This window comes from Castor canadensis, chromosome 12, assembly GCF_047511655.1.
Source record: "Castor canadensis chromosome 12, mCasCan1.hap1v2, whole genome shotgun sequence".
NCBI lineage: Eukaryota > Metazoa > Chordata > Mammalia > Rodentia > Castoridae > Castor > Castor canadensis.
Genome location: NC_133397.1, coordinates 66,506,530 through 66,650,708, shown reverse-complemented (window position 1 = coordinate 66,650,708; position 144,179 = coordinate 66,506,530). Strand labels below are relative to the sequence as shown.

General features: G+C 34.2%; 1 long non-coding RNA gene across 2 annotated transcripts; it reads left to right on the top strand.

The window, feature by feature from the left end:
• The first annotated feature begins 28,234 nt into the window (after nt 1-28,234).
• Nucleotides 28,235-116,295, top strand: LOC141415046 (uncharacterized). Of its 2 annotated transcripts, XR_012440075.1 has the most exons (6): nt 28,235-28,388; nt 66,710-66,851; nt 84,837-85,042; nt 89,217-89,294; nt 111,599-111,737; nt 115,625-116,295. It is a non-coding gene; the product is annotated as an uncharacterized lncRNA (long non-coding RNA). The 2 variants fall into 2 exon arrangements; XR_012440074.1 differs by lacking the exon at nt 66,710-66,851.
• Nucleotides 116,296-144,179: the final 27,884 nt, after the last annotated feature.

Below are 144,179 nucleotides of genomic sequence, written 5' to 3'. Positions count from 1 at the left end.
AAAAGAAAGTATAATTTTCAAATCTGAATTTCTGTCTCCTCCTATCAAATAACCTATAGTGTTTCCTTTGTACCTCCAATTATTAATTTTTCAGACACTTATGATTTATCATCAGAATTAGGACAAGATTCTTCTAATTTACCACTCTGCTTTGAAGACATTTCTAATCACTACACAATGATGCAGAAATCCTTTTGTAATAAAATGTGTCATAATGATTCTCTACTTAAACTCTCATTATTTTCTTATCCTTTCAATCAAAGCACATACTTATTCAGCTAGAGTTGAAGAACCACAGTTACATGTTCTTTGCTTCTTCATCTTCTTTATTATCCAAAATCGAACTCATTACATGTTTCAGGGTAGATTGCCTAAAATGGTATACCCAGTTCTTCATTCTTCATTCATCCCACAATGACTTTCTATTTAGTAATATGATTTTGTTTAGCCCATGGGACAAAGAGAAATTTGATGCAAACAGTTGGCAGAAAAAAAACAAGTATTTGAACACTCCCTCCTCTAATCTCAGAGCCTGGTGTATGCCTGGGTCTAACAACTGGAGGTTATAATACATGTGCTGAGATATTTGTCCTAGAAATAGCATTCCACATCAGCCATCAGCAACGAACATCACAAAATTTATGAGTGTATTCCAACTTCGGATTAGAAGAAATAACCAGATAAGCCATACCAGTATCATTTATGGCCTCTGGAGCACTGGCAAACCTTTATCATCTAAGGATTTGAGTCAGACAGGAAGAACCACTGTGGTAGATGACACTGCCACAGTAATTGGCACTGCACATACAGTGCAGCCACAACAAAAAGCTGTAATTTGTTACACTGGCTTTGAGAATGAACATAGAACAAAGACTAGAAAAGCACTGAAGAAACTTCTAAAAACCATTACATTATGACAAAACAATTGGCATAATTGCAACTCGAAGCAAGTTAGAAGATGTACCAGGTACCTAATAAAATTGTGGAATAGAGCAAAGAGGGTTCCAGGTATGAAGTAGAAAATGTCACCTGGCTTTTGGAGATTCTATATGGGAAAGAAATGCCAGTAATTTCTGAGTTGTATCACAAAATTACTTCAGACTTCCAAATTCACTACTGGAAAAACGATTCTCGAAGTAAAATGCTTTAGGGCAAAGTTAAATGAACATAGACTCCCTAATTAGTCAAAAGAACTTCCTAAAGTCAATTGTCATTCAATTAGTCTAGAGAGAAATTAAAGTCTCAAAAATAAATTCTTGGTATTACAATTTGAGCATGTAGAATGCACAAAATTTTTGAGAAAGCAATATTGGTGAAAGTGCCATTAACCTATCATGAAAGAAATCTATGCTTTTCAAAATAAACAAAGGCTTTCAGACCTTTAACTTTATATGTGCAAAAAGCAGGTTAAGAAAGCAGCTGAAAAAATATTTTTCCAATGACTTCTAATAAGTGAAAACAAATACTTTCTATAACAGAAGGACCATACCAAACATAAGTAAGAAATGACACTGAAATTATTTCAATCATGTTAAGAATTGTAAAGACAATGCACAAGGGCAAAGTGGCCAAGAGTGGTGATGATGGGGTGACTGAAGATAAGGAAAACTTATTTTAAAAGGGCATCCCTGAGGAGGGACATTTGAGTCAGTCTTGGCAAATGAAGATCAATTAGCCTGGAATGGGAACTAAGGCATAAAGATCACCAAGTAAGAAGATTTGAGATGTGGAAAATCTTCTCATGTCTGTAGACTAACAAGAATATAAGTGACTAGATATTAAAAAGGAAGATCATGGTATAATATAGGAATATTTAGTCAGAACATTCCTCACAGAGATGGCATTTTGAGGTAATGATTCTATTAAAAATCAAACTTTTACAAATTTCTACAAAATGAAGTTCTAAAAATCATTCTTTACCATTCTTTACTAGATACTATGTAATTTAGCTAAAAGTAATCCAGTAGAAACCAAGATAGTCAACAATGTCATTTATTAAAGTGGCTTTATAATTGATAATTTTGGTAAGCTATGGAATAATTTTACTTGTCTTTTAAATAGTTAAGGAATTACTGATTTTCTCAAATATTCATAATTTTATTGTTTTTGATATACATTTTTAGATAATACCAAATTCATAACATCTCTCAAGTAATCAAAATTGAACAACCAATACCACAATTTTTAATCATTTTGTGGAGAGATGACAAGTACTTGAAATTTTTTATACTAATATGAACTACCAGAGGCCATTTTCTTTAAGAAATAGCTTAATTCACATTTTGCTAGTGCTAGTTTGTTGGAATATGGAGAAATATTTCTCTACATATGTTTTCATTCTTTAGAGTATAGGCTAAAGAATTGGGCTTGACATTACAGAAACACATCATTGAGCTTGAAATTGTATCCAAGAAGATACATTTTCATCTTTTTTCATTCACTTTCAGGCTCAGATATCATGTGGATGAAATAAAGTTTAAAAAGAAGATCTTCAGGGGAATCAAAAAATAATATGCAGCCAACAAGGTGAGTTTTCCCCCTAATGATGCCATGGCCACTGTAACCTTCCACTGCTCTTAACAAGGTGGAAGAAAGTCTGCTTAACACTTTGCCATAAAGCTGTTATTTTTTCCCCCTCTACAGGTTCATTTTTTAAGACACATAGAAAATAGACTTTTTACTCTCAATATGTCTTAGACTATTTTTGTGCATAAAGGATGGGAAAGTTGATAAGTCTGAAGAAAAGTATTATATACAACCTTTAGAACAATGTAATACAAAATTTTAAGCATACATTTTTTACATTATGATAAATTCAACTATTTATTTCAGTTCTTGTTCTCATACTTCAAAAATTTAATTCACGTTTATTATGAAGGAAAAGAAGTCTGTCTTAATTTCATATAATTGCACCAAATGCAACAGTCTTTGAAATCATGCCCTCCCTGGGGGAAAAATGCCATTGGGACTGTATTATGCCCAATTTAAGCTACTTAATTGCTAGAAAGAATAACACCAAGCATAGTGTCTTGTATATAGTAGTGGATAGTCAATAAATGTTTAAAAGTTGAATGTTGAATAGAGTAACTGAGACACATAATCACAGGCCAAAAGGTAGGTTTTAATAGTAACAAAAGATAACATTAAAATTTTCCTGCAATGCAGAATTGCCAAGCAAATAGACAATTCCATGGGCATTCATATTTACATTTAAAACATGCATAATTAAACATAATTTATCAGATAGATTGCCACACAATTTGCCAATGTCCTTGGATTGCTTTAACATTCTGAGACTCATTTTCATGAAGTATATAAAAGTGAAAATAATACACAACTGTTCCAAATGGGACAACTGTGGCCCAGAAACATACTTGGAGTCCCCAACGAGTAGATGAGAAAACATTTGGAGCCAGCAGATTAAAACCTAGGGAAATTGATCAAGACAATGATGTTAACAGATATAAGAAAAACTAATAAAACTAAATTTATTCATAATATTGTGCCTTGGTGAGATGAAAGGATCAGTTAGAAAATGAGAGAACAGAGTATTAAAAAATATACTGGGGTAACTTTTTGAAGGATAGCTGATCATCAATCAGGCATTGATGAAGAAAAATATTTGAAAAAAACTTGACTAAGAAATCGGTCTCCAATCTAATGACTGGATTTCAAATATATCCCCAAAGGAAAGCTGGAGGAAGAACAGACAGAAGAATGGATTACGTCTAATGGACTCTTATAGTTCTGTTGCCTGTACACTCCCTGATGTGGTCCAGTGCTCCCAGAGACAACAGCATCCCTGAGGATACTGAGCATAGTGACAGCATGGTCATGAACCCCCATGTTGTACTTTCATTGGCCTGTTAAAAGGTGTAATCTGAATGTCATCACCATGGGCAACTGTGGAGGTACAAAACCTATGTGAATTGTCTAGATGCATTGCCATTTAGTTTAACATATATGAAGATTCAGCACTTAATTTACTCATCCCTGCATTTGTTCAACAAACATCTCTAGACTTATTTTGTCAACCAACATTATGCTATCTGTACCATTCCAATAATAAAATATTCTAGCAATAGTGAATGCTGGTGCTTGTGGCAGAATGACTTATACATATTTTAGCAAATTTCTGAAACTCTTTATATAATATTCACATGGGAATTAAATCTATGATGGACATAAGACCTAGGGCTGGCCTGAAGCAAAATAATCACAACAAAATGGAAAAAAAAAACTATGATAAATATTTAAGAAAGTTTGTTTTTATAAATGTGACATAGTTTTGTGTTTATTGAATGCGAATACATTCTCAAACAACAAATAGGTATAAATGGTGTCTGAAATAGTCCATATTAGCATGGAACAAAGGTACAGGTAAAAAATATATATAATTTTTCTGGTCAACAAAATAGCAAGAACAAATAAAGAAAAACAAATAAACAACCAAAACAAATCTTTGTTGAGTGACTATATTGAGTGGTTCACATATGGTGTCTTCTTTATTTTTTACAACTATTATATAAGGCAGGGAATTATCTCTAAGCATTAACTAATCTACTACTAGAATATTTAGCCATATATAGAAAATATACTTGAGTTACAAGAATGCTTAAGTTTTCTGCTGACCTGTTTTTCAAGGTGTATTTTGAGAGCAGTTTCCATAATAGAGAGGTTTCTTCAGAATTTGTCAGGCAGATAACTTGGCCTTGGTGAGCACATTGTGCTCTTCAAGTGACCTCAAATCCAACGATCTCAAAGCCAAATCAAAGCAAGCAAAACATAAACTTTAATTTTGTTGAAAGCAAACTAGAAAAAAAATCTAGTAAGATGTGGGTCATTATTGCAGAAATATTAAGCTAAGAAGTTAGAATTTACACATTTTCTTATAAATATTTATGGCCATAAAGTATATGTTGCAGTAGCCTATCGGAATTTTGAAAATGGTAGAGTACTTGCCTACAAAGCATGAGGCCCTACGTTCAAACCTCAGTACCACCAAAAAAAGAAAACATCAGAATTTTGAATTTCAGGAATGCTTTATGATGGCCAGAATGGTGTTGTATTATTATCCCCATTTTCAGTTGAGTAAACAGAAATTTAGGACAAGTCCAGACGAACAGAAAACCTATTTGTCTCCACGGTCCCTTTCCTTTTTACATTATTGCTATGAACTTTAGCTGTGTTGAAGATGGAGTAGAAACAATCTTTCTTCCCAAGAGTATCTTCAATGATGTCTGCTGTTTTCTTTTTCTTTTCAACCAGAAAAGAGAATTACTTTACTTCTTGATAAAATTGTGAAACAGGAACAGAAAGACAATCTTGATCTGGAAATGGATTAATAAAGACCTAAGGGAGAATTTAGAATAAAAAGGAGTGCCATAGAACCTTTAAAAATCAAGGTACTTCCCTTTCTTAGGAACATTAAAGGTCTCATCTATAAATGCCACATACATACAATAAATTGAACTACACTCAGATCATTCACCTTGGGAGAATGAGTCAAGCAAAGTGTGAACTTCAAGCTGTCACTTTCAAAAATTGTGACTAACCTTAGACTTCACTTCTAGCAATCAAAATTGAAAAGTTAAAAAAATTAAATGAACTATCTGGATGTTGTTTTGAGTGGAGCAGACGCAGTCACTTTAAATCACTGCTGGTGGATGAATATAAAAAAAGCACTGTTTTTATTGACTTAAACTGGATCTCAGATGCAGTTTTGACAAGCTATAACTTATCCATGACTGTAACCTGTAGGTTAAAGTTAGGATGAGGCCGTCATTTACAATTTAAATAGTGAGCAACTCTGATGAGGCACTATTCCCCTCCTACATTTCTATGCCACCTGATCTTTGTTTTACATCATTTACTTCCCAATTATTATTGCACTCCTTTAAAAGATGCTGGACTGTTATCTTTTTGAAGATGGGGACTAAGACTTGTTCACTTTTATAGATGTACATCATGGCCTAGTGTATTCCACATTTTCTCACCTAATGTAGAATGAGCTATAATGCTATTATTACTAAAAACTATTATGGCAGTTAGTAACCTTGATCAGAGTAAGGGAAAGTAGAAGCAAGAAATTTGGGAATTATTACTGTTGAGGAGGGGAGAGATAATATTGGCCTGATTTAAGTCAAGGACAATGAAGATAGAAGGTAATGGATTTCAGTGTTTTAGGAAGTAGAATCAAAATTGCTAGTGACTTGGTTAAAGTGTAAGGAAGGGAGAGGAAGAGAATGGGTTTGCACATGAGTTTCTATATAGGTGGTTATGAGAATAGGGGTATAATAAATATGGGTAAAGTATGAAGCAAGCTTGAGAACAGGAGTAATGGTTTATATCTTATTTCCAGGCATATGAGAGTATTCATGGCCTAGGTAACATTTCTGCCTCACTATACACTGCAGTGTATCACTGTGAGTATTTAAGTAGTTTTTGCATTACTTTTTATCCTTACCTTTTGTGAAAGTCATTCTTTCATAATTAAGTAGTACATTGTTCTTTAAGGATGAGTTATTTCCTGTCAAATACATTTTCCTAAAGCAAGTCCTTCTGAGTTATTTTATAAAATGTGTTCAGCTTTGTTGTCATGACTGAAAATAACTTTTGTTCTCAACCTTCTTAGCAGTTTTCAAAAGAAAATGTACAGCCAACTTCCAGAGAGCACAAGTCAATTACCTTCATTGAGTCTTGATTTATTGACTGAAGTGCTACACATAGTCCTCACTGTTCCTTCTGGTGCAATGGTAAAAAGAAAAAGGTACAGTCATGGGAGGAAGACACATCTATGTTTAGATCCCAGGTTCTTCACATTCAATAAACCTCCTTGAGCCTCAATTTCTCTGTCTGTAATATTCCTTTCTACATCATGCAAAAAAAAAAGCAATGAAGTGATATAAGATAAAGTTTCAGCTATAGATTCCATTATCTGCTTCCCTGTTGTTTCAGTTAATGCTTATGTTTATATTTAAAGACATTTTCTCACATACATAAGGTAAAGTATTCATGAATAACTAAAAAACAAACAGAGAGCCACCAAAATAATTAGAAAATTTTGATATTATTTTTAATGTGTAAGTAACACTAAGATACATTGTCAAATATATTTTATATAAGAGTCAGAATTCAAAAATACTACAATAAGCTGAAATAGTGAACTGAAACCAGTAAGACCTTGAGTGGGCTAAAAAAGTGAAGTTGTCAAGAGCCATAAAAAGCCTAGAGATTTTGAATTGTCTCTTCATCTAATTAATCAATAATATGGCAGCAGAAAATAGAAAATCTGTCCTAGTCTGGCTTAATAGAGCTAGAGAGTCTAAAACAAAGGATGTAAAAATCTGCCATTGTACATGTCATTCATCATCCATGCAAAAGAAAACAGGGAATTTGCACAAAAATGGTTTAATAACCAAATATTACATGAGGTATGAAGGATAGTCAAGGAATTATAGAGGCTTCAGAAAAATACCAACTGCATCTACTGTTAAATAAGATAGGGAACAAGATATACTCTACTTTCCTGTTCCTGGTATCAACAATGTCATAAAAATCCACCTGGAAACTTAACTGGACAAAACAACAAACATTTTATTATGCTCATGGATTCTATGGGTTAGGATTCTGAAAATGCACAGCAGGCATGGTCCTTCTCCATAATGTCATCTTAGATGATTAGAATAGATGAGAGTGCCTCAGATGGCTGAGTTATAGAACGACCTGGACAAGGGAAGCCACTCCCAACAAAGTTTCTTTACTAATAGGGCTGGTGCCCAGGCTAGGGAGACAAAAGGACCAACTTAACTGCATTATCAACTATAGCTGCTGTAGATGTCTCTATCAGCACAGTGACCCCTCAGGGTAGCTAAGTTTCCAACATGGCTGCTCTGCATTCCAAGAGTGAGTGCTCCAGCAAAAAAAGCAAAAGCTTCATAACCTTTTATGACCAGCCTTGGAAGTCACAGTGTCCCTTCTGCAAACTCTGCTGTGTGAAGTTGTTAGAGAACGCACATAGTTTCAAGGGATAGGATGATAGTTCTCAACATGTTTTAAACAATAGCATATTCTTTCTAATTCTAAAATATTATAACTTCTATCTCATATCTAGCTAAAAGTGAGACAGATTTTGGCTCAATATAAAAGAGCTTAGCTATAAAAGGAGACCTATGAGAAAATTGTTCAGGGTATTGAAGAGGTATAAGATTTAGGAGTATACAAAAATTTCATTATTCTATAGATTTCAGAAGAGTAAAAGAACTCGCATTTGAATTCCTTTACTAAGTCTTGATGACAGTATTCTACATAGAAAATTTACATGATAGTGTTTTTAAAGTAATACCCAAATAATGGATAAGAGGCCAAATGGGAGTGAATCACTATTTGCAGCAGGGTCACCATTAATAGACACATGGGAAGTCACTGAACATATGACATGTTGTGTCCAAGTTAAGAATATTATGAACTTTTACCATACTGAAGAGGAACTACATGTAATTCTGTGTGATTTGTGAGTTATCATCATTTCTGCTGTGGAAAGATGTGCAGTTTGTTCAAATGGAAAACATAGGGTATCCTAGCTGACAAAGGGGGCATTTTTCTCTTGCAACTGAATTCATGGTATTTTAGAAAAGGATAATGTCTAAGAAAGAGGAGAGTGCTAAAGATTAGGGGTGAAAAGCAGAGTCAGGTCCAAAATGAGTTATAAGTTGTCAATTCAATAATGAGCTATGTTTCCAAGTTTGACATGTAAGATGAGGGCATCAAGAAATATGGAAGAAATAAAACAAAACACTAGGTGAAAGTGAATATACTGTAAACACATGCCTGAAGAGGAACTTTTAGACCCATTAGCTTAGGCAGCAAATCAGCAATGCAGAAATAGAATATGAAATGAATGAGTCTCATGACTCCATATACACCAAGGGAGGAACCAAGGAGAACATGGTTCACCCACTCAACAGGGCCAACTGCACATACTAGCCACAAATTGAAAAAACGTATATGTACACATGAAAAAAATAACACTATTAACAAATCCAGATCATCTTTACCCCCTGGTAGTCAAATATTAGACAAAAATAAAATAAGGTTATTTCCAGACCAAATCTTTGTGAACAGCTCAGTGCTACTATTTCAAGTTAGCTTTATGTGGATCTAGGACACTGCAGTTAAGAGAAATGACATCCTCTGTGGGCAGAAGGGGCAGCTGGGGCTGGAATGGAGCAGGTGAAGGCTGAGGGAAAAGATAGAGAATTAGGAACTAAGAAACATATTCCTTGCATGCCTCATGTATATCAGGAAATTTACTGGAAAGTTTATACACATTATCTCATGCAGTTGTTAGGAGAAAAAAGTTTACGTTTTTTAAAGCAGATAGAACAGTGTATATGGGGGAGGGACTCAAATAAATACTGAGCAAACAATATACATTTCCAAAGTTGCTTCCTCTTTTCTTTCTGAATTCATTGTCTTTTTTCAGGTATGCATCCTTCATTACATGGGCTACTTGCTCCTGGCTCTTATATTCTGTTTGCTATATTTAGATGTTTTAATTGACTCCTTTCACTAGGCAAGGTGTGTTACTCAGTCATTACTCCTGATTAGCATTTTGTTCATTTGTAATTTGCTCTTCAGGGTTTTGTGACTTCATTCGGTTGGTTAAGTTTGCCTAACACAGACAAGCTTGCATGTCACAAATATGAACTGTGTAAGAAGAAAAGCAAATTAATAATGTCTATTTGAAAGAGTCTGGAGATTGGTGAACAAAGAAAATATAAGTGTAATTCAAGTAATATGAGCCAGTTTTGTGAATTCAAATGAAATAAAATTGACATAATTTTAACTAGAACTGTACAATATATCTATTGTACTGCTCTATTTTTTAAGTTTGCATTATTCATGAAAATACTCTACTTTAAGAAGAGTTCTAATTTTAAAAGGGAGGTTAATTGATTTGTTAATCCAGGCTAATTAGTTTAAATTGGTTTTTATCTTATTCTTTGCTAAAACTAAATTCTTTGAAAAAGAAGCAAATCTATCGGTATTGATGCTTCCACAAGTTTCATTCTTAATTTTCAGAGACAGGCTAATAAAGCCAAATTAGTCTTTTATTTTAATATTTAGCTTACATAAATGCAAATTAATTGAAAATATCTTAGAAAATGGAGGTTAGTAATCAGAAGAAAACAAAAAGCACCTGTAATTTTTATGAGTTTCTTTCAGAATTGAACTAATAGACTTTTCATTTAGTTTGATACCCCAGGTGCTTTGGATACATTCCTAAAAGTAAAACTATAGTTAAAATGTATCAAGTCCAGATGTTTCAGTAGTTCTTATCTATATTTTCCCAGTGGAAGGATCAAAAGGTAGTTATAATGAGAAAACTTATACTGTCACTAAACATAGTGATAGATGCAGTCTATGCGTTAGTAAAGGTAAATATATTCCACATAATCTAGAGAAGAATGGGCTAAAAGTTTCAGCAGTCAACAATAGACTTTAAGTGTGAAAAACAAAAGAGTTTATCCAGGTGTAATGCCCAGATCTCAAGGTGAAAATACTTCCTCTCATAGTCCACTGTGACAACTGAGGCACATGGTGGTGCTTAGTTGCAAATAGGACTGAAATATTTCATGGGTGCATAAATTAGTTTATTTGGGATAAATCATTTTCTTCATTTTAAATATTGCTTAACTCATTTCCTTGAAATATCATTATCATTGACAATAATTAATGGCAAGAAGTTAAATTACTGGATGAATAGATATATAGATTCAAATATTGACATGAAATTGTCTTATGAAAAGTTGTGACGAGTTATACTTCCAGAACATGAGAGTATTCACCCAGTGTGTTTTATTTTTTTAGGGTGGGACAAAATGTATAAGTAGGTAAAGCATATCATTGTTTAATTTACCTTTCTTTTATGACCACACAGACTGAAGAATGTTAATAATCAGTCATATCTATTGGTAACCTTGAATTGTCGTCCATATTCAGCTCAGATTTCTATTGGCATGCTATCAATTTTCTAATTGATTTCAAATATAGGTGTCTGTGCTAACGATATCAATCTTTTATCTTCTCATTTTTCTTAACATTTTCCCAAATTTGTTATTTGCCTTTAATATTTTTGTTGGTTCTGATTTGTTTTTATAAAAGTCATGTTGTAGACAAAAATATCTATTAAATTGTTCCTATTTGTTATTCCTATTAGAATGATGCATTAAAGTTTATCTATTCCAGAAGTTGTCAATTTCATTTTCTTATAGTATTTTTAGATTAGTAATATTCAAATATCTCATTCATCTCCTATCTATTAATTTTGGTAGCATATGAGAGCAGTTGTGTAGCTTATTTTTTTGCCAAATATTTAGCTAACTGGTCTTAAACTATTTTTGAAATAATACAAATTTTATGTACTGGCTTGAGCTGTCAACTGTATTATAAATATAAACATTGGGTTGAGGAAGTTTGAATTATGCTCTTTCATTTCAATTGTATATTCAATGTGTGTGCGTCTCCATACAACATTGAGGGAACATCTGGCATGATCAGTTGTGACGGTTATTTTTAATAGGTTTGTAATTGAGGCGTCTTTAGTGTAGGTCACTATCCAGTTTAGGTGGTGATTGGATACTCTTCTCAGATATATAACCAAAGAATGCATAATACCTCTCTAATTTCAAGATCTAGAGGGGTCCCTTTAATCATCCTTTCCCCCGGCTTTCTTGATTTTTTGCTATTTTGAATATGTGCATGTTAAGAAAACTAAAGCATCTAGAACAGACTTTTCTCAAGATCACCCCGGAACTTCCAGAGAAAAAGAACTCTCACTTTCTTTCACAAGATTCTGTTAAGGCCCTAGGATGTAATGGTCGCTGTTGGTTTTCAAGGTGGTTTCCTCGATGTACATGAATCAGGTAAAAAGAAAATGAGGAAATTAGAAAGGAAATTGCTACATTCTTTTCTCAATTCCCTAGTTTCTGAAGTCTTCTTGGGATGTTATTAGGCTCTACTCAGATTACCTCATTTATTACTTCTCAGCCCAGCTATACCTTATTCATAGTACTTCCTCTCAGTTACCTCTAGTAAATAATCAAATTTAGGTTATTAGACTTAGTTGTAGTGTCAGATTGTATTTGTTTTAGTTGTTTCACTTTCTACTGCCCTCTTCATAACTTTTTTGGAATCATAATAAGAATCAGAGTGAAATCCCAAATGGTCTGCTTACTTTTACTGATTTAGAGGTATAGTCTATTGCTTCTTGATTCAGTTGTTAATAATTGATTAATATTAAATATATAATGGAATAGTAATTGATATATTACACATATTGGATGTTATATACTTTCACTGTTCGACAAGTCTGCCTTTGGAGAAGAAAAATAAATCTGTGCTGATAACCTAATGCAGAACACATAGCAATAGTTATTTTTAAAACTTAAAATAATTATTAAAGTTTAATTTTTAAAAATATTAAAATAATTGGAACTGGAAAGAGATGTGTTTAAATGCTGTAATGGGCCTTTATTATTAATATCACTGTGAGAAAATCTTTCAATCCTTCTGGCTTTTAGCTTCCTTATCTGTGAGGTTTTAATGAGATCCAGGGCAATCACTTAAGTACTCAACAAGTGGCAGACATAATTTTCTTTTAATTTTTTCTACTAGCCTTCATTAAAATATTCCTTTATTTGTAGCAGTGCTACTCAAAGTGTGGTCTCTAAAGCAACAACAGTGTCAATTGGGATTTTGTTAGGAATGCTAATTTGTTGACCTCAACCTGAACCACCAGTTCAGAAATTGTGGAACCCAGCAATATATGACTTAATAAATGTTCAAATGATTGTGATGGATGCTCAAGTTTGAGATCCACTGACTTACACCATACCATTGTCAGTATGCACCTTTTGCTAAATGTTTGAGTGGATCAAAATTGAAAATACAACTAAAAATCACTTGGCAGCTACACATGACAAAATAATTATGTATGTAAAACATTCATTCTCAATATTTTATGGATGAAACGAATATGACAGTAATACCAAGATGAGCTAACAATTGACGAGCATTATTCTAAATATTGAAATGATAGTCATCACTAGGAACTTAGACCCAGAAATACTTCATTGCTTTACATAAATTAGATCTATTCTACTACAAATATATATATATATATATATATATGTATATATATATATATATATTCTAACTATATTCCCAATATAGGACAATGGTTTGGAATTTTTCCATGTTATTCTCCCTTCAATCTTTTCTCTTTTAAAAAAGATACTTTCTCATTAAATTGTTTTGACCATGAGTCAGAAAATATCTCCTAGCCTACACCTGCAAGTAGTTATCAACATATTGGGAGAGTTGAGATGAGTCTGACCTCTCACACTTTGCTTAGCAAACTGCCTTCCCAGAAATTTAATGCGTGAATTCTGTGGTTTCAATTTTCCTGCATTATAGGTGTCAGCTCAAGCTGGAAACTGCAGTCTTTGAGGTCAGCAGACAGTATTAATAGACATGCAGTTAGTGCTGCAGCTGTGTTAATGTGAAGTTTGAACCCACTGTTCTGAAAAAAAGGCAAAATGTATGTGAAACTTTCTGTAACTCCTCACAGTGTGAACTTTTACTCAGGTTTTCAAAACTGACTTCCTCCTCTACCTGACTCCCATTCCCACTGGGTTTATGTTTTATACTCATGTTTAAAAACTTGTAGGAATCTATTGTTAAACCTTTATAAAATTTTCTTTCACTTTTTCAAGACATTCAAGTTGTGGTAGCTTTTGAAATATCTTCAGATAAAGAGTTCCCTTTAGGGGACCATAAAGTAAAAAAAATTTACTTTCTTTTCCCTAAGGTACTACAGTGGTTTATCATTCACTTTCTAAATTCCTTAATTTGGTTCCCAAAAAGCAACCATTTTATGTGCATTGTCAAATGTCTGACAAGAGCTTACTTATTTTAAAGCTGTTAGCATAGTTCACAATATTCCTAAAGGGTTTAAGTCTTGAAGGTTTCTTTTAATGACTATTTCAAAACTTTTTTCAAAACTTTTGTTTCTTTGGCCTACAGAGATAGCAAGTGTCAATGGAAAGTGCTTGAGTTTCTCTTATTAGAGATCAGTTTGAAACCCCCAAACATTCTCCACTTAGCACTTTAAGAAAACTTGATATTATGAAAGGAAAAACAAGCAGACAAATGAAGAATATATTTCAATAGTAATAAGTAATTTTAACTTTTTAAATTATATGTCCTTTACAGACTTCAGGAGATAGGCACAAAAGCCAACAGAGAAGCAATGTGACACCAAAATGGGCTCCAGGGGTACAAGAGATATCTTGTGCTCACTGCATTTCCTTGAGCATGCCACCTGACCTCCTCTGAGTGTTAGTTCCTAACTCCTGGGTATGGATATACCAACCTATTTTATATGGTTCATTTAAAATGAAAGTTAAGTTAATATATGCAAAGTACCTAATTCCATTTGGTGACCTCAATAAATGTATTTGCATTTGCTTTTCTCTAAAACAACAGTTCTCAATCATGGATGTACATTAGAACAACCTGATAACCTTTGGTAAATGCAGATTATCTCAAACCTACTGCCCAGGATTCTGAAATTGCTCAGGGCTAGATCTTGGATAACTGTAGTCCTGCATTGAATGGTAAAAGTTCAGAATATGCACAAAAGTACCAGTCCTCCAACTTTCATAAGCTTCAGAGATACACATGGAGATTATTTCAACTTTTGTATGCCTAGCTTTTAACCTTAGATCTGATTCAATAGAATGGGACAGATTATGTTAGGAGTTTCAGGAAGATATTTTGTTGTCCCTAATTGTTTTATAATGTCTAAAAACTTATAACTGCTAGGATCACCTTAATTGTACCTCAGTTTCATAGTGGCTTCTGAGTAACTACCCTGCCTTTTCTCATCTAATGACAATTATATGAAATAGATAAGGCAAAAATTGTAACCTCTACTTGACAAATCAAAAGACTTGAATCTGGAAAAATGAAATAGCTTTACTTTGAACACTCATGTAAGTAACAAAGATGAGACTCACATTGGGACTGTGTAACAGGAATAATTGCTATTTGAAAGTTACCAAGGATTTTCTATTGCTCAGCATTTTGCTAAGCACTTAGAATTTTTTTTTGCTAATGCTAACTGAATTATGTGCTATTATTTACCCCATCTTTATTTACAAGCCAGGAAATTATAGTTTTATAGTAGAGAGTAACTTGTTTGAGACCATCCATCTACTGAATGCATATTTGCAAAATTCAATTTGAACTGAATTTCCCCAGATGCCAGCATTCTTGCATTAAGCACCATACCCTTCCCAGTCTCCTCTTGCAGTTTCAGAGCCCTCTCCATTCTTTGACACTACTAAGGAAGCCTCAGTGTCAACATCAGATACCAACTGCAGAGTGTCTTCCAGAATTCTGAATCTGAAGACAAGTGATAGGAAAAAATATTATCAATGCTATTTTCTGAAACTTTCTGACTTTGAATTTGGTACTCAAAGACTCAAACTTGCTTCCCAAGTCCAACTCCAACTTTTAGATATAGAAATGAGTCTTTGGAATTTATTAGTTTATTTATATTTGGAAAAATTCAACATCTGGGCTGGTTTTAAGTTTTGCTTAATTTGTAAGAAATGACAAAATGTCACCAGAACACACTTTTGTCCATATCTTGATCAGCATCTACTTTACTTCATTCAGAGAGATTGAACAATTACAATTACAATATAGCTATGCTCTGCATTTAAGAGAGAAGAGGAGAAAGTTTGTTCCCCACAGCGCCAACAACTATAAGCTCAGTCAAATTACATATGACAAGCCAGATACCATCCCTGAAATAACCATTACAGTCACATGACTTCTCATATACTAGGTATGGAGTTTGTTTCATGGGAATCTTTGTTAATAAGAATAGAAAAGAGATATATTGAAAACACAACTTACCAGAACCTATGGGACACAGCAAAGACAGTCCTGAGAGGAAAGTATATAGACAAGAGTGCATATATTAAAAAGACTGAGAGATCCCAAATCAACGACCTAATGATACATCTCAAACTTCTAGAAAAACAAGAACAAGCAAATCCCAAAACAAATAGAAGGAGAGAAATAATAAAAACAAGAGCTGAAATCAATGAAATAGAAACCAAAAAAACCACACAAAGAATTAATGAAGAAAAAGTTGGTTCTTTGAAAAAATAAGCAAGATCGACAGACCCCTGGCAAACCGGACTAAAATGAGGAGAGAAAAAACCCAAATTAGTAGAATGAGAAATGCAAAAGGGGAGATAATAACAAACACCATGGAAGTGCAGGAAATCATCAGAGACTACTTCAAGAACCTATATTCAAATAAATTTGAAAATATTAAAGAAATGGACAGATTTCTAGATACATATGAGCACCCAAAACTGAACCAAGAGGAAATTAATCACTTGAATAGATCTATAACACAAAATGAATATGAAGCCAGTATTACACTTACCCCAAAACCAGGCAAAGACACCTCCAAACAGGAGAACTATAGGCCAATCTCTTTAATGAACATTGATGCAAAAATCCTCAACAAAATAATGGCAAACCAAATTCAACAACACATCAAAAAGATTATTCATCACGACCAAGTAGGCTTCATCCCAGGGATGCAGGGGTGGTTCAACATATGAAAATCAATAAATGTAATAAACCACATTAACAGAAGCAAAGACAAAAACCACTTGATCATCTCAATAGATGCAGAAAAAGCCTTTGATAAGATCCAACACCATTTCATGATAAAAGCTCTAAGAAAACTAGGAATAGAAGGAAAGTACCTCAACATTATGAAAGCTGTATATGACAAACCTACAGCCAGCATTATACTTAACAGAGAAAAACTGAAACCATTTCCTCTAAAATCAGGAACCAGACAAGGATGCCCACTATCTCCACACTTATTCAACATAGTACTGGAATTCCTAGCCAGAGCAATTAGGCAAGAAGAAGGAATAAAAGGAATACAAATAGGTAAAGAAACTGTCAAAATATCCCTATTTGCAGATGACCTTATCCTATACCTTAAAGACCCAAAAACTCTACTCAGAAGCTTCTAGACATCATCAATAGTTACAGCAAGGTAGCAGGATATAAAATCAACATAGAAAAATCATTAGCATTTCTATACACTAACAATGAGCAAACTGAAAAAGAATGTATGAAAACAATTCCATTTACAGTAGCCTCAAAAAAAATCAAATACCTAGGTGTAAACCTAACAAAAGATGTGAATGACCTCTACAAGGAAAACTAAACTTCTGAAGAAAGAGATTGAGGAAGACTATAGAAAGTGGAGAGATCTCCCATGCTCATGGATTGGTAGAATCAACATCGTAAAAATGTCAATACTCCCAAAAGTAATCTACATGTTTAATGCAATTCCCATCAAAATTCCAATGACATTCATTAAAGACATTGAAAAATCTACTGTGAAATTTATATGGAAACACAAGAGGCCACGAATAGCCAAGGCAATACTAAGTCAAAAGAACAATGCTGGAGGTATCACGATACCTGACTTCAAACTATATTACAAAGCAATAACAATAAAAACAGCATGGTACTGGCACAAAAACAGACATGAAGACCAGTGGCACAGAATAGAGGACCCAGATATGAAGCCACACCACTATAACCAACTTGTCTTTGACAAAGGAACTAAAAATATATGATGGAAAAATAGCAGCCTCTTCAACAAAAACTGCTGGGAAAACTGGTTAGCAATCTGCAAAAAACTGAAACTAGATCCATGTATATCACCTTATACCAATATTAACTCAAAATGGATCAAGGATCTTAATATCAGACCCCAAACTCTAAAGTTGATACAGGAAAGAGGAGGAAATACTCTGGAGTTAATGGGTATAGGTAAGAACTTTCTCAACGAAATCCCAGCAGCACAGCAACTAAGAGATAGCATAGATAAATGGGACCTCATAAAACTAAAAAGCTTCTGTTCATCAAAAGAAGTAGTCTCTAAACTGAAGAGAACACCCACAGAGTGGGAGAAAATATTTGTCAGCTACACATCAGACAAAGGACTGATAACCAGAATATATAGGGAATTTAAAAAACTAAATTCTCCCCAAACTAATGAACCAATAAAGAAATGGGCAAGTGAACTAAACAGAACTTTCTCAAAAGAAGAAATTCAAATGGCCAAAAAACACATGAAAAAATGCTCACCATCTCTAACAATAAAGGAAGTGCAAATTTTTTTTTTTTTGTATGTGGGGCATTCTTGGATGTAGGTTTGCTTTTCATTGCTGTCCACCCTACTGAAAGCTAGTTGGATTTCATGCCAAACAGGATACTGTCCAGAATCCATGACTCCCTCTAATGACAAATGCAACCCATTGGTTAATAAATTCTGATATCAAGTTCATCCCAGTATGACTCAAAAGTCCTTTCCTCAATCATGGAGCTGTCCATTTGTCAGTCATGCTCACAGACTCCTGGGCCTGGTGAACACAGCACCCATCTCTTTCACACAAAGCCCTGCACTCTAAATTCCATGTTATACTCACAGAAGGTGTGGGTCAGTCATCTCTGGCCTTTTTTTTTTTTATTCATATGTGCATACAAGGCTTGGGTCATTTCTCCCCCATGCTCCCACCCCCTCCCTTACCACCCACTCCACCCCCTCCCTCTCCCCCCTACCCCCTCAATACCCAGCAGAAACTATTTTGCCCTTATTAAGGAAGTGCAAATTAAAACCACACTAAGATTCCACCTCACCCCTGTTAGAATAGCCATCACTAGCAACACCACGTACAACAGGTGTTGGCGAGGATATGGGGAAAAATGAACCCTCATACACTGTTGGTGGGAATGTAAACTAGTGCAACCACTCTGGCAAAAAATTTGGAGGCTACTTAAAAAGCTAAACATTGATCTACCATTTGATCCAGCCATACCACTCTTGGGGATATACCCAAAAGACTGTGACACAGGTTACTCCAGAGGCACCTGAACACCCATGTTTATTGCATCATTATTCACAATAGCCAAGTTATGGAAACAGCCAAGATGCCCCACCAATGACGAATGGATTAAAAAAAAGTGGTATCTATACACAATGGAATTTTATGCAGCCATGAAGAAGAACAAAATGTTATCATTTGTTGGTAAATGGATGGAATTGGAGAACATCATTCTGAGTGAGGTTAGTCTGGCCCAAAAGACCAAAAAATCGTATGTTCTCTCTCATATGTGGACATTAGATCAAGAGCAAACACAACAAGGGGATTGGACTTTGAGCACATGATAAATGCCAGAGCACACAAGGGATGGGTGAGGATAGGTAAGACACCTAAAAAATTAGCTAGCATTTGTTGCCCTTAACGCAGAGAAACTAAAGCAGATACCTTAAAAGCAACTGAGGCCAATAGGAAAAGGGGACCAGGAACTAGAGAAAAAGTGAGATCAAAAAGAATTAACCTAGAAGGTAACACACACTCACAGGAAATTAATGTGAGTCAACTCCCTGTATAGCTATCCTTATCTCAACAAGGACCACTTATTCCTTCCTATTATTGCTTATACTCTCTCTTCAACAAAATTAGAGATAAGGGCAAAATAGTTTCTGCTGGGTATTGAGGGGGTGGAGGGAGAGGAAGGGGGTGGAGTGGGTGGTAAGGGAGGGGATGGGGGCAGAGGGGAGAAATGACCCAAGCCTTGTATGCACATATGAATAATAAAACAATTAAAAAGAAAAGAAAAGAGATATATTTCCAAAATCAAATTGGATAGAAAAAGGTAGGGTTTCCTACACATCCTAAACTTCAATTCAGTTGCCTTATAATTATCACTCTACCTCATATATATATATATATATATATATATATATATATATTTCACAAACTATACTCTTACATACACTAACTCATTTCTGATGTTCTTAAATTTATTATTAATAAAATTCACAACATATATTTTCTAATTTTGGAAATTGCCTTTACATATATACACATACATATGCATGTATCTACTTATCTACCTCTAGATAGATAGATACATAAATAGATATGTAGATACCTAGAGAGATGAAGATAGATGAATATGATGGTCATTATGAATTCATTTAATGTTCATGGCAGGTAAATTATGTTAAACTGCATTTTTTCTTCACACCACTTAAGGTGATTTCCATAACAACCTAAATAAATGTGTCACATCCAAGAGGACACATATTCATCCATAGAGATTAAAAGTTTGGCTGACTGATTTCAGCATTATCAATTCCACTGCAACAAATGCCAGGGATCAGCTTCATTTGATTCAAATGTGGTGATAAGTCAATCTAAGCTTATATGGAAGACTGAAATTATGCTGTGAAATTTCTGCTATTTCCTTACTGATTAGGGAGTTGATGCTAGAAAGCAAACAGGGCTTTGAAAAAATCATCCATGCCAGTATTGCTTTTCATATTCACTAAAGAGTAATGAGTTAAGCTGAATCAAATTGGAGACATATTATGCCCTTTTATTCATAATAGGAGAATATTGTTTTCATAGGAATGTGATGAAAATTGTGATAGTATCATAATTTTTAATATACTTAAGAAACACATTTAAAGGTTGATGTTTCTCAAGTCAGTACTGATAATATTTTGTGAAGGAAAAAGGATAGACTTTTGAAGGATTTCCAAATTCATTTACTTTCACAATTATGTCTCTGTGAGAGTTGCTTATTTAGAATTTCAAATGACAAGTAATAACAGAACCTTTAGAGAAATGTGTTGAAAACAATATTATGAGAGCTTGAAAAATGTTTCCACACTAAAAAATTATTTTGTAATTTTATGACTTTTAAACAGAAGGGAAGCAAGTTTTTCTTCAACATACTATTTTACAAATATTCAGACCATTTTTAGTCTAATCTAATACCATAATTAATGCAGGTTCTTATTCATATGAGGCATGCAATGACTTTTTTCCTTTTATCTTATGTAGAAGTTTCTTTAGTGAGAGAATCTGAATGAGAACTTGACCTCTTCAAGATGCTCAGCGATGTATCTTATCCTAACACAATCAGAGATTAACTTTATTCTAGTCCTTGACTTGCCTTTTTTCAAAGCCTCAATTTTGACCCATAATTAATTAAATTAAAGAAATCCTCAATTGAGGATAGCGAGTAGGTTTAAAACAAACAGATTTATGACACTTCTGTAGAATCATAGTATCCAATGCAAAATGATTCCATGCATTTTCAGTAAACTATCCTTTTGTTTAGAGGAAAATAATGTGACTATTTTTTCATTAATTCATCTTTTATAGGTATTAACCATGTGCGATTTGACTTTATGACAAGTTGTATATACTAGACATATTTGTCCCATTTTTTGTGCTTAATTTTGTCATTGCCAGTTCCAGGACCTTTACTTTGAACATCATGGGTCAATTGTTTTATGATTCTGTTTTGCAGAAGAAATGATTCTAATAGTGAATTGCGTTTTCTACTGTTTCTTATTATGAAATACCTAGCCTGACTGGTTTCACTATTTTAAGAGAAAGAATGGTGTGAGATTATTAATTTTCAATATTAAAGAATATTAAATAGCATTGAAACCCATCACTTTACTTAAAAATTGGATCAATTGCAAATCAAAGAGTTTTGCTCAAATGTGAGAAGTTGGGTCATAGTTCAAGGTTGCATAATCAAAGAAAATTATTCTTTTCTACAGAATGACTTATGCTCTATCAATGCTATTTCTAATTTTAGTTACTTATAATGCTTTTGAACAACAATGACACGTAAGGTACAATATGCATCTTGGGGTAGTCCATCTTTAATCATGTGAGATAAAGTATGTAAGTATATATACCATATAGTATGTGCATCCATAGAAGTATAAGAAAAAATAATTAAGACAAAAGATAGAAAAGATGATTTCCATTGATAGGTCAGGGGAAAAATGTTCAGGAAAGATGGTGCTTGATTTGCATCTTAGAAGAGCAGTAGTGTAATGTCCTAAGTGTAAATGAATGACTGTCTACTCAAGGTAGAGGGCAGGCTCTATGCAAAGATATATCTGGTTAGAGAACTTAAGTAGTTATTTTCTGTTATGTAATCTGTATTAGGAAGAGAACAATGTAAAAGTCACTGAAGGATAGTAGAAATGTAAGACCCTCTACATTATGCAAAGATATTTGGACATTAGCCTTCATCTTTATTCAATTTAGAGTACAAATGACCAGCAGAGAAATTCTACTTCAGTTTTTCTGTTCTCAAGATACGTAGTCTCATTCTTCCCAATCAACTATTTGAGGATGACTACAAATTTTTATATTTAGTCAGTTTCTCTTTTCTGAATTGTATCATTTTTAAATATGCCCAAATTGATGTGATGACTAAAGTTCAAATTGAATGCTAATAATATGACATTATTTATTTCTGTCTCTCTGACCTTCTTCTTCTGGGTGAGTCTTGATACATGGTAATGACAGCAGTCATCTGGTAAGCCACTTCACTTTTCCATCTCTATCCAGCCAGGGGCATTTGCAATTCAATGAGACTAAATTTCTCTTAAACCTTCACTCTTCATATTTGGTTGATTCTCTGATCATATTTATTGTTTTAAGTAAATGTGCTCTATTAACAGAAATGTGATAGCATTGGTGATGTTTTGTGTATTAAAATCAATACCATATTTTCCTCAGCGATGTTGTTTCATCTAATTTCTGTGGAGATTGAAAAGTTTTCATTGTAAAAACCAAGCAACAGAAAAGATTTATGCATGCATTTAATCTCTGATATCCCAAGGAAATGCACTTATCAAATCAGGTATAATCCTCATTATCATTATTGTGGTCAGTTTTATGAATGCAGCCTATCTACATCAGTGTGAAAATGATATTAGCAGACAGATGAGGGAAAATAAATCAAATATCCTAATAAGTAGGCTTTGGAGAAAGTTCTGCTTTAAAAGTAATAATCTACTTAACATAAGCACAAAATAAAGGGATTTTGATGCCACACTGTATGAGTTCCAGAGAGTTATATACATCTTATAGTATTATAATGAAGCTAAAAAATTCCTATAGCTTCATGACATAACGGCTGTCATAAGGCCATAGTGCAACACTTAGTCACATGTTTGTACTGCACTGCCAGTGAAATAAATTACACTATAATTATGTGTAATGCATAACACTAGGTAGTGATAATAAGCAATTATGTGGCTGGTTTAGGTGTTTACTATGTTTTACTCATTATTTTAAAGTATATTTCTTCTACTTATTAAAAAAATAGATTGAAACAGTCCAAGGTACTCCTTCAGGAGGGTCCACAGACGACATTGTTACTGTAGGAGATGATGACTCCATGTTTTTCTGTTCCTCTAAAGACCTTCCAGTGGAACAAGATGTGGAAGTGGAAGTAGAAGACAGTGATATATTTGTGATCATACTCTATGCTAATATGTGTGTTTGTGTCTTAGTTTTTAACAAAAAGTTTAAAACGTAGAAAACTGAAAATTAGAAAAAACAATACATACAGAAAATCTCTTGTACGATTGTATAATGTGCTTTTGTTTTAAAGTAAGTATTATTTAAAAAGTCAAAGAGTTAAAAAATAAAATGTGTATAAAGTAATATGTTATGGAAAAGTAATGTTAATTTATTATTAAAGGAAGAAATATTTTTATAAATTTAGTATACCCTTAATGTGTAATGTTCTAAATCTATGGTAGTATACAGTAATATCTTAAGGCTTCACTTCTTCTCACCTATCACTCACTGACTCACCCAGAGCAACTTCCACTCCTGCAAGTTCTATTCATTCTGAGCACCCTGTACAGCTGTATCATTTTTATCCTTTATACCAGATTTTTATGGTTTCTTTCCTGCACTTAGAGACACAAATACTTATCATTGTGTTATAATTCACTTTAATATTTAGCATTGCAGCATAATGTACAGGTTTGTATCCTAGGAGTTACAGACCCTGCTTTATAGCTTTACGTGTGCAGTAAACTACACCATCTAAGTTTGTGTAAAAGCACTCCATGTTGTTCACACACAGTGAAATCATGTACTGATGCATATCTTAGAATGTGCCCCCATCAGTAAGTAATGTGTGACTGCATTTTATAAACATATTAATACCAACTGTCAGATCATCAATACAATAATAATACTAAGAGAAAAGTATTGCCCACCAATTTGTTCTGGATTTATTGATTTTTTTGTTGCACTCCATGGATGTATTTGAGGTGACAGAGATGGATGATGATTCACTTATCTATGTATCATAGCTGTCCTTTTTGCAAAGTGGAAAAACAATCTACTTAAGTGACCCTACAGACCAGCTTCTCCATTTGAAGCCTGTTCAGAATTTCCCTTCCTGACTTCTGAATTTGTAAGACAGTATTTAGAAATGAAGCATATCCCAAAAAGGAAATAAGAATAAAGCATATTATTTCAAGCCAAACTGATTCCTTCATGACTCATGATGTATGGATACATTTTGTTGGCACTAATATAGATAAATTAACACTGACACTGTTCTACAATTTCCAGTACACTACTACATAAATGGATTTTGTATAATTTATGCAAATTGCTATATATTCAGCTGAACCATTTAGTCACTTCATTTCAAAATATCTATTCAATTGAACTAATAAAGTTGTACAATATTGTCAAATAATAACAGGCTACAGAGACAGCTGTCAATATCATTCCACTCCTATTCATTTCACATTTAAAGGCATCCTCATTGATATTTAGGTGTTTGGAACCAATGCAGAATACTTGTGCACATTTCCTGAATTCTAGAATAAAGTTTTGAAAGAAAAATGATAGTTTTGAATAAAATCTCTCTAGAGTTATGATACACCATAATTTAGTTTTCCAGTTCATGTTAACTTTCTCTCTTCCTCTTCCCTATCTCACCTTAAGAAGATAGATTACAATAATCTACCACTCTCCCTTTCACCTGGCTTTGAAGCCTCATGGTATCATTAATTTTCTTTGTTCTTCATCTACCATAAGAAACATATCACCTGTTTGTGTCAGTTCTTTTTCTGTCACCCATAAATAACCATTATTCCTACTCTTAGTTGCCAACATAAGAATTAAAATACTCATTTGTGGATATGTAGACTATTGTAATATTGCCAATGAATCTCTAAACACCATTTTATCCATTTTTCTGTACCATGAGACCTCAAGCATGACAATTGTGACTATCTTCTGCTAAAAGTCTTTTCACAACTTTCCAATGACTTCCTGATTGTTTCACATATAAGATAAAAAATCTATGACTTGTGTCTAGGCTTAAGTCTCTAGTTTATTTCAGCATTCCATCAACTTAGGCAAGCTGTTGTATTTAACTCTGCAGATATTGTTGAACCTTTGTTCTAGACATACCTTTTGTCAATAATATCCTGCCTGGAAGCGGGGGATATGTCACTCAGTTGTAGAGCACTTGCCTAGCACATGCATGAGGCTCTGGGTCAAATCACAGGCACCTCCTCCCAAAAAAACCATGTGTGTGTGTGTGTGTGTGTGTACATACCTATATAGAGACATATATCTATGGAGAACAGATTATGAGGTGCCTATGAGAACCTGACATAAGCACAGTTGTGCTCAATGATCTACAGGCTGAGTTTGGCAGGGTCCCAGCTGTAGAAGAGGGCAAAATGTAGCGAAGCTGCATTTCCTAAAATGTTTAAGAGAAGTAGGATCACAGGTTTCTCTTATTACAATAACATGCCCCTCCCTAAGAAATGTTGCTCCACCTCCTGGTTTACCACCTTAAATAAAAGAGTCACTGAAAGAGGACACGAGGGATTGATGGAATTGGATTTTGGATGGATTATTGGATGGCTGCTGGCTGCTTGAGAGAATGTTGCTGCTGCTGCTGCTGTCTGTGTGTCTCGACTCACAGAGACTTTAAACGGAACATGGGACAGGGCAAGTCTGAGGGCCAAGACTTTAAGAAAGATTAAAGAAAACATGGGACAGAGAGACTTTAAAGAATATAAAAGAAGAAAGACAAGAAGTAAGATTTTAAATAGAGAAAAGAAGAAAAGTAGAAGAAGAGAAGCTGTGTGCGTCTCCATCCGAGCACCCAGCACACCTGATCCCAACTTTCTGCATGTTTGTCTTCTATCCTTTGTCCTTTCTGCATCTCCCATCACCCCTAGTCAGGTTCAGTAGAAACAGAGCTCAAGAAAGCTTGTGACATATATCCAACTCATAGCCTCCATCTGTGGGAAACCTACTTATAAGAGTCCTTTCTGCTGGACATGTTGCTCAAGTGGTGTAGTATTTGCCTTACAAGTGCACAACCCTGAGTTCAAACTCCAGTACGGCTCCTCCCCACTACATAAAAGTCCTTCCTAAGATGTTTTTCAGTATTTCTTTAATAATAGTATTTTATCCCAGCTTTTAACTGTTTTTGCATTTCATTAATTATATATGCTGTAATTTGTCATTCTGATGACAGAAATAAAGCATAATTTTCATTCCTCACATAGAATTTTTATAACTATTATGTAGTAGACCTTTAAACAAATATATACATGACTATCTCTTATATCTCATATAGATACACACATTTGTATATATATATGACATGTAACACATAATGTATGCACTATATATTAAATTTATATACATATATATGTATGCATGCACACACATACACACATACACACCTCTAGTCACTACTTGTTTTTGCTATCCAGGCTTATAAGAACCTTGGGTTTAAATCAGAAATCCTGTAATGTCCATCTTGTTAGAATGAGATCCCTCATTAACTCAGAGTATTAAATGAAACACTTGAGTTAGTAACCAAATCGGCAAGGAACCAGCTGAATATGTGTATGATTAGGGACTTTATCATTTTGTTCTAAGATTAATTATATGGTTCATTATACCAGAATGTGTGTTTAATTTCAAAACTAGTTGTTTTCCTTAGAATTTGATTCTTCTTTTCTGGTTTTCTGTGTTTTCACTTTAAAAAAAGAAATATAATTTATATATCTGACTTGTACCAAAAACAAAATAAATAATCAGTACATATGAGAGAATGAAGAACTCTGGCCAATAATGAGAACAAATTTTAAAACAAAAATGACAGACACTTATAAACCGCTGACTTTGTTGAATAAGAATGTGTCAGCTTACTTTTAGAACTACTGTGCAAAGATATTGATTGACATATTCTATCCAAAAAACTGAGACCACCATAAAGAGACAAAACATTTTTCTGTTATACATATGTTATAAGAAGACTACGATGAAGTGATTCAAAAACATTTAAGAAAATTAACAAATAGTAAAGTTACATGCCTATCTTAGCTCCCATCACATTCAATAGCCCCACAAAAACAAATTGCTTTTTAAAGCTAATGAATTGACTTCATTTATTTAAATACACTTTCTCTGAATTTTTCATTACATTTATTAAGGAAAAATGGGGAAAGGGAAAATGTCTGTAACAAAAATGAGAAATCAGGGAAGGCTGGCAGTACTAAATTGAGTATTTTCTGTAAGAAATTTTATGAGACCAGGTTAAGGGAAATAATGTCTATAAGGAAAGTAGAAGATTTTCTAGAAGATGGGTGGACAAGGTTTCCAGCAAAATCCTCTTACATTTGTTGCAAAGAGCCATTAGGTGGTTGGTCAGGAAAAGTACAGGAATCTCAGGTGTATGTACAACTTGGACCATTAAATCAACCTGATAAGAACAATTAATCTTCATACATGCCTGGTATTGTGGAATGTGGCTTCCTGTACCAAACACACCCTTTGCCTACTCTAATTCTACCTGGCAGAGTCTAAACACAAGAGCTTCCCTAATCTGGGATGAATGTCCCCAGGCCCACTGGGCAGCTGTCATCCTATTGCCATTCATTGGCTGAACCTGGGTGACCAGAGCCATAAAAGATGAGGGGACTACTGAGTTCTGCTCAATAGCCACTTTAATGAAGATCACTTCTGCTTTTTATAAACTCCTTTTTCACAGACAGCATTTGGTCAGAAAAAGCATGCCAAGTATTATGTGTCAAGGTTACATTAGTACAGGGAAGCATAGTTAAAATTAACTTTTTGTTGTGTTGCTTTTAAAACGGGAACAGAGAAGCAGGAAAAGCACATGGTCAGCATAACCTTCTTATTAACATCTGAAGGACACAAAACCATCTAGGGAAGCTTGAGCACTGTTGTTTTTCTGGACATCTGGTTCTGAGACTTTTGCTTCAGTTCCTTGGCGTTTTCTCACAAGGCCAGTACCAACTCACACAGGCAAGGTCCCACTGCTGACTCCGACATCATCCTTCCTTATTATCTATGGTAGGTGACATGTTTTCTGAATCACTCTTATTTTCTCACTTTTCTCGCTTATTTTATTACAACATAGGCTTAAGAAACTCTCCACATAGATCTTAAAGGGTGTTTTCCTTTTCATCTTATTCACCTAAATGTCTTTACAATTTATTGACCAATTATGGACTCATATGTAGAAATAACTTTTTCATAAGACTTGAACACTTGATTCTGATTCTTCTAGTACATGTTGTGCTGCTGGTAAGAAACTCATATGGGAGATGAAGCTACAGAATGTACATAGAAATATTTGCCCCCTTTCAGGGAAACTTCAGTTCTTCTGTTAAAGTCTGTATGCTGATTGAACCAGGTTATCAAGAGCAATCTCCTTTCCTGGAAATCAACTTATTGCATATGTTAAAAATGTCTACAGATTACCTTCACAGCACTACTTAGACTTGTGGTTGAATAATTAGGGACTGTGGCTTAGGGGAATTGACAATGAAAACTGACCATGAAAGGAAAGAGACACAAATGTTTAAGAACACAGACTGTAGAGTAAAACTAGCTGTATTCAAATTCTAATACTTCTAATTATTAGTTGTATTCTGTAGTTTATATGTGTTTCTATTTCCTGAAGTATATAATTGGAATGATAATAATACCAACTAAGAAGAATATGTGAAGATAAATTTAACATATGTAAAGCATCAGGCACTACTTGTCACATGGAAGTACTAAATGAACATTTGCTGCTATATTGATATAACATGTGGCCTGACAGAATTCAGTAGATTGAATGGGGGAAGTTTGACACCTGTTTCAACAACCAGAGGTTGCTGTGAGAATTTTCATCTGCATCACAAGACAACACTTGCTCTCTGTACACCCCAGACTTCTACAGCCTGACATTCTCTTGCTTTTCCTCAGCAAACAAGCCCTCTATTCTCTTTGTAAGGGTCAACCATCTTGTGCCCTTTTGAGTCTCATAGCATATATGTGCGGATACCATGATTAGGCACATAATAAATTTCACGTATTTTTCCTTATTCATCTGCCTGGTATCAAGGAAAAAGGATAAATTCAAAACTTTGAAAATATATATTCAACTGGAAATATTTCCCTCTTCAATAGTTATAAAATTCAACAGAAGCCAACTAGTCCTAAAGTGTTCTTTCTTAGGGAAGTAGGTGTTCTAAACAAAAATTCAATTTGGAAATATAGGCAAAAATATCGATACCATAGATAGACACATAAAGAGGATGAGGAAAATAAATTTCTTCTCCTTTCCTCATTTTCCTTTATCATTTTGTAATAAGATGCTATTGCTTTTCTAAAACAAAAGTCATTTTTAATTGTAATGTGATTAGGGAATCTAATTAAATTCAAGTGCTCATCTGGAACAATAAGGAATAGGAATGAAAATGATGAAAGTCAATAATTTAAAAAAATGAGAAACACTTTTAAGAGCTACACTACAATAATAATTAAAATGAGGCAATATTTCTGCAAGAATCAATAGATTGATTAAGCAAAAAGAAAGATAAGAAATAGATGTGCATATGAGAGAAAATTGAGAGATGTTAGAACCCTAGTGGCACAGATGACTTTTATAAAAGTGGAGAAATTATGAGTAATTCAGTTATAGTTATTGGCATGAAAAAATACCTTTGAATTTAAGATATTACATAAGAGGATTCCCAACTGGAATAAATATTGAAATTTAAGACATGGAGGCCAAAATAGCAATTGGAGTGAATAGACAAGTAGATGTCTGGGTTAGGTTGAACTGTATCTGTCTAAAATTCATGTTGAATCCCCAACCCTGTAATCTATTAGAGATAGAAACTTTAAGTCCTTGATTTTAATTAAGGTCAAATAAGTTTAGGCCTAGTAGGATTGGTGTCTTTATGAGAGGAAGGGACACCAGGGATTCTTCTCTCCATGCATGGCACAGAGGAAGTTCATATGCAGACACAGGAGGCCAGCAGTCTCTTCAAGACAGGAAATGCCTCACCAGATACAAAACATGCTTATGTTTTGTTCTTGGACCACTATCCTCCACTGTGAGGAATTCATTTCTGTTGACTAATCCACTCAATTTGTAGTACTTTATTAAAGCAGCCCAAATTGATTAATGCAATGTGCGAGTGAGAGGTGGAGGAAGCAAACAAGACAAGGGAGGCAATCTCAGAGTAGACAGACAGATTTGACTTAACATTGACTACGTTAAACATTGAATAACTTAAAGAAAACTATTGTGAACATTTAAAGTATTTGCAACACATTCTAGAGTAGTTAAAAAATATATGCATTTTTTAAAAAAAGATGCATTGTCTAGGGAATAAAACTGATCAAAACAAGCGTCACTTGCTTTTTTTGTTCATTTATTCATATGTGCATATATTGTTTGGGCCATTTGCGTCACTAATTTTAGAAATCACTTACCTAAACAGTAAAATATTAGAGCCCCAATATATTTGGTAAATAGAGAAAACCTCTGACATATGATTATGGCAGTTAACAGTTGTTTTATTTTTTTTGTCAGAATTTGAATTTCAGCCTTGTTTAGTTCAAACCAGTTGAAGTGTCTGAGCCCTTCGTTTGGGCCTATGCAAACACTCGTGTATGCCATTTAGCTGTGGAGGACCAAAGTTCCATCTGCAGATCATGCTAATGCAGCCATTTTCTGAACATGCATCCTATGAAGAGCCATGATGTTTGACACATCAAAAAACATCAACTATTTCAGTCCCCCTTACTTCCTATCATCATTCCCCATGCCATAGACCATTTTTTTTCTTTGTACCATAAATACCCCTAAACCCTATCCCTCTTGAGGCAGATTTGAGACTTACTCTCCTGTGTCCACATGCTTGTCTGTCTCATGAGTAAACACTTTCACTTTTGCAAAACTCATTGTTTCAGTGATTGGCACACTGAGGCAGGCAAAATGAGCTTGGCTCAGGAAAAAGGTGGAATAAGTAATTTGTGGAAAACTGACAAGCCTCCAGATAGCTGGTATAAACGTGTTCTACCCTAAAAGTAATTGTATGCATAATTTTAATAATAAAGAAATACCATGCAAATCATGAAAATAAAAATTGCTTAACAAATGAGAGAAAATAGCATTCTGTAACATCCCTGTAGGAGAATAAATTCGGACAGGTGAGAAATCATTTTGTAACATTTAAGCAACTATTGCTCTCTGACTCAGTATTACACTCCTAGACATTTATTCTTAAAAAGAAAAGAAGATTTTAATGGATTAATTTTGTAACTCTAGAAAAGCTAAAAGTGAAAAGAAATAGTTTTGCTAGCAACAAAAATGAAAACATTGTGGATGAAAAAAGGTATAAAGGTCCCAAGCCAGAGAGGAGTTAAATAGGTTAGTTTCTCCACATCCTGGGCAGTCTAATGACACAGAGAATTGGTAGAACTATTCAATAGGCTGTCGTTCACGAGGAAAAATGCATCTTTTTCCACTAATTTTGTTTGAAATAGACAGTAATATTCCTGTCATACTTTTAATACTAAACACAGAAGAGTAACAAAAATTCAAATTATAAGTTATACCATGTAGCTTGTTCTTTAAGGCCTAACCTCCAGTGCTTAAAAGGTATTATGAACACACACATAGTACAAATAAATTTAAAAATTTGTACCACCTAGAAATTCTGTTTTGTAATGTTATAGTTCATAAACTAATTTTATTTTGCTCCAATATCTGTAGTGAACAACTTAGAATGCCTCCACTTTTATATGTATATGCATCACTATGTGCAGAACACTCTGTATTCTACACACATGTGCACAAGTGTGTGAGCACACCCACACAGACTTGTATGACCTAGCAGAGCTTGGGCCTCATAAAGGGGAGCTAAAGTTGTAAACAGAAATTCAGAAACCTGGAAATCATTTTGATGATATTCACTATAATGGAAAAAATATTTAAAGTTAAGGCATTGGATATACAAATTATATACTCATAGGTAGAATAATGAATTGTACTGTTGTGTTATAAATGTAATGATATGAAATTGTCTAATTGGTTTAAACTGTTTTTAATTGTATGGATGTTACAATCATACTAAGAAGTATATGCAAATATTTCTTCAACAAATATTTGTTGAGCTCTTATATGTCTGGTATTTTCAAAGTGCAAAATATAGAAGTACTGAAAGAAAATTATTAAAGTACTTCTTAACTTTGAAAAAAAGATTAAAAGCTTTGTGCAACTAGTACTTATCAAGTGGTATCCAGTGACCAGATAGCTTTCAGATTGATGCAAGACCAACATTGTTTTAATTATTTTGGGATATTTTTAATTTAATTTTTGTTAGCATTAATTAATTATACAACAGGGTTTCATTGTGATCTTTACAATATACACATAATGTACTTTCATCAAATACATCCTATCTTCATACATCCTAGCTTCACCTCTTTCTCTCCTCCCCACTGCTTTGTAACAGTTTTTAGTGGGTTTTGTTACATTATTTTCATACATATAATATTCTTTGCTTTCCCCCTACCCCATCAATAGGTACCCCCACCAAACCTTGTGGGATCATTTCAAATTATTTTTTGAGGTATAGATTACACATATGAATGAAATTGTGATGTTTATCTTTCTGAGTTTGGCTAATCTCATTTAACATGATGATCTCCAATTCCATGCATTTTCATGAAAATGACATGTTTTCATTCTTTTCTTAAGTTGTGGTTATTGCTATTTTATTATTTTTTCTTTTCTCTTAATAAATTTTATAAGGATATATTCATTATACAAGGGGTGGATTCATAGTGATAAATTCTGATTAGACTTTTATTGTGCATTATTCATGTTGCCCCCATCGTCTGTCCCCCTCAACCCCTTTCCTTTCCCCACTTTAACCAATTGCAAGAGGTTTCTTAGTTCTGTTTCATATGGGTATGTGAAGTCCATCTACCATATATCCTCACCTCAATCTCCTTTATTCCCCCTCCTCCTCCCACTAGTACCCCCCACACACTGTACCTATTTTACAGTCCTGTTTTCCATTATTAATATTTTACAGCTAAAATAATACTCCATTGTACATAAGTACCACATTTTCTTTGACAAATCATCTGTTGTTGGGAACATAGGATGGTTCCATAGCTGGGCTATTGTGAATAGTGCTGCTATAAAGAAAGAGGGTGCAGGTTTCTCTATTGTGTGTGGACTTAACATTCTTTCAGATAAAAGCCCAGGAATGGTATGAGGATTATATGGTAGTTTTTTTTTTTTTTTTAATTTTTGAAGAACCTACATACTGATTTCATTAGTGCCTTCACTAATTTACCTTCCCACCAAAAGTATGTAAGGAGTTCCTTTTTTCCCACATCCCCACCATTTGTTATTGTTTGTTTCCTTGATTATAGCCATTCTGATTGAGGCAGGATGGAATCTCAATTTAGTTTTGATTTGCATTTTTCTTTTTTTTTTTTTTAAGTTTTCTTTTTTTTTTTCCTTTTTCTTTTATTATTCATATTTGCATACAAGGCTTGGGTCATTTCTCCCCCCTGCCCCCACCCCCTCTCTTACCACCCACTCCACCCCCTTCCTCACCCCCCCCACTCAATACCCAGCAGAAACTATTTTGCCCTTATCTCTAATTTTGTTGAAGAGAGAGTATAAGCAATAACAGGAAGGGACAAGGGTTTTTGCTGGTTGAGATGAGGATAGCTATACAGGGAGTTGACTCACATTGATTTCCTGTGTGTGGGTGTTACCTTCTAGGTCTAAACTTTGATCTAACCTTTTCTCTAGTACCTGTTCCCCTTTTCCTATTGGCCTCAGTTGCTTTTAAGGTATCTGCTTTAGTTTCTCTGCATTAAGGGCAACAAATGCTAGCTAGTTTTTTAGGTGTCTTACCTATCCTCACCCCTCCCTTGTGTGCTCTCGCTTTTATCATGTGCTCATAGTCTAATCCCATTGTTGTGTTTGCCCTTGATCTAATGTCCACAAATGAGGAAGAACATATGACTGTTGGTCTTTTGGGCCAGGCTAACCTCACTCAGAATGATGTTCTCCAAATCCATCCATTTACCAGCGAATGATAACATTTTGTTCTTCTTCATGGCTGCATAAAATTCCATTGTGTATAGATACCACATTTTCTTAATCCATTCATCAATGGTGGGGCATCTTGGCTGTTTCCATAACTTGGCTATTGTGAATAGTGCCGCAATAAACATGGGTGTGCAAGTGCCTCTGGAATAACCTGTGTCACAGACTTTGGGGTATATCCCCAAGAGTGGTATGGCTGGATCAAATGGTAGATCGATGTCTAGCTTTTTAAGTAGCCTCCAAATTTTTTTCCAGAGTGGTTGTACTAGTCTACATTCCCACCAACAGTGTAAGAGGGTTCCTTTTTCCCCCGCATCCTCGCCAACACCTGTTGTTGGTGGTGTTGTTGATGATGGCTATTCTAAAGGGGTGAGGTGGAATCTTAGTGTGGTTTTAATTTGCATTTCCTTTATTGCTAGAGATGGTGAGCATTTTTTCATGTGTTTTTTGGCCATTTGAATTTCTTCTTTTGAGAAAGTTCTGTTTAGTTCACTTGCCCATTTCTTTATTGGTTCATTAATTTTGGTAGAATTTAGTTTTATAAGTTCCCTATATAGTCTGGTTATCAGTCCTTTGATGTATAGTTGGCAAATATTTTCTCCCACTCTGTGGGTGTTCTCTTCAGTTTAGAGACCATTTCTTTTGATGAACAGAAGCTTTTTAGCTTTATGAGGTCCCATTTATCTATGCTATCTCTTAGTTACTATGCTGCTGGGATTTCGTTGAGAAAGTTCTTACCTATACCTACTAACTCCAGAGTATTTCCTACTCTTTCCTGTATCAACTTTAGAGTTTGTGGTCTGATATTAAGATCCTTGATCCACTTTGAGTTAATATTGGTATAAGGTGATATACATGGATCTAGTTTCAGTTTTTTGCAGACTGCTAACCAGTTTTCCCAGCAGTTTTTGTTGAAGAGGCTGCTATTTCTCCATCGTATATTTTTAGCTCCTTTGTCAAAGACAAGTTGGTTATAGTTGTGTGGCTTCATATCTGGGTCCTCTATTCTGTCCCACTGGTCTTCATGTCTGTTTTTGTGCTAGTACCTGGCTGTTTTTATTGTTACTGCTTTGTAATATAGTTTGAAGTCAGGTATTGTGATACCTCCTGCATTGTTCTTTGACTGAGTATTGCCTTGGCTATTCGTGGCCTCTTGTGTTTCCATATAAATTTAATGGTAGATTTTTCAATGTCTTTAATGAATGTCATTGGAATTTTGATGGGAATTGCATTAAACATGTAGATTACTTTGGGGAGTATCGACATTTTTACTATGTTGATTCTACCAATCCATGAGCATGGGAGATCTCTCCACTTTCTATAGTCTTCCTCAATCTCTTTCTTCAGAAGTTTGTAGTTTTCCTTGTAGAGGTCTTTCACATCTTTTGTTAGGTTTACACCTAGGTATTTGATTTTGTTTGAGGCTATTGTAAATGGAATTGTTTTCATACATTCTTTTTCCGTTTGCTCATTGTTACTGTATAGAAATGCTAATGATTTTTCTATGTTGATTTTATATCCTGCTACATTGCTATAGCTATTCATGATGTCTAGAAGCTTCTGAGTAGAGTTTTTTGGGTCTTTAAGGTATAGGATCATGTCATCTGTAAATAGGGATATTTTGACAGTTTCTTTACCTATTTGTATTCCTTTTATTCCTTCTTCTTGCCTAATTGCTCTGGCTAGGAATTCCAGTACTATGTTGGGCATCCTTGTCTGCTCCCTGATTTTAGAGGGAATGGTTTCAGTTTTTCTCTGTTAAGATAATGCTGGCTGTAGGTTTGTCATATGTAGCTTTTATAATGTTGAGGAACTTTCCTTCTATTCCTAGTTTTCTTAGAGCTTTTATCATGAAATGATGTTGGATCTTATCAAAGGCTTTTTCTGCATCTATTGAGATGATCAAGTGGTTTTTGTCTTTGCTTCTGTTAATGTGGTTTATTACGTTTATTGATTTTCGTATGTTGAACCACCCCTGCATCCCTGGGATGAAGCCTACTTGGTCGTGGTGAATAATCTTTTTGATGCGTTGCTGAATTCGGTTTGCCATTGTTTTTTTGAGGATTTTTTGCATCGATGTTCATTAAGGAGATTGGCCTATAGTTCTCCTGTTTGGAGGTGTCTTTGCCTGGTTTTGGGATAAGTGTAATACTGGCTTCATAAAATGTTTTGGCAGTTTTCCTTCCCTTTCTATTTCATGGAACAGTTTAAGGAGGGTTGGTATCAGTTCTTCTTTAAAGGTCTGATAGAATTCAGCAGAGAATCCATCAGGTCCTGGACTTTTCTTTTTGGGGAGACTCTTGATTGCTGCTTCAATTTTATTTTGTGTTATAGGTCTATTCAGGTGATTAATTTCCTCTTGGTTCAGTTTTGGATGATCATATGTATCTAGAAATCTGTCCATTTCTTTTAGGTTTTCAAATTATTTGAATATAGGTTCTCAAAGTAGTCTCTGATGATTTCCTGGACTTCCATGGTGTTTGTTGTTATCTCCCCTTTTGCATTCCTGATTCTACTAATTAGGGTTTTTTCTCTCCTCATTTTAGTCAGGTTTGCCAGGGGTCTATCGATCTTGTTTATTTTTTCAAAGAACCAACTTTTTGTTTCATTAATTCTTTGTATGGTTTTTTTGGTTTCTATTTTGTTGATTTCAGCTCTTATTTTTATTATTTCTCTCCTTCTATTTGTTTTGGGATTTGCTTGTTCTTGTTTTTCTAGGAGTTTGAAATGTATCATTAGGTCATTGATTTGGGATCTTTCAGTCTTTTTAATATATGCACTCATGACTATAAACTTTCCTCTCAGGACTGCCTTAGCTGTGTCCCATAGGTTCCAGTAGGTTGTGTTTTCATTTTCATTGACTTCCAGGAACTTTTTAATTTCCTCTTTTATTTCATTGATGATCTATTGCGCATTAAGTAATGAGTTATTTAGTTTCTAGCTCTTTGCATGTTTTTTGTCTTTACTTTTGTTGTTGAGTTCTACTTTTACTGGATTGTGATCAGATAGTATGCACAGTATAATTTCTATTTTCTTATATTTGCTGAGGCTTGCTTTGTGCCCTAGGATATGATCTATTTTGGAGAAGGTTCCATGGGCTGCTGAGAAGAATGTATATTGTGTAGAGGTTGGATGAAATGTTCTGTAGACATCTACTAGGTCCATTAGATCTACTGCATATTTTAGATCTTGGATTTCTTTATTGAGTTTTTGTTTGGATGACCTATCTATTGATGATAATGGAGTGTTAAAGTCTCCCACAACCACTGTGTTGGCGTTTATATATGCTTTTAGGTCTTTCAGGGTATGTTTGATGAAATTGGGTGCGTTGACATTGGGTGCGTACAGATTGATGATTATTATTTCCTTTTGGTCTATTTCCCCTTTTATTAGTATGGAATGTCCTTCTTTATCTTGTTTGATCAATGTAGGTTTAAAGTCTAGTTTGTCAGAGATAAGTATTGCTACTCCTGCCTGTTTTCAGGGGTCATTGGCTTGGTAAATCTTCTTCCAGCCTTTCATCCTAAGCATATGCTTATTTCTGTCGGTGAGATGAGTCTCCTGTAAGCAACAAATTGTTGGATCTTCTTTTTTAATCCATTTTGTCAAACAGTGTCTTTTGATGGGTGAATTAAGTCCATTAACATTAAGTGTTAGTACTGACAGGTATGTGGTGATTCCTGTCATTTAGTTGTCTTAGTTGTTTGAAGGTTTGATTGTGTGTACCTAACTTGATGTTACTCTCTACTGTCTTGCTTTTTCTTTTCTGTGGTTTGGTGCTGCCTGCCTTTTCATGGTTAAGCTGGGTGTCACTTTCTGTGTGCAGAATCCCTTGCAGAATCTTTTGTAATGGTGGCTTTGTGGTCATATATTGTTTTAGTTTCTGCTTAACATGGAAGACTTTTATTGCTCCATCTATTTTGAATGATAGCTTTGCTGGGTAGAGTATCCTGGGGTTGAAGTTATTTTCATTCAATGCCTGGAAGATCTCACCCCACGCTCTTCTTGCTTTTAATGTTTCTGTTGAGAAGTCTGCTGTGATTTTGATGGGTTTACCTTTGTATGTTACTTGTTTTTTCTCTCTTACAGCCTTCAATATTCTTTCCTTAGTTTCTGAACTTGTTTTAATGATGATATGCCATGGAGTAGTTCTATTTTGATCTGGTCTGTTTGGTGTCCTGGAGGCCTCTTGCATCTGTATGGGAATATCTTTCTCTAGATTTGGGAAACTTTCCATTATTATTTGTTGAATATAATACGCATTCCCTTCGCTTGCACCTCTTCTCCTTCTTCGATGCCCATGATTCTCAAGTTTGGTCTTTTGATGGAGTCAGTGAGTTCTTGCATTTTCTTTTCACAGGTCTTGAGTTGTTTAATTAATGTTGTTCAGTTTTTCCTTTGATTACCATTTCATCTTCAAGTTCTGAGATTCTGTCTTCTGTTTGTTCTATTCTGCTGGATTGGCCTTCCGTTTTGTTTTGCAGTTCTGTTTCGTTCTTTTTTCTGAGGTTTTCCGTATCCAGGCAGTTTTCCTCTTTAATATGGTCTATTTTTGTCCTGAGTTCATTTATCCATTTATTCACTGTGTTCTCTCTTTCACTTTGGTGTTTATACAGTGCTTCTATGGTTTCCTTTGTTTCTTCTTTTGCTTTTCAAATTGTCTATTTTTGTTGTCTTGGAATTTCTTGAGTGTCTCCTGTACATTTTGGCTGACCCTATCCAATATCATCTCTATAAAATTCTCATTGAGTACTTGTAGAATGTCTTCTTTTAAATTATTCTTGTGGGCTTCATTGGGCCCTTTGGCATAGTTTATCTTCATTTTGTTGGAGTCTGGATCTGAGTTTCTGTTCTCTTCATTCCCCTCTGGTTCCTTTACTAATTTTTTGCTGTGGGGAAACTGGTTTCCCTGTTTTTTCTGTCTTTGGTGTTGTTACTGTCCCTGTACTGTGTGCAATTAAGTATTTTCTAGGTTGTAATAATAACAATGGTAATATTTAGAATGGAAGGGTGAGCTGAGATGGAAAGCAAGAAGTTAAAGAAAAGGGGAAAACAAATATACAGACAAGAGGGAGAAAGCAGAACAAGGTTTCAGATAAGAAAGTTTCAAATGTATAAGCAGGGAACATTAGTGTACTAATCGACAGGAAGCTGAACAGACATTAGAGAGACAGAGAGAGGATTGAAAATCAAAGATAAAAAAATAAAAACTAAGTAAATAAAAGAAATATCTATATATGAAAATGAATTAAAATAAAATGGGAAATAGAAAATTAAAAAAAAAAACAAACAAAAAACTTCCAAGTTTATATGCAATGCAGTTTCTGTCTTAATAATTTGGGTGTCTGTCTCCAGTCCTGGAGATGGTGCCTCAGATGTTGTTCTGTAGTTGTCTCATCAAAGGGGTTGCATAAAGTAGATCAAAACTACACACACACACACACACACCAAAAAAACAAAAAAAGCCCCACCAAGTGTCCCAAGTTCAAATGCAATACAGTTTCAGTAAGTTTTTCGGCTTGCAGGTGTAATTCAGTTGTTCTCTCATCAAAGGTAGGGAGAAAAAGAAAAGAGCAGTCTGGAGACAGTTCTGTGAGTGGTATCTGCAACTGTGGCTTGCCTGCCTGCTGCTCTCAGCCTGCTGTAGCTGGCGGCGTTATTTATGCAGATCTCTGTGGTGAACTTAGCACTCACCGGTCCCACAGGCTTTGTTTGCTCAGAGTTCTCCTGTGCGGGTGCCTCTGCTACAGACTTTCCCCTTTCCAAGCACTGGGAAAGGTGACACTGCCCCCGCGTTGTCAGGCCTGCGTGTTTATTTACAGTTCATGTGGGAGGTGGGTCTTCCCCCCTCTCCTGTGCAGTTTTCCTCCCACCTCCACTTTCACAAGCTTTCCTGCTCCTGCTTTCTGGGCGGTGCTGCTGCTCCTGCTGGCCGCCATGTTTATTTACAGTTCATGTGGGAAGTGGGTCTTCCCTCCTCTCCTGTGGAGTTTTTCTCCCTCTGACACTCTCACAGGCTTTCCCACTCCTGGTTGCTGGGCATGTACCCTGCTCCCACCAGAGGCTCTCCGCCCCACCCGGCTTGTTTATTTACAGTCCCGGGAAGGATTCCCTTCCCCCAGTCTTCAGGGGTCAGGGTGCCCCACCCTCTTTCCAGCGTGTCTTAATTGTTCTTATTGCTTATTACTCAGTTTCTTTTTTTCCCCGGGTGGAGGTTAGTCTGTCCAGGGGCTATGCTGCTCTGGCCCAGGCTTGTCTGTGGGAGTACCGCAGTTCTGCGAAGCTCACCTGGTCCACGTCTTCCCAAGCCGTCTGTATGCCAGCCACTGGCGGCCCCGGGGGCCCTCCTCGTTTCTCCGTTTAACTTGAGGTGGAAATTCTCTGCGCCGGCTGGAGATGTGGAGGGGTCAAAGTTAAGCCTTTTCTCAGTGATTATGCCTGCAAAGTGTGTCTCCAGGGTCTCTCCAATATTTCACTATAGGAGGCTTGCTTTCTGCTTCCTACCTCTAGCTGACATCTTGGAAACTCCTGTATTTTTCTTATGGCAAAGTATGTTGAATAGTTCTTTGTGTATTTATTAGTAATTGTACTTCTGCTTTTGAGAACTATTTCTTTGCCCTTCAATTAAGTGGATAATTCATTCTTTTGGTGGTTGTTGTTTTTAGCTCTTAATATGTTTTGGATATTAACTCTTTGTAGGATTAATAGCTTGCAAAGGTTTTCTTCCATTCTGAGTTGCTTCTTATTCTGGAATTTGTTTCCTTTGATGTGCAGCAATAATCCCATTTGTCAATTCTCACTCTTAATTTCTCCTCAAATGAGTCCTCCTTAGGAAAGTGTTGTCTATCCTAACACTTCCAGGTATTTTCCTTGTTTTTCTACAAGACTTTCAAAATTTTTGATCTTACGTTAATATCTTTGATGCATTTTGAATTAATTTTTGTACAGGGTGAGAGACAGGGGTCTAGATTCAGTCTGTTTTATGTGAGTATCTAATTTTCTTAACACCATTTGAAGAGGCTGTCTTTTTTCTCCCAGGTAGATTTTTGGCTCCTTTGTTAATAATCAGATCGCTGTAGCTGTGTGGGTTTTTGCTTGGATCTTGTATTCTATTCAATTGGTCTACATATCTGTTTTTGTGCCACTACCATGCTTTTTGTTACTATGGCTCTGTAGTATAGCTTTGAGTCAGGTATTCTGATAGCTCTGACATTGCTCTTTTTACTCAGGATTGCTTTAGTTATTCATAGCTTTTTATGCTTCCATATGAACTCTTGGATTGATTTTTCTATTTCTATAAAGAATGACATTGAAATTTTGACTAGAATTTTGATGTTTTATAGGTTTCATTGTATAAGTATTTCACGTCCTTAGTTAAGTATATTACTAGGTATTTTACTTTGAGGCTGTTGTGAATGGGATTGTTTTCCTGATTTCTTTCTCTGCTCATTCATTGTTGGTTTATAGAAAAGCTACTTAGGTTTGTATACTGATTTTGTATCCTGTCCCAAATGCTTATCAGATATTATAAGATTTTTTGGTGGAGTCTTTTGGGTGTTTTAAGCATAGGATGGTATCATCTACAAATAAGGATACTTTGATATTGTCCCTTCCTATTTATATTCCTTTTTATTTCTTTCTCTTTCTTTTTTGCTATGGCAGGGAATTCTAGTCCTATATTAAATATGAGTGGAGAGAGTGGACACCCTTGTCTTCTCCCTCATTTTAGAGGAAATAGATTCAGTTTTCCTCATTTACTACAGTGTTGCCTATGGGTTTGCCACACATAGTCTTTATTATGTTGAAGTATGCTTCTTCTATTCCTAGCTATTTCAGGACTTTCACCATGAAGGAATGTTGCATTTTGTCAAAGGATTTTTAAGTAACTATTGAGATGATCATGTGATTTTTGTCCTTAATTCTGTTTATGTGCTATATTATATTTATTGATTTGTGTATGTTGAACCATCCTTGCATTCCTAGAATGAAACCAACCTGATCATGGTGTAACATCTTTTTAATGTGTTGTTGAATTCCATTTACAAGTATTTTATTGAGAATTTTCACATTGATCTTCATTTAAAAAATTAGTCTCCAATTTTCTCTTTTTGATGTATCCTTATCCAGTTGGCTATTATGTAATACAAGATTCATAGAATGTGTTTGGTAGACATTCTTCCTTTTCTATTTTATGGAATAGTTTGAAGTGCTTTGGTGCTAGTTCTTCTTTAATAATCTGTTAGAATTTGGCAATAAAAAAATCCATCAGGCCCTAGGCTGTTCTTTGTTGGGAAACACTGTAATAATCTTGTTAATAATCTCTTTAAGTCATTTATATCCTCTTGGGACAATTTAGAGTAGTCACATGAGTATAGAAGTTTATTGATTTCTTCTAGATTTTCCAGTTTATTAGAATGTAAGTTTTCAAAGTATTCTTAATGATTCCCTGAATATATTAGTATTTGTTGGGATATCTCCATATTCATCTCAAATTTTATTAATTTGTGTCTTCTCTTTCTTTTCATTAGTGTTGTTAAGAATTATCAATCTTACTCATGTTTTTAAATAACTAACTTTTTGTTTCATCTATTCTTTGTGCTGTTTTTTAATCTCTATTTCATTAACTTCTGCCCTAATCTTTATTATTTCTTTCTGCTTACTAATTTGAGGTTTTGGTTTTTCTTCTTTTCCTAAGAATTTGAAATACATCATTAGTTACTTATTGGACATCTCCCTTTGATTTCTCAATGTTGCACTCATAGCTATCAACTTCCCTTCTAACACTGCCTTTTTACTGTTCCAAAGGTTTTGGTAACTTGTGTTTCCATTTTCATTTAATCTAGGAATATTTTTTATTTCCTCATGGTGGATTTTCAGTCTGCATGTGATCTAATATCTTCTATTTTTTGTAGGTAGAAGGATGATAGATAGTTACATAGAAATAGAGATATTGTAGTTTTATTCTATTTATGTCCTAAAGTATTATATCTTTTGGAGAAAATTCCAAGGTTGCTTAGAAGAATTTCTATTTGCAACCATGGAGGAAAATTCTGTAGACGTATGTTAAGTCCATTAGATCTACAGTACTTTTTAGTTCTGAAGCTTTCTAGTTGATTTTTTTTTTGGTATGAATGATCTGCCATTTTATGAGTGAATGTCAAATCTTCCACTATTATTATGTTGGGATTTATTTGTGCTTTTATGTCCAACAGTGTTTGTTTTATGAAAATGCATGTACATTCATTTTGTATGTAAAAGTTTACAATTGTTTTTCTTCTTCTGATGGACTGCTCCTTTTATCAATATGAAGTTGCCTTCTTATTCTCTTCTGACTAATTTTGTTTTAAAGTCTGCTTTGTTGGATATGAATACAGCTATTCCTGCTCACTTTCAGATTCCAAATTGCTTGAAAATTATTTTCCATCCTTTAATTTTATGCCTATGTTTGTCTTTTTCAGTGAAGTGCATGTACTGTAAGCAGTAAATGGTTAGGTATTGTTTTTTAATCCCACCTACCAGTCTGTGTCTTTTGATTGGAGAATTGAGACCATTAACATTTAGAGTTATTATTGAAAGGTATGTAGTAATGCCTGTCATTTTGGTGTTTTTGAAATAACTGATTCTATCCTAATCCTCATTTGGTTTTGACTCATATAGTGGGATTTATTCTTTTCTCATATTTTTCCAGTTGCATTTATCTTCCTTTTTTTATTATTAATTTATTCACATGTGCATACATTGTTTGGGTCACTTCTCCCCCCTACCCCTCCTCCCACCCTATCCCCCTATCTTCCTCTTCTGTATGTAAGATTCCTTTTAATATCTTCCTCAATGCTGGTTTAGTGGTCATTAATTCCTTTAGCATTTGTTTACTATGGAAGATTTTTATTTCTCTTTCAATAATCAACCATAGCTTTGCTGGATAGAGTAAAGCAGTTATTTTCTTTCCAGCCTTGCAACACATCACTCCATGCTCTTGTTGATTCTAGAAATTCTTTTGAGAAATCTACAATTATTATAATGAGCTTATCTTCATATTTCAGTTAATGCTTCTATCTTGCAGCTTTCAATATTCTTTCCTTGTTGTGTACATTATTGCCTTCCTTATTTTGTTCATCTGTTTATATTCCCTGAGTTCCTTTAACTGTTTATTTTTATTCTTTGAATCCATTCAGGTTTGTATCTAGTCCTCTTTAATTTCTTCGATCATTCTTGTAATCATGAACCTAAGTTCTTTATCTAGGCTCTCTTCTTCATTATCCTTAGTATCTATTACTGTGGGGTTGTTGACCTCCAGTAGTGATATGTTGTAATGTTTCTTCATATTCTTTTGTTTTTGCTTTTTAACTTGTGCATTCTGTTGTTGGTTGGAAGTTTTAGTTGCCTATAGTCTTGAAGTTGAAGTGTTCTCAGTATTCGTGCAAGACTATGTAATAGGTGTGCAGCAGTGTAATTTCTTACTACTGGACTAGGATAGGTCAATAACCAAACTTTTTCCTGCATGCTCAAGGCACCAGTCCTGAAACCCAGCATCACTCAGATGAAGGAAAACTAGCAGGAATCTCTTTTCTTTACTTTTGTATGGGTTGGTGTTATATATGGTCAAGGGTGAGTTGTCCACTTCTGTACTGCTTCCACCTGAAAAACTTCACTTCTTTGTGTATGGGAAGCCAGTGTTGGATGCATGCAGTTTTATAGTCTCCAGGATAGGTAGGTTCTCACTTGCTACACAAGATCCCCACTTGTATACCCTAAGGCAGCACATGTGATATACTTGAGGGATCCCCCAAATGCAATGAGCACTGAGTTCTCCACCAGTAGCAGACAACTAAGGGCTCAGGCATTCTGCTTGCAGGTTTCAGTTCTTCCAAACCTTGCCCTGCAGCTTGACACCCTGTGGAAGGGATGAGGACAGGATATTTGCATGATACCTGGGTCCTGTGCTCAGAGCTCTCAACCCTGCCAGGCAATAAACCATCACAGCCTGCAGATAGCTTTTGAATGCTGAGTACTGTGTTAGCCATGAGCTTGGTGCTGTTTCTGCAATGATTCTCAGGAAGTGAGACTTGCTTTTGTCAGAGTAAGAAAAGCCACTGATCTCTGTGCCCTTTGCCATCTGAGACTTCAGCTACTTAAACTGCTCCATGTCAGTCCCTTTCCTTAGCCACTATACTATCTTGTGTTTGTCTACCACCCTGACTCCATGGAAGGGTGTTTCAAGACTCCTTGAGCCACATCATTCCTTTGTTTTCAAGCCCCCAGTATAGCTCAGTCTCCATCCCTGCTTAGCAGCAAATGCCTGCCATTGGCAGACAACTGGAGAAAGAGCACTCCACCAGCAGTGGGCTCAGTGCTCTGTTACTTCAGTGATCCTGAGGCACTGGGACTTACTCTGTCCAGGACGGGAACAACCATGGATCACTGTGCCCTTCACTGCCTAAGCTGCTGTTTGCTTGAACTTCTCTGTGCATCCATGTCGAACCCTCTCCTTCTCCACAACCACCACTCATGGCCATATCTTTCCCAGACACTAGGCAGGCATCCTAAGACTCCCTGAGATGTAATTGTTGTTTGCAGATTCCCAGAGTAGCAACAAACCCTGCAACCAGCAGGCAGCTCCTGGAACCTGAGCACTTAACTTGATGCCATGTTTCTACTGTGATACTCAGGAAATGAAACTTGCTATAGTCAGGCAGGTCATGACAACTGACCACCAGACCCTTCACTTCCTAGGCTTCTGGGTGATTAAACTTCTCTGCTCTTCTGCATCAGACCCTCTTCTTCTCTATGATGATCTCTCATTGGTGGCCGTCTCCCTCCCAGACTCGGTGGCAAAGTGTTCTAGGACTCCCTGTTCTGAAATTGTTCTTTGTTTCTCAAGTCCAGGGTAACTCAATCTCAAACCCTGCATGACTGCAGAATCCTGCAGCCAGCTGGCAGCTTCTAGAGTCTGAGGTCTCTGGCAGATGTGGATTCACTGCTCTGTTTCTATAATGATCTTCAGGCAATGAAACTTGCTCTCATGGAGTAAGGTCTACCCATTTACCAATGAACCCTACACTTCTTAAGTGATCTGCTACTGTTTAAACTTCTAAGCTTGCCATGGTCCCTTTCCTTCTCCAGAACCACCTTTTGTGGCCATCTGTCTCCAGGACACTGTGGACCCTGTGTAACAGGACTCCTTGGGCTGTCATTGGTCCTTGTTTTCAAGTCTCCTGAGTACCTCAATCTGGAACAGTAGGCCCTCTCTCAAGATGGCATCTTGCCATAGCTCTCTGAGAAATGAGGAGTGAAGATAGTCTTAGCCAATTCTAACCTATCACAATAGGGGAATCACTGTCCTGCCAAATCTCTATGTTGGGTTTAAAACATGTGGGAGGAGGGGGAGTTATCTCACTGCTAGGTTAGCCAGTATGTTCTGAAATCTGCCTAGCTTGTTTTGTGGCAGAACTTCAGCTTTCCCTTCCTCAGGAGGGAGCTATGGACTGTGTCCTAATTTACTCTGTCACCTTTTGGGTTCACTGTACTTTTTAGCTGTCAGGTCTCACTCTTTAAACTCACACATAAAATTGTGTAATTAAAAATATTAGCCAGTTTTTGGAAATGATGCAACAAATTTAAGTTAATGGAATCCAGACAAATGTAAAGTAAAAAAAAATACCATATTAACAACAGAAAACTAAAGACAATGCTATTTCTTAAGCACTTTACACTCCTTAGGCAGCACACAGTATTTTTCTATCACTTCTATAAGAAAATTTCATGGTTTAATATTCAACTACCTCAAAAAGATAATTCTATAATAACACACTTTATATACTGTAAAACAATGTAGATTAACATTTAAAATGATGAATTTCATTAAAAAAACAGGTTTCCCTGCATAACTCCTACCCAAGAATTCTTGGCAAGTAAAATATTTTTAACATTAAAAATCATAGGTTACTTCATAAGGATGGGCTTCTCCAAACACTTAAGGTATATTACTTTTAGTAAATGGAAAATTTCAGAAGATGATTTTGACAGAAACAGAATTGACTTTTAAGTGTTTCAACAAAGAATATTTTTCTCATTTAATTATTAATCCAAATAATACTTTTTATTCCATAGGAAGGGTTTTTTGTTTGGATTGTGCATAGAGAAGAAACTGAAAAGAAATGAAATGACACATAGCTTCTCTCTTTTGGGCTTTTGTATCTACTTGTATTTAAAAAAACACTTGACTTCACTACATTTTCTAGAACACAATCTTATAAGTTAATTGGAAGGCAGAATTAATGAGAAGAGAATGAATATATTTCAATTGATTCTTTCACTGAGAATATCACATGGAGCCTAAGTGTTGTTTTGTGTTGTCAAAAGCAATTATTGCAAATAATAATAGTCTTTTGAATCTAACTTTTCATGCATATTTCTGCTCCTAATGTTTTTCCTTTTTCATGACTTTTAAGTTTTACTTTTTAAATACTAGAATGAACTGTATTCAAGTACTAATTCAATTTAATATTACATTGGTACACTAAGTTCTAAAATTATTTTCCCTGTTCTAAGACTATTCAAATGCTTTGGAAATATCATTTTAAAATATTTTCTTTTTGATATCTTAAGACTTATTTTTACCTTTACAATATGTTTACTCATATATAGCTTGGTTTCTTATAAATAAATGATCTCTATTGATATCATGATATGAATGATGGAAAATCTATTCTATATAGGTATATTCTATTTCCTTTCTTTACTATTTTTCTTAAATTCTATAGGTAGATTATATCTATCTATCTATCTAGAGAGAGAGAGAGAAAGAGAGAGAGAGAAAGAGAGGTGTAGACATACATAAAGATATATAGGGAGAGGTTTAACAAATTACTTAAATCCATATTTCTTGATCCAGCTTTAGACATTATTGTTTTCACTCTGTACAACACAGAAAAGGGAGACACTGCATTCTTCTCCATTTCTCACCTGATCTCTCTCTCTGTCTTTCAAGTAGTTTTGCTTTTTTTAGGCTACTAAAGTTATATTTAGTACTTTTGTATGTGACTGATTTTTCCACGCTCTCGATTTTAAAATTAGAAACTGCTAAGTGGCATTTGTAATCTTATGATAGTGGAAACATTTCCACAAAGCCAGAAAGTCTGAATGAGTCCATAGATAAGATGGTACCATCAAAGTCAGTGACCTTCTGTTATTAAATGGATAATATTTCAAACATCAAGATCAAATGCAAACTATCAAATGTGCAGAATCAAACTGCATATTGCTTTATTCCTATTTGGACTGTGAACTTTCTGTCATTTGTTTATACATCAAAGAAATATATTGATCCTTTCTCAATTTAGAAAGAGAGGACTTCATAAACTCACAACTCTCCAATTCCTTCCTTCTTCATTTATGATTAACTCCATTTGTTTTTTATTTCTTGTCTTTTTCTTTAGTAGTTTACTTTTTAAATTTTTCTGTGATCAACATCATAGAGTACTTGTTTTCTCTGTCCAGGAAGACTAAAGGGAAATAGTTTCCATAATCCTCAGTGTCTGAAATGTTTTCTAGACTCTCAGTTCTTACAGTTTGAGTAGGTATAGAATTTTGTTCTTGCAGTTTGTGTAGGTATAGAATTCTAGACACAATACTTTAAAAAAATGGAAGACTTAGGTCAATTGACTTCTAAGTTCCAAAACTTCTGTCCAATGTTAGTCTAATGTTTTTGTGCAGATAATTGCCTTTTCCTATTTGGAAGACTTTTTTCTTTATACTTAGTGTTATCTTCTAAACATTTTTATGACATATCTGGATATATTCCCTCAAGTTCATCATAACTGACCTCAGAGATTTCCCTCAGATCAGGAAATTTTATTTATTTATTTTTCTTTAGTTAATTCAGAATCTTTATTGATCATATAAGTAACAGTGGAAAAGACAACACAACTACTTTAAGCACAAGGCCCAACAGTTTAGGAGAGTCGCAGGCAGGTAACCATGATCAGAAATTTTATTATTTCTTCAAGTGTTTTTCTCAGCTTACAAATCCTTTGATAGAGTTTATCTTTTCAAATATTGATGCCATAAAGGTAATTATGTGTATCTTCACTTTTCCCTGATAAGTATCAACATAGACAATATAAATTTACTACTTTTGCATTTTTAATTGTAAACTTCTGTAGCCTTAAGTATATTTATATTTTATGTGACCATCACTTCCATCCATCTCCAGATTGCAAATTAAAACTTTCTAAACTTTAAACAACAACTCCATATAACTCCCTCTCCTTCCCTAGTGACATGGCTTTGACAAACACCATTCTTTGATTACTCTGCATTACTCACTTAAACATAATGATGCCATATTTGTATTTTCATGTCTTGCCTATTTCCCTTAGCATGATTTTTCAGTGGTCATCTATGAGGTAGGATGTGCAAGAATAAGTTTGTTACTAAGACTTAATAATATTCCTTTGGATGATTCTACATATTTTATATATCTTTCCATCTGTCATTGGACATTTAGTTTGCTTCTGCCTTTATCTATCATGAACATAGGTGTACAAATATGTTTCAGTCTTTGTTTTCAATTTTCTTGGAAAGATCCAAAAATGGAATTGCTGAATCTATATCACAGATTTTTAACTAACATTCTGAGAGAGTTCTTCAACAATTAATCCAGACTTCAACTGATAAATTCAGCATACTGTAAATACTAACACTTGACAATGATCAAACAAAAGGGAAAATTTAAAGACTACTTTCTTTATTAACCATAGATAAAAAAATTCCATAAAGGACAATTCTAACAACACAGAAGTAATTTTGATTCTAAAACATTTTATCATTTCAACAGCAGTGTACACAGAATATAAGTGAAAATCATATAATTATTTAAGAAAGATCATAAAAAACATCTTATAAAAGTAAACGTAAATTTAGTACAAGAAGTATCTTTGATTCCAAGATTTACTATGTCAATAACAAACAACATTCTTTTTTTTCTTTTATTCATTTATTCACATGTGCATACATTGTTTGGGTCATTTCTCCCCCCGCCCCCCACCCCCTGCCCCCCTCACTTATTGCATTTATACAATAAAAGAGAAATCATGATTATCTAAAATTGCATAAATCTGATATAAATAAACATAGGATGAATTAAGTGATTAATTTTGGAAACAGGAAATAGGAATGAGGGTGATACTATTATTCAATACTGTGGTGGATATATATAATAATAACAAAATATGGCAACCAAAAAGTAATTAAAGACATCAAGATGGGAAAGAAATAATAAAATTGTCATTATTTTTCATATCTATCATAATGTGCATATAAAATACAAAAAATCCAATAATTGAGAATTAGACTTCATACATTTAATAAGATTATAGCAATCAAATAATTATATTGTAAAATTTTAACTTTAATCCCATTTATTATAGACTCAAACATCTAAAGCTAAATATAACAGCTAATGGTGGAAGTCACTACACAGTAAATTATAAAACCTAATTCAGAGCAGTTAAAGGTTATATAAAATATAAAGAAATACAATAGTTCATAAATTAGACAATTCAATATTGTACACATGTCAGTTATTTTCAAACTGATTTATACTCAATAGAATCTTAATTTAAAACCCACCAACACATTGATGTTATTTAATTTTTCTTCACTATTGTATAAAATAATATTAAGTGGAAATAGTGATTCTAAAAATAACAAGAAATTTTTACAGGCGGGGAACCAGTAGCTCATTTCTGTAATCCTAGCTACTCAGGATGTAGAGATCAGGTTGATTGCAGTTTGAAGCCAGCCTGTGCAAACAGTTCGAGAGACCTATCTCAAAAAAAAAAAAACACTATCACATAAAAGGGCTGGTGGATTGGCACAAGGTGTAGGCCCTGAATTCAAGCCCCAGTACCATAAAAAAAAAAGAAAGAAAGAAAGAAACATTTTTATAGAAAAATAGATGGAGAATTTTTAATAAACAGTTCTAAGACTTAAAAATTAATAACTATGCAGGCATGTGGCACAAAACAAGGATGCCCACAGAGGACAATAAAAAAAAATGAAAACAAACTCAGTCATGGAGGAACACAATTTATGACAGGTTAAATGATAATAATGTTGAATAATGGACTGAACTTTCCATCGATAATCCTCAGGATTTGATTTATCAGATGGAAACAAAAAGAATTCTGACATCTGCCTGAAACATGCCCCAGAACTAATTCCAAGTAAACGATGAGTTTAATGTAAACAGTAAAAATGCAACCTACAGTACACAGAACGGGAAAATATCTTTCTTTATGTGACATAGGCAAACCTTATTCATTAATGCCAAACTAACAGAGAGAAGTATTTTAAATCACGCTGTGCTATAATTGGAAATGATGCTTTAAAAGCCACCATTAAGGAGAATAAAGAAACACCCTTCAAGATGAAAGGAATCATTTAAATATGTATGGCCCCTCAGAATATTAGCAATGAAAAGCAGAATTGTACAGAATTGTTCACAAAACTGTAAAACAATGGCAACTTCATGAGAAAATGGACAAAATATATTGAACGGAAGTCTCACACAGAAATATATTCAGTGAACAATAGTCCAAGGACATAGTTCAAGGAAATTAAGATTAACACATAATGAGATACAATCATGCCCATCTCAGGATAATTAAAATGACAAACATTGACAATACTAATTTTGGACGAGATATTGTTTAAATACAGTCTCACATCTTCCTAAGAAGAGGGAAAGTGGGTAAAAACACTTTAGAAACTCATTTGGTATCTCATACTAAGTTGAAGGTTTTCAGTCACTAAAATGCAGCAGTCCTAATACAGTGACCCAAGAGATATTCATACACCCATGCACACGAAGTATTTACAGAAATATTACTAGGTAGTATTGCTTTTGATACCTAGTTAATGAAAGCTATTGCAATGTGTTACTTGAAGCAGTAGAAACGCTTATTAAAAGTAGGACAAATAGATAAATTGCTACATATTTCATCTCTAGAATACTTTTCAGAAAGGAATATGAATTAACTATTTTCTATACAAAACACATATGGAAAAGGAACATCGTGATGCGAAAAATGCATATTTTATGATTTTCTTTGAAGTCAAAATCAGGAAAAAATCAGGAAAGTAGATAGTGGGCTTAGTCACTGGATGGTGGTGCAATGGATGTTCTCAGGACAAACTTTTTGTTCCATTTTTTTAACCTGGGTATGACTGCATCAGGATAGTTTGTGATACTTTTTTAAATGGTGTCTTTAAGATTAGTGAACTCTTCTGTGTTTGTGTTACATTCAAGACAGTTTTAACGGTAGGTAAAATTCACTTCTCCAAGCCCAATCTATTTCCTCTAATCTTGAGGAAATTTTCAAGACTTAAAAATAAAAATGACCCAAACATTGCATGCACATATGAATAAGATTTAAAAAAATTAAAAATAATAAATAAAAACAAGTTTAACATATTTGGATTTAGGTGCATAATATTGTAACCTCTCTATCATAATGTTTTGTTGTCTGCTGACATTACATTATTATCTTTGTAGATGCATTTTTTCTTTGTTGTCATTTTAAGAGATTCCGGTTAAGAATGAAAGGCAAACACATGACATCACTTCCATCTGGGACACTACTTAGGACACATAATCCCTTCTAAGTCTCCATGTGGTTTATACTGAGATTCATTGTATCATTCTCCGTTGCTTAACAAATATGGTGTTGTCATTCAAAATGAAGTATAGCAGCAATAGTACCTTTTCAAACTTTTTTTTTTACTTCTAAAAACATGAGTCCCTTCCTGTTCAGAACCTTACAGCTGAGCTTGCAGTGCTGTGTCTGAAATGATCTCATCTTTCCCACTCTGCTTCTCTGGTCACTTGTCAGCTTAAACAGTTTCAATTCATGAGCTGCCTCTGTGTAATAGGTTCTCATAATGACAGTGGTCATATTAACACATAATCATCATAAATATAGATGCTCAAATATTTATTGAATAAATGAATGTTAAGGAAGTTTTATCCATTAGGACAATGTTTAGATATAAGAAATAATAACTGAATTATGGCTTCAAAAAACAGTAGTTTACTGTTGTCAAATAAAAATGTCAAGTGGTAGTGGTTCTGTCAGTGGTTCAGTGCTCTGCAAGGCTCTGAGGGACTGGGTTCTCATCACCTTTCTTCTCTGTCTTGCTTAGTCTCATGAGATTTATTCCAAAGTATTTGTTCCTAGGGATTTTATTTCAAGGTTTTTACCACAGACCCAAACATCATCCTATTTCCACAGACAGAGGTTGATTAGAATCAAGAAGAAAAGTATTTTCCAGAAACTCACAGAAAATGTAGTTGTCTAGATTCAAGTCATGTTATCTATCACATCCTGCTGAAAAAGGGAATGAAAAAGTCAGTATCTCACTCTTTCATCTCATATAGCAAGACATGAACAAGGGAGATTAGAAGGGGGAAAACCTGTCAGATAAACTAATAACCTTTGTCCTCTACAAAACCCAAAATGTAGATTTTCATGTATCAATGTGGACATGTCATACAGTTTACATTGACTATAATAAGTGACTCCTACAGTAACCATTGATATATTGATGCATATTCAGCTCTTCAATTAAAATATTCTCAAAAGAGCATCGAGTCCACCAACTTTAAAGACAAGATCATCATCACACAGGATTCTGACCCTTGCATATCAGCCACATGAATGTCTAAAACAGTGAACCATACAGAGGGGTTATCAAGTTTCTATGGAAATAGAATAAAAAGCAGGATAAATACAGCACAGTATACAGGAGTATCGTGTGATTTCTGCCTGGCTTACATCAAACTTGATTATTCCTTTTTGCTCTGGCACAGACAACATTCATTTTTCATTTAGCACAGAAAAATTGAGCTGGCGGATATTAGATAACAACAGTAATTTTGTATCATCTCAGAGTTCACGACTTTAGGGGGCAGGTTATGACAGAATCAAATTAATCTGTCTGTTTTTAAATATGATAAACTAATTCATTCTTACCTTTGTCCATTGCTGGATACATATTATCCTTTAACACTGGTAATGTCCAGATTTCAAAAATGTAGTCTTACATGGTGTTTGTCTCACATTCTGGAATTCAAGGTTAGACAAATCATTAAATAATTTGGGTTCTACACATTATGCTGTAGGAATTCAATATGATTTTCCTCTTGACATTGTGAGGCCTATTTCACTTAGAATCATTGCAACTAATGCATTAGTTTAATAATTTAAAATTACACTATTGAATGACTCACTAATTTTAGGCTTGTCATCATCACTCTTCCTTAAAAAGTGTGTTATCAGAAAAAAGTCAAGGTTTTTATATAGAATAAATTCACTGCTCAGATTCCTAGTGAGAAATGACCTTGCCTATCTGTATACATGGATATGATTATCTTTTCAAAAACATGAAATACTAAGAAAAAATTGAAAAATAATATTCTCCATATTTATACATTTCTAAATAATTATTAAAGAAAAATTAGTCCATATAGGCAATAAACTCTCCAATTCATAATCCCCCAGTGGTAGACAATCACATACTGTGCCTTTTTACAATCCTAAAACAATGAGATTTCCCAGAGCGAATTTCTGTCATGGAATTCTGACTCCATGTGTATGTGTGTGTGTAAGTGCATGCTTGCATGTAGACCTGTGCTAACCCAAGCTGCATTTGTCTTTCTGAGCTGCATTTTCTATCTATGTGACTACTATGGTTTGGGTATTGTGTATTGTTTCCCCAATTCCAGGGATTCACCTATTGGAAGCCTGGTCTCCAGCACAGTGGTATTAGCAGTCATGTGAACTTCAAGAGAAGCTAAGGTGGTCCTTAGCTCAACAGCGTACATGAACTCAAAAGGGATTAAAGTATTTCTCCAGGAATTCTGGTGGGTTCCCATGAGAGATTGTTACAAAAACTTCTTTATGGGTTTTTCTGAGGTGAAATTTCTCCCTCACATAGGATCTCCTCCTCCACTCCCCTTTCCTACTTCCCATAAACCTTCATTAGTCCATTCATCAATCATGGCAGGGGGGGGCCCATTATTTTTGATACTGTACAGTATTTTGGTTTTGGATGAATCATGACTTATGTGACCAATCTGGGAGTGTACAAATTTTCTCTTAAAGGGCTAGATAGTTGATAATTTGACTCTACTTGTTATATTGTCTCTCGATTGTAATTACTCAATTCTGTCATTGTAGTAAAAAAAAAATGCATGGACAGTGTGAAAACAAATGGGCTTGGCTGTGGTCCAGTAAAACTTCTTCATAAAAAACTGGCTGCAATTCATAGACCCTGAAACAGATCTCCTATTAATGGATATTTAATTATTCCTAAGCACACAATTGGTTCCTGTCTCTGCCATGGGCATAGTTGAGATTACAGTCATGTACCACCATACCTGGCTTCTAAACACTTTCTTTACAGCTGTAATTATATCATTGTTATATAATTAACTTTATGTTCATTATTTCCTAAGATATATTTCCAAAATAAAATATTGAACTATTTTCAATAATTTTATCAAGTTGCAGGCCAGAAACATTTTACTAAAGTATGCTTCCACTGCATGGTGGCCGCTTCCATACATTATGGCCTATTCCTGTTTTTTTTCAAATTTCATTTTGAAAAGACAAATAGTTATGCTATAATTTGGATATGGTAGAATTTATGTTGATTAAAAATGTAAACCTGCAGCTCATGACTTTCAGTGTATGTCATGAAGTCAGGGAACCTAAGTGTATCCCACTGTGGATGTCAAGACCTACCCAGTGCAAGGCATGAGTGAACACTCAATACATTTTGATAAATAAACACATGCAGGGATGTAAGAACTTTTCTTTTGATAAGTACTTATGTATTACTTTATATTCTACCCTACCCCTCTCTTTTTGGATATTAATTATTTTTTCCCTTTTGAAGTGAAAGATATTTTATATATTTTCAACTTATTCCTTTTTTATATATGCTGCAAATATTTTTTGCTGACCACTTCTGGATTTTTTACTATTTATTAAACTTAATTCCAAGTTGCATAAGATTCTCTAAATTCAAAAGCAACAGTATAATCACAAACTAAAATAGTTGTGAACATTTGTACAACTTTACTTTAATAAAGAGCTAACCCAAAGACAGAAACAATAACAGAATATGATCATTGATTGACTATATGAAAACAATGGCAAAAAGACTCACTATAAACATGAAAAATTTACAAAAGCAATAGCAAGCAGAGAAACTATTTTTGAATACCCATGAAAAAGAGAATGTTGTTACATTTAATATATATTTATTTCTTGATTTTTACAAAACAACAACCATCTCATTAAATGATGAGGGCATAAGATAAAAGAGGAACTTCACAACATATACATTGGTCAATGAATTATAAGCTCCACTAATATCTTAATGAGGATAATTAAATATAGACATAAGAAACCCACTCCCCACATTCTTTCTTATTGCAAAAATCAAAAAGAGTTACAATATACAAGATTGTGATGGCAGTGGGGAAGTGAAATTAACACACTCATTTGCTCTTGTTGGGAGTAAAATGCCTTGATACAAATGTGCTGAAAGTTTTAAATATGTCACATGGAAGTGGCATTAACTCAGATGTTGATTTGAGTTATTTGTCTTCAAAGCAACCCTGTGAAAAGATGGAGAGCTGTGCCAAGTCTTTCCTTTAGGGTAAGGGGATGAAAGGAAATGTAAAAACATCCTTCACAGGTGAGGACAGATAAGGAAACTTTGTGTTCTTCCTGTAGATAGGAATAGGGAAACAGGGATTTCTTCTTCTTCTCCTTCTCCTTCTCCTTCTCCTCCTTCTTCTTCTTTCTTCTTCTTTCTTCTTCTTCTTCTTCCTTCTTCTTCCTCTTCTTCCTCTTCCTCCTCCTCCTCTCCTCTTCCTCCTCCTCCTGCTCCTCCTCCTCTTTCTTCTTAAAAAAAACACAACTCCTAGCCCTTAGGTCCTGGATTAGTAAAACCCACAATTCCTAAGAAAAAGCAGTAATTCTCAGAAAAAGTACATTCAGCTCACAGAGACATGGAATCATTTTCCTGATTATGTGGTGGTTTGTAAGGCTCTCCCACCCACAAGACCTAGCCACAGTGCTCCTTCTCTGTTGCTATGAGACATAGAAACTGATCTGCTCCTGGCTGTTTGTTGTTCTACTTAATAATTGCTCCCCAAACTAACCAAAAATCTGTAGAAGCTTATCAATTATAATTTTTAAGGGGCCAATTCTATTTTAAATACACCAGCATCTGCCTCTGGACAATTCATTGCAACTTTGGCTACAAGTTGTAACCACCTGAGCAACTTTTTTGAACACATGAATATCTGGAACTTTCCCATGAGAACTGCATCAGAATTGGGCTATAAACAGAAGTTGTAGGGGGCAGGTACCCAAGATTTTATTTTAAACTCAACAGGGGATAAAGCAAGATAATCATTAAAAAAAAATTGCTATAAAGGAAAAGCATACACCAAGCAAGGTATCAAGATTACCTACCCCTCTATTTAATCTGTTTGCAATGTTAATTGTCAAATTTATGTTTTATTATTTGTAAACAACAAAATATGCTCATCAAAATTTTAGTAGGACTAAACTTTGCCATTCACTTCTCCCAAATCTCACTCACATTTCAAACAAATATTTTACTCAGTAGAATCTTGTTGATGTCATCCAACCACAGACCCAAAAGGTTTTTTTTTAACTTACTGAAATAAGGGATATAATATACCATAAGGAACCACAGAGTGTCTCAGTAAGAAGGCATTTGACAGGACCTGTTACAGGAAGTTATTTGTATCAGACTTTTTGAAGAGTATTTAGGAACCACGGCTTTGTTCCAAGGCAGATGCTATTGCAAACCAGGATTAATCTTGTGATTATATAAATAAATCTTATCAAGGAGACAGGAGGAACAAAGCAGGTATAAAGCTGTGTCTGGTAGGGAAATAGTAATAGCCTCAAATGAGGGCATCTCAGAAATTGACAAGACTTTACCTTTCATAGGCTCAAAGATGTAAAATGGTAAACTCATTTTTAAAGCTTTCTTATGAGAAAAGAGGCCTAGGACTCCTTGCTGCTACAGAGTTACCTAGAGAATTACTTTCTAGGGATTCATTTCCTCTTCAGCTGTCAAAGCACTTAGCCTTGATTCAGGTAGCCCTTTGTACTTCTAAAACTGGTGTCAGACAATGTCGTCACCCACGTGATGTAAGTTTTGCAAGCAGGCTTCTACTGAGATTTCAAAGGAAAGCCTCAAAGATCAGGTGGTATGTGGCAGGATCAGAATCTCTGCAAGCAGCCCCTGGAAGGGCAATGTGTAAGTGGATGATGAATGAAGATGAAGGTGCAATGGAGACCCCAAGAAACTGGAATTATCTACCAAGGGACAGTGTAGGCTGTGAGCAAAGCCAGCCCAAGAAAGTGACCATGTCAGCTGTAACTGACAAGGGTTACAGGAGTTGGGTCACTTGAACTTTCTGGTGCTCACATTATGACACCATGTGTCCTGGATGTCAGATATGGAGATAAAAGTTTAATGTTTTCCTGCTGTCTTTTAGTCTTGCTTTGGTCTGATTCTACATTATTTTCCTATCCCTTCTACTGGCGATGGAAAATTTACCAGGTGTCATTTATGTTGGAAGTACATATATTTTTCTCTTTATTTTTATGCCTGAGATAACCTCTAGTCTTAGAGGAGATTTTGAACTTAGACATTTAAGCAATGATAAGAATGGTTAAGACTCTGGGACTCATGGAGATGGACTAAGTGCATTTTGTATTATGAGATGGATATGAGCCATTTGGAGCCAGGGGTGGAATTTTGGAATCTGAATGTGTCCTCTAAAGCCCAGGTGTTAAAGATTTGGTTGCTAGTCTATGATGCTATTGGAAAATAGAATTTAAGAGGTAGACCTAGTTGGAGGAAGTTAGGTCATGGAAGCAATCATGTCTTTATCCCTGTTTTGTTCCTCCAGTCTCATGGGGAGCATGCCCTTGAAACATATGCTAGTACTTCAGTTCCTTTCTCTCTCAATCTTTGCTCCTGGCTGCCATGATGTGATCAGTTTCCTCATCCACATGCTGTCCTCCATGTTGTGCTGTCTCAACAGAGATCCAAAGGCAAGAGATCCAAGTAACCATGGACTAAAACCTCTGAAATCATGAGCCAAATACACCTTTCCTTCTTATCAGTTGATTATCTCATGTATTTTATCACAATACTGCAAAGCTGACTAATACATTTGATAAAATATTTTTAGTTATAAGTAATGAAATCTGATATATTTTTACTTTTATAAAAATGTTTTTAAAATACCACCCAAACTGCTGCATTGTTGTAACACTGTTGACACAGAGCTGGCACTGAGGCAGACAGCTTATTTGGTGTACAGGTATACTTTTATACTGTCCATGAGAAATCTCTGAAGATTCAAAAACTGCTTTCTACCCTTTTAACAAATTCTCAAAGTCTTTCTAATTTACACACTAGCAGAGACTTTTTTTTACATCCAATTGTCATTTGCCATTTCAAAATTTTGTTCATGCTTTGAAACAGCCCTAGATAAACATGAAATTGTACCTCATACATTCTCAGTTGTTTTCCTGGTACAAACAACTCAACACTGAACAAATTATAACTTCTAGATAAGTGAACATTTTTAGGTCAGGACAAAAGTACTCACAGTGAAGAGATAAAACAACCAAAAATTGTCAAATCAAATACAAATCTATTCTCAAATAATTTTCCTTGCAAACTTTAGTTTCTTTCTCCCTGCTTCATTTGTTGTGATATTTCTGTTGTTTTCCAAAGCAAAAATACAGACTTCATCTATTTACAAGTCTGCTTGATGTTTTCTCAGTAAACAATGAATCCTGGACACAGAAAATCTGACCTGATTTGAGTCTGACATTTACTTTATTGGTCCCAAGATGATATCTATTTCCTAATCTTCTCTACATGCCCAAAATATGCCAACCAATATTTTCTTTCTTTCCAAATTCTTGCTGATATTCATTGTTCATTATCAGATAGAAGCGTCTTTCTATTTTTAATAGTAAAATGCCTTCACCAGGGGTAGTAAGAAAATAAAGGAAGCTGATCATTGAATCATTGCCCATACCCATGCCTTCACTGGGATGTATCAATGTTGGTCATGTGAATTTAGAGCTATATACATATATGAAAATATAAACCTTACTGCCCTAGTTCAGTGGTGGCATCCCACTACCCCTTAACTATGGAGGGAATGAAGCACTACTGCAACCAAAGGCTTGAGAGACCCCACATCTAAGCGGTTCATTTCAGAGCACAGCACAGGAGGCATCTGGCATGATGCCTCACAGTCAAAGCAAGGCTGCATAAGTTGTCCAGGAAAATTGACCTTTGAATAAAATAGAATTGGAATAATCACAAACTACCCTATTTTAAGACTTAACAGAAAATTACAATAATCAGAAGAGCATGAAAGTACTATAAAAATAGATTCAAAGATCAATGACTAAATTAGAGTCTAGAAATAAAAGCATGTGAATATACCAATTTATTTCAGACAAGGTCAAAGGCAGCTTAATAAAGAAAGGATAATTTCAAAAAAGTTGATGGAAAAATTGGCCAACCATATACCAAACTCTCAAACAAAAAAATCCAAAACAGTGCTTTGAACTAACCCTCATATCTTTCACCCAATTTAATTTCAAATGAATCTTAGACATAAACTGTCAAACAATGAAACTTTTAGAATAAAGTACATGAGAAAATATTCATCACCTAAGTTTAGGCAAAAATATCTTAGACATAACACTAGAAGGATAATCTATAAAATAAAAAATCAATTGGATAATATCAAAATATAAGCTTTAGCTTTGAAAAATGACATTGTTAAGAGAATGAAAAAATAAAACAGCAATTTTAGAAAATAGTTTCAAGTTACTCATCTGATAAGATTGTATCCAGGAGATAGGAAGAACTCTTAAAACTATTGGAAAAAATAGTGAAAACACTTGCAGAGCTAGGACTATTTAAGCAATGACTTTCTAAATAGGACTCCAATTGCCTAAGAAATAAGAGCAAGAATTAACAAATGAGATTGCATGAAATTACAAACCTTTGGTGCATAAAAAGAAACAATTACCACAATGAAGAGACAATCCACATAATAAAAGAAAGTCTTTGCCAACTATTTGTTGAACAAGGGATTAATATCAAGAATATATAAAGGGCTCAAAAATAAATAAATGAAAGAACAAATAATCCAATTAATAAATGGGAAAATTAATTGAATAGACAGTTTTCAAAAGAAAAATACAAATGCCCAGTAAATACATGGAGAAATGTTAAACATCTTTATCATAAAGGAAATATAAATGAAAGCATCATTATAGTTCCTTCTTGTCTCGGTCAAGAAAACAAGTAACAACAAATGCTGGTGAGAATACAGGGGGAAAAGGAACTCTTACACACTATTAGTGCATCCACTATGGAAAACTGTGTGGAGATTCCTCAAAAATCTAAAAATAGAAGTTCCACATGATCTTGCTGTACCACTCTTGGGCATATATCATGCAACAGAAATACCTTCACATCCATGTTTAGCAGCACTATTATTAATAGGCAAGCTATGGAATCAACATAGGTGACCATCAATAGAAGAACGGATAAAAGAAATGTGGTATATACACACTATGAAATATTATTCAACCAAAAAAGAAGAATGAAATTATGTCATCTGGAGGAAAACAGGTGGAATTAGAGATTATCATGTTAAGTGAAATAAGCCAAATTCTGAGTGAAAGACAAGTATCACTTTTTCTCTCATGTGTGGAATGCAGATCTAGAGAAAAAAAAAAACACCTGGGCAAAAGAGGAACAATTTGTGGTGGGACAGAACAGTTGGGAGGTGGATATATGACACATCCACCCACTTCATAATGAAACCCATTTAAAAAATTGAAAAACTAGGTGTGGGATCATGGAAGAAGAAAACCCTTCTAAATGTTCAAAAGCTCTTCTCCTCTTGTTTTAAACAACTACTAACAAATATTTCATAACAGATAATGATGTGGTTTTTTTTACTATTGAGTTTTCTTAAGAGTTCCTTCAATTAAACAGTGAGTAAATGTTCTTAATAAACATGTATTAAAAGTTTCAAATGACCAACAAATATATGAAAAATTCAACTTCACTACTCATCAGGAAAATGCAACAAATGAAAACCCCAATGAGACATCATCTTATACCAAGTAGAATGGATACAATCAAGAAAGAAAAAAAATAACTAATGCTGGTAAAGATATAGATAAACAAGAGCTCATATATACTGGTAGAGGGAATGTAAATTAGTTCAAGTATTGCAGAAAACATCATGGAGGCACAGTGACCTCATGATCCAGCTATTCAAATACTGAGTATATATTCAATGGAAATGAAAACTGTTTACAAAGAGGGAGTTGAATTTTTATGTTTATTATACCACCATTCATCATAGCCAAGGTATAGAATCAACAAAGATGGCTATTCATAGATGAATGAATAATAAAAATGTAGTATATATGCACAATGAAATATTATTCAGCCATAAAAAGTCAGAATCCTGCAATTCATAGCAACACAGATGAATTCAGAGATCATTTTGTTATATGAAATGAGCCAGGCACAGCAAGACAAATACTTCATGTTTTCAGTTATATTTAAAGACTAAAACGTTGACTTCATAAAGTAGACAGTAGAGGAGTAGTTGCCAGGAACTGAGAAAGGTATAAAGAATGGGAAAATGGAGAGTAGGGTAAAAGTTTTCAGGGTTCAGTTGGATAGAGGGAATAACTTCTGATGTTCTATAGCACAATACCATACTCTGGTTGACAATGATTAATTGTCTACTTCAAAATAGCTATTAGAGAGAACTTTGAATGTTCCCAACACAAAGAAATAATAAATGTCTGAGTGATGGGTATGCCAGTCATCCTGATCTGATCAATACAGATTGTTTGTGTGTTTTGAAGTATCATATTGTAAACCATAAGTACATACAATTACTGTGTCAATTAAAAATAAGTTTTAAAATGAATATATGACATTCTTAGAAATCAATAAAAAAGACAAAGAAAATGAGCAAAGATTTAAATAGGCACTTCATAATTAAAGATATATTAATTGTCAAGAAACATTTGAACATAGGTTTAATATCATTACACGAGAGAGAGATTCAAAATAAAGTTACAATAAGCAATATATCTTAATGATAAAACAGTTTGAAAAGCCCACAATACTATTGTCACAACTAAATAAATTAACATTAATGTGTTTTTACTATTTGCAATGCATTGTTTTTTTTTTTACTTTTAGGGTTTTTAGTTGGGATGGGACTAGAGATCAAACCCAGGGCCTCACACAAGCTAGGTACGCACTCTACCACTGAACAATACTCCCAGCCTCTTTCATAATTGACACATAATAATTGTATGTTTATGGGATAGAGTGTATACAATGTGTCATGATTAAATCAAGATAATTATAATTTCCACTTCCTTAAATGTTTATCATTTCTTTGTGTTGGAAACAGAACTTCTGTCTTCTGCTCAATTATAAAATTTATAATAAACTGTTGTAAGCTATAATCACGTTTCTGTGGTATAGAACACTAGTGTTCTTCCTCTTATCTAACTGTATTTTGGTACTTATTATTCAGTCTCTCCCTCTTCTTCCTCTTCTGTCTCCTTCTCAGACTGTAGTAATCACTAATGCAGTCTTTACTTTAATCCTTTTCATACCAGAGCTAACCCAGAGAAAGAAAAGAAACTTTCTCACTCACAGAATGTCATAAGGTACTGATAGAGAGAGTCTCTGAACAACCTTTCTTTCTCAGGAAGGTGTTAGTATACAGGAGAAGATTTTAACTATGGGTGCTTCATTTTGAGTTTTAGGGGTACAAAAAAATTACAGTCACTTACTTTAGATGAACTACAGAACTCCGTTCAAACACTTTGCAGATCAACATTTGACAAATGGCTTCCATGAGACAACTTGTGAAACTTTCATGTAAGTCTTGCATACCTTTCTATACTCCATTCCTTCATACTGTTTCACTTAACTGTAGGCTTTCCTATTACTCTGTGAACTGTTGTTCTGATATTATATATATATATATATATATATATATATATATACATATATTGAATTAATATTAAATAAAATAGTACAAACCTACTTCTGTTTTCACTTTTAGCTTTATGCTTCAAGCTAAAAGCTGCAAATTGTTATACTTACAAAATTTTGTAAGCATAATTCCTTCTAAAATAGACATCTTCCTAATTCTAATTCACTTAAATATAGTTATTGGGACAGGTGTGGTGGCTCACACTTATAATCTAACATTTAGGAGGTGGAGAATCACAAGTTTGAGGGCAGCCTGGTCTATATAAAAAGACTCTGTATCAAAAAAGAAAATAAAAATAAATAAATAAAAAAGTATTTACTGAGATCCTTTGTGTCAGGGTCTGTTTTATATCCTCATAAACAAATCAGATGACCCTCTGCCTCATGCAGTTTATACCACAGGCAGGAGAAACAGAGAGTATATTAATTAATATTTAAGTTAACTGTAGACTTGCATAAGTAGAAGAGGAGCAGAGTGATCCAACAGACAGGAAAACCTGTGTGTCTGAGTGTGTGTGTGTGTGTGTGTGTGTGTGTGCATGTGTGTTCACACATGGGCAAAGGAGGGTGCCAACATTAAAAGAAGCATTCAAGGAAACTGTCCACAAAAGATCTTGTTTTACTGAGATTGAAAATATGAGAAGGCCTAGAAGGGAGCTCCCTAGATGGAGAAAACAGCTTGTTGCCAAGTCCTGAGCCAGTAAAGAGCTGAGTAGTATCTCAAGGATCAGAGAGAAGGCAGGTGTGGATGGAGCTCAGTGAGACTGGGGATAGACACAATAGGTCAGATCATGAAGACTTCTTAGGCCACAGTAGGGAAACTATTTTATTTTTAGTGCCATGGGAAGCTGTCAAAATATTTTGGGCAATATTGTGAGGTCATTTAATTAAGGTTGTAAAGGTCACAGTAGAAGCAGCAAAATGAAATATAAAGCTTTGAAGATGTAATATCAGAGGACCTTGGATTGTGTAGATACAAGGACTGAGTGGACTGCAAAAATATATTTTAGGTATGGACAGGATGGTTGATTAAATGGCTATGAAAAATTAAGAATGGGTAGGAACCAAAGGTAACTTTTGGTTCTTGGATGTAATGGATTGAATTGGTGTTCCTGAAATGAGAAGGGTTCGGAAAGGTTTGGGAAAGGGCTACTAAGATTCAAGGTATTAAGGGGTATTAAGGCTATGGATATTTGCAACTGGATGTGTTAGTGGAATACACACACACACGCATAATTTTATTGAGGTAAATCCAGATATAAAGATATAAAATAGTGAATCAAAAGCAAATAAATAACTTTTTTAAATCATGTTACTTAGAGGAAAGAAAAACAATCCTGAACAGATAATTGACGTAGGGAGAAGAGTCAGGAAAGAGACTGACATGGTGGTGCTATAGTCCACACAGAGTAAAACTGACTTTTGTCTCCTTAACTCTTTATCCACTAGATAGGTTTTTATTTACCCGAAATGCATTCCAAATCCAATGACTTCCTCCTTCACACCATGCTCAACCACTCCTCAAGTCTGAGCTAGCTTCACCTTTGCAACACATGGTGTTATCTCCTATGTCTTGTTTATATGTTTTTTGCTATAGTTGAAATTCTACAGCCTTTAAAATTTGGTTACATCTCAATCAATCTCCAATAAGTAGCTTTTGACAAATGGGAATGATGAACGTTTTTTAAAGTGCCCTGAAGTATGATTTTAGTAAATAGCAAACCTGCCCAGCATGCTACTATCTTATTGCTGTCAGTCTTTGCATAATTCTCCCCTTTTCTGTAAAGTGCCATCATTCCATTGAGTTGCTGTGCCTGGGGCTCATTCAGATCAACACCAAAATTTCAATGTTCCACTCCAATACACTAGTGTATCTCTCGTTGGTTACCAGTGCCATTTCTCCCCTTCTATGTGTCGAACCTTTAAGACTCTTCTCAAATTGAATTCTACCTAAGTCCTCCCATTTTGTGCTGTGATCATCAGTGTTGTATCCAAGCTGTTCCTGCCCATGTTCTAAACATGTTCATCTACTCTCCCCAAACAGCATCCTGTGCTCTGTTTCCTCCTCTGTGAACGGAGGAATTAGGCTCAAGGATTTCCAAGTTCCCTTCTTGCTCTGACATTCTAACTGCAATTAGAGCACTGCACTGTGATCCATCTATAAATTCAGCAGGAGTTCAGAGAAGGTGAGTGTAATTGAAGAAGTTTCCTAGAGGAAATGTAGAGTTTGAATAGTGTCTTGAGTAATGGGAAGATTTAAACTGGCAAAAAGATTGTCCCAGGTTGGAGAAACTGTATAACTCAAACCAAGGAGGTGAGGAAAAAAGATGTGTATCAGGTGACTGATGACAGATAAATTTGACTGGTATAGTATGTGCAGATTTCTGGATCATGAAAAATAAGTGTGAATCAGAAGCAAATAATAATAAATACAAAATAAACAAGCACCTGAAGGTGGATGAAATGAAATCTGAGCTTAGTAATGATAACAAGATTCTGCCTTGGACTTTCAAAAAGTGTTTGAAGGCAAAGGGAAGTCCAAACTGAGAAAGTGAAGATGAATTTGTAACCCTACTATAAGCTCGTTTTATCGCATAGAAGAATCACTTTAGTGGGTTTCAATATACCTAACTGTGTAGCATAGGTAACATAATCTCGATGAGTTGTTTTTAGAGTTTGACCCTTACCAAAAGAAGAATCTTCAGCTGGATAATGTCATGCCAGCAAAAATAAGAAAGTGACACTACCATTCCCTCACCAGGGTTATTATGCTAAACAGAGTTGGAAACAAGGAGTCTAAGGTCACAGTTCAAATCTTTATCCAGACTTGTTGAAGGAAGAAGAAAGGGAGGGAAGGAGGAAGTTGGGGAAGGGCAGGGAGAGGACAGATGGAAAAAGAAGTCTTTCCTAGCCACAACACACCTCTAAATCTTGGTCATGTAAAGTCACAAAAGTGAGACCTTCTTCAAAACAGACAAAAGATACTATTGATAACAAAGGACTAGTCATTACTTTTCAATTTGAAACATGACTAACTATAGAGAAGAAAAGGTTTTTTTTAATATTGATATCAAATCTATAATAAAAATCAGAATAAAACTTAAGAACATATATGCTGTCTTCAAAATAAACTGAAGAAGGGAGATAAGCAATATTTTTATGTGTGCTATATTTTTTGCACACTTCTAGATAGCTAACATCACACCTTAATCAGTACAACATATCTTGAAATTGCTGTAACTCTCATGAATAGGGAAATGAATATCCAAAGAGTTTAGATGATTTTCCAATCCATTACAACTAGATAATAACAGATCTAGGATATGAATTCAGTGAGTGTACTATAGTTAGCCTTCCATGTTTGTGGGTTGCACATCTGTAGATTCAACCAATCCCAGCAGAAAATTCTTGAAAAAAATGTACATTGTGCTGATATGTGCTATCTGGCTGGGCCTGCAATGGTTGTGTTTGTACTAAACATACACAGACACTTTTTCCTGTGTCATTATTTGCTAAATAATATAAAATAAGAACCATTATTTACACTATGTTGGGTATTATAAAAAAACCTAGGGATGATTTAAAGTATAAAAGATGATTGTGTGCGTTATATGTAAATACTTGATTTTAGTATCATTGGGGTAAGGTCCTTGAACCAAACTTCTGCACATTCTAAGGGATAACTATGCTTCTTTGGGCCTCATGACACCACAATACATAAAAATTTCCTAACCCATAATAGACCTACTTAACTTCTGTACAATAAAACTGAGCTTTTAAAACATGGACAGAAAAAACTGAGCTTTTAAAGCATGGACAGAATGAGAGTTGCATCCAAATCACCTGGGAGTGGAGGCTCTTATAAAAAGATCTGGAGTCTACCTCATATCAACATCAATGACAACATGTTTCCTATGATTCTTGTGTGCACTAAACATCTGAAGTAATAAAAAAAAACAAACTGCTCCCAACAAATCACATAACATAAATGCCACATAAACTTTTTGACTAATTCTTCCAAACCACATACTTGCTACTTGAGCCTCTATTTTCATCAAAATCGAATATCTCACAATCTAAAATGAAGCCATTTGGCCACTGTTTGAATTTCCCACATAAGACTTTCAAAGGCAAGCCAGAATCATGCTCCTGAATTGAAAAACTGAAGAGCGATCAGTGACTAGAGGAGCAAATCAATCAGCTTCAAAGATTGAAAAGCTTTTAATAGGAGATTAATAGGAATGAGTAAGTCAGAAGTAAAAAAAGGTTACAAAATTAGAACTGGCAAAGAAAGATCTTAGGAATTCCAGTCATGCACATATTTTTAAAATCAATTTTTCGGTGTAATTTACATAGAAATAAAAGGAACCCATATAAATGCAGATAGGGTTTTATGAGTTTTAAAATTTACATGATCGTGTAATCCAAAACATAGTCACTAATAGGACAATTCTCTTTCCCTACAAGATTCCCTTACGTACCTTTTTAGACAGTACCCATCATCCCTAGCTCTAAGCAACCACCCATTTGCTGACTGGTGCCTCTTGTAAAACTTTATGTAAATGGAATCATACAGTATGTTGAATCTTTAGGATCCAACTTTTTTTCTCTCAACATGATATTTCTGAGATTCCCCCACATTTTTCATGTTTCAGTAGATTTTTCCCATTCATCCTTCAGTGTTTTGTGCTTTCTTTAGGTAACTGTCAGTAGTTAGATGTGGCTAGAAAGAAAAAAGAAAAAGCAAACAACCCTATACTGTCCTAGAGTGATGGTCACTGCTTAGGAGAGGATCCTGTAGAAGGGAGGATCAAAGGAGTGCACTAAAGTAAGAAGGATGGAAGCAGGAAGAAGGGATCCAAGGGCAAATGCTCTTATGGAAGTTAGAGTGGAGGACACTCATTGGTACATTTGACTATTACTAATTTTAGTTAGGAGAGGGAAAAAAGGGTACTTTGTGGCAGAGGCCTCATTATCACACAGGTACACCTGCTTAACTCTAAGGGGTGTTCACTGCCTATTTGTTGGAATATCAAGGTAAAACAAAACAAAGTTTAAAAATTTGTAATGAGTAGTGTTTCATTGTAAGATACACCACAATTTATTCATAAGCTCAACGTTTTTTTTCAGTGCTGGGGAATCAAATTCATGCATGCTCGGCAAGCATTCTACTACTGAGTTACATCTCTAACGCTAACTCTCAATGACTATTTAGGCTGTGTTTGGAGTTAAGAGTAAATCTGCTGGGAAGATTCTAGTGAAGGTCTCTACAAACATATATTTTCATTTATCTAGAGAAAATTAATGAAATTGTTTGGATTTATGATAAGTGTATTTGTAACTTGATTTTAAAAAGGGCCAAATTTCTTTTCAAAATGGAAAGCTGTAAAATTTGACAATTTAATAAGCAGTGTATTAGAATTCCTACATATCCTCATCAACACTTGCCATTGTCGATATTCAATTATTATAGTGAGTGTATAGAGATACCACACAGTATTTTAATTTGCACTTCCTTGTGACTTATGATGCTGAATATTTGTGCTTACTGGTCATTCATTTATCTCCTTTTTTTGAAATATCTGTTCAAAAGTGTTTTCCGTTTAAAAAATATGTTGACTTTTAATTATTGAGAGAATTTTTTAAATAAAATCTGTATATGATATTCTTATCAAATATATGTGCTGCAAATAGTTTTTCCTAGTTGGTAGCTTACCTTTTCATTTATAAATGGTATATTTCAAAAAGCTAAGATCTAATTTTGATAACTACAATTTATCAATATTTTTTGGTTCATGCTTTCTGCATCCTACCTAGGTATTTTTTTGCCTGGGCCAATTGGTAAAGGCTTTCTCCTAAGTTTATTTTTCCTAAAAATGTTATTTTCATGTTTGCACTTAGGTATAGATCCAGTTTCAGCTTTAATTATGGTATTAAAAATTGAAATTTATTTTTACCATATGTGTAGCCACTAGTTTAGAATTAGTTTTTGAAATTCCTTGTTGAGTTTCTCCAACACAGTTATAAAGAAATGTATTGACCAATTATTTGTAGTAATAATTCTGGACATTATTCCTTTCCATTGATCTGTATGTCTATCCTATCCTATGCCAAAACTACATTGCCATGCTTGGGGTAGACTTACAGTAGATCTTTAAATCAATTAATATAAAGCATCTTGTTTTGTTTGTATCTCCAAAATTTATTTTGGGTATTTGATTTTTCCATCTCATAAAACATGAGAAAGACTCTGCCAAATTCCATGAAAAATATCTGTTATAATTTTGATTTAAATGCATTACCTATTTCTACATTAATTTGGGAAGAATCCACATCCCAACAATATTGAGTCTTCCAGTGCATAAACAGCATATGTCTTTCCATTTATTTTGTCTTCTCACCAGTTTTGTGACTTTCAATGTAAATATCTTGCAAATATTTAAAGAAATTATTCTTAAGTACTTCATATTTTAGATGCTATTGTAAATTATATTCCTTTCAATTACTTATTATACATATGTAGAAATACAAATTATTTGTTTGCTATAGATGTGCTAAATGGAATTATTGATTCCAATAACTTTTTAGATGTACATTAGGGTTTTGTATTATGTCGTTATATTGTCTGTAAATATGGGCAATTTTGCTCTTCTTTCACCAATCTTTGTAACTGTGTTTCTTTTCCTTGCTTTGTACTATTCAAGAGAACTTCAGTGCAATGTCAAATAGAAGTAGTAAAAGTAGTAGACCCTGCCATATTCCCAGGAAAGCTTTCAGTATTTCAGCATTAAGTGTGATGTTTGCTCTTGGTTTATAATAGATTCCTCTCATCAGATTGATTCCATTCCTTTTTGGTTAATAATGTTTGCCATGGTAAATGCTGAATATAGTCAAATACTTTTTCTACATCTAAATGATATTCATATGATCTTCTGTTAATTTAGTGAAACATGTTGGTTGTTTTTCAAACTTCTAACAGCCTAGTATTCCTGGAGTATACCCTGCTTGTTCACATTGTATCATCTTTTTAATATATTATTAGATTATAACCTATTTTGTTTCTTCATTTTTGAGGGACATTTGTCTGTAATTTGATGTCATAAAATGAGTTGTGAAGTATTCCCTGTTCTATTTTCAGCAACTGTTTGCAGATGATTTGAGGTATTGTTTCCTTCAATGTTTGATTGTAGTTTTAATTTGCATTTCTATGATGGCTAATAATATCAAACACATCTCTATGCAGTTCCTTGTCACATATACGTGACAAATACCTTTGATGAGGTGATTTGCTGATTTATTTTTTGAAAATAATTCATGTTGGTTAAGTCTCATTTATCCTCTTTATTAAAAATTTTTTCATAGTGTTTGTTTCTGAAATCTTTACTTACTTAAGAATGACAAACACAGTGTTGTAGTTAGCTAGAAGATGTGTAGTTCTAACTTAGATATTGATGGCTATCATTCATCTCAACTTTTTGGTAATAAGTAAGGAAAAGACAAAGCTTATATCTAGTTTTTCCTACATTATTTAATGAGAAGATTTAATTTTCCTTCACTAGGTGGACTTGATGCCTTAATGAAAAATGAGTGCCTATTTTGATGCTCTCTTTTGTCATTAAACCCTTTGATCCATACTCAAATAGCATACTGTTTTGATGATGTCACCCAAGTTTTAAAGTGAGACAGAATAAGTATCCAACTTTGTACTCCTTTCTCAAGACAGGTTGCATTATTCTAGATCTTTTAAATATTCAGGTTCATTTTCAATTCAGCTTGTCATGTCTTGAACAAAAATTCTGCAGAGATTTTGATAGGTATTGTTTGAAATAGTAGATTAATTTAGGGAAAAGCATTTTAGTTCATGAAATAAATAGCATTGTATTTTAATCCTACTTTTAAATTCATGCTATTTACATTGATGTTGAAAACTGTGAAATTGCCATTTCTCATTTACTTCTCATAAATGTATAGAATTTTGTCACACATAACCATACTTTCTGAGAGTAATAACAGTTTTATTTATTTCTCTATAATTATTCCTGCCTTATTATGATACTAGCATATATAAAAACAATTCTGATTTTTTGGGAAAGGCATTTAATATTAATCACTAATTAGGATATTAGCTCTATTTTTTAAAGGAAACTATTTGCAAGCTGTGCTCTGGTGGCTCATGCATGTATTCCTAAGTACATGGGAGGCTAGGATCCAGAGGATCATCGTTTCAGTCCCGCCCAGGGAAAAATGTTTGTCAAATTCCATCTTAATGGAAAAAAATAGACAAGGAGATCATGCCTGTCACCCCAGCAACAACAGGAAACTTAAAATAGGAGGATCACAGTTAGACTGGCCTGGGCATAAATTGAGACCCTATCTCCAAAGCAAATAGAACAAAGGAGGCTAGAAGTGTGGCTAAAACAATAAAGTGCTTGCCATGTGAAGCCTTAAGGTCAAACCCCAGCACTGCCAAACATTAACAACAAATTCTGTTTATTTGTTCTGGTTTTTTATTACTATGCCTACACTTCCTTTCTTTGTTTTAGATAGTTAGAAGATTGACAATTTTATTCTCTCAAATATGTTATTAAGTCTAATTCTTTCATACTGTTTTGAACAGTTGCCTTCACCTTTATAATATGATACTTAATTTTTAAGTCTACTTATTTTATTTCACCACTTCAAGTGCAATATAGAAACCTTATCACCAGCTAGTTCCCTTTTGTCCCCCTCTTTATGTTTTCATTTTATGTATTATATCCACATGCACTGAAAACTCATCAAACTGTCTTCAGCTTTTTGTCTCAACTCAGACATATTTGAAAAGCCCGAAAAATATTGCTACATATTTAATTTACACCAATATTTATCATTTATCCTGTTTGCCCTTCATCCTAATGTTCCAGGATTTTTTCTGTATCATGTTCTGTCAAAAGAACTTTCCTTAGCAAAATTTTTAGAGCAAGTGAGCTAGTCTCATATCCTCTGAATTGTCCATCATTTGAGGAGTTCTTGTATCATTTTCATTTTTGAAGAATATTTTCTCTGGATAGATGTCTGAGTTGACAGTATCTTCTTCCAGCACTTTACAAATGCTGATACACTTTTCAGTCACATCATTTTCCTGTACAGATAATGTTTTTTAAATTTTTTTCTCTATAACTGCTTTCAGGATTATTTTCTTTATTTTTGGTAGTACTGGGGCTTGAACTCAGGGTCTTCACCTTCAACCACTCTACCAGCCCTATTTTTTTGAAAGGTTTTTCAAATTAGCTTTGAACTGTGATCCTCCTGATCTCTGCCTCCCAAGTAGCTAAGATTGCAGGTGTGAGCCACCGGTGCCTGGCAGGATTATTGTCTTTGTTATTAATTTTTTAGTACTTTGACTATGATATGATAGGCGTGGATATTTTTTGTGGGTCTATTACATTTGTAATTTACTGACATTATGGAATCTATTTATAGTTTTAGTCAGTTTTGTGAAGTTTTCTGCCATTATTTTCATTTATTTATTTATTTACATACTAATTTATTCATTTATTTACCTATTTATTTATTTAGTATCCCACTCTTTTTCTTTTCTTTCTAGAACTCCAACAACATGAATGTTACATCCAGTAGGTCCTTGAGCACTGTTCTCTTTCCCAATCGTTTTTTCTATATAATTAAACTTAAATACTTTTTTGTGATTCATCTTCTAGGTTGATAACTCTTCCTTATATCATCTTCATTCTGATATCAAACTCATTCAGATATTGAGATTATTCCGTAAGGGTTTTTTTGTTTTGTTTTGTTACTTTATTTATTTTTTTTTGCTTTGTTAGTTTTGTTGAGCTTATTTTCTTAATGAACATATGTGAAAGATTTTATTCAGGTCATGAATTAATTAGGGAGCTAATAAGATGTTAAATCTGTTCAAAGAAATTTAATGAGAGAAATTTTAACTGGAAATTACAAAAGTTGTATTTAGAATAACATAGGTTAGATTCAAAATTAATATCTTCTGGGAGAATAGACTATAAACTTTAGGGTTACCAGACAAAAACTCCACAGCTGACATGCAACTTCATTAGGTCTAGAAATTCTGAGGCATAGTAAACAGGGAGTTGAAAAAGTGCATTACTCTGGGCAGCACTAGAATGGGCTTTGACTGCCATATGATATTGAAAGGATGTGCTGCCCCTCTGTTTGCCTCATTTCTGAATTTTTGGTGGTACTAGGGTTTGAACTTTGAGCCTCTTGCTTGCTAGACAGGTGCTCTACCACTTGAGTCATTCTACCAGCCTCTTCATTTTTAAATTTTTGATAAATTTTCATTATAGCAGAAGAAAGGTCATGAGATTACTGGCTACAGAAGAAACATTGAAGAAATACCACATAATTACACATAGTTCAGAGTCTATACAGTTATAAGCAAATAAAGTGTGCTATACTGAGCACACATCTACTATGGCTATAGGAACCTTAAGATTCTGAGAAGACTGGAGTGAAATTTTTACAAATTTTGGAGAGTCTAAGGTCTTCTATGAGACTTCTGAGGATTCTAAGGGGGCTGGTATTATCATGCTGTTCTCTGACTCTAAACTCTTTATTTGCTGAATTCGTTCAATTTAAGGATGTTGCACTTGCTGTTGTTGTCACTGGCAGAAAATGGATCCCTTTCCTTTTTTGCACAACACAAAAATAAAATAAATGTCACTTACATGGGCACTTATATGAACCTCACTGGAAAGTTTAAAAAGATGAAAAATTTTACATTTCAAGTTAATACAACTTTAGACATCAGCAATTCCTATTTCCCAAATGACACTCTTCCTTCTGGCCTCTTCTCAGATCTTTTCATTTCTATTACCTTTTCTTTCTGAACAAACAAACCATTAAATTAATTAAAACAAGCATTTCATTGCACCATTTATTTGCAATATTAAATGCACTAAACTGATGCAAAAAATGAGAAAAATCCATGAGTGACAAAATTCAAAAAAAAAAAAAATCAGGGCAAATCCTGATTTTTTTGGGTGCAGGGACTGTTTTTTAATACAACTCCACACAAAGTTGCTATTGATTTTCACTTTATTTTAAATTTCCTAATATTTTGCTCATATGGACCTCTTTGAAATGAATCATTTTTTAAAAATATGTCTTCCAGTTAAACTCCAGTAATATATGTATATACATACATATATATATATATATATATATATATATCCCAAACACGAATCTCAATCACTGAAGATTATATGATGTTTTCTCAAATTCCATGCCTAAAGCAAGCACTCCCCCTTTCTTTCTCAACATTTTAATCAAGGCAAATAAATCAAGTTAATTAGGGATCTTTCTGAGAAATAAAAGATATAGTTAGATGGAGGATAGTTAAGAGTAAGACGGTAGCAGGCACAGTACCTCACAACTATAATCCCAGCTACTGGGCCAGTAGAGATCCTGATGATCCCATTCAAAATCAGGCGGGGGGAAAAAGTAAATGAGACCCCATCTCAACCAACAAATAAGGCATGGTGAAGTTTGCTTGCCATCCTTTACTACCCAGGAAGTCCTTGGTAGGAGGAACACAGTTTGAGCAAAAGTGAGATGCTATCTGAAAAATGACTAAAGCAAAAATGGGCAAGGGACACGGCTCAAGTAGTAGAACACCTGCCTAGTCGATATGAAGCTCTGAGTTCACACCCAGCAACACACACACACACACACACACACACACACACACACACATACACCTCAAGAATCAGATTTAATTCAGGCTACCATGCTGCCTTATTCACAAAACAATTGATAGTATTTACAGTCTAGGTGGCAGAAGCTGATGGAGAAGTATCTTTGTTAAACTTTAGTCTTCTCTGAGGACAAGTTATCTTGTACCAAATAACAGGTCTCACTCCTGACTCAATGTGAGAATAGTCTAAATAGTTCTTTAGAACACTGATTCCCCTGGTCCTACTCCCAGACCATTAAAGCATTACTTCTGAACTTGTGGCCTAGATATCAGAATTTTGAATTGTGTACCACCTCCTTGGAAAAGCTTATTTGCTATACATACAATTAAATGACAAGGATGTCACAGTCCCTTCTTCACCTTCAAGAACGCATGTGTGAACACTAAATTTAGAATATGATATGTATCCCACACAATTATGCTTTTCCATTTGGATATTTTCACATATTCCATTCACTGGTGATATTTCTTACCTTTCTGTTAGTTTCTACTGTATCTTTGATTGCTTGTTGAAACATTTGGTAATACCTAACTTAATTCTTTATCATGTAATTCTAACGTGTGCCATCTCAGCCTTGATATCTGTTCACTGACTTTTTGCCTGAAACACAAAATTTTCTTAATTTTATATATGCAGTAAAATGGGAGGTTATATTCTGGACATTTTGAATGTTATGCTATAACACTGTCTTAATCACATGATATTTAACATCAATGTTTTTGTAAACAACATTTGGTTTCATAAAACAAATTACTAAATTCTATTTAGTCTGATTTCAATGTTGGCACTCAAGTCTACTCCGTGTGTACCAGGTAAAGACCAGTCTGGGACCTGGACAGTAGTCTACCCTTACATTTTTCCAAATTTGGTATGTTGTTTAGATTTAAAATCCAGCATGAGTTCATAAACAACTTTATGGAGTCACATTTCTGAGTTCTTCCCTATCATACCTCTACTTTTCAGTTTCCTGGGACTCCCTTTTTAGTCATAAAGCTGAGGCTTCATTTATCCTGTTCTGCCACACTTCCTGTGAGAGTGCTTACCTCTTAGGATACCAAATGAGGACAAAGGGAGAGCAAAAGGAATGTTAGTGTGCCCTGATCATTTGGGACAGGAGCTGCTCCAGCCTAAAGGAAAGTTTGCCTCACTCTGAATGGAGGTGGCTGCAGCCTATCTTGCCTTCACGTCAACTGTCACCACTATCTCTACAAGTGAATTTGCCTGAGTGCTGGCAAAAGAGAGAGAATGGAACAAAAAACGGAAAATAACAAAAGAAAATCAGGATATTTCTCCCACCGTCTCTGAGTATTAAGAATCCCTTTTCTCTTGCTCAAGTGAAAACTGGAGGTCTTCCGGACTTTTAGTCTGCCGAAATGTATACTCTTAGATCTTTGGCAAACTTCAGTTAGCTAGGTACTCACTAAAGTGGCAGGACTTCAAAATATTGTCTTCCTCCAATCTTCTCACCACCAATTTATTTAATGTGTGTTCAAATATAATTTTCATGCATTGTGTTCATGATTTATAACTGAAGTCAGAGAGCAGGACAAAGAAGTGTATTCTATCAGAAACCAAAACTGTTTAAAGAGCTTAAATGATTTTGATTAGTTACTGCTAAAAATGGCTCTTTTAAATATCTTCCAAGTGATTATTTTTGTCAAGATAAATTTTACTGGACTCTGATATAAGCACTATCCCAACAATTATGGGACTGATTTAGTCATCATGATGGAATTATATACTATATTCTCTTTATGAAAATATTTTTGTAAAACCTATAATTTGAGGGAATATAATTGGTGCACTTCATATACATATACGAAACAGAACAACGAAACTTCTTGCAATTGCTTTAGGTGTAGCAAGGAGGGGATTGTGAGGGGGAGAGATGGTGGGATTCATTTAAACAATGCACAATGCCAGGCTATTCATAATTGTCACCATGAATCCCACCTGTACAGGAAATACGTGTTAATAAAAATGGGAAAAAATTTTAAAACTCCAAATCTAAAAAATAAAAAAACCTATAATTGAATTATATAGCTGTTGTGTTCTGAGTTCTATACTTCCCAGTCACTGTATATGTATGAACACATTATTACAAAAAAGCTTCTGAAATAAATTTTATTTCTCATTTAAAACTAAACTGAAGCATCTTAAAATTTTAGAGTTTGAGTAAATAGTGATTAATGGGCTAAGCAGCACCAAAGTAACATTGGCTCAGAAGCTAGGAACACAAGAAAAGGACTCTGATAGAATTCACACAGAAGTAAAGCAAATAAAATATTTGGTTGGTGTGTTTGTCAGCTTCCCATTACTGTAAGACGTACCCAAGACAAATTCACTTAAAAGAAGGAAGCATTATCTTGGTTCTCAGCTTTAGAGGTTTCAGTCAAACCAACTCAGGACTCTGCCAGCTAGAAAGCTACCACCAAATCCCAGCCCCTGACCTGGGACCAGAATTATAAGCCAAAGTAAACCTGTTTTCAGTACTTACCCTCTGTGGTATTATGTTATTAGCAACAGAAAGCAGACTGACTGCTGCCTTTCATGTATACAATAAATAGTATATGGTATTTATATGTAGAATTTTGTATTCCCCAAATTTGTATGTAATTTTTATATTAATTCTTTTCCAAGTTCCTATGTCCTAAAACCTAATAATTTGGCTGTGTTTGGAGATAAGGTTTATAGAGCAGTGATAAAGGTTAAAAATGAGGTCATTAAGGTAGCACCTAATCCATTATGACTGGTACGCTGAAAAGATGGAGAAATTTGGACATCAATATGAACAAAAAGTAGACAGTATGAATGTAAAGAGGATGGTCATGTGAAAGCCAAAAAAGGACCTAAAATGGATCTTTCTCACAGCCTTCAGAAGTAAATCCTTCTGACATCTCTCACTGTTAGCCTCTAGAATCATAAGAAAATGAAATTCTGCCATTTAAGTGACCCAGCCTGTGATTCTAAGTTATGAAAATCCTAGCAAAGTTGTAAAGAAAAATAAACTTCATTCTCAAAATATCTAGGAAAAAGTGTTGATCTGTAAAGACTTGATTTGTTTAGATAAATTAAAATAGTCAATAGCTGACATAAATATGTCAAGAAAGTGTTTGTCAATGTAATTTTTATATCTCAAACTTATAGCTAGTTTTTAAAAAGTATGAAGTAGATAAAAGGAGAATAGACCTTAACATCATAGAAAAAGAAACACATGAACTAAAGAACAGAGGAACTACAGTCACAAATTTCCAACATTTCAATTTGGTATGAGGCCATTATTTTTTCTTCTGGCATTTAAACAACTTATGCTTAAAATCTAAGTGTATGTTAAAACGTGTTGACTTTTTTCAGTTTAAACTGAGGGGCACTTATTTAACACATTTTAAATAGCTTAAGATCTACTTAAGTTGTCATTTAAAATCTGTCTTCTAGGGAACTAAAGTATTCTTTAAGTAACATTTTAATGTGGTTGCTTACTCCCAACAGATATAACTAGGAGAAATGTGATATAACATTGTATATTTTAGAATAAACCTCTAAACATGTAGGCATGTTCCAAAGACTAGGGCTCAAGAGGAATGTTGGTTACAAATTAGAAGATTGGATCTGATTCCTTACCTTAATGTGATGGCCATAAGCAATCTTTACAAATTGAATTTTTGTCTTTTGCATTACCATGAGGATTAGGTATTATGCCAGGAAACAATAAATATGGAAGACAGAGAAACTCTGTGAAAGATGGAAGCATGAGCATAACCACTTCCGAGAGGTAAAATGCATAACAAACACAGACGCTAGAAAATGTGCTATTGTGTATAGTACATGTGAAAACATAATGGAAAAAAGAGGCTGATAATAAACCTGAAAAGAAAAGATAACTTCTCTTTCCTGAGAGGTGAGGGAGAGAGAAAAAAAAATAAAGCAGTGTAAAGTTGCAAGAAAATTTCCAGAAAGTCACCCAGAAAGACTTCAAAATTTAGAGGCTCGCAAGACGTAAGAAGCTAGGAGGATCAGGAAAGAAATGAAGAGTCTATTGTGTTGAGCTGCTTTATCTGACTTGGATCAAAACAAAATGAAACCAGTTGCTCCCAAATATAATGGGAAAGTAAAAGCACACCAATATCAGCTGCATAGCAATGCCTGTCAGTATAGCTGAGTTTTTCCAGGTCTTGTAGACAGGATGCAAGAAGAAAAGGGGCACAGTCATAGCTGATGAAAACAAGAATAAAGTATGTGCATTTTGTAGAAAAATGACATGAAAGAGAAGAAAATACATCAATAGTGAATTCCTCTTAGAGTAGAGGTCAAGTCTCAGGCTTCTTCCCTATATCCATCTACCTCATTCTATTACAGAAAGCCTGTTATACAAACAAATGGTAATGTAAATTTTACATACATATTCTTCATTTTAACCACAGAGAGGAGTATCCCAAGAACATCTTAGAAGAAAGATAGGGTTTAAAAAAAGATTGATTCACACCATTTAGGATGAACATTCCAATCACAGAATGAACGGACTTAGACTCAAGGAAGATTTAGCAAAAAGATATTTACTAGGAAATGGTTTGCCAAAATATTCTGCAATAAATAAGAAATGTTTAGGCAAAAAGTCAGAAGAAGAAGGTAATTTTTAACACAAAAAGTGATAGAGAAAACAGAAATGAAGTTTATAGACTATTTTGGAATTTTAATGTTTGAAAGCATTGATTTTCAGAAATAAGATTTGATTCCAAATAAAAGATAATAAAACTACAGAACATAATACATGATTGTATAAGATAAGGAATACAAAGAAATTAATAACTCAGTGATATTTAAAAATACTATAGTAAAAGCAGTAAAAATAACTGACAAAAACTAGTAAAATGAAACTGTGATCAGTAACACTGTAGACATTGAACATAGATTGAGAATACAAACAATTAACCTTGCTAAACAATTCCAAGGAGGGGTAAAACAAACTATAAAAATACCATAAAGACAATAAATTTGAGCTACAAAATGTCCTTAAAATGCTAATCAAGAAAAAAACACAAACCAGAACAAAGGAAAATGAAATTGCTTAACTCTCATCCAGCGATTTGGTTGTAAAACCAGGTAAATAATCCACTACATAAAGCTTGGAGTATAACTCAGCAGTAGAGAGCTTGCCAAGTATGCATGACATCCTATGTTCTAGTCCTATCAATCACAAAAAGAAAGGGCTTAAAAAAAAAGAAGAAGAATCCACTACAGATTGAAAATTAAAAGTCTGACCTATAATTCAAACTATTTAAACTTGCCTATAAATACATAAATTAGTATTTTATCCTTAAATTGTATGGCACATTATACTTGGAGGTCACTTTGCTAAGAAAGATACCAGATGTGTTTCAAAAGAGTGCCAAGTATATAGAAGGGGACATACACTTTTGGGCTACTACAGCAAAGAGAATTAAATAAACAAGAAACTCCATCATAACCCAGCAATCAATTTTCCTGAATTCTTATCCCCACTAATCCCTTTATATTTTTCACAGCGAAAGCCAACTGTTCCATCTATGTAGCATTACAAGCAATCCAGCAGAGGCTGGAAAAGCCTGCATGCTGGGGAACAGCTGATGATAAGTAAATCAAGGAACATAGGAAGTTACACCAGAACCCTTCAATTATAGAAGTAACCACTGGAGTCAGCCCAATTCTGAACTTGGCAGAAATCTCATAGTGGAAGTGCTAATATTAGAAGCTGGCAGGCTTACACATTCCTTGAGGAGGCCTCTTGCCTAACATCTACTACTGATCTTTGAACTCCATGGGGAAAGTGTGCCCTGATTGCATCTTTTCATGTTTAGAATAGGGGATGGAAAGAATGTTTTCTTAGGAAAAAAATGACTATTTGGGTAATTGTTATACATCACACACAAATAGTAATTTTTAAGAATTTGGACCACTACGATTGTCCAGAGCTGAATCAGCAACATCAGAAGAATAAACATTCAAACACTTCCACTGCTGACCACCCTAGCAATGCCCAAGATCCTAGAGTGTCATACCTTTAATTCTATGAGCATCTCAAAGTCATTACAGAAATCTTCTTTTATCTAAATTTGTCAGCATCAGTTACTGTGATGACCAACCTTGAACACCCTGAATAAAAGATGTTGGTACCAGGTAGGTGCTTGAGTTAAGTGCTAGTTGATTCAGTTATTACCTGTGTTCACTTGTGACAGTAGAGACAAAGAAGAAATCTTTGCAGAAGTATACAAGTGTTTGAAAAATTAACATATTTTCTTTAGTTTTTTTTATGATGATGGTTAGTAATTCTCCACAATTTTCTGTGAGTAAGGATAGCCTGCTTCTTTCCTATAATCTGATTCTGCACTTCAGATTCTAGATTATTTGAATTCTTAGTCACTGATTGTCAGTGACCAAGAATCATGAGAAATGGAAAGTGAACTGGTCTTATTTCTTACAGCAATAGGAGATAAAATAAACCAATAAAATGGTATCTAAAAGCCCTCAAGATGAGGAAAGCTCTCAGAGAATTTATGTGACTCAGCTGAATAAACCACCTTGCTCAGTACAACTATTGGGTTAAGACTGTAGAAATTAAATTTTCTCAGATTCTGACAGGAATATTAGGGCATTATGAGAAAAGATCTGAATCCTTAAAAATAAATAAAATGGCAATAATAGAGATGAGCTAGGAAATTTTGAGAGCTACATTTCCCCAGTAGCAGTTCTAAAAATATGGCTTCCAAATCCTCTGACATTCCTACCATAAAGACAAGGGCACACATCCAATCTCATCAGTCTGGGTATAACAAAAGTTACACTATGCTGCTTCAAGGCCTCAATAAACTCTCATCTTCTGTTTCCTGTCTCTTGGAATACATTTTTGAAACCCAACTACCATGGTTTAAGGAGGTACAGACTAACCAGAGTTAAGAAATCACAGAGATGGTCTTGTGTAGGAGTTTTGGCTCAAAATTATCATCAACCTCCAGACAGGTGAATGAAGATGGATTCGGAACATTGCAGTTCTAGACTTTAAATCACTTCCAGCCCAAACACTGCTCTGCTGATCTTAGATATCATGAAGCAGGGACTATTCTGTCCTCATGATAACCTTCCCAAATCTCTAATCATAGAATCTGTGAGTATAATAAAGTATTTTATGAGAAAAAGCTTTGTAGTGATTTGTTGTACAGCAACATTAAGTAGACCACAGCTACAAAAGTTTTTATGCACCATCTCTTGAAATCTTATATTGAAATGTCTGGCCACAAGTAAATAATTGTTTAAGACATTTATTTTATCATAAATTATGAAAACTCTGCAGACATTTTGAGGATTTCAGCCAAGAATAGCAATAGAAATTTGGATCTATATATTTCAATATACAGATACACAATATATATCTGTATACAATACATTTGTATTGTATATATACAAATATATTGTATATATACAATATATTTCAATGGATCCCTGAAATATCACATTCTGTGTATTAGTTCAACTATAGTTGCATTTCTATGCTAGGTTGACTGTATAAGCCTAAACCAGTCATGGCTTACACTTAACAGCCTATGAATAACTTTGGCATGATGCAGAAATGAACTCTACTAATCTATGCCCTGAATGTATTTTGCCTGTCTAATGCCTCATTCTTGTTCAGTGTTAAGATTCACAGACATTTCTTTTTCCTTTGTCAAGGAGATATGTTCTAATATTCAGAAAGTGCTTCATTATTTCTCCTTTCTTCATTAGAAGTTCTGTGTTTTTGAAACACAGAACTGTAACTTGAAAGAAAGACTGAGGGCCTGGAAGAAAAATGCAAATTATAAAATTACTCAGGAGGCGAGTTGTGACTACTGCTCCACTTAAGTTTTTAAAGTTGTTGATGTATACTTCATTACCTAATACATTCTTCTTTCCAGTATGTAGGGAGCACTCAGTGCTAAGCTGTCTCACCTGGTCTACACTGAGAAGTTCTGGCACTTTATTCCTGCCTCGATCTAAGCACAGAAATTTTGATGCCTTAACGATGAGATTGGAACAGAATCTGGCAAATTTAAGTTGATATTCTTTTAAAACTAAAAATATGACTCCGGATGGAAAATCATAGTTATGGGCTGGTCTGAGGTGTGCACCGTCACGTGAAGATACAGCCTAGTTCTTTGACTAAGAAGGAGATATATCTCTCATGCTTAATTGGATTTTGTACTATGGTTAGATGGCTTCTTCAATTTTTCGGATGAACAAAAATGTTTCATGTATTGAATAGATACCTTCTAATATTGTTCCATGATCCCTGACTCCTGGATTTCCAGTCTTTTTAATACAATGCCCATGAGTGTGTGCTGGATCTGGATCTACTGTTAACTTTTCACTATTTATAGGTCATTGTGACCACATCTGTGATTGATGAGACTGGCTTATTTCTTTTTCTTATAGTTTTTTGTCAAGGAACTAGGGGAAGCCTCTGGTCACAGCATTCAAAGAACTGACACCCTCGGTCTAATAGCCTCAAGAAATTGAATCCTGACAACATCCACCTGAACAAGTTGAGAAATCAAACCCTTCCCTTTAATGATTTTAGATGAAACTTTAACTCTGGCCTCGACTCAGTCCTATGAAAGGAGCCGAACTAGAAGACTCAGGTAAGCTATGCCCCAATTCCTGACTCGCAGACAGTGAGATAAATTTTTGTTGTTTTAAGTCACTAAATATTAAGAGTAATTTTTCTTTAGTGCAGAATATCTGGTAAGTAAGTAAACATCTCAGATGTACTAAAGTTCCAATGCATTTGCCCCAAGTTCTTTATCATCAAGTTGATGTTCACTGTATGTACAGCAGGCTAGAATGATACATGACACCTGATGCAAACATGCATAAGATTAGTGAAACAGAGAACCCTGATTTCAGGATCCATTTAGCAGAAAGTGTTTTGTTTTGTTTTGTTCTTAAGAAAGTTCTCCTAATTATAAGGAAGTGAAGTCCATATGACCATTGGACTTAAATTGCAGCATGGAGCAGATATTTTCTAATCGTTTTAGTTAAGCATATCCAGCAGTACCCCATCAAAAAGAAATTCCAAAGAGAATCCAAAGCCACAAATTATTATACAAACCAAAGCCCAATGTACCACTCACTCATTATAGCATTACTTCATGAAATAATGACCAGCTGGTGAAGATGAAGAAGTGAAGCCTTTTTTTAGAGATCCCATCACACAATATGGTAGAACTAGTCAGGTGTGTTTTATAGCAGTGTTATTTAAAATTTTTTTCATGGATTATCAGATAATGAAGAAAAGAAATCTTCTCATTGGCAGATCTTCAAAAACTAAATCTTGTTTTTCATTTTGTCTCCAATGGAGAGATTACCTCAGGTCAAGATGTATACTGATTCTTAGACAGTGAGTAATAGTCTGGTCAGACATCTAATAAGAAGATTCACGGACAAGAAGTGTTGGTAAAAGTAGATATAGCTAAAGAGCTAAGAATGGTCTTATAGTAGTGTTGGAAAATCACTGACTTTTGCAAGATTAGACATAAAAACCCATATCTTTCATTATAGATATCTTAAAAACTTCTTTTGTAGGCCTGAAAATACGTGTATTCCATGGGAATATGAACCAGAAGGCTACCATTCCCAAATAGGTTTTCCATAATCAGCAACACAGGATGAGCCTCTAGTGTTATCCATTAGCAACTTTTCCCAGACAGGCCAGAGTTTTTATCAGGAGTTTTAGAAACAAAGCATTTAAAAGGGGAGATACTGGGCTTATCCATGTGTTTAATCATATGGAATCCCTGTCTGTTACAGGGCTCGACTTGACTATTGCTCTTGCTGAGATCAACTCCAAATCCATAATATGACACCATGCATAGAGACTCAGTCAGCACTTTGGTAGCAGGCTGATTACATGTGACCCCTTCAGTCATGAACAGGGCAAAGATTTCTCCTTGCCAAATAGACACCTAATCTAGATTTGAAGTTACTTTCCCTGCTGCTGTCAATATTATTCATCCATGAAATTACTCAATGCTTTATATTCTGCATCCAGCCACAAAACCAATTCAAAATAAAAGAAGTAAACAAGGAGCTGATGCTTGTGAGATTCACTGGTCTTGTTTTCTATCCATCAGCTGTAAGCAACTTATTCCCTAAACAGTAGGCAAGCCAGTTGGAATCCTAAGGACAGTACATTTCAATGAAAGGATGCTGTTCCTCCCATAGATATGAACTCAGTGTCATGAGTAAAGAGTCATGGTAGAGAAAAGTAAGCTGTAAGTATTGTGATTATAGCTCACCTTGAAAATTTTAACTTTTTTGGATTGTCAAACTAGAGGCCTTATTATGCAAAGTAATAAGCTTTTAATCATGGTCTCACTGAACTAAAAGCTAAAAGCATGACCTACCTTTATGGAACTCCTAATGTAAGTAGGGGAATATGAGAAAGAATATTTGTTGAGGTTATTGAATCTGATCACCCAGAGCAAATATGATGGACATTATCTAATAGTATCCAGACAAAGAATGGTTCTTGCTGGCTGCCTTCTATTCTACCATCTCAATGTTCAAGACTATTTTCTTAAGATTGAGAATTTCCCTTGCTCTTCTATGCAAGGAAATTTGCAAAGTGAATTCTTGTGGAATACGGAAAGCAGAGTAGAGACAGTAAGTAATCACTACAGTCTATTTACAAATTCAAGGACTCACTTTGTAATTTCATAGTTTCCATAATAAATAGGTTGTATATTTTAATGTGGACTTTCTTTCATGCCTCTATCATATGTAGGGCATATTTATTAAGGAAATGTTATTATTCCCCTTATGTGAAACTTGTGATATAATCAAGACAAAGAGAGGAAGAATAAGCATCACCAAAATATTTTGGAGTTAGAAAATAGAATATAACTTTGATCTTTTAGCTTGCAAGTAAAGTTAAGCTAAAACTAAATTGATTTTCATGAATTCACATAATTGAAAGTTCAGGAGTAGAGCAATCTTTTCTCATGTTAGCTTTCTCACCTCACTTCTCTACATCAGCTCTCTTTTATATATCAGTTTGGAAGCAAGTGACACTTGCAGAGCAGAATGAACCTCATGTCTGAACACAAAAATGTCATAGTAAAAGAGGCTATTACTGTCTTCCTCTCTCTCTCTAAAGCCAAGATATTTTCCCAAGTAACCTCTAGAACTTTTCTTTTCAATACTCACTGTTAGGAATTAAATTATATTCTTAATGCTAAGCAATCTCTGGAGCAAGGGAGATGCTATTGCAACAAACCATTGAAGATAGTTGGGGCATATCATCTCAAAGTATATATATTGGCATAGGAAAAGATAAAATACAAAAATTGAAATTGCGCTGATATTTAAAAGGTAAAAGAGAAAGTGATTCTAAATGGTTGGCCAACAGTATCTCCTATAACTGAGACCATGTAGCATAAAAGTGGAAAGCAGGACCTGGGAGTAAATATGTCATGTCTCCTAGTGAAAAGATTGTGGGTGCATTTTTGACAGTATAAAACAGTACATGGAACATATTATAATCATGTTATTTATGGCATCTTTGGGTGTACAGAATAATAGTCTTACGGCTCACACAGACCTCTCATGAAGATTTTTGTGTTTTATGATTCTGTTCATCTGGTCATAACCAAAGTAGTTAATGGTAGACTCTTGACTCACTGGGTAAATTTAGATTATTTTTCTTCTCTATGATTTAAATTCTTAATGAAGTAAACAAAGACTAGGATGACTGGAGCTTTCATTCACTTTGTGGGGACTTACAGAAAAAGATCTATAAAATTCAGCTAGCAAGCATCTCAAAGATGCCTGTACTGTTGACTCTCCTGAAGTTTAGTTATAAAGAAATTCAATTAGTGTTATAATAAACTCTAGCACTCAGCCAGTAAGTCCTATTTTTTTTGCTAGAGTTATTTTTTTTTGTTACTTGAAGTCTGATTTAACACTTAAAATTAAAACTATACTGTCAGATTGAAAATCATGAGGAAAGTGAATTTTAGTGAGTATAAATTGGTTTATATGGTATAATCAGTTTCTTAGAAATTAAACTGTAATTAGAATCTATACCCCACTAACTCTAACCAATGATATTTAGAGACAGATATAAAATGCTAAGTTCTTGACAGCACAGCCACAGCACGGGTATAGAACTTTTCTTTACAAAGTTTCTAGTGGTGTTCTATAGGCATCCTGAGAGCTGCTGACCCCTCCAAAAGTATCATGACCTCCTTCTTGACATTTTCTCAGATTTAGTAGCTTTTTCTTCATGTACTAGACACATTTTATTTCAAGACCTCCACCATTTGGCCATCATAAACTTCTCTGTTTTTAACCTTAAGATCTTTGAGAACTAAAACATGTCCTGATTGTAAACTACATGGGTATTCCTCCACTACAATATAGTCTTGTAATGCTATATAACAATAGCTGTCACTTTTCTCAGATATCATGATGAGAGAAGTCCAAAAATACCCACAAAGGAAAAGTAACAATAACTGTCTCCACAAAGGAGAATATAATAGAAAAAAAAAAAAAAGAAAAGCATGTTATTGGGGGATTAACACACACACACATATTAGTTTGGTAAAGTAATAAGACCAATGTATCCTGACTTGTGGGTTCAGCTCTGAATTAGTTTGGATTTTGACAACATGTTGACCTTCCATAAATTTGTTTTATTTTCCCAAAATAGCAGTCTCTGATCTTTCTCAGGTCTTGCTCAGTTCAGTTTATCTTGACTTTGAAGTATGTCAAACTTCTAGGAAATATATAATGTTTATGTTTATTGTTTTCTAGATCATCATGCAATGCAAAGAAAAGTTGATGCTCTTAATCTATGAACCTCTTTCCCACCAAGGGCACCGCTTTAAAAATGTAAGTTAAATTGCCGCAATAATAACAACAAAATATGTATTTCACAGGTCAACTGTATAAGTGATTTTTTTGGCAAATGGGAGAAAGGAAAAACTGTAGTGAGTATACCAAGAAAGCTGAAAATACAGTGAATAAAACAGTTTATCTGTGAAATGCTTTAATGATTACAATATCATCTAATAAATATGAGTAAAATATAGGAATCTGACAATCTGTATGGTAGGCAACTCATCCAGATTACACAGTTGTGAATAGGTACCAGTTTTTCTCCAGCCTGCATTCTCTTTGTTTTGAGTCTCTGTGTGCCCTAGATCTCACTCATGAATATCTGACTATGTGGGACTATCATTGAAATGTATCCTAATTTGAGCAATGTTCCCCAAATTCCTCTGCTTATGTTATGTTCTCATGTTAATAGTAAGAGTTGGATTGTGACTATGTTGGCAGAGAATGTGTTCCAATGTGTTAACTGTGAAAGGTAAATTTATGCTCCAACCTAGCTCCTATGGAATGCATCTTTAAATAGCTAATTCCTAGTGACATGGCTTCAGATCAAATAGTGATTAAGATGGTGGAATATTTTTGGTCACCAGAAGACCAAAATCTTAATGCTCTCTTCTTCTCAGAGATTATACTTCCTAGAAGCACTGTATGGTTTGTGAGAATAAAAGAGGAATTCCCAAACATAAAACATAAAACAAAGGGATAGAAGCCAATATTAAACTGAGAATCTATGTTTTAATTCAGTCCATGTGCATATTAAATCACCAGCATACTTATACCTTCATTTTCAGAAAACATGGCAGTATACTAATCAAATCTTTGAGGAAGTATTAGCCTATTTATTCTTAAGTTCTTTGATTGTAGAATACAAGTGTAGACATTTGTCGACCTTCTATTCTTCAGGAAAGAATTTGTTTGGTTTCTGAGCATAGGTTATAAGGATTTTGTAAGAAAAGGTGTTTCATTAACATGGTTAAATATTGAGTGAATGTATGACTAAGCCTAGTGAGAAATTCAAAGTCATCTGTATTATAGGTATCAGTCAAGGAAAATGGTCCCAGGCTTTGTGACTCTCTATCCTCTCTTCAATCAAGGGACTTTGGGGTCATAATTTTAAAATTCAACAACTCACAATAAATTTCATATTTGTATAACTGTTCAGATAATTAGAATCATCTGTTCCTTTTACCAATCCTTAGTTTTAAATTCCAGTCTTAGTGCTTAAACCCTCATCCTACTTTCCCTGCTGCTATATCAATTCCCAGGATTGTCTTTGCTGTAAGGTTAGTGCCTTATAGAGCAGGGAGGATAAACTATAACCAAGGCAAAATCTAGCCCATAATTTGATTTTATAAATAAAATTTTATTTAAATAGTGATGTTCTTTTGTTTTTGAATTATCTATGGCTATTTTTGTGTTATAATGGCAGAATTAGGTAGTTGTGACAGAAACTATAAAAACCAAAAGTATTTGCTACCTAGTGCACTACAGAAATAGTTTTCTTGATCCTGACCAAAACGCTTTCTAATGCTTGCTAGTTGGTCTACCATCTACCTCAGTTTTTTTAACCTTCGATGACTTTTCTGGCACCTTTTTCTGATGCCCTTTGCATTTTTCTTCTATACATAATTCTTAACCTTTTACATTAGACTACTTTTATATGTATAGAAAACTTCTACAGATCTGTATTCGTTCCAGAGAGTTCTTACAGAGTTCTTGTGCTCTCACTTTTCCGTGACACATTTATCATAAGTAGTAAAGAACTATTGACCCATTTGCTCCTTTAGACTTATTTTCTCAGAGTTTGTTTTTGATGATCTTGAATGGGTTAAAGTAGTCATGTACTTTTTAGACTGTTCCTCAGTTTGGGTTTCAGTTTTCTTCACTCATGGTTAGAGTTTTGATTTGGAAAATCACTGATAGGGATTGGATGTGTGCTATCTAAAAGTCTGTGGTAAAACTTAATAGCCAATGGGTTAATACTAAGATATTGGACTTTTAAGAGCTGAATTGATCATGAAGTCTTCTTGCCTTGTGAAAAGGATTAAGCCCTAGGATAAAGAAGCTTCACACAGCTTTTCTAACCCTTCTTACCCTTTCTGCAACATGAGGACACAACATTCCCTCTCCTCCTGAAAATGCAGCAGCAAGGAAAGCAAAGAGCCCCCACTAGAGAACTATGCCTGTCAGCACTTTGATCTTGGAATTTCTAGCCTACAAAACTGTGAGAAAATGAATTTCTGTTCTTTATAAATTATTTAGTCTACAATTTATTATAGAAGCACAAATGGGTTAATACAACCACAGAGATAGAGTGCCATTCTCATTGTGTATCTGCAATGAATATAATTTAGCATCATTATTGTTAACCTTCATGACCTGGATATGGTAGTGTTTGTAGGGTTTTACCATTGTGAAATTTCATTTGCCTCCCTGCCCATACTGTACTCTTTAGAAAGAAGTCACCATGCATTCTCCTTTGTATTTTTTTAGCTTCTCTTTAGCCATGAGCTATCTTTATGTTTTTAAGTTCCAAGACCCCTATTAGTTTTGGTGATGCCTACGTGGCTTTGCAACTACTTTCTGTCACCAGATACCCTGGATACCATGCACGTCTACCTCATATGCCTTTTTCTTGCCCATAATTGTTCACGTCCATGTGCATGCTCCATGTTGGCGTACCTATCTACTTTCCATATGCTGGTTTTCTCTGCCTCGAATTGTAGTCTTGCCAATTGAGGCCAATCAGCAAAACAGATATACCTAGGTATTGGTTGAGTAAGGAAGTTGAAAGACTTGAAAAAAATCTATAATTGTTACCACTAACATCTAAAACATGAAAAAATTGGACAATGATTGCAAATAAGACGAATTGGTCATGATAGAAGGATATTAAAATGACTTTACTTAGCAAGCACATGGAAGCATGTAAATGGAAGCCATTGAGAGAATTGGATTTTTAGAATTTTTGAGAAAAAATAGGCTCCTAAGAAAGATAATGGACTTTAATAGCATATAATAACATACAAAATGTAGTACATTATATAATTATCTACTTTCAGAAAAAAAGTAAAAATTTAACTACACTTATAGAATATTGGGATAAAAGATGTTCTGAGGACTCATGTAGAGAAGATTCAGGAAGTAGTTCACAAGAACATTTTTAATCAATTGAAAATTGCAGGGCTATATAAAACTAACTAAATAAATAATGTGCATAAAGTAAGGAATCTACTCAACAAGAAAACTACTTGCTTCTGATCAAACTAGAATATAAGATACACTTTGTAAAAATCATGCTGGTGTCCAGCAAAAATTCTTAAGAATTGAAAGTCATTACAATGCAAGAAAGCATTTAAGACCATACTTAGCTGAGGGTTGGAAATTAAAGTACAACTTGCCCTTGGATCTATTTATAGAAGCTGCAATATGTATTAGGCTGTGAGAGATAGTTATCAAGGAGTTACTACATTTATCTGTACAGAATAAATAAGAAACAGTTTAGCCGGGTGCCAGTGGTTCATGCCTGATATCCTAGATACTCAGGAGGCAGAGATCAGGAGGATCAAGTTTCCAAGCCAACCTAGGCAAAGAGTTCACAAGAATTTATCTCAAAAATACCATCACAAAAAGGGCTGGTAGGGTGGCTCAAGTGAAGGCCCTGAGTTCAAATCCCAGTACAGCAAAGAAAAGTTTAATTAGGTATTAAAATAGGTTTTCAAGATTTTATAATTGCTTTAAATGTAATTTCTAGTCAATTTTAGATTCATTAACAATTTCATTTTTGGTAGCTCAAGTTCATTAACTCAAATTTCTAGCATACAAATTATGCAAAATCTAGTGGCTATGTATTTTCTTTTTCTCAAGCAGTGTTTTAATTTTGAGTGCATTTCTATTGAGAAAAACAGAAATTACACTGATAAACACTGCAGTTAAATATGTTGAGCTTTCCAGCTGTGTGTTTTCTCATCTATGAATTGGTTTGGGAGGGGAAGTTAACCTTGTTCTCTTTGCTTTTTATAAATTGAAGCTCTCCCCTTTGGGGTTGGTGATAATTAGAACAAGGAATGAGACATTTAACCAAAACAGTTGACTACATAATTAGATAGCCTTAGTTTTATTCAAATTTCACAAAGAAAGCTGCAGGCATCCTGAAAGAAATGGGCAGATGCCCCAAACCTCCCTTGGAACTCGTCCTCTGGAAGAGCTTGTGGAGAAGGGGCTCCGAAGTGGGCTCCATTGATGACAATGGTGTTGGTATCCATGCAACACCTGTCAAGGCAGGATTTGGCTCACTATGCTGTCAGACCTTGTTTACATCTTCTTACTTTGTCTCTGAATGCATCCAGATTTTTTTTCTCCTTCTATAAAGCACAATGTTACCAACAGGAGTTCCAAATGAAAAGCTATGACTATAATTTGTCTTACTATATACAAAATGAACACATAAAATACCTCCCCACAGGCATATTTAAATTCTGTTGCTTTAAATAGTAGAAAAAATGATTGGTACATGTTGCCTACTGAACTGATGTAATTGTACATGAAAAGACACATGGACACATATCTTTAGGTATTTTATATTGACTAAATATTCACCATGTATACTTGCTGTTTCATTATCATAATTTCTCTTTCACTCATCTTTTAATTCTGGAGCTCTGTTACCTTTAATGTTGGTATTATTGGCTTTTTATAGCTTTGACTTTACTCATGACATTCTCATAATTTCTGTGTCCTCAATTCTTTATTGATTCAGAAATAAGAGTATTGAATTTCTGGTCATCCTTGTAAACAACATGTTTTCTTGATTAATTTCAACTGATCATTCTTAAGACCCTTGTATGAAAACTGTACTAGATTGAAAGAAAGGCAACAATTCTCAAGCAAAATAATTCATTCATTCATCATTGTCTCTTCAAAAATTCAGGATACAAAGCATGCAGATTTAAAGATATGTACTCGATCTTAGCCTTAAAAGATTACCTGTGGCGATATTATGAAAAACAGGTCACACTAGAGGGAAGGGTAAAAGAAGGAAAATAAGAAGGTGAATAAGGTTGATGTATCTCTATGAGAATGAATACAGAATTTTTAAGCCTGTTGAAATCACTATAAGAAAGGGACTAAGGTAGAAAGAAGTAAAACAGAGGCGATGAACACATTTGGGCTATAATACATATATACATGAAAGTGCCACAAGGAAACTCCCTGTATAACTATCTTAAATAAGCAAAAATATCATTTTTTTCTTTTACAAAATTGGAGCTCAGGGGAGAGGAACAGGTCCTGCCTGGAGGGGAGAGTGGGACCAGTAGGAGGAAGGAGATGGTGGGGAATAGGCATGGGAAAGTGAATATGGTGAAAACACTGTATACACTTGTGTGTAAATGGAAAAGTAAGACCTGCTGAAACTATTCCATGAAGGAGGGGAGGGAAGATAAAGAAGAATGGTGGAGGGAGTGAATGCAAGTATGATATATTTGATATATTGTAAGAACTTTTGTAAATGCCACATTGTACTCCCACAATTAATAACACAACAATACATTTTAAAAAAATTAACTGTGTTTTCATTTGCATATGTTTTATTCCACCCACCACCTCTCCTCTTCCACCACTTCTACACCAATAGATTAATGATCCCGTAACATATATGTCTAGACTTAGAACAGTGTTGTGATAGATGGACACAGAGATGTGTTGCTCAGATTCCTTTTGAAAGAGTCACTTGTTATTTCAATGACTGAAAGCATTGTCAGCCCCTTCAAGGAGTGCCAGAGATGAACAAAGCTACCTTGCCCACATCCAATGGCTGATTAAGGCACGGTTATAAGAATCTTACCATTTTGGTCGGGCGTATAACAACACTGTTGGGCTATGTTGGCCCCACTGTTCCCAGCTCCCTATGGAGAAGGCCAAGTTGGTTTCTAGCTGTATCACAGCTCTACCCAAACTTCTTCTTCCTGTCACTAAAATTTATCTCACAGTCTGCTTTCAGGAGACTTTATAAGTACTTTGCTGCTATACAACTTCACTTGAGTTGCAATTTGGGTAATGACCAGGACTTTTCAAACAAGCAATCCAGTGATAGCTGCAAGCCACACTCTATATAAATCCTATATTGCACTGTCTGTATTGCTAACTGTACTAAATACACTCCTTCAAAACTGGTGCAAATTCTAACATTCCTTTAAGACTTTCTGGCACTTGGAGAATAAGAAAGGCAATGAGTATGACAATGTTCTGTGGTAGCAGATGCAGTAAGTAGCAACACTTAATACCTGAAAGGAAAGTCAGAATTATAATGATTTCATTTGTTTGCTGTGGGAAACACAATGCAACTGTTTATATTGTGATAAAACCATTTTTTTCATTTTTAAACACTTTCGCCATAGAACTGTTAAAGATTGTGACTAGAGCCATGAACCAACCTGCACTCCTGAAAAATGTACATCTTCAAGAAATATGTATATAAGTGAACTCAATTTTACATTAACTTTAATTATTTCATAAAATCCCTGAAGTTTATTCATGGACTCTAAGGCACCCAGGGAGAGAAAGGTAAAAACTTCTTCAATATTAGTCTACTAAAATTCTAGTATTTAATCATTGAGCATCTTGCTGGCCATTAGTATTAGCTAATGGTTTATTGGGAATTTACTAGAACTTTTGTACAGAATATTGAATTTTCTCAAAGAACTTTTGTGCAATTTAATGAAATAATGTCATTTGTCCTACTAATATGATGAGTTAAATTAAATAATTAAATTTCTCTGATGTGAATATATTTCTGCATTCTTGAACTAAATCTGTAAGGTCTTGTTTTATTTCTTGCTGAGTTGGGGGTGGGTTCATTCTAATAGAATCACTCTCAACAGAAGGATGCTTCTCATTACTGTCTGTATTGAATATTATTCTGAAAACATAGCAATACAATACTTTAACAATGATACCAAGGAAAAAACAATACAATTAGCAGAATAAATTGTGGTAAGAAAGATTTTTTCACTTTTGCAAAGATAAGTTTTTTAAGAGAATCACTTAAAAACTTGTTAACTAAGACATTTCAGTGAGATGGACAATTATAAATCAAATATTCAAAAACTGTTTCCTATGGGGCAACAAAATTTGCTTGAAATTATGACTCAAAGTTCCAATTCACAAAAATAAACACCTATTATTTAATAGTAATGAAACAGAAAGTAAACAAAAGTTTAATTGATTGGCATTTTTAACATTGCACAAATGAAAGGAATATACTTTGCATTATAAATGCCAAGTGATACTTATGAAAACTTTAGTGAATAAGTGAATGAACTAGTGACAATAATTTTAATTGCATCATGGAGAAAGAAATGATATCAATTTTTGCTATTACTTGCTAAAATTGTTCAGAAAATTAGACTGGGTGTTAACACGATACAGTTTTTCATAATTAATTAATTAATTAAATTGAATAGGAAGTTTATAACCAGATCCAAATATGTATAACACTTTTATTAGCAAAAAAATAACAATTTAATACTTTGCTTAGGCTGTTATCCAACAAATAACATGGAAAATAAATATTACATGGATAAATATGTAAATAAAATAATTAAAAAGCAAACCACTATTTTTTAAAACATTGTGTTTTTCTCCTAAGTAGGTAAGGCCTCTGTAATACTAGATATAAAGGTAGAAAGAATCATAAGTATTACATAATCATAAAATTTTATTGTGTAAAGATTAAAACATTTGTACATCAAAATCATCTTAAATTTGGGAAAATGGCCACATTTACTATAAACAGTTAAGGCCATTAATACATAAATAATTGTTTAAGAACAATTTTAAAGACAAAATGACCTTAACCAAACAATCTACAGATATAAACGGAAATTCACTAAAAAGAAAACAGGAACAGTTATTATGCGTGTCATAAATGTTTAATTAGTAATCATAGAAATATACATTTAAACAATAAGATAACAATCTCATCTTTTGTGATGAGCACATTGTGAAAGGGAGGATAAAATCGGCATTAGAGAGATTAGGGGTTAACGTGGAACACTGACTAGAGAATAAATACATACCTAGTCATATTTATGTCTATCCATATCTATGCAAAACTACTTCTAATGACCTAATATGATGATATTTCATTTTTAATATCTGAACTATTTTTAACCAATTTTAAATTTTGAGTAATTTTTGTTTTAATTTTTATTTTTGGGAGGGAGCTGCGGTTTGAACTGAGGGCCTCCAGCTTGCAATGAAGGTGCTCTACCTTTTGAGCCACAACCTCCAGTCCATTTTGCACTGCTTATTTTGGAGATACAATCTCAGGAACTATTCGCTCATGTTGGCCTCTAACTGCAATCCTCTTGATCTCAGCTTCCCAAGTAGATAAGATTCCAGGGTGAGTCCCTGACACCCAGCTGAGTTTAATTTTATATTTTGAATTTTATGAAGTAAATATTTTAGTAACTATGTAACAAAAAAAGAAAAAAAAGTTAAAATGTATCCACCTCTGATAAAATCACAACTGAGATTTAATGTGTTCTGCACTTAAAATGGGTAGACTGCAGACAATGATCAGAATCCTCAGAATTTGTTCCCAAGCTATGAAATCACAACCCTGACAGTGACTTCTTTCATCTCACCATGATGGCTACTCAGGTTTTTGTTCAGAACTATTGCCATAATCCCCAGTGAAGAGAGAGCAAGGCAAGGTGATAAAGGACTTTGTATTAGAAATACCTGAACAAAAATACAGTCTTTTTTTGTATAAATCTTTGGAATTAAACTCTGTACTGCAGAAAGAGTAAATAGAAGATGCTTTAGTTCTTTTGGCAATGAAAAGGAAATGAGCCACTGCCTGACAAAAGACTTAGCTGGACATGACCAAGTTGTTTGGAGATCCATGAGGGAGGACGTTATAGTTAATGACCTGGTAGGGAGAGAGGCTTATTTGTCCAGAATTTTCGAGAACAGATTGGGCCTCTAGTGGTTGGGACTGTTCACTCATAGATTCAATAAAAATAAGCAAATCTTTATAGTTTCCCTAATGGTTATATCATGGAAGAGAATTGATATTATTTTGTACTTACTTATTCATGTATTAATTAATTTAATATGTATTGAAAATGAACTAATACCAAATAATGGACCAGCAACTCTAAAACATTATATATGTGTGCACGTGTATACATTAGAAATTACTTTTAGAAACCAAAAGCATAATATTATTGCATAAAATTTCATCTGATGATTATACTAAAGTTTTCCTTCTTTGAAAATTTCAGTTAACACACAGGATTCAATTTATGTCTCTCTGAAACAAGGCAGTGAGAATGTATGTGATGTGAAGCCATTAAATTCAGATTTTGGCAAGAAAAGCAAGTTTTGTTCAAACAGTCTTATGAATAGCACCGTGTTTTGAGTCATCAGTCTATCAATGAGGTCTGTGCTTCAGTCTGCCTCCAGGTTACTGGTTGCATCCATCTCACTTGACTCCTCAAGCAGGCAAACTTTAGCACCATTCTGGAACAGTTGTGAGGATTTGATACTGCTAAGTTCAAAAACTGCTTCTCTAGCAAGAATCTATGGTTTGGAAACATAATAAACTTACTTTTAAAAAAAAGTCATTAAGTTAACACATTCCAAAAATTGAGTAGATCCAATCAATTATGTCACTTAGACTGACAAAAATCGCAGAATCAACTGATTCAGTGGCTCACATATTAATAACATCAGAATGAACTGTCATTCCTCATTTATGACTTTTCTATTGACAAGCCACTTAATTGTTATGTATTGCAACTGAAAAATATGTCATATTATAAAAAAGTACTTTTCAGAACTGAACTCTCATCCAAGGAGAGTATAAAATTTGACTAAGACACTTTTGGAAAATCTGGCCTACTCATATAAACAATTATTGTTGTAAATTCTTGATTTCATGTATTTATTTCTCATATACATTTTCCTTTCAATATGGTGAGTTAAGATATATTTCTCATAATTTTCTTCAAAATTTTTAAATAAAAATATAAATACATATATTTATATTTTAAATATATATAAATGCATAAGGAAACAGGTATTTTAGCAAATGAGGATTTTTATTTTATTTTAAAATTAACATTAATTGTACATATTTATAGGAAAAGTAATATTTCAATACATGTATAATATAATATGTAATGATCAGATCAGGATAATTAATGTATCACCTCACACATAATTTCTTTGAGTCGACAACACACAAGTTTATAATATAAATATTTATTATATTTTCCAATAATGTTTTTACATTAAAAGTCTTAAATTAGGTGGGCTGGTGGAGTAGCTCAAGTAGTAAGAGCGCCTGCCTAGCAAGCATAAAGCCCTGAGTTCAAAACCCAGTGCCTCACAAAAATAAAAATCTTAAATTAGGGACAGGAGTGTTGTTTGGTGGTAGAATACTTGCTTAGCATACATGAGGCCCTGGGTTTGATTTTTCAGCACTGCAAGGGAAAAATTTATAAAGTGAGTGCTAGATTATAAAATATAAAGGAAAATTATCTGCTATGAAGAGTGACACTTATTTCCTATTTCCAACTAGACACTAATATGATTTCTTCTCTTATATACTTAGGAAAAGATATGTTGCCTGATAGAGTAATGATAGCCACTCATTTATATTTCTCAATGAGTGAAGCTAATCTTTTAAAAGTCAATACACATTGGTGCTTCCATCCCTTTTTGATTCTGTTCACTCAGGATTTGGATATTTGTTCTGAGCTACAAATTTGTCCTAATGTGTGAAGGATCAAGGTAAGACTGAGGTCACCTGAGGGGTGTGAAAGAGAATCAGCAAGCCCAGTTGTTTCCATATATAAGGCCTATCTATCAGTCTGGGTTGTATCAATAATAAAGCAAACACTTAACATTACTCTTAACTCTATCTTTCTGTCAATTGGTTCCAGACCTGGGCAAAAAATAGTGGCACTATCAATTGCCTGCTTATAACCTCAACAGTGTTAATAAACTATTTGTTGACAGGTGTAAATTATGTTCCCAAATATATAGAGACTTCTCTGCATACCTTCAGAACAATAAAGATCCATCCAGACAGGATGTAAGCGGTATCTATAAATACATGGTTACTTTACCACTTTTGGAATTTAGAGGGATTAGTTACACAGAATTTTTGCCCAAACTTTCTTTCACTCAGTTATTATTGACTTTGCTGATTAGTTAGTGCCTTCCCCAATATTTATTAATTCCCAGAATATTGCAAAATATTTTTCAAAGGTATCCAATAACAACAAGAGTCTTAGCTTTACACTTATATTTTGTTTGCATTTTAAGCTTTTTAATGGACAATATTAATTTATGTCTGCTTAAAATGCCCGAGATTATTTCATCAGTAATTTATTTTTGTGTTTCATAAGAGCACAGTCATCTGGCTCTGGCCATGATGCAAATATAGAAAATAAAAGTACATGGAAATATCCAAGATTTTTATTCAACATCAGTTTCACTGAGTGACAGGAGGCATTGACTCTAAGATTGTTTACCACAGAAAAATATAAAACATTTCATAATGGCTGAAGTAAGTTTTTATTCTACAATGATTGTTTTGCTACCTAGAGTACACCTTAAGATGAGCACTTTTCTCTGTCATTCTGTTTCTGTTTGCTATTTTTTATCTTAAGTTAGAAGCAAATCTTTTATGAATATGAAACTGTTTCAAGTATAGAACAATTGAGCTCAAAAAGCTCTGTCATTTCCAGCCCCAAATCTTTTTTTCTGACCACTAAGAAAAGAAAAGAAAAAATTTATACCTGATGGAAATATTTATTCCCTCTCACAAGTATGTCATGTAAGGTTAACGCTGCTGAATAAAAATAGAAAAAATAGAATGAAATCAGCTATCTGGACTTAGAGAATTAGTAGTAGCATGTTAGCATGTTAGGCAAATACAAAATACTTTAGGATCTTTGGTGGAAGATGGGTGATAAAATAAATCTTTTGCTTTGTAAAATAACTTATTTACTTATGTGAGAAAATAATTTATTTCACATAAATAGAATTTTTAGCACAATTCATAAGCCACAGTTGTTAAATAGGTGATGAATATGCCTGATATTATTTATGATTGATAGCTGATAACTCTATCACAAAAGAAAGATACATATCCTCACAGATTGATAAATAGGGAGAGATATTTTATTTATATCATTCTCTGGACACTATTAAGAGATTATTTATTGTAGTTTTACTTGAAACTAATAGAAAAAAAGCTGCAATGAATCTAAAGTCAAACTAAATGATTTGCTGATTAATTTTTAAATGTCTCTTTCAAGACATTATTTCTTAAAAATTATGAGAAGATATTTTGAAAAACATTAGACAGCAGTCATTATTTCTAAGAGTGTGTCACACATATAGAGAGAGTAAATAATTTTCTCATACAGGCTGTCTCTGATAGTCTGGTATTTCTCCTTTCCCAAGATTATTGCTCTCTATCTCTGTATCTTGATTTAATTCCCTTAAGATATGGCACTAAATTAAATATTTATTTGCATTTTACTGTGCTTTCTATCTGTCTTCCTTCACTAATGTATAATACAGAGGAAGACAGAAAGTTTATATTGCCATTGCTAGATGGTATTTGTTGTTTAAGAACCATAAAAGATGGAATTGGTGCTCTCATTCCTTTGCTAATAAGTATTATTATTTATATTGCTATTTTACATTGTCAAGCTATAACACGATCATATTTTACCTGTAATCTCAATTCTTACACATGCTTAGCCTTAATGCTACATGTGAATTAATTTAGTGTTCACCATCATTCTTTTTTACCACTTCTCTTTTCAAGGTTTTGCATTCAGATTTGATAATGAACTACTTGCCTTTGCCTACTGGGAAGACTTTCCAAGAAGAGTCCCTACATGCTATTTCCCTGAGTTCTGACATGTTTAAGGATATCTGCCCATGGCCTCTATATCTGAAACCACTATCGATTGAGTTCATTATTATTGAGTAACATTAATTTTTTGCACAATTTTATAGACATCATTTCTTTGTCTTCTGGCATTTAAGTTGTAGTAGTATAATTTATAGACATCATTTCTTTGTCTTCTGGCATTTAAGTTGTAGTTGTATAATCTGAGTCAGACTCCACATCTCACCCCATCTTTGTACCTGATCATGATGGTTAATATTGATTGTCACCTTGAGGAGATTGAAGGGTGCTTAAAGATTAGTAAAGCATACCATTGGGGATCTCCACAAAAGATTAACTAAGGAGGAAAGGTCCAATCTTGACTGTGGGCTGCACCACCATATAGGCTGGGGGCCTAAATGGAATAAAAAGGGAAAAAAGGAGAAATCCCACTTGTGTAGATATTCTCTTTCTCTCTCTGCTTCCTAGACACCAACAAGGCAACAGTCTCTGCCACGACAAAAGACCAAAAACACAGAGACAAGTAACCATGGACTGAAACCTCTGAAATCATGAATCCATATAAATCTCTCCTTCCTTCAAGTTATTTGTGGCAGATGTTTTGTCATACTGACAAAAAGCCTGGTAAGGTAGTCAATGTGTGAGCATTTCTCTATTACCATAGAAACCTAATAATTTATGAGGCCATGTACTGATGTTAATCATTCTAGGTTGATTTTTCTTTACATAAAAATATGTTAGTGCCTTTTCCATCTTTGGATATTCTTTTCTTCAATTATCTCTTCAATGGGTTGACTTCTCTATTTCAGGAAAACAAATTTTCTGTAATGTCTACTCATCTCCCATTATATTAAATTTCTTTCATTTTACTTCTGTCTATGTCATCTATGATTTCTTAAGGCTTTTCTATATATTACAGTGGAGATAGTCATTAAAACACAAATATGAAATTATACTTATCAAATTGAAATTTTGATAAATTCTATAAAGGAAAAATGTTAAATCTTTTGAGTTTTAGGGAACCACAGTTTATATCAGGTAGTCAAGAAAGAGTTCTCATAGGCAGTAATATTAAAGCAGTAATATAAAGGCAGAGTGGAGTTCATTAAGTGACTATAGGGTTAGGAAAGTATCTGGCATGTTTGAAGAACTGATAGTCAATAGAGCTGACATACAGTGAATGCCAGGAAAATAGAAAATGACTTGAAATGATTTTTGAGAGGTAAGGAAGCTCTTGCAGGCAGTGGTAAGGGAATATAATTAGACTATAATCCAAGCATATTGAAGGCTGGAGTGGAGAAGTTGAGGAAGGTATAATAATGAAATACCATTTGATCAGTTATATGATATTCAAGGAATAGATAAAAAAAGAGATTAAATAAACCAATAGGTGGTTATATTCTACATATGAGTTGGTCAAGGTTTGCATGATGGTAATAGCATTGGTCATTGAAAAAATAAAACTTTAAGGTATCCCCTGGAGAATCTAAAACAGTACAATTTAAAATGAAAAAAAAAAAAACCAAGGAGCAAAAGATCAAAATTTACAAGACAGCATTAAAAATAGACAAAAATAGAATTATTAGAAATAAGTTCTTGGGAATATAAATTTTCTAGAATAATATGCTATGTAATACACATAAAACATAAAAATAAGCTTTCAGACATAGTAGTCTATGTAATGAGACTCAATTATCCTATAGAAAGTAACCAAAAAGACATAGAAAATTATTTTAAATGGTAAATGCTGAAAGCCCAGCATTAAAAGATTATTGATTTTAGGATATTGCAACCTTAAGAAATTACTGAAAACTGTAGTTAAGATTTTTGACAATCAAATAGTGAAGGAATGTATTTGTCTTTTCAGGCTTCCATGGCTATAAACATAATCTGAACAATTAAAATCTGTTTTCTCAAAGTCTGGAGTCTAGAAGTCTAAGATCAAGGTACCAACACATAGTGAGGTTTGTATATGGTCAGCTTCTCATTGTGTCCTTACATGGTAGAGAAAGAGAGTTTGGTTTTTGGTACCACTTCTCATAGAGGCACAAAGCCCAAACCATTGAACTAGGGTCTCAGTCTCATTTTCATTTAACCATAACTACCTCCCACAGCCCCTTGCTTTGAATATCTTCACATCAAAGGTTAGCGCCTCAACATCTGAATTTGGGGAGGACATACATTCAGTCTTTAACAATGTAAAACCCCAGGACTTGCCCAAGGTGGGAATATAACCAATGTCCATGTGGGCTAAGATGGAATACTCCTCAGGTAAAGTGAATGAGAAAAGAGTCAACTCTAGTTTACAATATTAGAATGAGCTTTAGCATTATAAGTTTTGAGCTTGGATTATAATGTGCAAGACTTGTAGTGCTCCTGTGTACGTACAGAAATTAATATAAATCAGCTCCAAATGTTATATCATATCCTACGCCTGAAATTATTCTCACAACAAATAAAATCTATATGTAAGAATATGAGACATCATAAATAAGAATTAATAGGAAAAAAAAGAAAACACTTCACTTTTTGGAATTACTGGGCTCAGAATAAAAACAAGCCATGCCAAATTTAAAGAAATCAAAGATTAATCTTAAAAATATATTCAAGGATCAAAAAACAATGAAATGCGCTTCAAATGTGCTAAATTTTATAATAAAAAATTAAAAATATTTAATATCTAAAAATAAGAAATAAGATCAATTCTTCCTAATATTAGTTACTTTTGATAAGAAAATTTCTACCATAGGTAGTAGACTAAAGTATTATTCAATAAAACATGGACACAAAAATTATTTAAAACACAAAAGAGACCTTATAGAATATAGAAATTATAGGGACGTATTTAGGAAGCACCTTAATCATAGCTAATGCGAATGAACAACTAATAAGGTGAAGCACCAATATTTGAAGAGGTAATATTTGGAAAGTACCCAAAACTATTGAATGCATAGATAAAAGAAGTTCAACAAATATCTAAGCAGAAAAATATAAATGGAATCTACATTTAGACACACATACAAACTATGCAAGCCAAAGACAAAGAAGAAAATGTTAAAATTAGAAAATTATAGCAGATTTACCTTCCAAGATAATACTGTCTAATTGACTCTTGACTTATTCAGAACAATAAAGGCAGAAAAGCAAAGAATGAAGTAGCCAATATGGTAAAAGATAAAAATTGCTAAGTACATATTTATACCCAGTAAACTATTCTTCAAGAATAGTAGAACAATGAAGAACTGTTCATAGAAAAGTGGAATGTTGATATTATTCTGACTCTAAATTAATATTACTCAACATAGATATTAAAAGAAAGGATCTTATAAGTTACATCATAGTGATAGAGGGATCAATTCACCAGGATGATATAGCATCCTGAATATGTAAGTATCTAATTATGAAGCCTTGAATTATATAAAGCAATAACTGATTGGCCTAGAAAGAAATAGACAATTTATAGTCATAGTGGGACATATAGCATGCTTCTCTCATAAGTTGATAAAATGTACAGACAAAATTGATCAGAAAGCAAACAGGAAGGGGCTACAACCAAGTTATAGGAATGGGGGGATGGGAGGTAGAGGAGAATGATGGAGGGGGGTAAATGCAACTTTGACAAATTTCATATATTGTAAGAACTTCTTTAGATGCCATAATTGTACCCTCAACACAACAATAAAAAAACATGGAATTAAAAAAAGAAAGAAGAATAAAAACATATACCCTTCAAAGGCATGCTCCCAGAAATCTACTTCCTCCAACTAGTCCCCACCTTTCACAGTTTCACCACCTCCCAATATCTACTCAAATTTATGAATTAAACCATTGATTCAGAACCCTCAGATCAGAACCCTCAAGATCTAATCTCCTCCCAAAGATGGGATTCAACATCTAGAGACAAAAATCTTCAATACAAAACCCTGTTTGCAGACACATCATACATAAACCATATATACATATAAACATAGAGATATATGCATATATGTATGTATGCATGGTGTACATATATATATACATACATAGTATACTACATAGAAAACATATAAGCAGAAATATATTATTGAGGTGAAGTATGTAGTTGAAGACAGTGTCTAGAGGTCTTTGGAGGCTTAGAGAAAAAAGAAGCTTGTTTCACACAGCTTTCTTAAAATGTAGTATCAAAAACCACTAGGAGAATGTAGTGGAATTTCTGAATGATTGTAATTTTCAGTTTGAAGTCAAGAATTTATAGCATAACTAGTTATGCTTTAGCTAGTTATGTGATTTTCTCTTTCAAAATTGTTTATTGCAGGTTCAAGAAAGACAAATACTTTGGATAAATCAGGTTGAGATTTTAACAACGAAGTAGGACAGAAGCATATAGGAACAATTGCTTTTTACTAATAATGGACTCTAAGCTGAGCAAGGACAAACAAGGACTATAGGGAATTACATAGGATTATACTGCACAGGTATTTAACGCATACATAGGCACACATACACAAACCCACAGCTAAGCCTTGACGAGAAGAAGAAATCATTTTTATCTTAGGACTCGTTCCATGATTCATGATTTTCTGATTCATCCATGTTATTTCCTACACTCATCTACTCACTTACTTGTTTTGTAAACAGAAGGTAGTCTTGAAAAAAAAAGACAAGAGCAATCTGAGTAATTGAAAACATCCAAAATGATTTAGTAAAAGAATTTAGCGAGAAGATACAAGAACATTTATTTTTACCCTTTTTTACTTTAGCCATTTAATGCAGTTTTGTTTATCCTTATGATTTCCTTATTATTAATTTTATTAGATTGCAATTTCTTTAACCACTATAAATGTAGCACACCAGAAATGATAGAGAAACATTCATTTTTCCATCCATACATGTGTACTATAAAGAATCAAGGTAGTTAGAAATAGAAAAAAAGATTTTGTATAAAATTGAACTCAGTAGAATACATACTTTAATTTAATATAATAAAAATAATTACTCTGTGCTTGAACATTCATAACTTCCTTTAAATACATTCCAACTCCAATAGAATGTTGCTTCCAAGAATATAGATGCTTTCTACTTAATATTTGTATCCAGAATTCCTATTTCTTTTCAATTTTTCTTTCCTTAGAGAATGTTCTTTCCTGAAGCTATTTCATAGCCATCAACTTTGAATCAGTTACTTCTAGATTTACTACTTCCCCCAAGTCTCTCTTTCGAGGCTTTAGTCAAATGGTTCTTAATAAAATCAAAGAATTCACAACACATATATCAGCCAAGAGACTTCTATTCAGAGTCCATGAGGAATACTGAAACTCAATATTAAGAAAACAACCCTTCAAAAACAGGTGAAAGATTTGAAAAGACACATGAAAGAAAATATATAAGCACTTTCAAAGATATTGAACATATTAGCCATCAGGAAAATGCAAATTAAAACTGCATGATACACAATCGCATACCCATTATAATGAAAACAAATAAGCAAATGTTCGCAAGTATATAAAATAACTGGAATGCTCACACATTGCTGGTGAAAATACAAAATTGTATAGCCAGTTTTACTAATGGTTGGTTGGATTATAATCAGTTGCATGTACATCTCCTCTTCCACCCAGATATTATGTTTCCAGATACTTTTCAAAGAGAAAGAAAACATTTATTTATAGAAAGAATTGAATAAGAATGTCCATAGCAGTGTAGCCAAACACAAGAAACAATCCAAATGTCTTTCAATGAGTGAATGAATACAAAAATAATTCTATCTCTATACCACAGTTTACTTATTATGACATTATCAATGCATGCACTATATTTTGTTTATTTACTATAATATTTGTATTATTACTTACAACATTCTATTTACTCACTAAGACCCTATTGACATTAATTAGCATGAATAAGTCTCTAAATCATGCTGAGGGAAAGAAGCAAGATAAAAATGAATGCATGCTGTATGACACGATTTAAATAAAATTCTAGAAAAATGCAAACTAATCCATGGTAATTGTAAGTAGGTTAGTGTTTTCCTAGGAATTGGACGTGGAGTGAAAGAAAGAATACTAAGGAATACAAGAAAACTGGTGCTAATGGAAATGTTTATTACCTTGATTGTGGTGGTGGAAATAGATCATAACTAATAAGTCTTAAGATATGAAATGTATATAATGTACCTTATTTCAATTATACAATTTAATATAAAATAAAGTTTAAAAATGTTCTTCTTTATTTGTATTATAAATGCTAACATGTCTCTGAAGCCCCATGCATGATATCCCAGATACTTTGTTTACTCTATTCTGAAAATACATAAGTCTACATTCATCTCTATCATGGAATCACATTGGGAAAATTGTTTAGTAACAACCTCTGAAATTCTTGCATAGATATTATATAATTTACTACCTGTTCTTCAGTCAGTATTTATCATGATATTAACATATCTGTTCCCCAACTTCCAACTTCTTGTGGGATTCATGAGAACAGTTATTTTGACTTATCACCTGTCGAGAATATAGCACACTGATGGTCACACTTGCAGGATCAATAGATAATGCTTATCACATTTGTCTGCTGCTTGGAGGTTTTCTGATACATTTCTAGGCTCTTGACTCTGTCCTATTCCATCGAGATTGCTTTATAATTGAGGTGTTGGTTTCAATAATTTTTATGACCTATAAAATTTCAAATTCTCTGGGGAATATTTGGGAGGAATGATATGGGGGGGAGATTTCATTCACTATCTTCCATATTTACCTGATAGATTTTTAGCTGCTGTGATGCCCATCTTTCATGAAAAAGTATCATTTCTTAAAGTTTTCTGTTTGCCAAAATCATCTTACTTCTATTGCCTTCAATTGTAGTTATTTCTGATTCTACCTTCTGAACTGCAGTATTTACACACATAATCTCTATTCAAAGGAATATAACACACTTTTTAAGCCATTATCTACAACTGGAGGTGTGTTTGTTACTGCTTTCTGTACTCTATCATCTTCTCAACTAGGAATCTATAACACAAAATCTTGCAAAGCTTTGTCAGAAATGTCATAAAGGAATATGTTACCATAGGATATGTGAAAACTCCATTTGAACTTATTTACCAATTGAGAGATATTCAGTTAGGAACAACATTATCAGAAAGGATACACTGAAAATAGTAGTAGGGATTTTTTATTAGCACTTTCTTTAAGAAGAGAGAAATCTGATAGAAAACATTTTTGCAAGATAAGTACATAAATAACCAGTTTTTGTGTTAGGTTTTCTATAGCTATTACTGTGCTGCCCATTAAATGTATTTATGGAGTATTCAGTGACAAGAAAATTATTTGATGGACATATCCCACATAATAATAATATTGTCCAGAACAATATTTTCACTTGAAAGGAGTGGCTCTACATGAATTAATAGGGACTCATTTAACCTTTAATATCCTAGAAAGTAACATCATTTTTGGAAGAAAAAAGACATAAAAAATCCATCTTAAATCAAAATAATAATTTTTATTTAGAAAACTATGCCCTGCAATTTTGACAACTAGAGCATTCCAAAGGTTATTATGCTAGCCCACCAAGGGATTTAAAATTCTTTTATGCTAAATTTAATTAGAGGCTTGAGCATATGTGTCTATCCATCTCCTAAATCATAAGTATAATGACCAAAAAACCATATAAAAACAGGGGAAAGCTGCCCCACTCACTCAGTTAACTCCAGTCTAAATCTGCTTCTTCCTCTCACATGGACTTCATCTTGTCAAGGTCACAAAAGCCTTACATGGTTCTTGACAAAAAGAGTAGTTTGCTTTCTTTTCTATTACATTTATTCTGCAGCTTTAGGCATAGCCAGCTCCTCCTTTTCTTCTTTCTGGATTATTAAATAGATGGAGATACAACCAAAGGGTATTTCCATCTATTTAACTTGACCCAGGAGGAAATCCTGAAGAAAAGAGTCAATGATCTTTCTCTATAAACATCATCTCATCATTATAAAATATTACTACACATGTCAAAAATAGGTAGAAAACCCAAAACATGAAAGTGTTTCATGTCCCCACTCCAAAGGAACTAACACAGAAACCTTAAAGCAACAGAGGTCAACATGAGAAGGGGATCAGGAACCAGTGTAAAGATCAGTTAGAGATGAATCAACTTGGGTTGTAACACATTTGTACATGAAAGCAATGTTAGGAATCTCTCTGTATAGCTATCCTTAATTCAACTAGCAAAAACGCTTTGTCTTCCTTATTATGCTTATGTTTTCTCTTCAACAAAATTAGCAATAAGGGCAGAACAGGTTCTGTCTGTAAGTGAGGGGGAGGGGGAGAGAGGAGGAGGGAGGCAGGGGAGAGAAATGACTTAATATACACACATGTGAATAAATGAATAATAAAAAATATACAAATAAAAATAAATAAAATTTAAAAAAATACAAATCTCAATTTAGGTGTGGTGGTGCTTGCCTGTAATCCTAGCTATTCAAGAGATATAGATCAAGAGGACCACTATTTGAGGCCTGCTTTGGCAAAATGCTAGTGAGACCCCCCCAAAACAATAATTAAAGCAGAAAAGAGCAGGAGACATGGTTCAAGTGACAAAGCACCTGCTTAGCAAACACAAGGCCCTTAGTTCAAACATTATAATTGAAAGAAAAATTCCAAATCTCTCACTTGCCACTAAAATCATATTTATCTAAACCATCATTTCTTTTCTCCCAGGACTAACTATAGGTACCTAAACATATCCTCCTACAATCATTCACCATAAACACTCACTAATCTATGTGAAATATAAATTGAACAACATCATATCAATACTTAAAATCCTGCAGTGACTTCCCAACACATTTATCTTTGTAAGCCAACTCCTTACAGTTGTCTACATGGCCCTGTAGACTTGATATATATACCTCTCTAACCTTACACAGAGCCATTCTTCTGTTTGCTCACTGTGCTCTAGTCATGTCACCCTTAGATCCTATAAAAGCAAAACTCTTTCCCATCTCTGGAAATGTGCAAGTGGCAATAATCTACTGTTGCATACAGGTTCTTCTTCTACCTTACAGTTCAAAAATAAAACTCTACCTCCTTAATGACCTTTTCTCTGACCGTGTTAATACAATTAAGAACAGTATCCCCCCATCCTAATATCAATCTATTCTCAATCATACCAACATATGCGAATCACTCTGCTATGGTTTGAATACAGATAGTGTCCTCCAAAGACCCCTGTACTGATCACTAAATCCCCAGGATGGTGTTACTGGGAGGTGCTATTTGCCTTTAGGAAATGGAGCCTCATGGGATGTTTTTAGGTCATTTAAGTTATGCCCTCAGAACAGATTTTAGGACTCAGGCCTATGTGATCTTTCTCTGTTTCCTAGATCATATAAGTGGTATGCTCTGTCACTTGCTACCACCATGATGTGCTGCTCTCACAAGAGGCCTGAAGCATTGGGACCACCCAACCTTGGACTGAAACCACCAGAATTGTGAACCAAAATACTTTTTTCTCTTCATAAGGTATTTATCAGGTATTTCATTAAAATAATGCCAAGGTGATGAATACACACTCATACCATTAGAACATGTTTTTCATGTTTGTATATTTGTTAACTAGTTTATTATTTGATTCTGAGTCTGTAACTTAGGCTCCATGAAAGAAAAGTCTATGTGTTCCTGTCATTGCTGTTGTTATTGTTCTCTCATGTAAACCATACGATATATGCTATAAACATTTGTTAAGTAAATGACATGAATTTCAAAAAAATATGTAAGGAATTTCTACTGATAAACCAAGATGAGGGAAAAAGCTGAATACCACCTTAAAACAGTCTTTGGCAAAAAAAATCCAAAAACTTATTTTCTTAGGAAGTTGAGAATTTTGGCAGTAACCCAGTAATACCGCAGAACAATGTTAGTTGAAGATAAGAAAGAGACATAAAAGGAAAAGGGCAAAGTATATATAACTGATCTCTTTCATTTCTACATCATAATGTGAGTAAGCCAGGAATTTAGTAGGCAAGGAAAGACGCTGAAGAAACTACATATGCAATAATTTTAATAACAAAACCTCAGCAAAGTATTAGTTAGCATTATATGATAACTTACTGTTCTAATGGGTTAATTTACTTTAGCTGATTTAATTCTGAAAACAATTCTGTTTCTCCCATTTTAGACAAAAACTTAGTAGTAGGTAAAGGTACAATAATGTTTTCAAGGTTTCATATAATAAGCAAGTGGTAGGAGTGGGGTTGGAAATCAAATCTTGAACCTACATCTTAACAATTGTTCTCTTCATAATCACATCAGCACTGTTTTTGTCTTGGATCTGACCTTCAGTTGGGTCTGTATGATAAACTGGAAGAACAGATGTGGAGTGGAGCTGGAGAGAGCTTCCTTTTTTACATCCTATTGACCTTCAATGTTGGCTTAGAAGACTTGTTAGAATCCTAAACCACTGAGATTGCAGTTCTTCACAAGACATAGAAATATGTCCAAACTGTGGAAAATCAGTAGTAATAGCTGGCTGGTGTCAATAGGATGATTTTATTTAATGTCAGTTTGCAGATTGACTGAATCTTTCTTGGTCTTGGTAATGTAGGTTGCTCTTTCAGAGAGAAATTAAATCTAATGCAGATGCAGACATGAGTTCTTGGTGCTAACTACTACCATGATTTATCGACATGCATGAACATACACGCACATCACACCACAGCGCAGAGTCTGAAACAGAGAAAGAGAAAAGGCAAGAAGATATACATAGAAGTTTCTTTTCTTTTACATTCCAATCAATTTTACAAAGAAGACTATAATAACCTTAAGATTTGGAGCATATTTACTCAAGAGAGTGTTAGGGCTGGGAACCTGGCATCAAAAAATATGGAACCTTGACATGCTGACTTCTTTGAAATTAAGGAAATTGGAAAAGCTTCAGAAGCAGTATCTTTCTGATCTTTCCCTGACCTCCTGTCTTCCAGTCTTTCTTCTCTCTTGAAATAAAACATAGAAACCAAAATTCCTCTTCATCAAGGAGGAATAGAACCTAAAACCCTCTTCCTTAACTCATAAAACCTATGATGGTTGGTTACTCTCTCCCATCTCCTTTGTGGATTCTCATTCTAAAAGGATGCCCTCCTCATATGGTGGGAGGAAAATGCTACATAGAGCAGCCATGAAGAATATGCACATGCCTTTCTGCTTCCCCTCCTGTGAATAAACATTAAGTCATACACTCTGATTCTATCTCAATCAATTTTCCTTTCCATTTTACATGTACTTTGTTTTGAAAAATAGCAAAATACATAAAATAGATTATATCTCAATACTTCTGTCTTTGTCATCATTCTTACGAAATAGTAATTCATCTTTGTCATCTTTGTTGTAAGTTATTCTTTAAAAAGTATCAGAAACGAATAATACTTTCTTTTCCCAGCATATGAATCAGCTTTCTGTCACTATGGTACAATAACTGACACAGGCTACTTATGAAGGAAAGACAGGTTTATTTTGGCTCATGGTTCTGGAGGTTCCAGTCCAATATTGAGTACCTTATTAGTTTGACCTTGAACTGAATATAGCACACATGACCAGAGCATGTGTCAGAACAAACTGACACATGAACCCAGGAGCAGAAAGAGAAATTACAGGCAACATCCCATTGGCCCCTTTGTCTCCAATGGCCTAAACACTTCTCATTAGGTCCAAACTTTTACAGGTCTACAGCACCTCCAATATCGCCACCCTGGGGACCAAGCTTATAACATGTGGAACTTGGGGGACCCAAAATTAAATCATATCTCAACCACAGCAGCCACTCACCTCTACCTCCATCATCACAGTCTGCATGCTCTTCTGCTTTCCTCCACTCAATCAGTCACTGCCAACATTTTCTATTGTATTCTTGGGGTCCATTTTTAATGCTTTGTATTTTATACACCTCTTTCCGTAAACATGGAAGCATGCTTAAAATTTATATAAATACTCTGATGCTCTTTATATCATTCTGTATCTTGCTTTAATCATCTAATTCTAAATTTTTGAGATCTATTTATCTTTTAATACATATTTACATACATCATTCATCATTTTTACTTTCTATATTCCCAATTTGATTTTTCAATTTCCCACTGTCATACTCAATCACTTCATGCTACTTCTTTTCAAATACTCAACACATTTAATCGTCTCATTTACTGAAAATATAAACACTCCTAACATACTCCTCCACAAGCTCCCACCACAGTTAAGACCCACCTGGGTCCTGAGCTCCAGACCCAGTTGTACAATGAACACACTGCCCATAAGCATATCAAAGACAAATTCCTACATATACATAACTGATGGTGTTTCCTTTTCCATCAAGCACATTTCTTCTATCACCCCTTTTCTCTCCTGTTTATCCTTCTTCACTAGATCATCTACATGGGTTTTCTGTTGACCCTAGTATACCCTCCTGCTATAATCCCATTCCTCTAACCCCATTCTGGCAGAATTAGAAATATAGACATAGGCATTTTTATCCATTTCAAGATATTCCCCTTAGATACAGACTGTAGTTCATTTTTATCTGTCTTATATCTTACATACTTTTTCCTGACAATTTGTGGCATACAACATACTTCTTTACCTACTTTTCTGGATAAAAGTTTCTTGTTGCTTTTTATAATTCTTTAGGTCATTTTCAGTGCCCAATTTATCATTATCAAGAAGTTAAAGGTTATTTTGAATAATGCAGAATGTGTAAATGAAGCTTAAGCAATCTGGTAACCTTGAAAAATTAAAATGAAAATATTTTGCATACTGTAATGTTAATGCTTTGAATTTACTGGCAAGATCCAAAGTATCAGTAGCAATTAATGTAATGTGTTAGATGAAAGAGATATTTTGCTAAAGGAAACAGATATTATTTACCATGACTGGCCACTTATTATAAATCAGAAGGAAACAAATGTTCTATTCAGCATTCTTTTATCTCAGCTACTTGCTACAGTGTCCAATTCCAAAAATAATTCCCCCAAAGCAGAGTTTCAATTAAGGACTGCTCTAGCTAGAAAGACTACTTCTAGAAAAGAAAAATTACTTATGAAGCTAAATCAGATTCACAGCACTTTAAATGCAGTCATCCCTCAGTGTCCACAGGGGACTGGTTCTAGGACTCCCCTGTGGATACTAAAATCCACAGATGCTCAAGTTTCTAGCATAAAATGGCTTAGTATTTGCATAGAACCTACTCAAATTCCCCCATATATGGTGAATCATCTCTACATTGCTTGTAATACTTAATTTTATGTTAATGCTATGTAAATAGTTATTATATTGCATTGTTTAGGATATGAAATCAAGAAAAAAGTGTTTACATGTTCAATACATATGCAATATATTTTATTTTTAATGATTTTTTTCTGCAGTTGCTTGAATCTGTGGATGAGGAACCATACCTATGGAAAGGCAACAACTATACTATGAAGATTCTGCTTTTTTCCTCTTTTCTGCCTTACATTCTGGGAAAAAATGATCAGAAAGTCTCACAACTTGGAATGATTGTTTCAAGGGCCCCACTGGGTCATAAGAAACTATGGGATAAAATAAAATGAGTTGGAACAAAATTAGTAGTTAAAAGAGTAACAGATTTTTATTTTATTTTTATTCTTTTTGGTGATACTGGGGTTTGAACTCAAGGCCTGGTTCTTTCTTGGTGGGCTCTCTGTGACTTAATCCATGCCTCCAGCCATTTTTCCTTTTTAGATTATATTTTAAATAAGGTCTCAAGTTTTTGTCCAAGATTGACCTGGATTGCAGTTCTTCTACATAGCTAAAATGATAGGCATGCACCACCAAGCCTGGCTTGTTGATTGTAGTGGAGTCTTTTTGTCCAGGCTGACCTTGAATAATGACTCTCTGGATCTCTATCTCCCAAATAGTTGGCTGGAAACACTGGCATGAGCCAACATGACAAACTGAGAAGCAGACTTTGTGCATTCAAAACTAAGGATTTATTTGCACCATTGAATTGCTGCTATTTGTCATTTTCTTAATAAAAACCTTTACCCTAATTCTGGTTACAGTTTTCAGCTTGCTTGTTTACGTTGGTACCACTTTTCCATTGCCTTGTTCTTCTGTAATATTCTTTGGAATATGACTTTTTCAAAATGTCATGAGAAATTAAGAAGCAAAAATTATCATTGCATTTACCAATGTTGGTCTTAGTCCTAGTGATCTCTCAATTCAGTTCAAGCTGATTAGTCCATTGCAGTTCAACTGTGCTTATTGAATGGTTCTGTAACAACACAGGATCTGAAGCCCACTTTCAATTCTTTTCCATGGAGTTTATGTTCCAGTGTGGAAGAAAAAAATCTAAAGTGGGATAAGGTTTATAAAAGGTCACAGAATATGGATGTATATGATAAAGAGGTCAAATAATACTTTCCTGGGAAATAGCATTTAAGCTGAAATTGCAGACTAGGTAGGAATTAGCCAAGCAGGAAGGAGTTGCTAACACCTGCAACCACATCTGTTAAAGACTGATACTTGTAAGGAACTAAATATCTGGCTGGAGCAGACGAAGCTAAAGAATGAGGCATTTTTACGAATCAGAGCAGAAAGGAAAATTGATATCACAAATTGAATTTTCAAACATTTAAAAATGTAATATACTACTTAATTAATATCAGATTGTCTTCTAGAAGGAAAAATAAGTATTTTTTTTTTCAGAAAAGATCTTTGATTATTACTTTGGCATGGAGATGGACTCACTGAAGGAAAAAATGTTTTCAGCTCCTCTTCCTCCTAAGAGTGGAAGAAGGTTTGGTTATTTCTATTTCTTTCTCTTCTTCCTCTGATGGAAGGGGTAATGATGAAAGGAAAGGCACAGACAAGTAAGAGGGAACAAAGAAACTGTCTTACATTGTAATTTCCCACAGCAGAGCTGTTGACATGAACTCTGACATGGGCACTTATGTGGAAGGTGATCTCAAGGAGAACAGCAGAACAGTTGGGAAGGTGAACAGGAATGAAGAAAAGCCAATAAGGAAATGTACTTGACCTGGTGTCTATGATAGGAAATTTTATTCCATCCAGCTGGCATTCTCTGAGAAACCTTGAAGAACCACATCAGATAGTCTCTGTTCAAAGTGTCTCTAGGGGTATTATTATCTCACACTTCTACCTACTACTGCACATAGAGTGAGAGCTCTGGAGAGAGCCCTAAGAGAGATCTTGGCAAGATGTGCAGAATGGCCCACGATATCTACCTGAAATCAGATGCCATGAGGAGATGCCACTTGGAATCAACCAAGTGACAAAATGCTGTTTACTTGGTGTATACTTATAAGGGATGAAGATTATAAGAACTACAGATGTAAAGTGGAGCAACATTTAGGATAATTCAGAAACCTAGTATATGATTTTAATAAGTTTGAATTGTTAAAATATAAACCTTGGTCTGCATCACCATCACTTTTCAGATGTACTCATGAAAATCTTTCTCTCAGTCTCTCTCCTTTCCTGTCCTCTCTTACACATGCACATAAACTCTCACAAATTCAAATTGAAAAACATTTTTACTTTTTTTTATTATTTTTTTTATTGTTTTATTATTCATATGTGCATACAAGGCTTGGGTCATTTCTCCCCCCTGCCCCCACCCCCTCCCTTACCACCTACTCCACCCCCTCCCTCTCCCCTCCACCCCCTCAATACCCAGCAGAAACTATTTTGCCCTTATCTCTAATTTTGTTGAAGAGAGGATATAAGCAATAATAGGAAGGAACAAGTGTTGGAAAAACATTTTTAAAGCATGGAATCTGCATTCTCAAAACACATAAAATGCCCATACAATCCCTGGATTAAAATGGTCAGGAGAATTCAGATGTCATCTAGTTTACATATATTACATTTTCTAGCACATTCCTTGAGGATATTGAGTACAAAACTCGTATGACTCCTTTTGCATTAAAAAATCATTCTTGCTACAGGATAGAGATTGAATTAGAATGAGGGGAAAATTAGGTATAGGAGAAATAATTAAGAGTCCCATCAACATACAAAGTCAGTCAGACCTGTTTATTGAAAGTAAGGGGACAAATGAGCAAAAATAGTCACTTAAAAAAAGAGACTTAAAAAAGATAACCATAAGTGCAAGCAAATACTTATAAATGAAACCATTTAAGAGCAAAAATAATAAACATAATTTGGAGCATTCTTGAATACCCTGTAAAGAAAAAAATGAATTTATCTATGGCTAGTATTTATATGTCTGACATTCAAAAATAAACATTCAGTGGGTCATTGAAGAAATTAAAAAATTCCTAGATTTATATGAAAATGAGAATAACATTTACCAGAACCCATGGGACACAGTAAAGGCAGTCTTGCAGTTTAGAGTAACGAGGACCCACATCAGAAAATTAGAGACATCTCAAAAAAAATCTGATGATGTACCTCAAATTCTTCAACAAGAACAAGCCAATCCCCAATGTAGTAAATGGAAAGAAATTATAAATATCGAGACAGAAATTAATGAATTGGAGAACAAAAGGTCAATACAATGAATCAATAAAACTCATTCAATGAAGCCAGTATTACCCTAATACCAAAATCAGGTAAAGACAAATAAAAAAAATAGGCCAATATCCTTGATGAATATATATGCAAAAATTCTCAATAAAATACTTGCTAACTGAATCAAATAATACATTAAAAAGATTATATAACATGATCAAGTAGGTTTCATTCCAGGAATGCAAGGATGATACAACACATGCAAAGCAATTGACATACTACAACACACAAGCAGAATCAAGTGAATCTAATTATTATTATAATACCTTTAGTTCTTTTAGGACTTGGGAGATGTCTAAGTCATCTTTGGGTCTCCATTTCCTTTGATAGTTTCTGAAAGACAGAGCACTCTAATGAAATATTTGTTGTATCTTGTTGAATATTTATTGAATTTTATTGAATTGCCCTGAATCTAATAAATAAGTTACATTCTAGTTCTAAGACATAATTAATTTTAAAGTTAGTTCAATATAGGCATATATTATTCTGATTGTATGTGATTTACTTCTGGATTACTTTACTTCCAAGAAACAGTCTTATGACTGAAAAGTTTACATGTAATGTTTATCTCTGAGTTTATGAGAATGTATGATGTATGTTTTTGATTGGTAGTTCCAGCAAATTGAAAGTAAATAAATTTTCTCTTCTCTGCTGTAGAGATTCTTTATTAATATCTTTTCAAGGAAAGAGATATTATTTCCCCATTAAAGATGGCTGGTTATAGCATAAGAAGCTGAAAGATATACTACAGCAAAATAGAAATATGTGTATCTCTCATGTGAGTGAGCATCCTGTGCAGGACATGGACATGGTCACCAGAGACTCAGGAACCTTACAAAGTAATTTTCAAATTTGATTGTGTCAGAAACTTGCCTCCCAAGAAATCAAAATGAGCCCACCCCAGGGCTCTAGAGTCAGTTGGCAAAGGTGGGCCTGAAAATCTCTATTCCTAGGAAACCCACATGTTATTGGGAGTAAGCTTCTTCTATGGATGTGGAAACACATCTTATGGACCACTGTTGGTAACTATTGACTTACTTAAACTGATGCAAACTGGTCATTGGTATATTCATTCATATTTGGTTTATGGAAAAGGAAAAAGGGAATACATTTTTCCAGTTATTTTTATGGAAGAAAATGGATGCTTTGGCTAATATCTCTTATTCAAAAACTGGAGTGAACTGTAATGTTACTTAATTCCAGGGTCAGTCTTAAATATAATCTCTGGCAGGGCTCAGATACACTCACTTAGAATGCCTAACTAAAACTTAGGAGCTCTAGCACCAAAAGGACAATACCAGTACTAGGGGTGGAGCACTTCTGCTACAGTCCAGACTGACATGATACAGCCATGTCCTTCTTAACTACTGAATGTAAATGACCTCAATGCTCAATCAAAAGACAAAGAATAGCAAATTGGTTTAAAAAACAAGACCCAACCATATGTTGCTTACAAGACACTCATCTGACTGAAAAAAAGTAAACACTGGCTTAGAGTCAAAGGGTGGAAATATGTTTTCCAAGCAAATGGGCTCCATAAACAAGCAGGAGTAGCCAAGCTCATATCTCACAATGTAGACTTCAGGCTAAAATCAATCAGAAGAGATAATGAAGGTAACTTTATATTAATGAACAATTCATCAAGAAGAAATATCAATCCTTAACATACATACATCAAACACAAGGGCACCTACCTACATTAAAAAAAAACTCTTAAGAGCACTAAGAGCACAGATAAATGCTAACACAGTGATAGCGATATCCCTGAATACCCTCTGTCACCAATACATAGGTCATCCACACAAAATATTAACAAAGAAACTTCAGAGCTACTCTACACATTAGACCAAATAGACATGGTTGATATCTACAGAGTATTTCACCTAACATCTACGTAATACACATTCTTTTCTGCAGCTCATGGAACCTCTCCAAAATAGATCATACTTTAGGACACAAAGCAAGTATCATCAATTTCAGGAAAACTGAAATAAGCCCCTGCATCATATCAGATCTTAATGGAATAAAACTAGACCTCTAGAACAAAAGAAACCCCAGAAAATATTCAAATACATGGAGACTGACTGAACAATACCAATGGGTAACTGAAGTAATAAGGGAAGAATTCAGAAAGTTCCTAGACTCCAAAGAAAATGAAAATACAACCTACCAGAATCTGTGAGACACAGCAAGGCCATACTAAGGGGAAAGTTAATAGCTAAAAGTGCCTACATTAGAAAAAAAAAAAGAGACCTCACATTTAAACATTCTAATCATGCATCTTAAGCTCCTAAAAAAACAAGAACAAACTAAACCCAAACCATCAGATGGAGAGAAATAATAAAGATCAGGGCCAAGATCAATGATATCAAAACCAAACAAACTATACAAAGAATCAATGAAACAAAAAGTTGGTTCTTTGAAAAGATTAACAAGATTGACAAATCTTTAGCCAACATAACAAAACAGAGGTGGGAGAAGACCCAAATTAATAAAATTAGAAATGAAAAAGGGAACATAACCACAAATACTAACAAAATCCAGAGAATCATTATAGAGTACTTTGAAAACTTGTACTCAAGTAAAGTGGAAAATCTAGATCAAACAGATAGATTCCTATATGCATATATACAACCAAAATTGAATCAAGATGATATTAATCACATAAATAGTCCTATTACATGCAATGAAATTAAAGCTGTATTAAGGAGTCTCCCTACAAAGAAGTGTCCAGAACCTGATGGATTCATGGCTGAATTTTACCAAACCTTAAAGAAGAAATAATATCAGTACTCCTCAAACATTTCCAGGAAATAGAAAGGGAAGGAACACTACTAAACTCATTCTATGAAGCAAGCATTACACTCATTCAAACACCCAATAAAGACATAAACAGAAAAGAGAATTATAGACTAATATCTTCAATGAATATAAATACAAAGATTCTCAACAAAATATTGGCAAACAGAATTCAATAACATATCAAAAAAATCATACACCATGACCAAGTTGGTTTCATTCCAGGGATGCAAGGATGGTTCAACATATATAAATCCATAAACATAATACAGCATATAACCAGAAGCAAGAACAAAAACTACATGATTTTCTCAATAGATGCAGATAAAGCCTTTGACAAAATCCAACACCTTTCATGATAAAAGCTCTGAAGAAACTAGGAATAGAAGGAACATTCCTCAATTCAATAAAGGCCTAGAGCCAACATCATACTAAATGGAGAACAACCGAAGCCACTCCCCTTAAAATCAGGAACAAGACAGGGCTGTCTGTTTTCTCCACTCCTAGTCAATATAGTTTTGGAATTCCTAGCCAGAGCAATAAAATAAGAGCAAGAAATAAAAGGGATTCAAATATAGAATGAAGAAGTCACACTATCCCTAATTGCAGGTAACATGATCTTATACTTAAGAGACCCAAAAAACCTCTACCAAAAAACTATTAGAAATCATAAACTCTTTTGGCAAAATAGCAGGAAATTAACATACAGAAATCAGTAGCTTTGCTGTATACCAACAATGCACAGACTGAGAAAAAAATCAGGGAAACAACCCCATTTACAATAGCCTCAGAAACAATAAATACCTTGGAATAAATTTACTGAAAGAAACTAAAGACCTTTTTAATGAAAACTATAAACCACTGAAGTGAGAATCAAAGAAGACATCAGAAGATGGAAAGACCTTCCATGTTCATGGATTGGTAGACTCAACCTTGTGAAAATAGCCATACTAACAAAAGCAATCTACATGTTCAACTCAATCCCTATCAAAATTTCTATGACATCCTACATAAAAATAGAAAAAATAATCATGAAATACATATGGGAACACAAAAGACCTCAAATAACCAAAGCAATAGTGTGCAAAAAGCCCAATGCTGGAGGCATCACAGTACCTGACTTCAAACTATACTACAGAGCTGTGACAAACAGCATGGTACTGGCACAAAAACAGACAGGAAGACCAGTGGATCAGAATAGAAGATCCACACATAAACCCACGCATCTATAGCCAACTTATCTTCGACAAAAGTGTCCAAAACACATGATGGATTAAAGACAGTCTCTTCAACAAATGCTGCTGGGAAAACTGGATATCCACACATAGAAGATTGAAAATAGATCCCTGTCTTTGACCCTGTACCAAAATCAACTCAAAGTAGATCAAAGATCTTAATATAAGGCCTGATACTGAAACAACTCCAAGAAGCAGTAGGAAATACAGTGGAACAGACAGACATAGGGAACAACTTCCTAAACAGAACTCAAAAGTTCAGCATCTAAAAGAAACAATGAACAAATGGGACTCCATCAAACTAAAGAGCTTCTGCACAGCAAAGGAAACAGTCACCAGACTCAAGAGACTGTCCACAAAATAGGAGAAAATCTGCCAGTTACTCATCCGATAAAAGAAATATCTATAGGGAACTCAAAAAATTCAACCCCCAAAGAAACAACTCCCCAATAAAGAAAGGAAGAGGTACAAATGGCCAGTAAATACAAGAAGAAGTGTTCAAGTTCCCTTGTTATAAAAGAGATGCAAATTAAAACAATACTAAGATTTCATCTCACCCCAGTTAGAATGGCCATAACCAAGGATAACAACAACAAATGCTGGTAAGGATGTGGTGATTCAGGAACACTTATACACTACTTGTGGGAATGCAAGTTAGTACAACCACTATGGAAAACAGTATGGAGATTCCTCAAAAACTAGAGATAGAACTGCTATATGATCCAGTGATACCACTCCTGGGCATCTACCCAAAGGAATGTAAACAGTATACACTAGAGATATCTGTACACCAATGTTCATCACAGCACTATTCACAATATCAAAACTCTGAAAACAATCCACATACCCTACAACTGATGAATGGATTAAGAAATTGTGGTATAAATACAAAATGGAGTATTACTGAGCCATAAGGAATAATAACATGGGGTTGGAAGTAAATGGCTACAACTGGAGGATATCACACTAAATGAAATTAGCCAGGATCGGAAAGAGAAAAGCCACATGTTTTCTCTCATAAGTGCAGATAGATTCCAAGATAAACCTATACATAAAAACAAGCATGATCATATACAAACTCAGAAGTAGAGCGTGTTTGTAACTCTATGGAACTCAGGGGGAGAGAAAGGAAAAGAGAATGATAGAATATCAGTAATATCTCATAACATAAGATGTGAAGTTAGAGGATATAAGGATGTGCATTGAAAGCTATTGAAAAATGGGGGCTGGGAGGTAAAGGGGTAAGGGAGAGCAATCTAAAGGCTTAAACAGCCCAAAGTAAAGTACACTCACAGTAGGCATATATTGAGACATCCCTTTGAACGTTATTAAATATTAATAATGAAAACCAGGACTATAAAATAGGTACAGTGTGTACAGGGTGGAGTACTAGTGGGAGGGGGATGGGTAAAAGAAGGACATTCAGGTGACCATATTTGGTTGATGGACTTCATACACCTATATGAAACAACTGAAAAACCTCTTGCAATTGCTTTGGGTGGGGTGGGGTGGGGAGGGGGCGGAGGGAGAAGACAATGGGGGAAACCAAATAATGTATAATATGTCTGATTATTGTCCCTTCAAATTTTCCACCTGTATAATGAATATATCCTAATAAAAATTATATTAAAAAATTTTGGTGGTACTTAGGCTTGAACTCAGTACTTGAAGCAAGCACTCTACCACTTGAGCCACATCCACCCTCATTTTTGTTTCTTTTTATTTTTCAGATAGGGTCATGCTTTTGCCTGGGGCTGACCTGGAGCAGTGATCATCCTCCAGTGTATCTGGGATTACTGGTATGAACTACCACACCCTACATGTTTGTTGAGATGTGAGTCTCACTAACTTTTTTGCCTTAACTAGCCTGTAGGCGAGATCCTCTAGATCTCTGCCTCTCAATTACCTGGGATACAGGTGTGTGCCATTTAGCTGACCCTTTATTTCAAAAATGTTTTGAGTATAGTCTAACTTGTTCTTCATTCCCAATGTGTTATCTATACATATCATCAGTTTTAAAATCTTACTACTATTAATAATAGCAATATTGAATATGTATTAATGACAGACACTTTTCTAATTTGTTTATCTAATATATCACTGTATTAATTCATTCTACGCTTAAGGCCACATTATAAGTTAGGCATTATTGTCTTCATTTACCAATGAGAAATCTTTTTTTTTTTTATCCATATACTTACATTTTATTGAATTTGTTAATGTTACAGAGTTCTTGCACTGCCAAACCATGCCTGAGAATCCAAAGAAAGAAATGGTACAATGGACAGCCTCATCCACCCATCATACAGTATATTAAAACTTGATTCATGTGCATTTTGATAATTTCACAATCTTTTAAAAAATAGTATACTAAGAGTTGGATTTAAATCTGCTGCAGGTCTTCAGATTTCCAGTACAGTATGCCATTAAATAACCCCTTCATTTTGTCTCACTCCATTTCTCAGTAACACAACCCCCAAAATTTTGTGGGAAAAATGCATACTTAAGTATGTGACTCAAGGTCCAGGAGATTACCTATCTAATGAGAAATCTTAAGAACAAAACTTTTCAAGGTTACAGAACTCGTAGAAGCTTAGGTGGGATTTAAATCCCTGTAGCCAATACTGGTAACTACTATGAAACATGGCTTCCTCTCAGGATAAATTACTATTGTATTATAAAGAGTAGTAAAACAAATATAAAAATATGCTGTGACTGGATAGTGAAGAAAGGTCACAGGACTTTTCCAACCAATAACACATACTTTTTCACTTTTGTGAAATTTTTGTGAAATGTATTTTTTAAGATGCGTTACTAGGGAGTCATAACTGAGCTCAATGGAACGAAAATGGATCTCCAAATGAGAAGACAGTACCCATCTGGTCTGTTTCCATTCCTAAAATGTCTGTGATTTTATTGCTCATTAGCATAAGCCCACGGAAATCATTCTCACTGTAGTCATTGAAGTTTTAATGGAAGAACACATGGAATTTAGAAGTGTTATCTACACTCTCAGCTTCAGTTTTTTGCCTCTCATTCTTTCCTGAACTCAGCTGAGCCAGGTCTTCACCTCAGTGCAATGAAACTCTCTTGTCAAGGTTACTCATAAATCCACTTGCCAAGACTCCCTGATATTCAAGCAACTGTCAGCCTTTGACTTGGTTAATTATTCCTTCCATTTTGAAGTTATTTCTTTGATTGGCTGCTAGTTGACTAATCTCTCTGTTCTCCTGCTGCCTCACTGGCTGCTCTTCTACATCCTTATCTGACTCTTCCACCATCTCTCCTGAACACCAACCCCTTTATATTAATTCAGTCCTCACATCTCTATTCTTTTCTTCCCTATTTTCTATTCTATATACTCTTATTCCTGTGATTTAAATATAAGATCCAAATTTGGTATTGCTACCCCAAGGTTTTCCTAAAGACTCAAAATTCATTTTCCAAATGTTTCACTGGAAAATCCATCCAAATCCAACATTCTATCATGAACCTAACATTTCCTAAAACAAACTGCTGATTCATTCATCCCAAATCTATGTTTTGTGAGATTTCACCCATTTTAGTGAATGAAATCCCTATCCTGTCAGTGACTTGTCTGTCTTTTTCCAAGCCAAATGCAAAGGTAGCTAGCATAGTGCTTCATACATGGCAGGTACATAATTCTTTTTAAATAAAAATGATAACAACTAAAAGGAAATAGATTTTATCCTAAGAGGAAAGATAAATAATAATTAATGTCATATTTACATAATCATAGTAAGAAATTTCATCTTCCAAATTTATATGCAGATATTAATTTTGACAATACAAAATAAATTAATACCAAGTTGTTAATGTATTGAATAAAATTTTTAGTAAATTAATTTATTTCCCATTATCTATTATATCCTGGCACAAATGATAGGATAATAATGCTAACATAAAGTCTAACAACTGTAATGAAACATATTCTAGTGATACTTCAGAGAGTGAGCTCTTGGTCAAAACCAAATACATGGTACAATTCAACATCTTCACATATTAATTGATCCCTATTTGTATAAACACAGCTGCTTTCCATGAACTCATGAGAATTTCTTTTACTTTGTTAAAAAAATTAGGGAAGAATCGCTTGGGCTTAATTGTTTCCGTTTTTGTGGTTAAGAATAGTTGTTTTGAACAGATAAATTTTTGTGTCCATGGACTGCCTTCTAGATGCTATGTGGTTTTAGAAGTGTTATCTTTCTGAACTATAGATTCATTTCTGTAAAACATCTACTTTGTGTAATGAGTATGAACATTTAGGGAGATAATGCTTATATAACAAAAACCCACTACTTGGGACAGGGTTGTGCTAATGTTCATATTTGCTAAGAATTTGCCTCTTAATGACAGTGATGAAGGAATGAAGCTCTGAAGTTTCCATGTTTTTCCATCTCTTCCTTTCCTTTTCCTGTTTGAATCCATGATGCATCTTATCTCAGGCAGGACAAGATCAGAAGGTGAATGGGGAGCAAATATGAACCACCAAACACAGACGAAGATTCATCAGGCAGACATTTTGTTAATTACATATTTTTTCAGAAAGTATTTGTCATTTTCTGTCCACCATTCTGATTCTGATTCATCTTAGTGTCTGTTCATTCAGGGGTCTGGATGAGGTGTGTTTCCAAGTGAGGTCCTTTTGAAATGCAGTAGATGCCTTTCAGCCTCTCTTCATCTTGATTTCTCTTCCTAGCCCCTGCTTCTTAACAATCAGCTACAGTTTAAATGTGACCCTTCCTAGTATTTATTTATTTACATTTTAATGGATACTTTCATTTAAATAGTGCCTTACTAGAATACAAATATAGTTAGGAAGAGGCAAAACTTAATTCTCATTTAAGACCTTAATGAAAATTAGTGAATAACTACCCCAAAACAAAACCTTACAGAGATTCAATAAATCATTTTATTTAAATGGCAAATTATATTAAAACCATTTTAATTTGTTTTTTCTAAACTGAATTAGCTATATATACCTGAATTGACCAGATGGAATATTTAATTCTGGTTTTGATTTGGTTTTGTTTGTTTGTTGCTCTTAATTAACCATAATTTGTCTCTGCAAAACAAGTGACATGGCTGAAAAAAAACCTAAGCTTGAATAAAGAGGTGGGAACAGTCAATTCCTATTTCCTAGACAAGAATATCTTTTGCAAACTCTGGACAGTACTTGTAAAAGCGTTATACTGCATAGTAATTCTTCATCCTTTTTTTCAGACCAGATGGTGTTAAATTGAACTTAAGTTTAGCATTTTAAATGTCAGAGCATTTGTTTAAGTCATTTGAGACAGTAATTTTCAAAGGAGCATGGTCTTATTAAACTGAATATATATAAACACTATACCTCATAACTGATGACTAAGAGATTAGAAACTTGGACAATTAATATTGGACTTATGTTCAGGGAAACCAGTCTCACTGAAGGCTTAAGAATAAGTGCCAGTTGTTTGGCTATTTTTATTTTTTTATTGTTGTGCTGAGTGCGGGTACATTGTGGCATTTACAAAGGTTCTTACAATGTATCAAGTATATCATACTTGATTCACCCCCTCCACCATTCTCCTTTATTCTCCCTTTTCCTCCCTTCCTGAAATGGTTTCAACAGGTATCATTTTTGCATTTACATACATGTGTGCACATTTTTGCGCCATATTCACCCTCCTACCTTCTTTGGCCTATTTTATACTTCCATTGTCTCTCTTCTCACCATCAATGCCACACTTTGGTATGTTCAAAGTCAGGCTCCAGGGTATTCCTGTGACTTTTCCCACCACCAGACTTGGGTAAACAAATTGCTCATTTTACATGGATCTTACTCAGAACCATGTTTGCTTTGAGTCTCTGAAGATTTATTTTCTTTATTTGTTTGTTTATTCACTTATTTATTGTAAGCAAAATTACTAAGGATGCATGCAGTGTGAGGCAGGTAAGAACAGGGATAATGCAGCCTCTACTTGCATTATCTTCACTAAGAAAGCAATGCTACTTCTTGGATATTTAAGCTGATTTACATAGGCAGTACAGGTAGTACTCTGGTGTCCAATAATATGAAACAATATGTAAAAGTAGGAAATCAAATTTCTATTTTTTCCTGTCAGTGGAATGCACTATAAAATTACATAACTCTTCCAAGTTCTCAATAGGAGAGCATGAAACAGCTTTTCCATGTATTGTTAAATGTCAGCAGAAGTCACTCTGCTCCAAGGTCAGTGATATCTTGTATTAATTAAGGATTTCATCAGGGGAAATGAACTAAGATGAAATGTGCATTAGGATTCAGAATCAACTTGAAACACCAAAGTAAGGAGGGAACTCAACCACATTAAATGAAAAGAGTATTTTCCCAATGCTTTCTTGAAGTTTTCCCAAATCCTTCATAATGCAAGTTGCTTCTTTTGTGTGTACTTCAATTCAGAGTCTCAATAATAAGCCACAGACCAATGAAATTAGTTAAATATGAAAATACTTAAACTATAGCCTCAAATTTTCTCTTCCTTACGTTAAGATATAATTTGGGGTTACACATTTTCATTTTGTTGGCTTTGGAAAGTTCTCACAGTCTCATGACATTTTTTTGATAAGATAAAACACTGTTATGTCCAAAATAAAAACCAAACCATTTATATTTATATATATAAGCTCTCATAAATAAGTGTAGTTTGCACATTGACACTGAAAGAAGTGTCAAGTGTTGCATATGAAAAATTTCCTTAAAACTATGAACTTTACCCAAATGATTTCATCTGAAAGAGTGAAGTAGATAGAATTCTAGCTTGACCTTTTACCTCCTTCATGTGACAGTCCTGTTTGCCTAAACTACTATGCTTTTGAAAGCTATTTTTCCTATATTTTTTTAAATTTGTGGTGCTAGATCAAGTAATAGCACATTTGTTTTTTAGGTTTCTTCCACATGTACTTAACCATTGTACACATTTATGTGCCTTTATATTACAGCAAATCAATGTAAAGTCAAATTTGTCTGGCCCTTTGGTGGCTCACTCCTATCATCCCAGCTACTCAGAGGCAGAGATTAGGAGAATTATGGGTCAAGGCCTGATCTAGCAAAAAATTAGTGAGACACCATCTTAACTAATTAGTCTGGTGTCAGAGCCCAAACATGACATCACAGCCACATAAGAAGGAGGATGGTGGTCCAGACTGGCACAAGCAAAAACACAAGACCCTATTTAAAAAACAACTAAAAGCAAAAAAGTTTAGGGTTTTGGCTCAAGTGGTAGAGTGCCTGCCTAGCAAGAGTGAGGCTTTGAGTTTCAATCCACTAAAAAGGAAAAAAAAAATCAAATACTACCAAGACAACTGAATATCTAAGATTGTGTCTTTTGCCCTCTTATATAGCACAGATTCAATTGGATGAACTTAACTTGTTTTTCTAGCACTTGGAAACTGTGAATGAAGGTAACACCAAGTAGACAGCTCTTGAAGAAAGCAGGGCAGGGGAAATGTCCCTCTGTCACCTTCACATCATGCTTTGTCCCAGATGACCCCTTACAGACAGGTCTCTGGACTCAGAACTGTCCCCAGTGACTCAGTCTGTTACTCTGTCCCATGCCTTCCAAAAAGTTTCGAGAGAGATTCTTGTCCTTAATATTTCAATAATTATTTGTCTTATTTTCTGAAAGACAATTTTTTATTATGAGCCAATCCACAGAATGGGAGTAAATCTTCACCAGTTATTCAACAGATAAGGGATTAATATTAAAAATATACAAAGTGCTCAAAAACTAAACAAATTTGTAAAAGAAGAAATAATCAAATTAATAAAAAGCAACCAATTTCAATACAGTTCTCAGAAGAAGAAATGCATATGGGTTATAAATACATGAAGAAGGGTTCGACATCCTGAGCTATAAAGGAAGTGAAAATCAAAACTACACTAAAATTCCATCTCTCCCCAGTCAGAATGCAACTGTCAAGAAAAGAAGCAACAAATGCTGTCTAGGATGCTAAGGAAAAGGAACCCTTATAAACTGTTGGTAAGAATGTAAACTAGTGCAACTATGGAAATCAGTATGGAGGTTCCTCAAAAAAACTAAAAATGGACTTACCTTATTTCCCTGCCATATCACTCTTGGGCATATAGCCAAAGGAGTGTAAATCAATATACAAGAGAAGCACCTTCATACCCATCTTTAATGCAACTCTCTTCACAATAGCCAAACTTTGCAATTAGCCAAGATACTTAATAATCAATGAATGGATAATATATACTCAACCATAAAGAAAAATTAAATTATGTCATTTGCAGGAAAATGGATAGAACTGGAGATCATCGTGCTTGAGTGACATATGCCAAGCTCAGAAGGCCAAATTCACACAATTTCACTTATTTGTGTAACCTAGACTTAAAATGATGATGGTGAGGATGATAATAATAGGACATGAATGTGAACGGCGGATGGTCTAATGGGGGATCACTTGGGACAGTGGAGAGGGAAGAAAAGAATACTGAGGGGCAAAAAGGATGGAAGTATGCCAAGTATATACATATGAAGACAGCATGTGGAAATCCACTAAACATTGTTTATAAAGGGGGGCATGGAAGAAGAAAGAGGAATATAATGGGGGTGAACTTGTTCAAGTTACACTGCATGCATGCATAGAATTATTACAATGAAATCCTCTCATAGTATTAATATGTGCTAATTCAAAAAATAAAATTTTAAGAAGGTAAATTCATTGATTAATTTCTTGGTTTCAAAGTAAATTTACTTTAAATGAATGTAGTAGCCCCCACATAAAACACAAGGGCCTCTAGTGTTTCTGAGATACGTCTAGAGAAATCTATAGCACTGAAGAACATAAATACAAAATTAAATACTATAGATGTTTTAACATTTTTACTTTTGGAGTTTCTAAAAATTTTAAAAGAACAAAGAATAACAACAATCAACCATATTTCATCATCCAAAATCACTAAGTTAGCTTTTAAGTAAATTAACTAAAATCTGGTTTTACCATATTGATGCATATTTTTGTACAAGTACTGCTTTAATCACAATGGTGTTACACCATGTTAAAGCCATCATAAATTAAAAACATAGTGAGTCAAAAGTGCTCAGCATCACAGCTTATCAACATAGTACATGGCAGAATATCTTCATTTGTCCTTGCTAAACCAAGAGTTGCATTGCTCACAGTTACTACCCAGCAATTTGAGAGCATAGGCTATGTATGGCATGTCTGTAGCCTGGGAGGAGATCAGAACTCAAAGTTTGAAGAAAAGTTTCTACTGAGTGCATATCACTTCTGCATCTTTATACATGTAAAATATCTGAAGTCAAACCACTTTAAGTCAAGAACAATTTGTTCATATATGTATGTATATGTATATATGCAACATGTATTCACCAACCTTCCTAATTAGTTAGATATAAAATATGAACTTAACAAAGCTAAACATTGTTAAACCCACTGTAATGAGCTGAGGACAATTTTCTTATTGGGACCAATCACAGATATTGGACATGGTCATTAAAACTGAAAAGATATCATCAAAAAGAAGATAATAAACAAATACACTATTTTCTTATTTATGAATTAAAAAACATCTCTCTTATTAAGGGCCAACTATTTGTCAGATAGTGTACTATATGCATATGTGTATTGTATGTTTATCACTATTTATTTATTTTTCATTTATTCATATGTGCATAATGTTTGGGTAATTTCTCCCCCCTACCCTCCAACCCCTCTTTTCCTCCCTGCCCCCACCCTCTCCCCTCCTACCCCCTCACTTCCAGGCAGAAACTGTTCTACCCTTATCTCTAATTTTGTTGAAGAGAGAGTATAAACAATAATAAAAAAGACAAAGTGTTTTTGCTAGTTGAGATAAGGATACCTATACAGGGAGATTCCCAGCATTGCTTCCATGCACATATGTGTTACATTCTAAGTTGATTCTTCACGAACTGACCTTTTCTCTAGTTCCTGATCCCCTTCTCCTATTAGCCACTGTCTCTTTAAAGTTTCTGCATTAGTTCCTTTGCATTGAAGACATCAAATACTATCATGTTTCTTGGGTTTCTTACATATCCTCATACCTCCCTTGTGTGCTCTCGCTTTATCATGTGACCAAAGTCCAATCACCTTCCTGTATTTGTCCTTGATCTAAAGTCCACCTATGAGGGAGAACATCTGATTTTTTGTCTTCTGAGCCTGGCTAACCTCGCTCAGGATGATGTTCTCCAGTTCCATCCATTTACTTGTGAATGCTAAGATTTCATTCTTCTTCATGGCTGAGTAGAATTCCATTGTGTATAAATACCACATTTTCTTAATTCATTCGTCAGTAGCGGGGCATCTTGGCTGTTTCCACAACTTGGCTATTGTGAATAACACTGCAATAAACATGGGTGTGCAGGTGCCTCTGGAGTAACCTGTGTCGCATTCCTTTGGGTATATCCCTAGGAGTGGGATTGCTGGATCATATGGTAGATCTATGTTTAGATTTTTAAGAAGCCTCCAAATTTTTTTCCAGAGTTGTTGTACTTTTCACTACTTTTAATATATACACTATATATGTTTTTCCTCATTCCTATATTAACCTTGGCTGAAGGATATTTAACAATAATTTCACAGTTGAAAAAGAAGAGGCACATGAGGTTCAATGACTCCACCAAGGGTTTCTCTAGTGAAGACATGGTTTGAACTTGAATCTGTCTGATGAATACAAATCTGTGTTCCTAATTCAACCCCACTGTTCATGCTGACCCCAAATATGGATCAAATGTTGACTTTCTCCCTACCATGCCTCAAGCACATTTTTTTCACAAGTTCTATGCCAGGTAGTAGTCATTATAAAAATAGCATTTTGTGGCATTTTTCTCTTTAAGAGGAGGTTTATATTTGATTTATTTCATTTAATGACCTACAAAATCAATTTGAGATGGTGTATTTGCAACATAGTTTAAAATTTGTTTAATACACATGCTCAGATGGGAGTTAGTTAATCAATGTGAAAAGGGAATTTTCTGCAAATGAAAATGAATGTTTTAGCCAAATTCATTTTCATAAATATTAAAATGAATATTTACTGGCTTTGAGTTCCTTCTGTCATAGGACATATCTAAGTTAAAATATTAACTTTGGCAAGGGATTAGTTCATAACATGGCCAAATTGCCATTTGGCATTTTAAAGAAACTTGAAATATTTTGAATTGTTTTCTGGAAGACAATATGCCTGTAGCACCTGCATGGTAACTATTGCTTAAAAATACTTCAGGCTGATTTGACTCTGCTAGGATGCAAAGGAATCTTTCACTATAGCCTATTTTACTGGCAAAATTTCCCACTCATTTAGAAACCTCAAAACCTAATCAGTCAGTATTATTTTTCTATGAAGTTGTTTTATATCCAATTGGATTTTCATCATCAATCATATATATAAAACCATGCAAGCAACAAATTGCAGAGAATTACTTTCTCCTTTCCCTGCCAAAATATTTAAATACATACATATATATATAAAAAACATATATATATAAAACATCACAAGAAAAATTCATAGCCAAACTAATAAAAGCAAACCTACTCAAACTGTTTGTGTATCTGCTTACATATTAAAATTACTAACTTAATTTCATAAAACATACATGTTTTTTACTCATTTGCTTTAGTGGTACAATTATCTTAGGATAGACTATATAAGGAATATGTATTTTTAAAGGAATTCTTTATCTTATCTTTGTAAACTTCAGTGAACTTAAAAGTATGGTCTTTTTAGCTTTATTTTCATTATTATCATTCTTTCACACCACATATGGTTGGGAAGTTTGACATTTTTCTTACAATATCTGAAGATGGTTCCCAGAATGGCAACATGAGGGCTTTTTTGGGTCATTTGTGCCTCCAGATTTAGCTCCCTTTTACCTTGAATTCTGATCCTACTCTACATCATCCTTTGGTGGTGCACTGTCCCAATTTTAATTTTTAAGCAAAGTACCAATAAAAACAATATTGTGATATTTGGTGAACTTTTGTATAGACTTAGGAATATACTAGAGACTTACTTTTCAGTCTAAAGAAGAAAATAATCTTAAAATAGAATATCTAGCTCCTCAGGTTTTTTAAGCTTTTTGGATGCCCCTTCAAAGGTAGCTTCAAATGCTCAACTTCCTCCTTGCTCCAGAGCCTGAACCAATACTGGGAATCTCTCTCTACCCTGTATACACCCAGCTTTTCCCTTCTCCTCTATATAGACTCCCCATACAGTGTTCCTTTGTTTGTCCTGTAGGACATGGTAATGTTCCCTTTTTTACATTTGTGTTTAGGTTAGTTTCTTAAATACATTTTCCTAACCAAAAGGTTAATTCTCAAATCTTTCTAAACTAATAAGAGTCATCTAACTTAGGTAAGTAAGCTAAAACAATACAAAAAAACCAAATATATCATTTTTTTCTTTCCCCTGATTTAGTCACCTATTTTTATTTAGTTCTACTTATAATTTTTCTTGTAAATTTACTTGAAATCTTTGAAGTGCGCTATATAACCCGCACTAAATTAGAGATGAATAAATAGATAGATATACACACATGTAAATGTGTTGTCTTTGCTTATTTTCTCATTGCCTCTTATCAAGTGTCTGTGAAACCTCTGGGTCACAGAGAGGACATAAACAATATCTTCAGAATAATAAGTTAGGCCTTTTGGTGGGATAATGTAAAGATTAAAAATGTCAGCTTTTTTCCATGTACTAGAAATTACAATCTTTATTAAATTCTCTAAGTGAATGCTTCTTCCCGAGTAAATTTTCCTTGAAAATATCAGCAAAGATTATTTGCAACCTCTTTTTCGTAGCCACTCGTGCACTCGGTGCTGAAGCAAGCACACATACAACATAGTTCTTGTCCCAGAACTTTCACTGTATAAATAGCTAAAGAAAAATGCATTGCAATTACTCTGCATTTGCCTCTAATTGTTCTAATTACCTCATTTCTCTGAAATATGTATTCCTCAGCTTTGAATTTTTTTTTTGCCTTATTGTTTAGAGAAAGAAGGAGCCTTCATTCTCTCTCCCATCCTCCCACACCATCAATGTCTGATTGTTTGGGGAGGGAGGAAAGATTTCTTCACTACTATGTATTAAGCTATGCACTTCCCATAAAGATTACTTTTAAAGTCATCAAAGATGTGACATTTATGGAATCAAAATATGAAAGAAGGATTGTGCAGTAGGGTAATGGCAGTACTTTCTGCTTTCCATAAAGCACTTTCCATGATGAATTGATTTAAGAGGCCAGGAGCAGAGTTAAACAGATTTCCATGGATCTCATCCAGATAGCATTTTACTAGCCTATCTTGGTTAATGCCAGGAAAACTGTAAATAAGTTACTGACCCTTTCGTAGATCAGATACTCTCAGGAAGTTCACTGTTTTTTAGCTTATAAGATAAAATATTAACGTTTCATCACCACCAGTATCGTTGTCCTCAATGAATGATCTGCTAAGTTTCAGACAAAATATGTTGCTGAGCATTTTTCAAATATGACTGGAATACTCACACCAATCTTGAAAGGAAAATGGTAGTATCTTCATTTAACAGATAAAGACATTGAAATTAAGTATACTAAGTTACATTTGCAACTTCTAGCATCATGTCTATTTGAATCCAAGTCCAGAAATGCTTGTTCTGGACTTCGTTGCTTCCATAATCTAATAGCACTATCATAAACCACATATGATGAATCTGAAATGTTAAAATTACTAGATAACTCTGAAATGATCAAGTTTAACTCTTGTAAACTTCAATATATCTACAAGCACATGCTTCATACTAGAAAAAATCAATTAGGGATCACATTTTTTGACATGATCACATTTTTACATATATTTGCAGAGCTCAATTTCCTCTTCTCTATTACCTTCACTGTCACACACTCTTGTATTGACATTCACGTTCTCCAGAGTCATTCAATAATATACCACCCAGGATCATGATCCTAGAGAGAAAAGCTGCATAGAAAGTAAGTGCCAAAATGATTCCAGCTTCCTGCTTGCCAGCACCTTATTGCCATTCATCCAAACAGAGCCAGAGGGTTTCTCAAAGCTAGAGAGGCACACAGAGGAGTTCCAAGATGAAGAAGGAGCTACAGTTTATAAAACAAGATACTGGAGAAGAACTGTGTGGGTTAGATGTAGGGCCAAAGTGTGCAAAATATATTTACGGCAGGTACTTAGCTGGTGTCCAGTTAGGTATTTGAAGGGTACGACTGCACAGACATAACAAAGATGGCCACTAAGGAGCCAGAAGGTGATGCCAAAGTAGTATAGTTCTGGGGACTGTGGGAAATAAAAAACAAAAAAAAAAGGAAATGCATGTGATCATTCTAATAAATGGTGAAACCTCTCATCAAACTAGGCATAAAAGGAAAACTTCTCAACATTGTAAGAGCTGTGATGAAAAATCGTACAGTAAGCATTATATTTTAGTGATGGACCACTTTTCTACTAATATCAAGGACAATACAAGGCATGTCCACTCACAACGTTTCTACTAAATATTACACTAAAAGTCCTAGCTGTATCATATGATGACCCCCTAAAAAAGTTTTATAAAAGGCATAAACTTTAAATAACATAAAGCTTGAATAACATATTCACTTATATAGTGAATCTAAAAATGGCTAATACATGGAATACCAAGTCCTATGTGAAATGAATTCCATATACTAGTAGCTAATAATTTAAAACTACATTTAAAAACAAATTTCATTACAAAACATCATACCCTAGGTAAATCTCACAAAACATATACAAAATATCTGTATTGAAAAATGCAATATGTGGCCAAAGAAAGTAAACTTAAAATCATGTCATAAATTGGATGAGTCAGTAGTTTTCTTAAAACAATATACAGATTCCATGAAATCACACTCATAAATCTAGCAAAATTTCTTTAAGAAAACGACAAATTGCCTCTAAAATTTGCATGCAAATTCAGGAATGTCAAATAACCAAATTATCATTAAAAAGAGAAATCAAACTTGAAAGAGTCCAATCATCCAAGTTCAAGATTCACTATAAAGCTACAGTAATCAAAACAGTATGGGATTGACCTTGGAATAAGAAACTGTATCATAGAAACAGAATAAAAAGTCCAGAGATTAAACCCTATGTTTAACTAATTTTTAGCAGACACCAGACAAAATCTGTAAGGACAGTAAAGTCTTTTAAACAAATGCTTTAAACAGCTGGGACAACGACAGGGAGAAAACATAAGACCCAACCCTTATGTCTCACCTTGAAATGAAAATTATTTGAGATATTGATATATCATTGGTTTTTAGAAGAGAAAATGATGGAACATTTTCCAGGTCTTGGAGAAGTCTTGTTAATGAAGAAATTAAGGAAATTAATTAAACAGATAAAGTGGGTTTTATGCATAAATAAAACATTGTAAGTTGAATGTATTGCTATGAAAATTAATATACAAAGTACAGAGTGAGTAAATATTTGCACTACATATATACATTTGTATATGATATATCAGACTTCCAGAATATATGTGAAACTTTCTTTTGTTATTTGAGATAAGGTCTTGGTATGTAGCTCATGTTGACCTCAAAGCCTCTTGAGTGCTGGGATTACAGGCATGAGCCACTGGGGCCAGCATGAAGCTGTCAAGAGACAAACCAATGAACTATTCAGTGAAAGAATTGAACAGGTAATTCAAAAAAGAAGATATGTAAATGTCCACTAAGCCCAGGGAAAGATATTCAACATCATTAGTGATCAGGTAATTACAAATTACATCTACAATGAGATGTTATCTCATAATCACTGAAAATGCTAATTTTTTTAAAAGATTGATAATACCAAATGTTGGCTAGATTATGAAGCAACTAGAACCACAATACAGTGCTGCAAGGAGTGTAAAATAGCATGGCCACAATGGAAAACTCTTTAACAAGTTCTTACAAATCTAACCCTGTATCTAATTCTCTGACTCTGCATTTCCAATTTTAGGAACACAAGCAAGAGACATGAAATTTATGCACACAAAAAGGCATGCATAATATTTATACTAACCTTCCTCGTATTAGTTAAAAACTAGAAGATAAGCAAATGATTAAGAGAGAATGAATAAACAAATTTAAACTGACTCATGCCTGAGTGGCTGGAGTCAGCCACTCAGGAAATAGAAATTAGAAGATCATGGTTCAAGGCTTGCCTGGGCAAAAACTCCATTACTTTATCCGAAAAAAAACAAAGCAAAAAAAAAAAGGACTAAAGGTATAGCTAAGTGCATAAGGCCCTGAATTCAAACCACAGTACTGCACCTCCACAAAAAAGGGCGCCGTATTTGATATGTACTCAACAATAAACAAATGATAGAAATATTGCCTTTGGTAGGGAGGAGTTAATAAGAAAGGGTAAAGAGGAAACATTTATAGTCATTGAAGTGTTCTCTGTCTTGAATCGGATATTGGTTGTATACATACAACCAGATTTAGGGTAAGGGGTGTAGCTCAATTGTAGAGTGTCTGCCTAGCAAGCAAAAGTCCCTGAGTTCAAATGCTAGTACTGCAAAAGAAAAGATTTTAAAAAAAAACTTACCAGATTTATGTATAAGATGTGTATATTTCACTGTATAAATACATAAACAAAAAACATGAAGAAAATTTTATATGAGAACACTGCATATGAAGTTTTCAGCACTGAATCAAAAAAGGTATTGACAAATGGAAAATATGATAGCAAAAATGTAATCATATATTGTCACTCCTGAGAAATCCAACATGGCCAAAAACTGTAGAAATAGTGCTGTCCACTGCACAGGAAGAAAATACAATACATTCAATTTCTTTCTCATATGTGTCTCAAATTGTTGACCCTGTTTACTTTATGAATACCCTAAAATGAGAAGGAAAGTACATTTTTAATTGTGTAATTAGTTTTAAAGTGTTTAGAACATAAATTTGGCAACAAATGCACTACTTTTCAAATATCTATCTGGAGAAATGTTTACTCCAAATATGCAAAAGTCCATGAGGGTAGAGAGTATGGAGAATTTGAATAGAAGTAATGATGTGATCTTAGTTTTAATTTTAATGATGAAATTAAACTACTATGTGGAATGCTTTTGATAAACATAACTCATTTGATTACCACTCCAGTTAGCCAAAAATCTCTGCCTTCACATTTAGCATTTATACTATTTAACAAAACAATTGACAGTTGAAAAACTGACATTTCATATTCAGAAAAGCATAAAGGGGGTGCATTGATTTCTTTTTCAAAAGATAATGTGATACTCTCAATTGAAGCCAAAAAAGCCTAGAATAAGAATAAACACTAATTATTATTCACCCAACAGTGATTGAAGACCCACCATATCCTGGGGACTGTGCAAGATCTGGAAATAACATCCTAAGTGTAATAAAGTCACAATCTAGGAAAGTGTCTGGAATAGATACATCGCAAATAACATAAATATTTTAATGGATCTGTGTTCAACTTTAATAGAATTACTTTAAATTTTGTAATTCAAAAAGATCTCTTGGAAAACAATAAAAAGGCCCAGGAAAATCATGCACAAAGATTTATACCCTAGGCATGGCTGTAATTCCAGCATTGCAGGAGGCAGAGATTGGGAAGATCAAGCTCAGAGACCAGACACAGTCTAAAACACAAGATCCTGTCTAAAACATAACTGAAGCAATAAGGGCTGGGGGCATGGCTCAAGTAGCAGAGTACCTGCCTAGCAAGTCTGAGACCCTGAGTTCAAATCCCAGTACCACCAAATTAAACTCCAGTACCACTAAAATACATACACACGCCTACATACATAAATAAATAAAATTTGTATTCTAAAATTTACTGAGAAATTTAGAACAAAGTGTCCAAACACAGTAACTGGTTAAATAAATTTTGATACTTGTATATCATGGAATAATATAAAACAATTAAATAAAACACACATAATAGTTTACAAATCTCCCTGCTTTTGAGCTAGACATCACTCAGCTTCAAAAATATCTCCCTCACCTATTTGGCAGGATTATTGCAATGATTAAAAGCTAAAGTGGAAATAAAAACTCTTTTTTAATATATTAAAATATTAAAAATTTAAAAACACTGAATAAAATGGGAAATGAGTGGGTGAGAGTAATTCCTTTTCATCATAAAATTCTACATTCCTGGACTAAACAATAAAACTATTACTTTCATGAATAAAACCTTGTAAAAACAATATAGCCAGAGTCTATTCTATTCTTGTTGATCTTTCCTATGCTGACTTTTAGACTGAAGAGTTTTCATAGCATTTTCACTTAACCTCCCTACAGATGCCCAAAGTAGAGACAAATGCTATCCATTGCCCTGGTTTGCATGTAATTGTCTTACATTTGTTCTCAAGAGGACATTTCAGATTTCAGTTTCATTATCACACCCACTTCATAATTCTCTTTTCAGTTCCTGTTTTGGATAAAAGCAGAATGTACAAGCCTATTTCAATCTTGCTTTAAAGAACATGGCACTCACAAAACATAAACACATAATATATAATGCTGTCATAGTTTCTCTCCCCACAATTCTGTTAACAATAAAATAGCAGTAGTATAATTTATTCAGCCTTCAGATGGCAGAAAATGAAAGGAATTTGCTTAGGTAGAAAGAGGTTCTCCATTGCAAATAAAATTTTCCTTCAGCAACTCTTCTTCTTTCATCTCAGCTCACTGTTCCATGCTGAATTAGCTGATTACTTTTTGTTAGTTAATAAGTAAAAAGTTCACAGCCATAAAAGACAAACCTGATTTTTAAAAAGATCCACAAGGTTTTTGTTTAAGCTCTAGGTTAAATTTCTAGTACTGGAAACAAAATGTCCATCAAGGTCTCTGTGGTATTCTTCAAAATAATACCATGTAATGATCAAATGTCACCATGATCAGTGGTAAACTCCATGCAGCCATCTAAGAAAACTGCACACCTGTCAACACTTTGTTACTGTCTTCAGCTGAACTCTGGGAACTTCATCAGACTAATTGCCCTCCTTCCTCTATACACAGATGACAACCCAGTGGTGAGAAATCTACTCACCACTTCTCACTTCCTCTTTGGGACTCTAAGAGATGGGTGTTCCTTGATTTCTAATAGAAATCTTACAAATTATAAAGTGCAAGGCAAATAAAAATTAAAATTATCACAATATTAATCTAAAGACTATCTCATCCTTGATTCCTTCCTTTGCTAAAAACTGAAGTTTTGGGAAGAGAGTGGTTTAAGCTTTGCTTTGTCAGTTAAGAAAATCCTCCAATACAACCCTCCATAATTTGCAGCAAGGAAAATTAGAGGAAACTACCTTATCTCTGCTTTTGCAAGATTCCCTATGACTCCTGGGTCCTGAGAGCCAGGACAGCAGTCTGTCACTAAAAAGAGAGGTTAGAGTACTCTAATCTAGGAGATTGAACGTGAATATTTTCAAAACTTTGTGTCCTTGAATTAAGGTAGTTTCCAACTACATTTTGTAAGGAAGGACTTGTCACATTTCTTTCTCTTCCTCAGTCAGCAAATCCAATGAATTACCAGATGCTTTAGCTTTTGTTTTATAAACATATTTTGAATTGTTTGCTCTTCTCACGTGTTTCTCCCATTATCCCTATTTACCATCTGATCATGACAGTGTTTGTGAGACAAACAACCCCACATTTAACCTCAACACCTCTGAAGCACTGGTATAACAATCCTCATAGTATAGTAAACTCTCAGAGACTCAGCCAATTACAGGCTTAAAATGTACCATGTTTGTCTCAGAACAAGGTCCTCATGTCTCATCATGGTAACAAGCACAAAGACTCTCCTGATGCAGAGGCAGGAGTCTGGGCTCACACAGTCATATTCCAGTCTCTGTCACTTGTTAAAAATACTTCCACTTTGCTCGGCCCAGGTACAGTGAACAGTCTCTAATTCTCATCATCAATATGGGGGTTTAATCAAATATTTATGGTAATTTTGGTGCTATTCATGATAGTTTTCACAATAACCAAGGACAAAGTAAGCTTTCCAGAAGTAGTAATCATTATGTTTATTATAATTATTTTTTCTTTTATTTTTCTTAGCACATAATAGTTGTACAAGGGGAATACATTGTAGTATTTACGTAGTATTTATACTATATCTTAATTAGGTTCACCCTTCCATTATTCTTTCTCATTCCCCCTCTGAAAATAATTTTGACAGGTTTCACTATTCTGTTTTCATACATGAATACGAAATACATCACCATATTTGCCTTCCTTCACTCTTTTCTATATGCTTCCCCTACTATAATTGCTATTATCACTGCTTTTATAAAATAATTCATATAGTGTTTTTGTTGCCACCATTAACTTTTCTTTGTTTTCCTTTCCCTATTCCAGGGGCTTAAATATTATTTCTTCTTCCCATGTGTATCTTGCCTACTTTGTGATTATAGTGCTGTGTAGTCATTACTCCATATGGTCATAGCCCTGTGTCTATTTCTACAAGGTAAGTTATATGGTGGTCAGGAAGGCAAAACTCTTTGTCTGGTCTCTCTGATGTAAATCTAAGGCCCCAGGAAGATACCTGTGTTGATGAATGAAGCATTAAAAAGCACAGAAGTGTGCCTTCCAGTCTAAAGGGAAATTCCATGCAGACTAGAAGAAGGGAAGGTAGAAGAAAGTTTTGTGGGACCCTGGAGCTAGCTCTGCTTTCTGTCTGTCTCCTGAAAAACTAGCAAGACCCAAGTGGAAAACCAACTCCCTGCAGCACTGAGGGAAACAAACTCATTGTATATGGTCAATATTATTGACTGAAATATAACTGAAGTGAATTATTTGCAGTTGACTGTGAATAAAATAGACATAGAACTGGACCTCAGCCCATGACAGTCCATTTCCTAAGGGATTGTTCTTAATTCTCATTGGTCAATTTATTAGATGTTTCACTCCTAGCATCTGTATCTTCCCCCCTCTTCCTATAGCCATTGTGTATATGAGAGCACTAAGGTAAAATTTGTCACCCTGGAACAGGTGTTCCTATATTCCTAAATCACACTTACTTGGGACAAAATGAGCTTCCAAAAAAAGATTGCTATTTTAATGATGCTCATCACATTCATGACTGGTTCAGGGCTTTCAAATCTCCTCCCTAAACTGCAGCAAATTTAGAAAGCCAGCATTTTTTTAAGGCATTCTAAAAGATTCAACAGTTTTCTCCATGTAATCAGAGACACTAATTATCAAGCCTATTTCAGATAAAGTAGTAGTTAATGCCAATTTATCATGATGGGAAATGAATCTGGTTTTATTTCTATTGTGGCTGCCCAAAGGCAGGTGGCTTAAGGCGAGTATATTTAATTTAATGA